Source organism: Oncorhynchus kisutch, linkage group LG3 (assembly GCF_002021735.2).
Source record: "Oncorhynchus kisutch isolate 150728-3 linkage group LG3, Okis_V2, whole genome shotgun sequence".
In the NCBI taxonomy this organism is placed as follows: Eukaryota; Metazoa; Chordata; class Actinopteri; order Salmoniformes; family Salmonidae; genus Oncorhynchus; species Oncorhynchus kisutch.
In genome coordinates this window covers 28624084-28752100 of record NC_034176.2, presented here as the reverse complement: position 1 = coordinate 28752100, position 128017 = coordinate 28624084, and the positions used below count along the sequence as shown (strand labels likewise).

The following is a 128017-nucleotide window of genomic DNA, read 5'->3' as shown; positions in this document are numbered from 1 at the left end:
TACAACTGAGGACAGACGATTTTATCACGCTACACGCAGCACTCGGCGGTCTCGTTCTGTGATCTTGTATGGCCTAGCACTTCATAGCTGAGCCGTTGTTGCTCCTAGACGTTTCCACTTCACAATAACAGCACTTATAGTTGACCGGGGCAGCTCTACTGACTCGTTGGAAGGGTGGCATCCTATGACGGTGCCACGTTGATAGTCACTGAGCTCTTCAGTAAGGCCATTCTACTGCCAATGTTTGTCTATGGCGATTACATGGCTGTGTGGAGATTTTATACACCAATCATCAATGGGTGTGACTGAAATAGCCGAATCCACTCATTACAACGGGTGTCCACATACTTTTTGCTATACTGTATAGTGTACATTTGGAGGGAAGAAAAGTTTCACCATCATCTTCTCTTCCATGCCCACAATTTCTTTCTCTCTGGCTTTTCATTCATTTTCTTCTCTTCTTCTTGTTTTACTCTTGCCCTCTTTCCTTTTGCTTTTCCTCTTCTTTCCTCATGTCCTCCCTCAGCCCTCCCTCTTCGTCTTTCTCACTGAAACTCCTATGGACTTCTGATCCCCTTCTCTTCTGATGCAATCTGACAGGCTTTTATCTGTTTGGGAAAAATATCATTGATGTTGTCGACCGCGTGTCAGCATGCAGAGGCTTGATTGACAATCCAGCAGTCTCCAAGGGCCTCATTAGAGCCCCACTCCCCCTGTGTGTGTGTGTGTGTGTGTGTGTGTGTGGTTCGCACATGCGTACCATATCACTATGAATTGCAGGTATGGTGATCATGAACAATAGACCCAGCTTAGAGTTCCACACATGCAGATTCATTTTTGCTCCAAGGGCTACATCCCAGTGTCTTCTTGCCCTACCGCATGCCCAGCACATAACACAAAAGCCTTTCCACATGATGCACATGGAAACTCTTGCTCTATTGTATGTCAAAATGGATAACCTAACCACAACCCCAATACTTACTCCTACCGATTGTTGGCGCTTACACAATAGATTATTTTAGACAAGTCAATTATCATGAGGAAAGGTACAAATTATTTTCTATGTTTTGTCCAATTGTTTTCAAGGATTTCAATTTCTAATTGAAGGGCACCTTGCATCACATTACATAATAGTCCTTTGACTCCTTCCAGAGTGTGTGGTGTGTGTGGTGTGTAGTGTGTGTGTGTGTGGTGGTTGAGCAAGCGTGAATGTGTGTATGTGATTTTGATCCTGTGTCCCAGTAGACATAACCACACACTTATGAAGGATTTACCCAATCAAATATTTAATTAATGAATTACAACGACATAGATTTTAGGTCTTAGATCGTCCTGAACCAAAAATCTCCAACACACTGACAATTCTCATGGATGCATCAATGTCACTGAGCTATGAATTACTACTGCTGAAAAACATGCTGTTATACACGTAAGAACCAAAAGCAACACACTGATACATAGCACTTATATCTGAACGATGAAGTGAAAACTCAAGGGAGTATACAGCAATGTAATGATTAATACAGTAGTGCTTCATTAATACGTACTATATATTCTTGAATAAAATTGAAGGCTCTTTAACCCATTACAGCACTTCTACAGTTGATAATAGAATCCCTCTCTCTTCTAAATATCCACTCTTATCATGTTTTTCATCTCTCATTTTTTCCATGTCTTCCTTGTTCGTGAGGGATTTGTTTTAACTGGGAGCTCATGAGGGGTCAGGAGAGATGCGAACAGCCACAATCTTAGCCTGAGGGCAGATCGACTGGTGGCCAGAAAATGTATTCAGATGGTGCCTTCCCTGCATCCCTTACTTTGAAGTTGTTCTCTAAACTCTGGCTTGTCTTACGTGACTTTATGCCCATTTGTCCTTTCTGAAGAGAGAGAGAGAGAGAGAGAGAGAGAGAGCAAAAAGAGAGAAATAGAATGAGTGTGTGTGTGTGTGTGTGTGTGTGTGTGTGTGTGTGTGTGTGTGTGTGTGTGTGTGTGTGTGTGTGTGTGTGTGTGTGTGTGTGTGTGTGTGTGTGTGTGTGTGTGTGTGTGTGTGTGTGTGTGTGTGTGTGTGTGTGTGTGTGTGTGCGAGAGAGGAAAAGAGAGAAGGGGTGGGATACTCTGTGCCTATCCATCCTTGCTTAAGCAAATTCAAGGTCATTCTATTAGGTTTTGCCGATCTTCACTCAGTTTTCCATCAAAGTAATGTTTAATTCAGAGCTAATTCCGACCTCCTAGTCACGAATTTGCCTCACTGTTTTCTAGGTGCTCTTTTCTCTGCTCTGATCTGCAGTGTTATGTTGAGCACATTATGGCATGCAGAGCCCACCTAGTCACTGTGACATGTATGTATGGCTGGATAGAGACATGTCAGACTCCACACTGGCTGTCCCCTCTGTCTCAGTCCTTACAGGCTCAAGTCTCACTCCACTGTCCACAACTTCAAAGCTTTCCTAAATGTACATGTTGATCCACACATGAACATGACACATGTGTTATTAACCCTTAGGGCCATTCAGTGTGTCACAAATTGAACAATGAAGCCAGTTAGCAACTGTGAATATAAAGCAGGTTGAACTTATTCAACTGATTTCACAGGTGGAAAAATGAATAAGTTTTTCTTTCTGTCATACTGATCTTTGATTTGATTTACTTCAGAATGTACAAGTTCTCTCTTCAAGTGGGATTTTTCCGTAACACCTTTATTGTTATTCAAAGATCTTCTTTATTAGAATTGTTGCTGGAAGTTACTCAAGCATTTTCCCTTAGTTATTCAGAGGCAACCACATATTTTTTCCACTTCATTGAGAATGTTTTCTGATGTTTTGTTGATTGACAGGGCTACCCGCAACTCATACAGCCATGTCCCCATGTTTATTTCTTTGTCTAACTCCCCCTCCTATCTCCTCCACAGACAGCACTCTGACTTTTAGTGGGAGTGCCTCATGCAATCATATGTTTTATTAAATAACTTCATATCCGTTTTCTCTAAAGAAAGGCCCCTTTTTCAAGCTGGTAGGGCGTACGTGGTAGTTAAGACTGTATGATGACACTATATTAGATGACAGTTTTTACTGCCAAGAGGGTGTAACTGAAACACTAAACTGTGCAGAGAAGAGAAAATAAAATACTGTTTCAGCGTTTTATTCATTCAGTTTCTCTTGTGTTGCCCTTAAAGTATTCATTTTCAAAAGCTATATTTTTCAAGATACAGTAAGGTGTTTATTTCTACATTGATTCAAACTATGTTTTGTTCACACTCAAGATTCACATTATCTCTGTCTAAAAACAGTGAATCTTAACACTGAATATAATCCCAATTTAGCCGGTTTTAAAGCTCACATGAGTACGTTTTAATTGTTCATACTGATAATCCTGTCATACATTATACAGTTCTGCTTTATAAGACTCCCCAAAAACACAGTCAAAAGGAAAAAGAGGAAACCTGTATCAGTGCACCTTCCATTGTGTGTTTACGGTTTACATGGCTCCCTAAAATTGTGCCCGGTCCTTTGATTGAAATACCTTTTTGTGTTCTCTGTAATGCAGAGGTTTCTTTTAAGGTGCATTATTGCCAAGAACTTCAAAGCCTGCCAAATGCACTCTCCTCTCCTCTTAAAAACATCCTTATATTTTCCAAATGGACAGGAAGAGGCACTCGCTGGTATTGAGGTAATGTTAATGCAGTGCAGCGCTTGTTTTCCACATAACCCTGTTTGTCCCCGGTGACTGAGCCAGTACTGTACTCTGCACTATTAAGATCATTCATGTACAACTCTAGATTAACCCTATTTTCACTCCAATGAAAACTGAAAAGGGAAGAGTGCCATACATACAATTTTACTAAATTGCTTGAAGCAATTCAATATTTTAAAAACTGCAAAAAGCTCTGGTACACAATGTTAAGTTTTACAATCCAGTACAAAATGTAAAGTTAGAGTAATATTAACTATACCCTCTGGCTAGTTTATTCCCAATTAGTGCAGTTGGCATCCCAACGCAAGATTACTGTCATTTACCTAAATCACTGTTAAAAATGTAATATACTCTACTGTCCCCTGTATTGAACTGTGCAAAATAAATGTAGTCTCTCTCCAGATATGGGACTCTCCCATTCTGCCATCACACATTTTATTGATCCAGTTAGCAAGGCAAGCACTTCTGAACTGTCTGGTGTTTTGTCAGCTGAGGATGCACAGCAGAGCTCCTTGGAGGATTGGAGGTCCTTTCCTGTGATGTAAACCCTATACAAGTGAAAGAATGTTGACTCCATTTAATATGTCCGCCAGATTTGAGGAGTTTTACGTGTATGAGATGGTTTTCATTATGCATGAACCATACGTTGAGCGGAGGCATGCATAGCTGTAGACAGCTGGAAGTAACTCGAGACTCTCAGTCACTTATCAGTACTGGCATCCCTGCCATTTCCCATAGCCATCCTCAACCACGAAGAATCCACCCATTGTTTTCATCTCTGTGGGCCCTGTGTTAACCCAGCAATGCCTTGCTGATTGTTGCAGAGATATTTAAGAAAATGGCTTTGTCCACATAAACCCGCATCTTGTGACATTCAAGCTGTGTGTGCGTGTGTGTGTGTCAGTGTGTGTGTGTGTGTGTGTGTGTGTGTGTGTGTGTGTGTGTGTGTGTGTGTGTGTGTGTGTGTGTGTGTGTGTGTGTGTGTGTGTGTGTGTGTGTGTGTGTGTGTGCGTGTATTGAGGGGGGTTAGTTGATAGGGTTTGAGGGAGCAGCTGCACCTGTCCTGTATGTCAACACAGGGGACTGGAGCAGACACTGAAGTAGAGAGATGGTTTTCACACCACTGCCCTCACTAAAGTTGCTTACTTTGCAAAGACAACAATAACCATGGTGCTCTGCTGTAGAATGGCCAAGGCCATACTACAACACCATTAACTGGGCACCTGGTCTGTGTGGGCCACGGATTATTTCTTGACTGAGCCCTGCTATGTACAGGCTTACTGGCCTTCCTCATGTCCCCTGATTCTTTTGGGTTTAGAGTTTCCAGGATGCTTTTTGACTGTCTGTTTTACACATAGAGACAGGATCCCCCGTGGGGGTTGTTTAGAGGTTACAGGGGTAGTAAAGAGGTCAGGGAGAAACTGTCAGACTATTTCCTTTCTCTGTCCTTGGGAAACAGCACCACAAGTCGTTTACATATTTTTAGTGTCCGAGCTGTTTTTCTCAGAATGAATCCACAGGAGAAGTTGCAGTTATTCCCAGTTTATAGGATCTTTCATTTCTCTCATGGATTACTTTTTATAGTTTTTTCTTTCTTTCCCTTTTTCACATAAGATCCTGTCCAATATAATGGACAGTCTGGAAGCCATCATTTTTATGTGTTAGTGTGTAAAACTCTGGACCATAAAATTACTACACAACCTTCTACAGGCATTTGCCTCGTGCTCCTGGGTACCAACCGTGTGTCTACAGCTGTGATTTGGGTGTGGAAGGAATGAATGTTGTGGAAAAATAGGCCTGTGTTATTTCTAGGCTTTTCTCTCCACCTTCGGTGAGACTATACTAATGGGCACAGGAAAAATCTCTGTATGCTGATCTACGATAATACAGTATCTTTATTTATTAGCTCAGAGAGAAAACACTCTAGGTGAAAAATAGATACAGGGGTTATTTTCTGGTGATGTGGAATTATACTGAAGGCTCTCTTCAAATGTTGAGGTCATCATGTTTGAATGGACAACTTGTTTTTATTTTTCAGCGTTTAAAGGCTGGCATAAATATTATGTTTTGGTAAAGAGCAAACCAGGATATTCAGTGAAAGGCTGACCCCCTTTCCCTCTGTGACGGATCAGTCCTTCCCAAGGCCTTGCCAAGTGTTGAGAGGGTGCATTCAGATGTGAAGGTACTCATAAACCTGCTGAGCGGTCATGCTCATTCACATTCAACCTGTCTGAACCGTCTGACCAATCGCATGGAAGATAGTCCTACCTGCTGCTCCACATTCCTTCTTTGTGTTTAGGAATCACACATGCATCACAATACCTCCCACTACTTCATCACGTTCTGTCTTTATCGGATGATGGACACACTGACCAATCACCCCACAGTAATAATTGATAGTGTTAAAAAGAGTAGTTGATTGTGTTAAAAGGAGCTACTGTAAAAAAACACACACAAAAAAACATTTATTTATTTATATTTAAATGTATATATTTATTTACTAACAGCATAAAATACTCCAAAACGCCCCAAAACAGAAGACATATTTGCGCACATTAAAATTGTCTTAGCCAGACTGTTGTTCTTTTCTCGACTAATTTTGCAACACAATTATCACTTAGTGAAAGGGATCGTACGTGCCAATAAAAACAAGTAATTTCTGCTTAGCACTGGCCTACTTACTTTTAAATGCTTGGCTGTGCAGCTGCACCGTGCTCTGAAAAACAAACAGCACCGTGCAGCTGGGCTCTTCAAGACACAGCAAAAGGGGAATTTTAATCCCATGTTTTTTTTGTTCTTTGGCACCGGTCAGATTTATTTGGTCATAAAGAGAGTAAAAGCACCCCACCATCTGAAGGGGCTGGGGAAGTGGGAAACCAAGTCATGCCAGACCCAGTTGTAGACAAAGAAACACAACGGGCCAGGAAATGTATTCTGAGGGGTCAAAGTGCACCCAGAATATTCAAACCATACATAGACTAATCAGCTCAGATAGTGGCACATTACTAGCATACCTGGAGATTTTAGGCAGATAGCCCAGACCACTCATGATGATGAATACTACTCTGGGTTTGTTATCAGTGTAGAACAGATAACATGCAGAAATACAGGTTTTATAATAGTGACATCAATGACAGTGTGGTTTGTCTCATTAAACATTTGACAAAGTACTGAAACCAATAGTTACATGCCTCTAAGATCCATTTCCTGCAGCCTGATATGAAAATAAACTATCCATGGACCCCCCCCCCCCCCTCCCCCCAAAAAAGCAGGGTGAGGGCAAGAAGGGGTGAGGGTTGGAGACTCGAGGAAAATACAAGATATGTAACTCAAACTACAAGTACTATGCTCCGAATCGCTGTTGGATGAAAAACAAGCCAAGTGTAACACATACACTGAATCATATTTCAGTTGCATATAACTTTAAGCCTTCACACAGATACAACTACAAAGCACTCAGAATCATTTTCTGTACGCAAAAAGTTTGAATGCTTGTTCAAAGTAGAATTTCAATCTATTGAGTAGCAATTAGTTCATAGCAGTCAGAGCTTTAAGGACTTTGAGAGCTGCAGTATTATTACACAAATACTGTTAACAAACTATTTTGCATCTTTATAATTTACTGTAATGTACCATAACAAACTGTGTGTTGATGACACAACAGATAACATGTCAAGATAAACATGCAGTAACCTGACAATATCCTGACCAAAGAGCATCTGGAATATCACAGAAAGCTCAAGTCCTAGTACCATAAAAAAATATGAATGTGTCTCTGAGAATGTCCAGAGACCGCACATAGACTCATCCAAATCCCTCAAGACAAGGTTTGAGGACAGACTGGAGGTCTTAAATCTCTCTTTGGTTAAAGTGCACTAAGCTCAAGGGCAAGAGCATGTGTACACTGAGCAATAGAGAAATAATTCACGTATTCCCCTGTAAAGCAAGCAGGGCATTTGAATCCCACATCAAGCTCATTTTAGATTAGGATATGCACAACAATTTATGATAAACAATTTAAACATTGTACTCTACTGATTTAGATGCATTCTTAAACCTCTGCACCACAACCACTCTGGCTGTCATACACTTCTGCCACTTCTGTCTCTCTTTAGAAAATGACTCTTACCCTTGTATATTTGGCTTCCATTATTCTGATTTTACCTGAGGTACCCACAGGTACCCACTGTGGCTAAAAAAGCTCCTATGCACTGCTATCACCCTGTACACTTCAGTTGAGTGCAAGCATAATAGCGTTGGCATACGCCTCAGCTTGAAGAAAGGTCTGGGAGGATGATGTGTTATTGTTTAGATAAATGCAAATTATTGGGAGAGATCATTACATTATCATACTGTATATAGGTATGCATGACCACAAGCAGTTACAGTCAGCTGCTGTGCATCAACCTTCATTTTGCAAAGCATAGCAGTTTCAAGAGAGAGCAAGTCTGAGACATTTCTCCGATTTTTGTAATGGTTGTCTGCTTCTTCTTTGTATGTACAATTCCAAGTCGTACTACGAGATTCAAAAACGAGCTTTGTATACACAATGTCACACATTGTATTTAATATTCTGTTGATAAAGCTGTTCATTTATCAACTATTCAGCATGATTTTCAGACAGGACCTTCCAGTATAGACTTTGCCAGGCCTGTCGTTCTGTAGCTGAGGTATAAGCATCATTGTATGCTAGAGAACCCAAGACACAAGCAGTCCTTTCTTAGTTGTTTTTTCTATTTAATGATCTGCATTACCTCCAATTTGGTCAAAATGTAATTCCCATACTTTTGTGGGAAAGCATGTATACTATGTCCCCCTTTGAAGGAAATCACTATATTGAAGTACCTAATTAAAACATACATAGAACGCGAAGAGGGAAGAGTGGTCTACTCAAATGAGAAAATAACTAAAGGCAGTAAAGTCAGGAAGTTTATTAAGAAATGGTCAGACGTTCTATTCTAACCAGAAACTCTACTTTAGTTCTAACAAAACTCTTAAAATAACGGTGTTTCAGAATAAAAGAGAGAAAGACAAGAGAGCAAGAAGAGTACATTTTAATGTTTTCTTTTCTCTAGAGGGGAAGGCTCTTTATCATGCTTCACATCCAACCTCTCACCTCCCCCTTTGGGCCTTTAGAAGCATCCTGTGACCCCTGACCCCTGGACAATAGAGGCCAGGACGTTTCCCAGTGATCAGCGACGTAGCCAACAACAGGAACATGAGGGGTGCTCCTGGGAAACAAACTGTTTATTGTGCGACAGGATGGACAGGGCCCTCACTTACTTTCACACAAACCCGTACACATACACACACACACACACACACTCACAAATGCCTCCTGTTGATTCATAAAATGCAAGAACAGCTCCACACGTCTTGTCAGCTGATGTATGCACCGTCCAAACCTGCTGCTCTGAAATTAGCTATAGATTACTTAATGTTTGGATGTGCTATTGTTACACTAAATAGGGACACGCCCGTCACTTATCTGTGGGCTTCAGTGTCTGCTCATGTGGGGGATGGTCCCTGGTAAGGAGTGTGTGGGGGGTAGGGGTTAGGGGGACAGAGAGAGAGAGAGAGAGAAGAGAAAGAGAGAGAGTAATAGATGAGGACATGGCTAGGGAAGACATGTTGTCTCTACTCACAAAAGATTGCATCCGTCAGAGTGCATAATCTAAACAAGTTTAAGGATTTTAGTTATTTTCTTTTTTGTTTGCCTTTTGCCTTTCTTTTTGTATAGGTTGATTATGCCCTTTTTTTAAGGTTGACTCATGAAGTAATTGGACTTTCTATCTTTTGTTGTTTTTATTCAACAAGACATAAAAAGCCCTCTGTCATGGACACAGTCAATGGAGAGGGTACTTCTTTTGTGGAGAAATAAAGCGCCTTTTCTTACCAACCCCCCTGGTTCATATAGAATATATCCAGTTGAGAACTACATTTGTCCAAGCACTACATTTGAATAAGTTGATGAATACGACAGCCAATACATATATCAAAAATTCTGTCCACCCTTTTGAAAAAATATAAACATCATCAATAGGAAATACGAGTAAAGAAGTAAATCAAATCTTCCAAATTCCACACTTGTGTGGTGGTATTATTCAGAAACAGATTTACTTCTCAGAATGGAAGGCGAGAGCGGCAGCATGGTGTCAATAAGCACACGGAAAAGTGTACTAGTACCGCCTTCTTTCTGCCTAGCACCAAAACATGCCTGAGAAAACGAAGATGAGATGTACTCTGGTCTCATGTTACTGATTTTTTTTATTATCACGTGGCTGGGTTGGCTCAGGTAGTCAACCGTTTACATCTCTGACTGATGTTTTTTCTGATTAGACTAGTACCAGGAGTACTTACTGTTTGAGAGGAAATCCCTTCTTTGTTTCTCAAGGAAGCTTAGCGAAATGAAAACCTGAATAAGACATCAGAAGTCAAACGGCTGGAAAGCATTTACTAATGCTCAGGCTGTGATGGTTCCAGATACAGCAACAACTGTCTTAGTTAATGCAAAGGACTATACCTTACCTAAGGCTCTGGAGACTACTCATAGCAATGGCAGTGTAGTAAAACAACTTTTCCAGCAGGCACGTTGTCAGCTTTGCAGTTAAAGACAGACAGAAAGACAGACACAGGGGGTACAAGGCTCCTCCCTAAAATGCTTACCCCCCAAGGATCACTGGCTATGGTTGAGTGTGTTTAAAGTTTTCCTCCTTTCTCAACATGCTCAAAGTCTGCATGTGGTGGGTTGAATATCAACATGAACTACCGTTCAAAAGTTTGGGGCCACTTAGAAATGTCCTTGTTTTTTAAAATAAAAACACATTTATATCCATTAAAATAACATCAAATTGATCAGAAATACAGTGTAGACATTGTTAATGTTGTAAATGACTATTGTAGCTATAAATGGCAGATTTTTTTATGGAATATCTACATAGCCGTACAGAGGCCCATTATCAGCAACTGTCACTCCTGTGTTCCAATAGCACGTTGTGTTAGCCAATCCAAGTTAATACAGACGCCTCACAAGTCCTCAACTGGCAGCTTCATTAAATAGTACCCGCAAAACACCAGTCTCAGCGTCAACAGTGAAGAGACGACTGTGATGCTGGCCTTCTAGGCAGAGTTCCTCTGTCCAGTGTCTGTGTTCTTTTGCCCATCTTAATATTTTATTTTTATTGGCCAGTCTGGCCAATATGGCTTTTTCTTTGCAACTCTGCCTAGAAGGCAAGCATCCCGGAGTCGCCTCTCCACTGTTGACGTTGCCAGTTGAGGACTTGTGAGGAGTCTGTTCCTCAAACTAGACATTCTAATGTACTTGTCCTCTTGCTCAGTTGTTCACCGGGGCCTCCCACTCCTCTTTCTATTCTGGTTAGTGCCAGTTTGCGCTGTTCTGTGAAGGGAGTAGTACACTGCTTTGTACGGGATCTTCAGTTTCTTGGCAATTTCTTGCATGGAATAGCCTTAATTTCTCAGATACTCAGATACTCAACTAGTCTAAAGAAGACAAGTTTTATTGCTTCTTTAATCACCACAACCGTTTTCAGCTGTGCTAACATACTTGCTAAATGGTTTTCTAATGATGAATTAGCCTTTTAAAATTATAAACTTGGATTAGCTAACACAACGTGCCATTGGAACACAGGAGTGAAGGTTGCTGATAATGGGGCTCTGTACGTCTATGTAGATATTCCATTAAAAAATCTGCCGTTTCCAGCTACAATAGTCATTTACAACATTAACAATGTCTACACTGTATTTCTGATCAATTTTATGTTATTTTAATGGAAATTAAATTAGTTTTTCTTCAGAAACAAGGACATTTGTAAGTGACCCCAAACTTTTCAACGGTAGTGTATATAGAGAGGATTTGGCTCCCTCTCTCCTCATCCAATGTCTAGGAGGTCTGTGTAGGGCCGTAATGTGCATAGCTCCTTGGGGGGGATGGGTACTCATGTCTGTCTGAGACTATGAGGGTCTGTCAAATAATCTTCAGGGAGGGTGGGGCGGCTGACTGGTCTTATTGTTGCTACAATGGTCTCCCTGATGAACATGCTGATGTAATCCTGTAGAGGACAATGGGCTCTTATTTAACAAAAAGGTGCTAAAATTGTTTCTGATGGCCTTGTTTGACTTGGCCCACCTCCTCTTTTGCACATCCCTTCTTCACTTTGTATTAGTCAGTTATGGTGTTATAGATTATACCTTTCAAGCAAACGGTGTGTAGGCTAGTTGTTTTTTGCATAACATATTTGTAACACTTTGAACTACCAATGTGTAATGCATTGCCATATTATAAAAGCCCATGAGTTGTTATGATTTGTTATAAGAAGTCTTACATTGTAGTGCAATATGGGTGCAGTAGAACGCAATATAGATTCATTAAACAAAGGCGGTTGGAAGAAAGTGTTACTTTAAAAAGTTATCGGAATGCTTTTGATTGATCCAATTATGAACTTGTAAGCACAAGAATGAATGAAAAGCCTTCTTAAGAAATGTCCATATTGGAATCTCCAAAGTAAATAATATACCCCCACTCCTACAGGGGGGAGCGGTCCCGCTGAAACTATGAAAATACCAGGGGCAGATAGCGGGTCTCACCCCTGAGTTATGTCTATAAATGGCATGTCTGGGATCATGGGCTTTTAACTATGTTAATCAGGTAAACAAATAAATGAAGTGTTATTGGGCAAGGACCCCTGCTTCTAAATGAGACACCCCCGCAACTGTTCACCAATTAATCCAATTAAACACTGCAGAGTTCACTCTGGTAACTGTTAGCAAATAATGCCATTTAATGAGTACATCCCTGAGGCCATAAATGTTTACACCACTGTATCATAACAAGATTTGAACATGCCCCTCACACAACAAACCAATGCAGGCTAATGCTTAGTCCTGCACCAGCTGGTTTGAATTTCCATTGTCTAAGATAGGGAGTAACTTCTGTAGACTTTTATATTGCACCATTAAAATGGATATATGAAAATATATACAGTGCCACAAAAGTTGTCATCTATGCCTTGGAAATATTTGTTCTATTGTTTTGTAATTTTCATACTTCACAGTAATGTGTGGTATGATGTCCCATGGTCTTTATTAATATACAGTGCCTTGCGAAAGTATTCGGCCCCCTTGAACTTTGCGACCTTTTGCCACATTTCAGGCTTCAAACATAAAGATATAAAACTGTATTTTTTTGTGAAGAATCAACAACAAGTGGGACACAATCATGAAGTGGAACGGCATTTATTGGATATTTCAAACTTTTTTAACAAATCAAAAACTGAAAAATTGGGCGTGCAAAATTATTCAGCCCCCTTAAGTTAATACTTTGTAGCGCCACCTTTTGCTGCGATTACAGCTGTAAGTCGCTTGGGATATGTCTCTATCAGTTTTGCACATCGAGAGACTGACACTTTTTCCCATTCCTCCTTGCAAAACAGCTCGAGCTCAGTGAGGTTGGATGGAGAGCATTTGTGAACAGCAGTTTTCAGTTCTTTCCACAGATTCTCGATTGGATTCAGGTCTGGACTTTGACTTGGCCATTCTAACACCTGGATATGTTTATTTTTGAACCATTCCATTGTAGATTTTTCTTTATGTTTTGGATCATTGTCTTGTTGGAAGACAAATCTCCGTCCCAGTCTCAGGTCTTTTGCAGACTCCATCAGGTTTTCTTCCAGAATGGTCCTGTATTTGGCTCCATCCATCTTCCCATCAATTTTAACCATCTTCCCTGTCCCTGCTGAAGAAAAGCAGGCCCAAACCATGATGCTGCCACCACCATGTTTGACAGTGGGGATGGTGTGTTCAGGGTGATAAGCTGTGTTGCTTTTACGCCAAACATAACGTTTTGCATTGTTGCCAAAAAGTTCAATTTTGGTTTCATCTGACCAGAGCACCTTCTTGTTTGGTGTGTCTCCCAGGTGGCTTGTGGCAAACTTTAAACAACACTTTTTATGGATATCTTTAAGAAATGGCTTTCTTCTTGCCACTCTTCCATAAAGGCCAGATTTGTGCAATATACGACTGATTGTTGTCCTATGGACAGAGTCTCCCACCTCAGCTGTAGATCTCTGCAGTTCATCCAGAGTGATCATGGGCCTCTTGGCTGCATCTCTGATCAGTCTTCTCCTTGTATGAGCTGAAAGTTTAGAGGGACGGCCAGGTCTTGGTAGATTTGCAGTGGTCTGATACTCCTTCCATTTCAATATTATCGCTTGCACAGTGCTCCTTGGGATGTTTAAAGCTTGGGAAATCTTTTTGTATCCAAATCCGGCTTTAAACTTCTTCACAACAGTATCTCGGACCTGCCTGGTGTGTTCCTTGTTCTTCATGATGCTCTCTGCGCTTTTAATGGACCTCTGAGACTATCACAGTGCAGGTGCATTTATACGGAGACTTGATTACACACAGGTGGATTGTATTTATCATCATTAGTCATTTAGGTCAACATTGGATCATTCAGAGATCCTCACTGAACTTCTGGAGAGAGTTTGCTGCACTGAAAGTAAAGGGGCTGAATAATTTTGCACGCCCAATTTTTCCGTTTTTGATTTGTTAAAAAAGTTTGAAATATCCAATAAATGTCGTTCCACTTCATGATTGTGTCCCACTTGTTGTTGATTCTTCACAAAAAAATACAGTTTTATATCTTTATGTTTGAAGCCTGAAATGTGGCAAAAGGTCGCAAAGTTCAAGGGGGCCGAATACTTTCGCAAGGCACTGTATCTGCTTAGTCAAAAAAAAACTATTGTGTGGATTGCTGGTCTGAGTCCATGTGGTTTATTGAGGTCAGAACCAGGCTCAATAAAGACCCGTCCTATTCATTATATTTCTATGCATTTAATCCTATCCGATATATGAAATTTGGATAGGTAACTTTTTGTGCCCATGGAACTCTTGCCAGTCAGTCTGGTCTACCTGTCAGAACCTTTATAGATCAGGGAGGTTTAGTCAATCTGAGAAGGATTTGGTGTGTCGGATTGGTAGGTTGTGGCAAACATCATCCACACGACTGCTTACACTGTCATGAGGAATAGTTGTGGGCTGATTCAGACCTCCTAGACTGGGTCAATGGGCCATCATCTGCCATCTAAACGTTGACAAACCAAATAAAATCAGAGTCAAGGAAATTGACCATGAATAAATGATTGCACTGCACATAATTTCCTTTTTCAATAGCCTAGTCAAAGAAGGATGGGATTGTGCCCAAAGATGCTGACTTCGCTGCAAACATGAGAATTGACTGCACACAATTGAGAGTGTATAATCAAATCAAGAACATTAATACAGGGAGTGTACAAATATCTCTCTGTAAGTAGGAATTATGGATCTTTGTTCCATATAAGAGCCTCTGAGAACAGCCATGGACTTGGTTAAGGTAGAGTACCTCGAGGGGCTCTCAGAGGCTGAGCTCAACTTTAATTGGTTGAGCGTTTATTGGATAATTCAGACATAAGCAGGACCTATTTGGAATTATTGTGAACCTATGTGCATTGTTACAGCAGATTTAGCTTGGGGTTCTGGCGGAGACTAACTCAATAAAGGAACATGTTAAAATATAGCTTGGGTATGAGAAATCAAATGACAAGAACCCTTCATTCCTGATAGTGGGACAATCCTCTGATGAATCCACTGACTCTTGGTCCGAGAGAAACATGTCATAAGAAACAGACACCGCCATGCTCTCAAATTACACCACTTTATTACATTGTCTTCAGTTGAGAGAGTTCAGCCATCCCGCCACCCTACCCATATCATACCTGTCCCCAGGGCATCCACACCAAGACACATACATAACTTTAGGTCTGGGGGCACCAACGTGTAACTAAAAACTCCCCACTACAAGGGATAGGTGGGGATTTCCCTAACCCCTTGGTAATGGGTTACCCAAGAAACAAGCAAACTGTACTTGCTCTCTGCCAAGAAAGTAATTTTTAAAATCCATATCACCCTGACAGATCGACCTAGACTCTTAGAAAAAAGGGATCCAAAAGGCTTCTTCAGCTGTCCCCATAGGAGAACCCTTTTTGGTTCCAAGTACAACCCTTTTTTGGTTCCAGGTAGAACCCTTTTGAGTTAAATGCTAATCAATTATTTAAAAATCATGCAATGTGATTTTCTGGATTTTTGTTTTAGATTCCGTCTCTCACAGTTGAAGTGTACCTATGATAAAAAATTACAGACCTCTACATACTTTGGAAAACCTGCAGAATCGGCAGTGTATCAAATACTTGTTCTCCCCACTGTAAATGTAAAACCCTTTGTGGGAAGGGTTCTACCTGGAACAAAAAATAGTTATTCAAAGGGTTTCCCCTATGGGGACAGTCAGAGAAACCTTTTAGGTTCTAGATACTGTAGGAACGTTTTTTTAAAGAATGTAGATCTGCTATTGGTGCAGGATGTATGATGGGTTAGGGCTCTCTAGTGGTAGTCACCCAGATGATCTAAGTTTAAAGCCCACAGTAGCCAAACAGTGCACATTTACATTTCTAAGAGGGAGACAGTGGTGGAATGACTGTGGGAAGTTTTTCGAGCTCAGTCTTGAGGCCAACAGAGAGTGTGGGGGAAACAACTCCATGCTGAATGTTCTTAGCAAGTAGGCAGAGTCAGCACACAAGGCCCCTGCTGCACAAGGCCTGAACTACTACCTCTACTGCTGGGTTGGCTGAATCTGATTATAGGCAGGCCCTGAGGACAGGCAGGTCATTGAGAGCGCAGAGATGAGCAAACAATAGATATTATCTTAAGGAATCGCTAGCTTTCCAAAGGAAAATGGTCCTCAGTGTCACATTGACGATGGGATCATCAACCTGACATTGAATCAGCCATTTAAGAAGGATGAACACTGCCACCCATTCATAGATACTCACTAAAATAATGAGAGCTCTTTTTTCACCTTTGTTTAAGACATATAAAGGGAAACTCATAGAGCTTTGCAAGACAAGGCTGTGCAGAAATTGGAGGATGCAGCTGACTCACAGATGAATACGCCTTTACAATGATTGGATATTGACTGAACAATCCCTTGGTCTATCACCATTGTACTTGACAAAGCTATATAGAAAAATCAATTTTAAAGCAAATGTATACATTTAAAAGTTTCTGCTAATGAATGTGCGGGACTATGTAGTGTAGCCTATTGTTGGCTAAATGTTTCATACATTTCTTTAGAACCTAACAACTTGCATAACTGTTGTTTTGTATCATGCTGAATAAATATAATATAATACATCTACATATTCTACTACATGGTTATAAATGGCAAAAAAATATCAATCCACGGTGTTTATGCAAACTCTGCAGAAAAATTACCTGCACAAATTTGGGATCCAAACATATTTTTCTCATCCCAGTCAAACTGTGTGAGAGTGCACCCCTATATTTTTGAAATATACACAAATATGGTTGACAAACTGATATAGCTGCTATGGAGCTTCTTAATAGCACTATCAGAATACTTCTGATAATGGTGGGCATGATTCATCAGCTGAGTGAGTTTACTGCAGGGCCCTTAGATCAGTGGGCCCTGCTTATCCTTGAAGTCAAACAGGGACATCTTGTGGTCAGAGGCTCACATGTGGTTTATGAAGTTTTGTATGTGCTGCTGTGTATTAAATGATTGCAGATTGCCCCTGTAAATGTATGCTTAATATGGTAATTTTGTTTGAGCTCTCCATTAAAATGAATTGTAATGTCTTGTACCTACCACATCTTAGCAGGATCAGACTCTTTTTGGAATAACCGTAAATCATGTTGAAAATCTTTGTGGTCCAAACAGGATACCCACTTAGAAACCAAAAAATGTTGGTTCTTCTCATCCAGCTAAAACACAATGATAATCTGCACCACACATGATCTAAATCAAATATGAATAAATATTAACCAAAATATGAGAAGCATATAGATTTTCTTTACTTACAAAAGGGCAGTCAATAAATCGATGCTCATGTCTATAAAATAACTGCCTTCATTGTCAGATAGGCCAAAAAGCATAGGCCTATTTATTTTTATTTTATTTAACCAGGCAAGTCAGTTAAGAACACATTCTTATTTTCAATGACGGCCTGGGAACAGTGGGTTAACTGCCCTGTTCAGGGGCAGAACGACAGATTTGTACCTTGTCAGCTCAGGGGATTGAACTCGCAACCTTCCGGTTACTAGTCCAACGCTCTAACCACTAGGCTATGCTGCCGCCTAATAGATTGTAAATGGCTATAAGGCCACATCTTACGCCCCATGCCGATATTTCATTTCAGAATGTATAAAAATTTGTTTACGACACAAATATCGTTTAAATTGATCAGATACTTTAGTGGCCACTCTAAGCATGAAAATAAATGTCTTCAAAAATGGAACGGCAGTCGGGAGAATGTAAGACCGAAAGGTACCTATGTTTTTGTATGGAGGTCAGTGAGTGTTTAATTTGGTTAACAAAACATTGAATAGCTTATTTGATCAAATAGACGTTTTGTAATGATTAGGTTGTAAAGAGTGTACCTATATAAGTTTTTATCCCGCCAACCTTGAGAAAAAAACACTATATCGGCGTTGTGCCTGGTCGTCACTAGTTATTACAGCCACAAAGTCATAAAACACGCATATTTCTACAATGTATCTTCTTAAAATGTGATTTTAAACATAAACCTAACCACACTGCTAACATTATGCTATCTGGGCCCTGTTATCCCTCTCGCTTCGCCTCTTCCTGTCTGGTTAGGGTCAGCTGTCCAATGCATTTCTCGTCTCGCGATATTCCGGAACTCCTCTCCAGCAGCAGTGGAAGGAGAGAGGGGGTGAGAACGTTCTTATATTATACCTCAGTGGATGAGAAAGCTAGCCAACCTTCTACCGTGGAAACTACAGTTATATTCGAAAGATCCCACGATAGTTACATTATTTATATACACAAAGTAACTGGTTTGAAAAACAGCGTAATTTAACCCAAATTATCTGTGCCAGTGTATTAGAGAGACATATCTAATTAAACGAGCAATGGCGTTGAAAAGAATTCAAAAGGTGAGTGTTTGTTATTGTTTGCTTATTTCTTCCTGTCATCCTGCGTTGCAACTAACGGAAACGTTAGTCAACTAAATAGTTATGCTTACAATCAGAAACGTTATAGTTCTCCACATTTCATGTAACACACACTTATTTGTGCTCCCCTTGAATACTTCACATATAGACAAAGACGAGTAACCAATGGTGGCCCTTTGCAATTGACGCATTGCATGCTAGTAAGCTGTTAGCTAGCTAACGTTAGCTTAGCAGGACAGTATTTTTTTTTTTGCTAGTTAGCGGTCCTCCCATCTAGTTAACGTTAGATAATACAAAGGGGCCTGTACCAATTGCATTTGGTTGGGGTACAAGTAATATGACTACATTTTGCGTGTATTTGTTATTTTTTTAATCACTAGTTAGCTAGTAATTTATTTGTCAGACGAACCCGGTAAGAGTACAATTTGGGGCTAGGTTGCTAATGCTAGCTAGCGGTAGCTTTCTTTTGCCATCTTTGCTCCATCATGAATGAGTGTGCTGGAAACTAATGCGCACGCGTGACATATGACAGCTGTTTGCAGGTTGCCAAATACTGAACCCCAATGTCAATGTTGCCATATATGGAATGGCAAATGGGGCACTGGGGCAAGCAAGTGTATTTATAACAGAATGGACAGCGTTTGTATAAATAGTTAACTAACTAGTGTACTGATTGCCGTACAACAATAACAGTGATGTCATTCCATATAAACTCAAATGGTACACTGCTAGTAAACACCATAACTGCAAACATATGTGACTTTGGTGAACAATTGAAACAGTAGTGGCCTGTTTTTATTTTGTTTGTATTCTCACTGTAATGAAACTTTTCATTAGTAGGGATATTAGTTTTGTGAATTTGGCGAACAATTGAAACAGTGGTCTGTTTTAATTTTGTCTCTATTCTCACTGTAATAAAAGTAATACCATTTGTAGGGTGTAACATTATCATCACTTCACAGTATGGTACAGACTGGGCCTGTATAGTAATTGGTCATGTTAGCCTAAATTTCAATAATTTTTGATAGTTAATTTGGCTGTTACATCTTTCACCCCCCCCCCCAACTCAGTGCTCAACCAGACAACCGTTGTCAAACGATGTGGTGTAGCCTATTTCACAATATCTGAATCATTTTCCACATCATTTTCCTCAGTCAGTGTGTGACTGTGTCTGAATCAGGGTCGTACTCACTAGAAAACAAACAGAAGAGAACAGACTGAAACGGGTATGGACTACCAGTCCAATAATACGACCCAGTGAACTCAACCCAGATGTGACTACCTATGCCAAGTTTTTTCCAAGATATGCAGAATTGCAGCGACAACAGCAGCCTGTTTAGAAAAAATATACTGTACTTGTCAATAGTTTGGACAACTACTCATTCCAGGGTTTTTCTTTATTATTACTATTTTATACATTGTAGAATAATAGTGAAGACATCAAAACTATGAAATAACACATATGGAATCATGTAGTAACCAAAAAAGTGTTAACTTCTTATGGCCAGGGGTTCTGCTATAGCGGCACCCCTCGACAACATTCCACTGAAAAGGCAGTGCGCGAAATTCAAAAATATTTTTTGGAAATATGTAACTTTCACACTAACAAGTGCAATACACCAAATGAAATAAACTTCTTGTTAATCTACCCATTGTGTCCGATTTCAAAAAGGCTTTACAGCGAAAGCACAACATATGATTGTTAGGTCAGAGCGAAGTCACAAAACACAGCCATTTTTCCAGCCAAAGATAGGAGTCACGAAAAGCACAAATATAGATAAAATGAATCACTAACCTTTGATGATCTTCATCAGATGACACTCATAGGACATCATGTTACACAATACATGTATGTTTTGTTCGTAAAAGTGCATATTTATATCCAAAAATCTCAGTTTACATTGGCGCGCTACGTTCAGTAATGTTTTGCTTCCAAAACATCCAGTGATTTTTGCAGAGCCACATCAATTTCCAGAAATACTCATAATAAAAACATTGATAAAAGATACAAGTGTTATTCACAGAGTTAAAGATATTCTTCTCCTTAATGCAACCGCTGTGTCAGATTTAAAAAAAACTTTACAGAAAAAGCACACCATGCAATAATCTGAGTATGGCGCTCAGACGACAAATCAAGCCAAAGAGATATCCGCCATGTTGGAGTCAACAGATGTCAGAAATAGCATTATAAATATTCACTTACCTTTGATCTTCATCAGAATGCACTCCCAGGAATCCCAGTTCCACAAATGTTTGATTTGTTCGATAAAGTTAATAATTTATGTCCAAATTCCTCCTTGTTGTTTGCGCATTCAGCCCAGTAATCCATCTTCATGAGGCGCGAGCACTAGGTCCAGACAAAGTCCAAAAACAAAGTATAGAATCAATCTTTAGGATGTTTTTAATTAACATAAATCTTTAATAATGTTCCAACCGGAGAATTTCTTTGTCTGTAGAAAAGCAATGGAATGAGAGCTACCTCTCACATGACCACTGACTCAAAGAGCCCTTATGAGCCCCTCCTTTACAGTAGAAGCCTCAAACAAGTTTCTAAAGACGGTTGACATCTAGTGGAAGCCTTAGGAAGTGCAATTTGACCCCATAGACTCTGTTTTCGATAGGCCAAAGCTTTGAAAAACTACAAACCTCAGATTTCCCACTTCCTGGTTGGATTTTTCTCAGATTTTCACCTGCCATATGAGTTCTGTTATACTCACATACATCATTCAAACAGTTTTAGAAACTTCAGTGTTTTCTATCCAAATCTACTAATAATATGCATATATTAGCCACTGGGACTGAGTAGCAGGCAGTTTACGCTGGGCACGCTTTTCATCCAAACATGAAATTGCCGCCCCCTATCCCAAACAACAGGTTTTAAACAAATAAAAAATATATTTTATATTTGAGATTCTTCCAAGTACCCACCCTTTCCTTGACGACAGCTTTGCACACTCTTGGCATTCTCTCAACCAGCTTCATGAGGTAGTCACCTGGAATGCATTTTAATTAACAGGTGTGCCTTGTTAAAAGTTAATTTGTGGAATTTCTTTCCTTAATGTGTTTGAGCCAGTCAGTTGTGTTGTGACAAGGTAGGGGTGGTATACAGAAGATAGCCCTATTTGGTAAAATACCAAGTCCATATTATGGCAAGAACAGCTCAAATTAGCAAAGAGAAATGACAGTACATCATTACTTTAAGACATGAAGGTCAGTCAATCTGGAACATTTAAAGAACTGTGCAAGTTTCTTCAAGTACAGTGGCAAAAACCATCAAGCGCTATGATGAAACTGGCTCTCATGAGGACTGCCACAGGAAAGGAAGACCCATAGTTACCTCTGCTCCAGAGGATAAGTTCTTTAGATTTACCAGCCTCAGAAATTGCAGCCCAAATAAATGCTTCAGAGTTCATGTTAGACACATCAACGTCAACTGTTCAGAGGAGACTGTGAATCAGGCCTTCAAGGTCATATTGTTGCAAAGAAACCACTACACTACATCCTTTGCACCCCAGTATATCTACTTGCACGTACATCTTCTGCACATGTATCACTCCAGTGTTTAATTGTGAAATTGTAATTACTTCACCACTACAGCCTATTTATTGCCTTACCTCCCTAATCTTACCTCATTTGCACACACTGTATATAGATCTTTTCTATTGTGTTATTGACTGTTGGTTTGTCTAACTCTGTGTTGTTGTTTTTGTCGCACTGCTTTGCATTATTTTGGCCGGGTTGCAGTAAATAAGAACTTGTTCTCTACTGGCCTACCTGGTTAAATAAAGGTGAAATATAAAAAATAAACTACTAAAGGACACCAATAAGAATAGACTTGCTTGGGCAAAGAAACACGAGCAAATCAAATCACATTTTATTGGTCACATACACATGTTTAGCAGCTGTTAATGCGAGTGCAGCCAAATGCTTATGCTTCTAGTTCCGACAGTGCAGTAATATCTAACATGTAATCTAAGAAATTCACAACATCTTCCTTATACACACAAATATAAAGGGATGAATATGTACATAATATATGGATGAGCGATGGCCGTGCGACATAGGCAAGATGCAGTAGATGGTGTAGAATATAGTATATACGTATGAGATGAGTAATCTGGGATATGTAAACATTATTGAAGTGCCGTTATTTAAAGTGACTAGTGATACCTTTATTAAATCAATTTATTAAAGTGGCCAGAGATGAGTCTATGTTGCAGCAGCCTCTATGTTAGTGATGGCTGTTTTACAGTCTGATGGCCTTGAGATAGAAGCTGTTTTTCAGTTTCTCGGTTCCAGCTTTGATGCACCTGTACTGACCTCGCCTTCTGGATGATAGAGGGGTGAATAGGCAGTGGCTCGGGTGGTTGTTGACCTTGATCTTTTTGACCTTCCTGTGACATCGAGTGCTGTAGGTGATTGTGCATTGTGCATTCCACACTACCCGTTGTGCATTCCACACTACCCTCTGGAGAGCCTTGCGGTTGAGGGCGGTGCAGTTGCCGTACCAGGCGGTGATGCAGCCCGACAGGATGCTCTTGATTGTGCATCTGTAGAAGTTAGAGTGTTTTAGGTGACAAGCCAAACTTGGGGCTGAGAACGCACCCTTGTGGGGCCCCGGTGTTGAGGATCTGCAGGGTGGAGTTGTTGTTTCCTACCATCACCACCTGGAGGGGGCCCATCAAAGTCCAGGACCCACTTGCACAGGGCGGGGTCGAAACCCGGGGTCTCTAGCTTAATGACAAGTTTGGAGGGTACTATATGGTGTTAAATGCTGAGCTATAGTCAATGAACAGCATTTTAACATGGGTATTCCTCTTGTCCAGTGTGATGGCGATTGCATTGTCTGTGGACCTATTGGGGTGGTAAGCAAATTTGGATTGGCCCTCAGGTAGGGTGGGCGTGATATGATCCTTGACTAGTCTATCAAAGCACTTCATGATAACAGAAGTGAGTGCTACGGGGCAATAGTCATTTAGTTCAGTTACCTTAGCTTTCTTGGGAACAGGAACAATGGTTGGCCACGGAGGTGCAGATTCAATGCATGAGCAGCACAGCCAATGGGTGTGATGTGAGGGTAGGACTCCTCCGCTTTAGACCAAGCAGCCTTCATGTTCCTCTTGGATGATGTATTTGGGGAAAGAGTGGTAAGCAGCCTGAAACTCCTGAAACCAAAAGCAGTAGCCATTGCATGGATTGAGGGAGACAATGCCATCCTATCTGATGTTCAGACTCTGCTTGCAGATGTGAGAGAAGAAATCCATGCGGCCCTGCCCACTTCACTGTTACTCCAAGCAGAGGAAACGGCAGTTCCGAAATACATCAAAAAGCGTGAAGACTTCTGCCTGAAGCCCATACACGCCTCCGCGTACATGTTGGATCCCAAGTATGCTGGCAAGAGCATCCTGTCTGGTGCAGAGATCAACAAGGCCTATGGTGTCATCACTACCGTGTCTCGCCTCCTTGGCCTGAATGAGGGCAAGGTTCTTGGCAGTCTGGCGAATTACACTTCCAAGCAAGGGCTTTGGGATGGAGATGCAAATGGCAGTTGTGCCAATATACCTCATCAGCCACCTGGTGGAAGGGACTTTGTGGATCTGAGGCTCTTTCCCTTGTTGCCTCCATCATCCTCCAAATCCCACCAACATCAGCCGCCTCAGAGCGCAACTGCTCCTTGTTTGGGAGCACACAAATCAAATCAAATTTATTTATATAGCCCTTCGTACATCAGCTGATATCTCAAAGTGCTGTACAGAAACCCAGCCTAAAACCCCAAACAGCAAGCAATGCAGGTGTAGAAGCACGGTGGCTAGGAAAAACCCCCTAGAAAGGCCGAAACCTAGAGAGGAACCAGGCTATGTGGGGTGGCCAGTCCTCTTCTGGCTGTGCCGGGTGGAGATTATAACAGAACATGGCCAATATGTTCATAAATGACCAGCATGGTCCAATAATAATAAGGCAGAACAGTTGAAACTGGAGCAGCAGCATGGCCAGGTGGACTGGGGACAGCAAGGAGTCGTCATGTCCGGTAGTCCTGAGGCATGGTCCTAGGGCTCAGGTCCTCCGAGAGAGAGAAAGAAAGAGAGAGAGAATTAGAGAGAGCACACTTAAATTCACACAGGACACCGAATAGGACAGGAGAAGTACTCCAGATATAACAAACTGACCCTAGCCCCCCGACACATAAACTACTGCAGCATAAATACTGGAGGCTGAGACAGGAGGGGTCAGGAGACACTGTGGCCCCATCCGAGGACACCCCCGGACAGGGCCAAACAGGAAAGATATAACCCCACCCACTTTGCCAAAGCACAGCCACCACACCACTAGAGGGATATTTTCAACCACCATCTTACCATCCTGAGACAAGGCTGAGTATAGCCCACAAAGATCTCCGCCACGGCACAACCCAGGGGGGGACGCCAACCCAGACAGGAAGATCACATCAGTGACTCAACCCACTCAAGTGACGCACCCCTCCCAGGGACGGTATGAAAGAGCCCCAGTAAGCCGGTGACTCAGCCCCTGTAATAGGGTTAGAGGCAGAGAATCCCAGTGGAAAGAGGGGAACCGGCCAGGCAGAGACAGCACAACAAAGCACGCAACAGGCTGACCAATACAAGGCTTGAAAAATTGGTGGCCATCAGGGCAAATTTGAGTTTTTTTGAGCCTGGCTGAGCCATCCTCAACAAGGTTGGAAAGTGACAGTGAAGACGTGGCCTCAGAGTCTGATCTTCAAGAGGTGGACATTGAGGAGGTCCAGGGAGAAGACATGGAAGCCTGAGAGGAAGACAACCAAAGCTTTAGTTTCTAGACTATAATTTTACAGGTGTATGTTGAAAATGTTTTTGGGAGATGCGATGGATCATTGGGGATCATTCAATATTCCCTTTCTTTTGTTCAGTGAAATCATCCCATCCCATCATCCCATCAAAGTCCAATTCATAACTAAATAGTTTTTTTTCTTCTATTGGAAGGATTTAATAATTTGCAATTGTCTCCATATGATATGGTAAATATATCCAATGCAAAAAATATCTACATTTAAATGGTATTAATTTGCATATATTTCTGTTAATTCCCATGTATTCCCGTTAAATCCCACAAAGTTTCCACCTCTGAATATTCCCCAAAATGTGCAACCCTAAACCCTAGAATGAGTATGTGTGTCCATACTTTGACTGGTACTGTATATCTGTAACATATGATACAGGTATATCCATGACAGAATTGTTTTCCTTATCTGCCACATCAGCTAGAAGTGGATTCAAAAATGTAATTGATCTATTATTGTTCATCTCTTTAGGAACTGACAGATTTGCAGAGGGATCCGCCTGCACAGTGCTCAGCGGGACCAGTTGGAGATGATTGTAAGTAACTATGGGATAAATCCTATATATTGATCACATGAACATATTTGTCATGTTTTTAAAAACAGTCTGTGCCAGTCTGTTAGACATTCAGTAGTGTGAAATGCACACCTACACTATACATACATTTAGGTAACTTTTGAGTGGACCCATGCAATGGGCTAGGCTATGACATTGCATTGTTCTGTATTAATTGTAACCCATTTGAAATTGTATTTAGTGTTTCACTGGCAGGCGACAATAATGGGTCCGGTATGTGATTTGATTTTCCCTTTTCTCTTATTAACATATAGCTTAGCAACAATTAAGCTTTTACGGGTATTCTTGTCCTTCTAAACATGTTTTTCTTCTATTCTTTTAGAATGACAGTCCTTATCAGGGAGGGGTGTTCTTTTTGACTATACACTTCCCTACAGATTACCCCTTCAAACCACCAAAGGTGAGTTTTAAAAGCACATAAGATCAGTTTACATTAGGAAATAATTCATAGTGCTAGCAGGATGTGCTGGTTGATAAAATGTTTCAATTCAATTGCAGGTTGCGTTCACGACAAAGATCTACCACCCCAATATCAACAGTAATGGAAGCATTTGTCTGGATATATTGAGATCTCAATGGTCGCCTGCACTCACTGTATCAAAAGGTAAGCCCCTGTGAATGTTTGTCTATAGTAGAGCTGGGATGATGAATAGAAAATTGATACCGATCAAACCAATTATTTCAGACATTTTACTGATATCGATGCATACTATAAACGTATTGTTCAATTTATCGTTATTGTGAAAATTCTGTCAATTTATCATGGACTTCTGTCAATATCGCCCAGCTCTAGTCTATAGGATTTGACATGAGGTTGGAATTAAATATTTCCAGGGATTGCTTCAATATAACTTATTATGATGAGGGAAAATATATTTAAATATAATGCATAGGACCTTTTCAAATGTTAGCATTGATTTAAGGACAGAGACAGCATATCTCTCCAAACATGCTTATTTTAGAACTGTAGGCTTACACATTTAGTTGGTTTGTTTACAAGGCTTACCATTTTAAGAAACAATTGTTTGACCTAGTCAATGTCTCTCCAGGTATTTAAGTTGTATTATTCGAATGTAAAGGATACACGGCAGGGTAGCCTTGTGGTTAGAGCGTTGGAATAGTAACCGGAAGGTTGAGAGTTCAAACCCCCTAGCTGACAAGGTACAAATCTGTCGTTCTGCCCCTGAACAGGCAGTTAACCCACTGTTCCTAGGCCGTCATTGAAAATAAGAATTTGTTCTTAACTGACTTGCCTGGTTAAATAAAGGTAAAATAAAATAAAAAATACACCATCCAACAAAATGTTTACTTGCAGGTTCCTTCTCGACAAAGCAACAATAAGAAATAATAAAAGATAAGAATACGAATATAAAGTATATGGCTCAGTAGAATATCACTTTTTTTTTGCATAAATATAGTACAGGAAGGCACAATTTATAATCTAATATTTATATGTGTTTTGGGAAGGGGGTTTTGGAGGGCCAGTGTTTTAAATTGTGCAGTATTTAGTAATAATAATAAGTCTGGCAGCAGCAGTTGTGATGTGTGTATCATGAATGTACCGTACATGGGTGTGTGTGGTATAATGTACAAGACAATTAGTTCAAATTCAGCAATCCATTGTTATTTTCTAATGGTTGTCAGAATAGTAAATATATTATTCTTAGACTTGAAGGGAAATCGTTATCATGTGCCACTTTGTCTCTCCGGTGAAGAGGTGGTCAACACAACAGCTGTCATAGCAATATGGATGAAAGCTGTGTGTAGATGTATTAAAGGCTCTTAGTTCCCCTAAAGAAAATGCATGGTTAAGAGCTGTTACAGAAGCATTTGGCCTCCTTTTTGCATAATAAAATATTTAAAATAAACATTTTATTGACATGTTGTGGGGGTCTGGAGGGTGAGGCGTTTCAGATGTAGTTATTGAATTTTGATGATTTTCTTGTCAATTTCTTTGTAGTTCTCTTGTCAATCTGCTCTCTGCTTTGCGATCCGAACCCAGATGACCCTCTTGTACCAGAGATTGCACACACCTACAAAGCTGACAGGGAAAAGTGAGTGTGCCATAGTGTTTGATTCCTTTGCTTTGAAACTCCAGCATACTGGTATTCCTGAATAGGGCCTACTCCTCAAACAGTTAAATGTATATTTTAATGCCAACATTTTGGTCAATAGACCTTCATTTGATACCAATGTTTGTCAACCCTGGTGAAGGTCTAGAATACCAGTGTGCTAGTTCTGTTTTTCAGGTATAGCGCAAACCTTCCGTTTTGTTTTACAGGTACAACAGACTAGCAAGAGAATGGACACAGAAGTATGCAATGTGAGAATGCCTATGAAATGAAAACACTAAAAGAAGAAACACATGTTTAATATTAACACAAGGCAAACGAACAAGAGGGGAAACATAACTACACACTCTGGTTGGAGAAGGAAGCGATAAAATAAGGGACAGTGCAACCTGGCTGCTAAGTGCCGAGCTGCTGCCATGTGCCATTCTTCATGACTTGTATGGATCAGCTGAGCAAGGCCTAAGGGACTCCTGAAAGCACTCCCTTATGGAATACTGGAACCTCCCCATAGTCCAGACCACACCCTGACTTTAACTATTACTACTTCTATTGTGACTATTATTATCAGTGTTACTATTCATATTCTTATGATCACTTGTTATTATAATGATATCATTGTGTTATTCTACTGAATGCTGAAACATTGGGTTTTGAATTTGGGGGGGACTAGTTAGCAGCTTGGTTCGCACTCCTTTCAACGGTACTTTCTTTGCCCCTCTGAATGTCTTGTATTACTGTATGTTTATGTATTCCGTGGCCTTGCTGTATTATTGTAACAACCTCCTCTCAGATGTTAGAAATGCAATTGAGTTGGAGTGCTCAGCACATAAAGGTGCAAGGCTATATGCAGCAGCGTGGTTCAATGGCTCACTAAGACTCTGGAGATGGTTCTACCCAAACTCTCACACCCGGACATAATGTGAGACGATTCAGACAGTCATTCTGTATCCCCCTGAGCCAATTAATTTTATCCGTCAATGTATTTGGAAATGTCCCAAATGCAGTGACAGGTAGTCCTTGGAGAGTCTGGGGAGAGGTGCTATCAAGGTGAGCTGCCCTGGGTTGGACTGGCATCTGTGCTCATGGGCAAGAGACCAGGGAGAAAGTTCTGGAACCTCCACCACGTTTCTCACCTGTGTCGTCTATGTCCCTGCTTCATGTCCTAGATCCATCCAGGGCTAGCATCTTACTTCATAAAATCCTACTGTAAGGTAGCACTTAAACCCTGGTAAAGCTCATCTCCTGAGTTTAACTACTCCCAGCCATACAGTTGAGTACACGCGTAGCGTAACAGAATGTAAACTTGTGAGATTGGGATGGTTCATGAGGCTGGCGTTAGTGCAACCCTGTAAATACAGTAGCTCAGGTATATATTGAACTCACACCTGTCTGAAAGGGCACTGTAGTGGCCTGTGATGTGATGAAAATGACCAGATCTGTGTTGCACACTGACATGCTGCTTTAATCCAGAAGTTGTCTTTGGAGACTTTATCTGACATGGGTCATTCATTAGCTTTCCCTACTCAACTTCTCGCCGTTATCACAGATTGTTTTACTGTACAACACAATGATGTGAATGTTTTCAAACAGTTTTTGTTTATACATGCTATTGCTTTGAATATGCCATTGGTTAAAACTGGAGTCATTTTTAATTTAGATGGGAGCTTGAAAATATGTTCTTTAATGACAACTGTTGCAGATCTATGAATGAACATGTAGTTTTTTTTGTGTTTTTTTGTTCAAGTGAGTAACTTGAACTCATCTTTTGTTTATTGTGAAGTTTCATTAGGTGTTTCACATGTTTCCCATGCCTTTTACATCTTAACATGAGCTGTAACCTGGGTCATGCCAGCTGCGTATTTGTTTTATCACTTGTCTTGAGATTTTGTTCTTATCTTTGGAACTTTACTTTCTCTTTATTTTTAGAGGGTCCACAATAGTGCACATAGGCAATACATTTGTAACCTAGTATTCTGCAAGCTTGATTGTAGTTTGTTTTTGTCACTAAAATGACCACCGTTGTGATTAATCTTGCATTAGTAATATCAAATTTGAAGTAAACATAATCCAGTGGAGGTGCTGGACTAGTTAGACTGCATCTGTCTTGAGCTATAAATTGTCTGTTGCCATGGAAAGGGAATAAAAAGTATGGGGGGGGATATGAGAAATTTGGTCATCGAAACGCTTAATGGATTTAGTGAAAGATCATTTGGGTTGATTGGGGTGGAAAAGAGGTTGTACTCTAGTCTACACTATACCGTAGCCTGGTTTAATTTAGGAGCCCGATGCATACTGTCATTATGAATTACATTTAGAATTGGTCATGAGGCTATGATTTTGACACACTGCTTTTTCACAATTGTTCTACAATTTAGCAGCAACAAATTGAATATCCACTGACTACAGTCAATCATCTGGCAGTCAAACCATTTCTTAAAAAGACTGAGGCAGTGAGTAATGCCACTGGACGCAACTTATTTCTTCAGCTTGCTTGATTTTGCGCCATATATTGCTTTGTTTAGTTATTTAGTTTTGTAATCTGTCTTCCAGTTGTCCGTTTTGTATGCAGTCAGCCTCAATCCATCCAAATGTTTCTTTCAGTATGACATCCTGGTTTGAGCCAAAGAGATACAAACTGAATGATCTCATTGGTCCAATGGGTTCTCAATGGAGGTCATGATAGGCAGCTTGGCATGCTTTGCACTCTGGAGAACATTTTCACAACCATTTGTCAGATATCAGGGATTTCTTTACATTTCATTTGCCTGACACCTCTGACAAAATCTTAGCCTTAACCATCATTTTGTGTATAGATACTGTAAATTGCTATCAGGGCTAGTTTCCCCTAAAGGGAAATCAATTTCATTTTATCACTAGAGACTTGCAATTAATATGTAAATGGGACAACAAATTTTTTTAATGTACAGCCTTGCTAACTTGAAATTCAGGACCAGCCTTCATAAATAAATGCATCTCAATTTTATAGGTATGTCATTAAGACTTCCCATCCCCATAACAAATGATCTCCCCTTGCATACACATGACAGAAAATAACAATTGGGTTGTCAATTAAAAAAAATAAAACTCCTTTTTGTTTTATGTTTCTGAAATTAATTCCATACTCATTTCTTGACTCATCTAAAACTATTGTAAAATATACATTACCTCATCTGTGTAGTTTTCAGTGTATATTTTTTTTTATCCATGTCTGGTCTGACGGGCTGTTATCAGGGTTTTATCAACTTTGAAACAAATAATGAAATATCAGAGATTGGGGAGTTCAGGTTTCTACTCCATGGTTGCCTATACTGTGCAGACAAGACGGTTAAGAAAGAGTATAGCCAAAGAGACAACCAGCTGAAGGCCATGTTGAATTGTTAATTTTTTCAGAGACAAGTCAGTGGATTTCACAAAACACAAACCGTATGAAGACTTAGAAAATGTGCTTTGTGTTCTATGGAAAACAATGAATGATGTAGAACTGACCTTCCATGGAGTTGCATTTTCCAGAGAATGTATAGAGTTGATTATGCCTTTTTTACGATGCCTACAATTTAACACATTTGCCACTAGAAATGTGTTAAACATCTACTGAATTAGTTAGCAAGTTTACTAGATACCTACAGTAGTTGTTCATTTAGCTAACCAAACCATCAGTCCTTTCTTGCCATTATGAAAATCAAATTCAACAATGTGAATCTTTTCAATATGACTTTCTTTCAAAACCATTTAATTCTACCGTGCAAATATACCATGCATTATAGGGAAAGAATGCACTCTAACATGCCATTCAAGCCAATCAGAAACAAGTATTCAACAATGCCATGGTATTAAGTTAATTGAGCTAGCTGACCTGTGGCATGGCAGCAGCGGGCGATACTGACTTTCCAGAAGTCCCACTCAGAGATGACTCTGACCCAGTGGGAGTAAGATTCATGGCGAAAGTGGATCCATCCCTTTTGGCCGATCTGTTAGTTGTATCAGGCTGGGTAAAGAAGGAGTTGGGTTCTGTCAATTCAGTCAAAGTATCCAGAGATGGACTTGTGTAGAGTTTTTGCGTATCTGCTGCTCAGTGGGAGAGGACGCTGCATGTTTCGAGACTCGGGATGAAAGTGGTGTTATGCTTTGCTCTCTGGAGCAGAGCACTGAAAGGAGTGATGAAGGGTGGGGTTGAGTGTTAAGGTGAATCAACTGAAGTTGGGGATCCCTGCCTTTGGTGCGACGCTGACCCGGTGCGGTGGTGAGCGCGAGACTGAGGAGAACCTGTCTGTTCTTTTAAGTTTTGATGCAGTGTTTTGATGTGCTTGCTGGATAAAGTCATGGTAGGGTATATAACATTGGAGGCTGCTGGGAGGATGGCTCATAATAATGTCTGGAATGGAATCAATGGAATGGTATCAAACACATGGAAACCTCATATTTGACGTGTTTGATACCATTCCATTGACTCCATTCCAGACCTTATGAGCCATCCTCCCCTCAGCAGCCTCCACTGTATTTAAGTTATCCCGTGAGAGCTTTTGTTCCGAACCCACCATGGTGTTTCATGTTCCGAGTTCATAGTTAAGTTGCAGCAGTATGTAGGAGGGCGATTGCGAGGTGTATTGTTTTGTTGGAAAAGGTGGAGCGTTTCAATTGTGAGAGTGACCATGTTCCTGGGGATCAGAAATGTCCTGTGCAAGTAAGACAGATTTACATTTCCAGGGTGAGGGCAGTGCAGAAAGTGTCATATGCTGAGGCAGTAAGGAAAGTATAGGATGGTGGGCAAAGGGTGAGGGAGCCTGAGAAGATCCCTGTGAGAAGTTGCCAAGTACAGAGTGACCTGAACAGTTTGTGTAAGGTTCGCTTGTTGCCGTTTATTGCTATGGTTATTAATTGTACAGCACAGATGGAAAGGAAATCCCAGAAGATTGAATTGGTTGCAGCAGCAGATACGTTTTGGGGTATCAGAGATTTTAGTGCAGAAGAACTACAGGTGTTTTGGTTTTGAGAGAAGGGGTTTCAGCCTACTAGGCTGATGGCCTGGAGTAGGTTCTGTTGGGGCCAAAGTAGTGGGAAGGTATGGTGGGATGTATTGGGGATAGTGGAATATACACTGAGTGTACAAAACATTAGGAGAACCTGCTCTTTCCATGACATCAACTGACCAGGTAAATCCAGGTGAAAGCTATGATTCCTTATTGATGTCACCTGTTAAATCCACTTCAATCAGTGTAGTTGGAGGGGAGGAGACAGAATAAAGAATGATTTTTAAGCCTTAAAACAATTGCGACATGGATTGTGTATGTGTGCCATTCAGAGGATGAATGGGCAAGATAAAAGATGTCAGTGCCTTTAAACGGGGTATGGTAGTAGGTGCCAGGCGCACCGGTTTGAGTGTGTCAAGAACTGCAACGCTGCTGTTTTTTTTCACTCAACAGTTTCCCGTGTGTATCAAGAATGGTCCACCACCCAACTTGATACAACTGTGGGAAGCACAAAGTCTCCATGGGCCAGCATCCCTGTGGAACGCTTTCAACACTTTGTAGTCCATGCCTGATGAATTGAGGCTGTTCTGAGGACAAAAGGGGGTGCAACACAATATGAGGAAGGTGTTGCTAAGGTTTTCTACATTCAGTGTAGATGGAGGTGCAGTATCCTTTTTTCCCCATTTCCCTTTTGCCTTTTTTTTTGTGAACAAATATGTTATGCACTTTCCAAACTGAAAGGCAGCAATACGCAACATAGCGTCTAGTCTGCCGGAAAGCTACACGAAGAAGATGTCCAGTCTGCCTTGGTCCCTATGGCCACATTCACTTCAAATCGATTACCGTTCTCTCAGCAGCAGGATCTTATGCTGGCTGCTCGATCGCAGATAAAAAATAATAGAGTCCCCCTACATGCTAAACTTTGGGAATATACTTTTTTTTGCGCTCTATTGCAGTACAACCTTTCTTCACAGCATTGCAATCACATTTCTTTTAAATTATGGAAAGTTTGACGTATTTTAATATTGTATTATTTATACAGCATTTATTTTTAACTTTACACAAAGACTGGTGTGTTGAAAGCTATTGTGTATGCTATATTTGAAGAAATACACTTTTAAGTCTTCAAAACATAAATAGGTCTCTTGTGCTGGGCAATGGTTTTAATGCAGAGTACTGGTTACTCCACCCAGTCCTTTCAATCAAACGCAATACATGGTATATGGGACACTGTGGCCCCTTCTGACGATACCCCTGGACAGGGCCAACCAGGCAGGATGTAACCCCACCCACTTTGCCAAAGCACAGCCCCCACACAACTAGAGCGATATCAACAGACCACCAACTTACTACCCTGAGACAAGGCTGAGTATAGCCCACAATGATCTCCTCCACAGCACAAGCCCGAGGGACCGCAAAACCAGACAGGAAGATCATGTCTGTGACTCAACCCACTGAATTGATGAATCCCTCTTAGGGATGGCATGGAAGAGCACTAGTAAGCCAGTGACTCAGCCCCCATTATTGGGTCAGAGGCAGAGATTCACAGTGGAGGGGAGCTAGCCAGGCAGAGACAGCCAGGGCGGGTTGTCGCTCCAGCGCCTTGCTGTTCACCTTCGCACCCCTGGGCCAGACTACACTCAATCATAGGACCTACTGAAGAGATGAGTCTTCAATAAAGACTTAAAGGTTGAGACCGAGTCTGCGTCTCTCACATGGATAGGCAGACCATTCCATAAAAATTGAGTATGCACGGCAGGACCAAATCGAAGCGATAGGTAGGGGAAAGCCCAGGTAATGCTTTGTAGTTTAGCAGTAAAACCTTGAAATAAGCCCTAGCCTTAACAGCTATGTTTAGCACTAACTGAAGTTTATTTAGTGCTTTATCCGGCTAGCCAGAGATTACAGCATTGCAGTAGTCTAATCTAGAAGTGATACAAGCATGAATGAGCTTTTCTGGATAATTTTTGGACAAAAAGTTTCAGATTGTCTCCGGTCTGATGACCTGAATGCCAAGTGTCACATCTGGAGGAAACCTGGCAGCATCCCCACGGTGAAGCATGGTGGTGGCAGTATCATGCTGTGGGGATGTTTTTCAGTGGCAGGGACTGGCAGACTAGTCAGGATTGTGGGAAAGATGAACAGAGAAAAGTACAGAGAGATCCTTGATGAAAACCTGCTCCAGAGCGCACAAGACCTCAGACTGCGGCTAAGGTTAATCTTCCAGGGTGAACAGGAGTGGCTTTGGGACCTGTCTCTGAATGTCCATGAGTGGCCCAGTCAGAGCCGTGACTTGAACCCGATCGAACATCTCTGGAGAGACCTGAAATAGCTGTTCAGCAATGCTCCCCATCCAACCTGACAGAGCTTGAGAGGATCTGCAGAAAAGAATGGGAGAAACTCCTCAAATACAGGTGTGCGAAGCTTGTAGTGTCATACCCAAGAAGACTTGAGGCTGTAATTGCTGTCAGTGATTCAACAAAGTACTAAGTAAAGGATCTGAATACTTATGTAAATGTAATTTTTCAGTTTTTATTTTGTATAAATTTGCTAACATTTCTAAACCAGTTTATGCTTTGTCATTATGGAGTATTGTGTTAAGTTTGATGACGGGGGGACAATTTAATACATTTTAGAATAAGGCTGTAACGTAACAAAATGTAGAAAAAGTCAAGGGGTCTGAATACTTTCCAAATGCACTGTATAAACTAATAGCAACATGATTTTACTAGATTACTGCCTAAAAATGACTTTTTGTCAGGCTAAGCGATTGACCTGATGCATTTTTTTGAATGTGTAAACATGCACCCATTACCATCACCATTAGGTTAATCTAGGTGGTTGAAAGGTATGCCAGTCCATCATTGTGTCTGTCTTTGTGTACATTTCATTTCACACTGGAAGCAAGGGTAAGCAAACAGGGTAATCAAAAAAATATTGTGTTTTGTCTTTACAACTGATATTAAACACAACAGTACATTAATGTATTGTTTTGGAATGACTATAATGTATAGGACTAAATGCATATGTCTATAACACAGTCCCCCTCCAAAACTACACATATTTGGTAAGTAGAGACCCTACTGAGTATTTCCCACCCCACTTTAGCTGAGACAGGTAGAACAGTTTGCTCTCTACAAGCCAATATGTATCCCATGTACAGTCTATTACAGTATATTGCATTGGGCGCTATAGAGTGGGCTGAGGAAGTGCTGCTGCGTATGTAGGACACAGTCCGCCGCCAAAACCACACATATTTGGTTAGTATATCCTTCCTGTTTGGCCCTGTCCGGGGGTGTCCTCGGATGGGGCCACAGTGTCTCCTGACCCCTCCTGTCTCAGCCTCCAGTATTTATGCTGCAGTAGTTTATGTGTCGGGGGGCTAGGGTCAGTTTGTTATATCTGGAGTACCTCTCCTGTCCTATTCGGTGTCCTGTGTGAATCTAAGTGTGCGTTCTCTAATTCTCTCTTTCTTTCTCTCTCTCGGAGGACCTGATCCCTAGGACCATGCCCCAGGACTACCTGACATGATGACTCCTTGCTGTCCCCAGTCCACCTGGCCGTGCTGCTGCTCCAGTTTCAACTGACCTGAGCCCTAGGACCATGCCCCAGGACTACCTGACATGATGACTCCTTGCTGTCCCCAGTCCACCTGGCCGTGCTGCTGCTCCAGTTTCAACTGTTCTGCCTTATTATTATTTGACCATGCTGGTCATTTATGAACATTTGAACATCTTGGCCATGCTCTGATATAATCTCCACCCGGCACAGCCAGAAGAGGACTGGCCACCCCACATATGCTCTCTCTAATTCTCTCTTTCTTTCTCTCTCTCGGAGGACCTGAGCACTAGGACCATGCCCCAGGACTACCTGACATGATGACTCCTTGCTGTCCCCAGTCCACCTGACCGTGCTGCTGCTCCAGTTTCAACTGTTCTGCCTTATTATTATACGACCATGCTGGTCATTTATGAACATTTGAACATCTTGGCCATGTTGTGTTATAATCTCCACCCGGCACAGCCAGAAGAGGACTGGCCACCCCACATAGCCTGGTTCCTCTCTAGGTTTCTTCCTAGGTTTTGGCCTTTCTAGGGAGTTTTTCCTAGCCACCGTGCTTCTACACCTGCATTGCTTGCTGTTTGGGGTTTTAGGCTGGGTTTCTGTACAGCACTTTGAGATATCAGCTGATGTACGAAGGGCTATATAAATACATTTGATTTGATTTGATTTGAGTAGAGACCCTACTCAATTTAACTGAACCAGGAAAAATTGTTTTCTCTCTACAGCCAAATATTCTCAACATATCAGTCCTAACATTGCATTAATTCATTCATTACTGGGTGTAGAAAAATGTTTTTTTTAAACATTATTTTTTATTACATTTTTTATTTTAATATATTTGAATGAGTTATCTACATTGCAATGTTTTGAAATGTGGGCTTTTATTTGGAAGCTTAATTAACGTACGAGTGACGTCATCGTTTGTGCTGCTGGAAGGCGAGCTTCCTGTGTGCTGAAATCTCAATCAGAAGTCAATTCGATTCGGTTTTACCGCCTCTCCTCCGCGAGTAGGACGGGCTTATCACGGCAATACACAACTGTTTCCGTGACTGAACGATGGCTGTGAACCTAAGCAAAAACGGCATTGCCCTGACAAATGCCTACAAGGAGGTGGTAGATGAGAAATCCAACACCAATTGGTAAGGACAGTAGCATCGCAGGAAAGCTCGCTAACGTTATCTAGCTATCTAATTGCATCGCCATAAAATGGTGCATCCGCTATTTTTAGTTAGCTAGCTACGTTAGCTCATTGGTTAACAGCATTTAATTTATCTTGTCTATCATGTAAGTTAGTTAGCTGGCTTGCTTGTTGTGCAATAACGTATTTTGTATCAACAAAACAGTATAATTATTATTGCCATGTTCGTACAGTAGCCAATTATACAAATCGGATGACCATGTCATGTTGTCTGCCAATTTCCTTAGCGTTTTAGCTTGCTAGTTAGCTAAGTAAGGATGATGCTAGATAACATTAGTAGCTACGTCAGCGGTTTGTGGTTTTTATTCAGTTGATTTCTTAGGTTGTCGCAATGCCTAAATATTGCATGCACCTAACGTTAACCAGCTAATTTGAGCTAAAGAAAAGTACTTGGAACAAATTATTTCACTCGTTATTTGAGGTTCAAATGAAACCTGTTGGTGGAAGTGTTTAAAGATCAAGATGACCTGAATTAATTAATTAACCTGGTTTACCTCTCAAGAGTTTTATCAAACCCAGAGGGTTTCATTCTTAGCACACTTCCTATTGCTGAATGGGGACCAGACTCTCAGAAGTTTTTTTTTTTTTAACCATATAATTACATAGTTCACTATTACAGGATCTCAGTTGCTCACGTAAATGGTATGCTCCGAAGTTATGCAGTTCAACCCAGTGTCATGTTTTTGTTTGATCAGGGCACATCACCTAAACCGGATGCTATTCTGCAATAACTTTTTAAGCAGTGGCTAAGTGTTACATGGATGTGAACAATGATGTTGACAGTATGGTAGCCTAATAAGCAGTGTAAACAACAATCTACTATTTGCAATGCTAGTGTGATCCTGTAACCTGGCATTCTTCTCTGCAGGGCATTGTACACCTACGAGGGGAACACTAATGATATCCGATTGGCAGAGAAGGGAGGTGAGTGTGGTACACAGGAACTTAGAAAGGCCCCAACATTTAAATGTTTTCCGTTTGGAATCGGGTCTGCAATTTTATCTAAGATTATCATCACCTTAACTTATGGTGTGCTACTGAATTGCTCTCAAAGCACAGTAAGGCAATTTAAAAGATGAAAGCAAAGGTAGTAAGTAGTTTGCAGTAGGTGTGTCTTTTATTGTTTCAATAAGAACAACTTTTATATGTGAAAAGATAGGTAGCAACCAAAGCATGTATAATGCAGGAAGAATCTTACAGCACATACCCTGTCAAAAACGGAACATGTTGAAAGTGCCTACGGGCATTATTGTCTGCCATGTAGCCATATTGTATACAAAATGTAAGCTTTACACAGTAATGTACATTACTTTGCATAAACATACATTCTACAATGTGACAACATTATGATACTGTTTCAGATGGTGGACTGGAGGAACTGGTGGAGGAACTTAGCAGCGGGAAAATTATGTACGCGTTCTGTCGTGTCCAGGACCCAAACTCTGGCCTGTGCAAATACGTCCTCATCAACTGGGTGAGTGCTGTGCTACGCTCCCTTTTCTTCTGAAGGTGGCACTCCTCTGTATTTTGAAATTTAAATTGAATGATGCTCATGACTATTTGTGTTGCAGACTGGAGAAGGTGTGAAAGATGCCCGGAAAGGACTATGTGCCAATCATGTCAGCTCCATGGCAAATTTTCTCAAGGTATTTAATTTGGCATGTTATAGACATTTTCTCCACACAGGCAACTTGTGTTTAGCTAAGGAAGAAAATCCACTGGATGCAACTTTTTGTGTGTACACTTGTAACACTGGCCTCAACAGGATATGAAATGTATAGCTATTGCAGGAAAGGAATAGACACCTCTGTAAGTGCCTGTAATAGCATGTTGGTGTTTAAGATAGGTCGGTCAAAGTTAATGCGTGACATGTTTATTGGCACATTTTTTTGACTGCGTTAAGCTATTAAAACATTCTGATGTAGATCATTTTGTGTTTCCGTCTCTGACAATTAAAGCGTAGTATGCACTGTTTTTTAAATGGATAAAGGCCCAAATCGCTATGGCCGAAATTGAGGAAATCCAAACATTTTGATTAATCGCGATTAATGCCATTAACTCATTTATTTTAATCGTTTGACAGCCCTAGTTTGAGTTAAGCAGCAGCAGTTGGAGGCTGCTTTGGGTGAAGTTGTGGTTTCTAAATTGGCGCTTGAAGTAGTCCCAGTTATCGGTTGTTATCATGAAAGTCACCTTGCTAACTGCATGTCAACAAAATCTATGGGTGGTGGCTGTCAGATATCAAATATCCCTCATACGGACAGCCCTTTTTCATGTCCTTATCTGGAATTTGTGATGCGTGTTATTTGTAGCTAAAATGTCTGCTGTTATTCCAGGGCGCCCATGTCACAATAAATGCCCGTGCAGAGGAGGATGTGGAACCTGAGGCTATTATGCAAAAGGTGGGCAAGGCCTCGGGGGCCAACTATAGCTTCCACAAAGAGTCCAACAAGTTCCGAGACGCTGGTCCCCAGGGACCTGTGGTATGTACCAAAAAACAGCATCTTATCCTTTTTAGAGATTAAAACATTTTAGTTGTGCTTTATGAGCTTGTTTCCTCATTTTATCAGGATCTGTGCATACATTATGTTGGAAAGTGAGGCAATTTGTGTTGTGGTCGAATGATATGCTCTCATATAGCTAATTTGTTTCGGTAATAACTTCTCTGCCTATGGACGTTTTGGTTAGATTTACTGCACAAGCCTGCGGATGAACAGCCTCTGGTAAGACACGTGGCGGGGGCCTATGTGTATATGTAAACAACAGCTGGTGCACGATATCTAAGGAAGTCTAGGTTTTGCTCGCCTGAGGTAGAGTATCTCATGATAAGCTGTAGACCACACTATCTACCTAGAGTTTTCATCTGTATTTTTCGTAGCTGTCTACATACCACCACAGACCGATGCTGGCACTAAAACCGCGCTCAATGAGCGGTATACCTCCATAAGCAAACAGGAAAACGCTCATCCAGAGGCGGTGCTCCTAGTGACCGGGGACTTCAATGCAGGGAAACTTTTATCAGTTTTACCTAATTTCTATCAGCGTGTTAAATGTGCAACCCAGAGGGAAAAAAATTCTAGACCACCTTTACTCCACACACAGAGATGTGTACAAAGCTCTCCCTCGCCCTCTATTTGGCAAATCTGACCATAATTCTATCCTCCTGATTCCTACTTACAAGCAAAAATGTAATCAGGAAGCACCAGTGACTCTGTCTATACATTTTTTCTAAACTACAGGACTGTTTTGCTAGGACAGACTGGAATATGTTCCGGGATTCTTCCGATGGCATTGGAGTACACCACATCAGTCACTGGCTTTATCAATAAGTGCATCGAGGACGTCGTCCCCACAGTGATTGTACGTACATACCCCAACCAGAAGCCATGATTTACAGGCAACATTCACACTGAGCTAAAGGGTAGAGCTGATGCTTTCAAGGAGTGAGACTTTAACCTGGAAGCTTATAAGAAAACCCGCTATGCCCTCCTCCGAACCATCAAACAGGCAATAACGTCGTCAATGTAAAAGGTAAACAAGAAAGGCACTCTCTCTGGTCGCGCTTGAAAAAGCTCTGTGACACGGCAGGGTCAACTCATTCAGACTGCTCTTACTCCCTCATTTTTCAGAATACAAGCCTGAAACAAATTCTAAAGACTGTTGATATCTAGTGGAAGGCATAGGAACTGCAATTTGTGTCCTAAGTCAATGGATACTGTAATGGCATTGAATAGAAAACTACAACAACAACAACAAAGTCCTACTTCCCGACTGGATTTTTCTCTGTTTTTCGTCTGCCAAATCAGTACTGTTATACTCATAGACATTATTTGAACAGTTTTGGAAACTTTAGAGTGTTTTCTCTCCAAATCTACTAATTATATGCATATCCTATCTTCTGGGCCTGAGTAGAAGGCAGTTTAATTTCGGCATGCTTTTCATCCAAAATTCCAAATGCTGCCCCCTACCCTAGAGAAGTTAAAGCTTGGTCGTAACTGGGTCTTCCAAATGGACAATTACCCTAAGCATACTTTCAAATTTGTGGCAAAATGGCTTAAGGACAACAAAGTATTGGAGTCGTCTTCACAAAGCCCTGACCTCAATCCTATAGAAAATGTATTGGCACAACTGAAAAAGCGTGTGTGAGCAAGGAGGCCTAAACCTGACTCAGTTACACCAGCTCTGTCAGGAGGAATGGGCCAAAATTCACCCAACTTATTGTGGGAAGCTGTTGGAAGGCTACTCAAAATGTTTGACCCAAGTTAAACAATTTAAGGCAATGCTACCACATACAAATTGAGTGTATGTAAACTTCTGACCCACTGGCAATGTGATGAAATAAATAAATAATTATTTCTACTATTATTCTGACATTTCACATTCTTAAAATAAAGTGGTGATCCTGACTGACCTAAGACAGGGAACTTTTACTAGCTTTAAATGTCAGGAATTGTGAACAATGGAGTTTAAATGTATTTGGCTATGTAAACTTCTGACTTCAACTGTATTTGAGAATGCTATTCACTGACTACAACTCAGCGTTCAACACCATAGTGCCCTCAAAGCTCATCACTAAGCTTAGGACCCTGGGACTAAACACCTCCGTCTGCAACTGGTTCCTGGACTTTCTGACGGACTGCCCCCAGGTGGTAAGGCACAACCACCATGCTGATCCTCAACACTGGGGCCCCTCAGGGGTGCGTGCTCAGCCCCCTCCTGTACTCCCTGTTCACTCATGACTGCACAGCCAGGCCCGACTCCAACACTGTCATTAAGTTTGCTGATGACACAACAGTGGTAGGCCTGATCACTGACAATTATAAGACTGCCTACAGGGAGGTGGTCAGAGACCTGACCATGTTGTGAAAGGACAACAACCTCTCCCTCAACGTGATCAAGACAAAGGAGATGATTGTGGACTACAGGAATAGGAGGACTGAGCACGCCTCCATTCTCATCGACGGGGTTGTAGTGGAGCAGGTTGAGAGCTTTAAGTATGCATTTCACTGTTGTATTCAGCGCATGTGACAAATAAAATCTGATTTGATGAGTTAGTTTCCAATGTGTTGGTTGTTGTGATGGTGCAGCTGGTTGTTTACAATGACTCGTCTGCAGTAGAATTCAGACGTTTAGTTGGGGCTCATGATTGGTGGCCAGGGCTGGAGCCAGAGAAACCAGGCCAGACAAGGCAGGTTGTTTAAAGCCTGTTAACTCCCCCATAATAAACCAACATGCTGCGTCAGTATTGGATCTGGGTAGGAGTTGGTGTCCAGGAGTGACAAGTTGTTTGGAGCATAGGAGATTTGTTGTTCTCTAACACATTTTGTTATGACAGGGCTCTGTCTATCAGAAGACCAACGCTATGTCTGAAATCAAACGCACCAATAAAGACAACTTCTGGGCGCAGGCAGAGGTAAGCCAGCTTCAACACCTTTCTCCCACTACAGGGACTCACTGATCCTCTACAGACTGGTTATATTTGTTTGATCATAGCTCAGCGTGTTCTGGTGTCATGCGGCCGTTATGACACATTTTACATTACCCTAACCTTGTGCTCATGGCCCATGTGTCTGTCTCAGAAAGATGAGGAGAAGCGGCGACAGGAGGAGCGCTGCAAGGCAGACGAGGAGCGCCAGAAGCTGGAGAAAGACAGGAAGGATCGAGAGGCCAAGGAGGCAACTCTCAGAGAGAAGAGAGACAAGGAAAGGGCCTCTATGATCGACCAGCAGAAGTGAGTAAAACTGTGGTTAATTCACTTAGCTGTTGGTTATCTAGCTGACCTTATTGACAGACTGGTTTGCATTGTCTACTTCCTTCTTTTAACAACCATTTGTTTAACAGGAAGTACCAGCAGCAGCAGGAAGCTGAGAGCAGAGAAGATGAGAAACAACAATGGGTGAGTTTTCTGCTGGCTTACAGCAGGACAGGCCTGCAGTCTAAGGAGAATCAGTTCAAATCAGTTCTGTTATGTTTAACTGGTAGTTTATCCTCATGTGGGAGGCAGTAGGTCAGTCTGCAACATGCACCCCACCTCAATTATGTTTTTAAATGTCAAAGCACAAATTTAGGACATAAGATTAGCACAAGAACAAACTAAACAGAACCATTAGGTGTAGCCTCTGAGGTATTGTTCAATTATGTGTGATGCGCCATCAGGATGAGCAGGAGAAGGACTTCCAGGCAACTCAGAAGAAAGGGATGAAGCGTGGTGAATCTGTGGAGAAAGCCAATGTGAGTTAAATGTGATTGTCCAAATTCTCCCTATACACTTACTCAGAACTGCTTCCCTTTTCAATGACTCGATCAAACCTGTTCTTTGCTTGAATCCAAAGTCTCCACTGTTTACCTTATTATTTTTCCTGTCTGTACATTCTTTATCTTCTACATTTTCTTTAGACATAATAAAGAAATTGTACATGTTTTTTCATACTGTAGATCAGGGGTAAGCAACTAGTTTCAGCCGGGGGCTGATTTCTGTTTGAGGGAATGACTTGGGATGGAAAATAATTTGTATAAGAATTTGGACACTGCACATTGATCACAACTAAGACCAACAAGATTGTATTTCAAATAAGTTTATTTGTCACGTGCGCCGAATACAACGGGTATACAGTGAAATGCTTACTTACAGGCTCTAACCAACAGTGCAAAAAAGGTATTAGGTGAACAATGGCTAAGTAAAAAAATAAAACAACAGTAAAAAGACAGTGAAAAATAAGTGCAAGGCTATATACAGTAGCGAGGCTATATACAGTAGCGAGGCTACATACAGGCACCAGTTAGTCGGGCTGATTGAGGGAGTATGTACATGTAGAAATGGTTAAGGTGACTATGCATATATGATCAAGAGAGGGTAGCAGCAGCGTAAAAGAGTGGTTGGGGGGCATGGGCACACAATGCAAATAGTCCGGGTAGCCATTTGATTACCTGTTCAGGAATATTTTGGCTTGGGGGTAAAAACTGTTGAGAAGCCTTTTTGTCTTAGACTTGGCACTCTGGCACCACTTGCCATGCGGTAGTAGATAGAACAGTCTTTGACTGGGTTGGTTGAGTTCTTTGACAATTTTTAGGGCATTCCTCTGACACCGCCTGGCGTAGAGGTCCTAGATGGCAGGCAGCTTAGCCCAAGTGATGTACTGGGCCGTACACACTACCCTCTGTAGTGCCTTGCGGTCGGAGGCCGAGCAATTGCCGTACCAGGCAGGGTTGCAACCAGTCAGAATTCTCTCGATGTTGCAGCTGTAGAACCTTTTGAGGATCTGAGGACCCATGCCAAATCTTTTTAGTTTCCTGAGGGGGAATAAGCTTTGTCGTGCCATCTTCACGATCGTCTTGGTGTGTTTGGACCATTCTAGTTTGTTGATGTGGACACCAAGGAACTTGAAGCTCTCAACCTGCTCCACTACAGCCCTGTCGATGAGAATGGGGGCGTGCTCGGTCCTCCTTTTTCTTTAGTCCACAATCATCTCCTTAGTCTTGGTTACGTTGAGGGATAGGTTGTTATTCTGGCATCACCTGGCCAGATCTCTGACCTCCCTGTAGGCTGTCTCGTCATTGTTGGTGATCAGGCCAACCACTGCTGTGTCGTCAGCAAACTTAATGATGGTGTTGGAGTCGTGCCTAGCCATACAGTCATGGGTGAACAGGGAGTACAGGAGGGGACTGAGCACGCACCCCTGGGGAGCTCCAGTGTTGAGGATCAGTGTGGCAGATGTGTTGCTACCTACCCTCACCACCTGGGGGTGGCCCGTCAGGAAGTCCAGGATACAGTTGCAGAGGGAGGTGTTTAGTCCCAGGATCCTTAGCTTAGTGATGAGCTTTGAGGGCACTATGGTGTTGAACGCTGAGCTGTAGTCAATGAATAGCATTCTCACATAAGTGTTCCTTTTGTCCAGGTTGGAAAGGGTAGTGTGGAGTGCAATAGAGATTGCATCATCTGTTGATCTGTTTGGGCGGTATGCAAATTGGAGTGGGTCTCGGATTTCTGTGATAATGGTGTTAATGTGAGCCATGACCAGCCTTTCAAAACACTTAATGGCTACAGACATGAGTGCTATGGGTCTGTAGTCATTTAGGCAGGTTGCCTTCGTGTTCTTGGGCACAGGGACTATGGTGGTCTGCTTGAAACATGTTAGTATTACAGGCTCAATCAGGGACATGTTGAAAATGTTAGTGAAGACACCTGCCAATTGATCAGCACATGCCTGGAGCACACGTCCTGGTAATCCGTCTGGCCCCGCATCCTTGTGAATGTTGACCTGTTTAAAGGGCTTACTCACGTCGGCTATGGAGAGTGTGATCACACAGTCGTCCGGAACAGCTGATGCTCTCATGCATGCCTCAGTGCTGCTTGCCTCGAAGCGAGCATAGAAGTGATTTAGCTCGTCTGGTAGGCTCATGTCACCGGGCAGCTCGGAACTGTGCTTCCCTTTGTAGTCTGTAATTGTTTGCAAGCCCTGCCACATAAGATGAGCGTCGGAGCCAGTGTAGTATGATTCAATCTTAGCCCTGTATTGACGCTTTGCCTGTTTGAATGTTCTTTGGAGGGCATTGCCCCTTGAAAGGGGCAGCTCTGCCCTTTAGCTCAATGTTGCCTGTAATCCATGGCTTCTGGTTGGGGTATGTACGTACAGTCACTGTTGGGACGACGTCCTCGATGCACTTATTGATAAAGCCAGTGACTGATGTGGTGTACTCCTCAATGCCATCGGAAGAATCCCGGAACATGTTCTAGTCTGTGATAGCAAAACAGTCCCGTAGTTTCGCATTTGCTTCATCTGAGCACTTTTTTATAGAACGAGTGCTTCCTGCTTTTTTTAAATTTGAAAATAACATTTTCATACCATGATTACATTGAGACACGATCACAGACACTGCATGACCAGAATTGTGTGGACATCTGCTCGTCGAACATCTCATTCCAAAATCATGGGCATTAATATGGAGTTGGTTCACCACTTTGCTGCTATAACAGCCTCCACTCTTCTGGGAAGACTTTCCACTAGATTTTAGAACATTGCTGCAGGGAGTTAGTGAGGTCAGGCACTTATGCTTTATATACCTGTCAGCAACGGGTGTGGCTGAAATAGCCGAATCCACTTATTTGAATGGGTGTCCACATACTTTTGTGTGTGTGTGTATATATCACACACACAAATCAGATTACTTCGAGGTAGAAAGGAGTTGGAGCACTCAACAAAAAAAAAGCAGGATTTGATTTCATTTAGCTCCCTCTAATCCATTGTACAGGATGTGAACAGGTGACTGACGTTTTAAGGTCAAGCTGACGTCGTCCTCAGAGTGATCTAACCTTTGCGCTTAGCTCCTATTTATAGCCTAGTGGCCCATTGAGACACAACAATGTAAGAAAATAATGATGAAGCTTTGGATTTACCACCTGTTCCCAGGTGGTAAACTTTTTATTATTGGCTGACCAATACTTACGTTTTTTACCACCCGAGAACAGGGAAAGGATATAAAATCCAGAGCGTCTTTAATTATAGCACAACAAATGTTATATACATGCTCAAATGCATCTGCGGTGCTGCTTATATTGGTCAAATTATACAAGCATTAAAACTCTGCATTGCAGAACACAAGGCTGACAATGTACTGAGTCTTACACCCCTGGGCTTAACAATGAGTTTTCACTGTCCTCGTTTCTATAATGTTCTTGCTTAGATTTTTGGTGTCGCTGTGTTTCCAGATTCACAAAAAAATATAAATGTATATTTTGACATGGCCTATTTATTAACGAGACACACGATTTCTCTTATTATTTGTAGTTTATTTGTGCTACAATTTGCCATTTACCTTATGTTTCAATTATAATTTTCTTACATTGTTGTGTCTCAATGGGCCACCAGGCTATAAATGGTCAGGCCACTCTGATGAAGACTTCAACTTGACCTCTATCAGTCACCTGTACAATGGATTAAAGAGAGCTAAAAATATATCAATCTTGTGCTCCAACTAATTTCTACCTAGAATTTTGGACGTTTTTTTTGGTAAGAACGTCTCATGATTTTTGTTGTTGAGCACCCCTCCTTTCCTTTGTTTGCTGAAGCGTGAAAGCCCACCTGAACTCATTTTTGCCTGAATTCCGGGCCAGGTTTTGCTAACCCCTGCTGTAGATTATGCCAATTTGCTTATCAGCAGTGAATTTCACTGGGGTGTTAAACTACTAAGAGTTCTGAGCTGAAAAGGTAAAAATCCCATAAGCCCCGAGCGATGCAATTAACCCTGGGGTTGGGTTAAATGCCGGAGACACATTTCAGTTGAATGCATTGTTGTACAACTGACTAGGTATCCCCCATTCCCTTCCCTTTCTATAGCTCTACAGTGGCCAGTGTGCATGTCTGACTCTCACTGTCTGTTTCAGGAGGCAGCCAATCTGATCTCACAGCGCTCTATGAACCCCAGAGAGATGTTCAAGCAGAGAGAGAAGGGCATGGACACCCCTGCTGCTGCCCACGCCACTGCCAGCCCTCAGCCAGGTAGGCTACTAATTCAATACAAATGTTTGCTATTAATATGCCAAGTGTAGTTCCTAATGAGGATTTTAGATTATTCTGTAAAATGTTTCTGCCATGGGTGTTTCATAAATGTACCTGCTAGCTATCTGTCAGGTGTGGGGGAGATCAGGGGATTGTCTGGGCCATGTTGAAACATGCAGGAGGAGATTTCTATTGCATTACTCTGCCTTCATCAGCTTTAACTCATTGTCAGACACAGACTCTCGTATCACATCTTGTCTCTAGACCACATCTGCTTTGTGTTGTCTACTCTGCTGGGTAACCTCTCCGGCCAATGTGTCTGTCTGCTCTGGTGTGTTTCTCAGGGCGTTTGCAAAGCCCTTTTCTCTCTAAGCAACCATGTGAGCCTGAGCCATCCCGCTCGCCCCTGCGCCAAGCCTTCCCACTTTCTGCAGGCTCTGCCTCTCCTGTCCCTGCTGCAGGTCTGAGCTCACGCATACCACTGACACAAACTGACCCTGCCCTATCTCACACACAGACAGAGAGAGAGAAACACTTCACATGGGTGACTGTGTGACATACAAGAGATGTTTCGGTCCAATCTCTACCTGATGCTGCTCCCTTTCAATCAATCAGTCCAAATTATTGACCTAATGCTACTCCATTTGCTCTCTTGTTACTGCAATTTAACGTCACCCTGAGGCTCATGCCCATGATTAGACCACTGTACATCATCATGCCCACATTAGATCACTGTAGCCAAGGCCTCCCGAGCATCGTATTGCTAGCTGTGCCACTAGAGATTCTGGGTTCAAGTCCAGGCTCTGTCCCAGCCGGCCGCGACCGGGAGACCCACGGGGTGGCGCACAATTGGCCCAGCGTCATCCGGGTTAGGGGAGGGTTTAGCAGGCAGGGATGTCCTTGTCCCATCGCGCTAGCGACTCCTGTGGCGGCCCATGCGCAGTGCACGGACCAAAAGGTATATCTCACTGGTCATCCCCAAAGCCAACACCTCCTTTCAGTTGCCAGCCAGCCTCTCCTTCCAGTTATCTGCTGCCAATGATTGGAAAGAATTGCAAAAGTTGTTGAAGCTGGAGACTTATATTTCCCTCACTAACTTTGAACATCAGCTATTTGAGCAGCTAACCGATCACTGCAGCTGTACGTATCCCATCTGTAAATAGCCCACCCAATCTACCTACCTCATCCCCATATTGTTTGTATTTACTTTTCTGATATTTTCCACACCAGTATTTCTACTTCCACATCATCATCTGCACATCTATCACTCCAGTGTTAATTTGCTCAATTGTAATTACTTCGCTACTATTTATTGCCTTACCACCTCATGCCATTTGCACACACTGTATATAGACTTTCTTTTTTTCCCACATTGTGTTACTGACTGTACGCTTGTTCATTCCATGTGTAACTGTGTTGTTGTTCTTGTCGCACTGCTTTGCTTTATCTTGGCCAGGTTGCAGTTGTAAATGAACTTGTTCTCAACTAGCCTACCTGGTTAAATAAAGGTAAAATAAATACAAAAATTAACACCGAATGGTTAATGTTTAGAATAGGCTTAGAACAAAAATATTAAACAACTTTCTATCACTGGAATCGAACATGCAACCAATGGAATCAGAGGCAGATGCACCCTAGCAAAACCGAAACCTACTTGAAGGTAACAGTGCTCACTGTTGCCCACAGTGGCTGGTTTCCACGTCATCTCCTGACGTCCTCAGCCATGGATGAATGTTGACTTCTGACTTGTATCACGGGTGACCTGGCTGATATATTCAGTTTCTGAATATTTCTGAGTGCATGCCTTAGTATATGTGTACATTTATGGCCATCTGTGTGTGTCTGTGCTCCTATATCATGTGTGTGTATATCTTAATAAGAACCCAGTGTGGATGAGCTCGTTGTGGATGAGTCATCCCAGTCTGAGTGCTTGGATGAGCAGGATGCAACCCCTGTTCAGGATGCAGTCCCTGAGGAACAGTGGCAAGATGAAGGTGGGCCCTACTCCAAATGCACCTCAGTCTGAACACAGAACAGTCATTCATCTCATCTGTGAATCATCATGACCATTTCTCTGGACACATTTCTAAGTTACTTTGTATTCTGGGTCCCTGCTGCTGCTGCCACCTGTTGGTGGAGGGAGATGGTTAAAAAAAAAATACAATTGACCTTTTCCCCTTTTCAGTGAAGGCACCAGCTCCTCCCACTCAGCACAACCATCCCACAGAGCCAGCCCAAAATGATCTCTATGAGGAGCCCCCACAGGTGAATATTTGTCATTGCACATGTGAGAATCATTCCACAAGGGTGAGGATTTAATTCTAAACGGCGACAACATACGTTTTGTAATCTGAAAATACCTTCTCATTATTCAAATGCCATTCATGTCAAAAGAAGATGTAATGGGTAATATTTGCAGTTGAACGTAACACTTGAAGGGCATTCTCAGAGGTACAGCACCCCTTGTTGTTCCCTCAGGTGGAAGAGAACACATTTGAGGTGCCTGCAGGGGAGAAGACGGACCGAGGTGTCTGTGCCAGGGCTCTATACGACTACCAGGCTGGTAAGCATCATCACAGTCTACACAAAAATTTCAGCTGACACTCGGTCCACTGAACTGGTTCTGTATGTGACAAATGTGTAACCGTGACGTTTTGCCCCAAAACGGAGAATCGATATGGGTGGAACTGCTAGTAGGAAACTGGCAGTCTGTGAGGGAATAGACACCGTCAAATAATACCATAAGTATATCTGAATGGGCATAGTGACCTGAGGTATTGCTCCTCTTTTCATTCCACAGCTGATGACACCGAGATCTCCTTCGATCCTGATGACATCATCACTGGCATTGAGATGATTGACGAGGGCTGGTGGCGGGGCTACAGCCCAGACGGGCATTTTGGAATGTTCCCAGCCAATTACGTGGAGGTTATTTAGGTCCATACCTCGCCCACTCACTAGATCAGCATATTGGAGGCAGAATGGAAAAGATTCCCCCCCCCCCCCCCCCCCCCCAGAAGAATTTGGCAGTAGGAAAACTGCTTGGTCCAGAACACAGCAGGTCAGAAGTAACTCAACAGTGAACCCTTTAGAATAGTTTGCTGAACTGAATCTGCCACATTATGGACCAATATATGAACAATAACCATGGGACCAGGGGTCGCGCAAATCTATCCCTGTTGAAGGAAGCAATTCAATTATGTTGTTGATGTTGTGAGGCGTTAGATGGCATAGTTTAGGTTTTGATGAAAACCCATATACTGGCCAACCCCAAACTAAATCTCTCACCTTTTAATGTGATGCAGTAAATTGTCAGGCTTTTTAGATTTTTCAATTCAAGTTTCCATTGCGAACATTAATAGCACTTGTAGATCACATTCCTTAAAGTGAATCCAGTTTTGTTCCAGATATACTATTTTTGTTATTTGTAGCATTCACTCCTGTTGGGTTCAGGATAATATTTCATAGCTCACATAATGGTACCAACTATGATCTTTGGCCTTTTTTTGCCTTTTCCTCAGACTAATATTTTATGTGAGTATTTCTTTGTCAGAAATGATTTTGCTTGAAAGGAATCCAGTGTGAATTTCCAACAGTAGTTTGGTATTGCAGTGGAATTGATTATTAGAAAACCAAAAGGTTCTATATTTGCTATGCTCTCTGGGTGGCTGAACTTGAGGGAAAATAGGGGTGTAAATAATGACAATCATATTCTTGTGAAATACTTGTATTTTTATTTTTTTTATACCGCTGAAGTCCGTAAGTTTACATACACTTAGGTTGGACTCATTAAAACACAGTTTTGGCAAGTCGGTTAGGACATCTATTTTGTGCATGACACAAGTAATTTTTCCAACAATTGTTTACAGACAGATTATTTCACTTATAATTCACTGTATCACAATTCCAGTGGGTCAGAAGTTTACATACACTAAGTTGACTGCCTTTAAACGGCTTGGAAAATTCTGATAGGCTAATTGACATCATTTGAGTCAATTGGAGGTGTACCTGTGGATGTATTTCAAGACCTTTCTTCAAACTCTGTGCCTCTTTGATTGACATCATGGGAAAATCAAAAGAAATCAGCCAAGAACTCAAACTTGTAGACCTCCAAGTCTGGTTCATCCTTGGGAGCAATTTCCAAACGCCTGAAGGTACCACGTTCATCTGTACAAACAATAGTATGCAAGTATAAACACCATGGGACCATGCAGCCGTCATACCACTCAGGAAGGAGACGTGTTCTTTCTCTTAGAGATGAACGCACTTTGGTGCAAAAAGTGCAAATCAATCCCAGAACAACAGCAAAGGACCTTGTGAAGATGCTGGAAGAAACGGGTACAAACGTATCTATATCCACAGTCAAATGAGTCCTATATCGACATAACCTGAAAGGCCGCTCAGCAAGGAAGAAGCCACTGCTCCAAAACCGCCATAAAAAAAGCCAGACTACGGTTTGCAACTGCACATGGGGACAAATATTGTACTTTTTGTCATCTGGTCTGATGAAACATAAATAGAACAGTTTGGCCATAATGACCATCGAAGAACACCATCCCAACTGTGAAGCACGGGGGTGGCAGCATCATGTTGTGGGGTTGCTTTGCTGCAGGAGGGACTGGTACACTTCACAAAATAGATGGCATCATGAGAAAGAAAAATTATGTGGATATATTAAAGCAACATCTCAAGACATCAGTCAGGAAGTTAAAGCTTGGTCGCAAATGGGGACAATGACCCCAAGCATACTTCCAAAGTTTATTGCAAAATGGCTTAAGGACAAGAAAGTCAAGGTATTGGAGTGGCCATCAGAAAGCCCTGATCTCGATCCTATAGAAAATTTGTGGGCAGAACTGGAAAAAGTGTGTGCGAGCAAGGAAGCCAACAAACCTGACTCAGTTACACCAGCTCTGTCAGGAGGAATGGGCCAAAGTTCACCCAACTTATTGTGGGAAGCGTGTGGAAGGCTACCAAAAACATTTGACCCAAGTTAAACAATTTAATGGCAATGCTACCAAATATTGAATATCTGACCCCCTGGGAATGTGATGAAAGAAATAATTCTCTACTATTATTCTGACATTTCACAACCTTAAAATAAAGTGGTGATCCTAACTGACCTAAGATAGGGAATTCTAACTACGATTAAATGTCAGGAATTGTAAAAAAAAAAAAAACTGAGTTTAAATGTATTTGGCTAAGGTGTATGTAAACTTCTGACTTCAACTGTATATGATGGTTATGCTAAAGACTCATCCCCATATCCTCCCTGCTCTCTTCAGCCCCTGGAGAATTTGTATAATGGACTATTTCAGGGACCAGTTACACAAAACAAAGCAGAAGTCATATTTCCTCTCTTGTGCTGTTGCCGTTTTCATATGTATCCTGGGTAGGGTTGCAGAATTCTGGGAACTTTCAATAAATTCCCTGGTTTTCCTGAAATCGTGGTTGGGGGAATCCTGGAATCAGGAAGGGCATAAACAGGAAATCTGGAATCTTCCAAACAGGATTTCTGGAAAACCTGGGAATTCATTGAAAGTTCCCAGAATTTTGCAACCCTGGTCCTGTGTACAACTAGTCTCTGCTTAACCAGTCTTTCACAGCCAGGTCCAGCTTCCATCAAAATACAGGTCTGTGATTGGCTTAACCTAGCAGAAGAGCCTTGATCAGATGCTGTTATCTTGTGACAGTGCCAAAGGAGGGGAACAGGATGATATCGTCCTCTGGAAAGTGCTTTCTCTCATTTTTAATCTGTGTTGAAACTCCATAACCATTAGGCTATGCAACGTCACTGCTTTTTAATTTATAAAGAAAAAGTTTAAGAAATTTTTTAATTAATGATAAAGGAATTAAAGAATGATTTAAAACCGGTCATGGTCATTTCAAGGTGTGATGTATTCATGTTTTTGTTTTTCAAGAGTATATTGTAATGCAAATATGTTCGTCATAATTAAAAGAGTTAAAGTAAAATGTGTTCCTGTCTTATAGCATCTTTTGTAAATGTTGGTTGTTGTGGAAGCAGTAAGTCGATTTAAACATACGAGGGCGGTATGAGCTAGCTGATAGAATAGGAACAGAATTGTGTAAGGTGGCATATTGATTATTCTGAAATCTGTTTGGAGTGAAAGCTTTGGAGACTTTCAAAGAGCAGTAACTGTTTGATATTGATGGCACAGTTAGGAGTACCCCTTTGTCTCGTACAGTGCATTTGGAGAGTATTCAGCCCCCTTCACTTTTTCCACACTGTTACGTTAGACTTATTCTAAAATTGATCAAATTGTCCCCCCTCAATCTACACACAATACCCCATAATGACAAATCAAATAACTTTTCAGACATTTTTGGGAAAAAAACAGATTTAGCTAAGTATTCAGACCCTTTAATCTGTACTTTGTTGAAGCACCTTTGGCAGCAATTACAGCCTTGAATCTTATTGGGTATGACGCTACAAGCTTTGGGGACTTTCTCCCATTCTTCTCTGCAGATCCTCTCAAGCTCTCTCAGGTTGGATGGGGAGTGTCGCTGCACATCTATTGTCAGGTCTCTTCTGAGATGTTCGATTGGGTTCAAATCCAGGCTCCGGCTGGCCATTCAGAGACTTGTCCCGAAGCCATTCAGAGACTTGTCCCGAAGCCACTCCTTCGTTGTCTTGGCTGTGTGCTTAGGGTTGTTTTGCTATTGGAAGTTGAACATTCGCCTCAGTCTGAGGTTGTGAGCACTCTGGAGCAGGTTTTCATCAAGGATCTCTGTACTTTGCTCTGTTCATCTTTCCTTCAATCCTGACTAGTCTCCCAGTCCCTGCCGCTGAAAAACATCCCCACAGCATAATGTTGCCACAACCATGCTTCACTGTAGGGATGCTGCCAGGTTTCCTCCAGATGTGATGCTTGGCATTCAGGCCAAAGAGTTGAATCTTGGTTTCATCAGATCAGAGAATCTTGTTGTGCATGGTCAGTCCTTTAAGTGCCTTTTGGCAAACTCTAAGCGGGATGTCATGTCTTTTACCAAGGAGTGACTTCTGTCTGACCACTCTACCGTAAAGGCCTAATTGGTGGAGTTCTACAGAGATTGTTGTCCATCTGGGAGGTTCTCTCATCTCCACAAAGGAACTCTGGACCTCAGTCAGAGTGACCATCGAGTTCTTGATGACCTCCCTGACCAAGGCCCTTCACCCCCGATTGCTCAGTTTAGCTGGGTGTCCAGCTCTAGGAAGAGTCTTGGTGGTTCCAAACTTCTTCTATTTAAGAATAATCGAGGCCACTGTGTTCTTGGGGACCTTCAATGCTGCAGACATTTTTTGGTACCCTTCTCCAGATCCGTGCCTCGACCCAATCCCGTCTTGGAGATCTACGGAAAATTTCTTCGAACTTGTGGATTTTGTTCTGCCATGTGACCTTGTATAGACAGGTGGGTGCCTTTCCAAATCATCTCCAATCAATTGAATTTACCACAGGTGGACTCCAATCAAGTTGTAGAAACCGCTCAAGGATGATCAAACAGGATGCACCTGAGCTCAATTTCGAGTCTCATAGCAAAGGGTCTGAATACTTATGTAAATAGGGTATTTAAAAAATCTAAAAAATATTTACAAATTGGTCTAAAAACCTGTTTGCTTTAAAAAAAAAAATCCATTTTAGATGAACGCTAACGTAACAAAGTGGAAAAAGTGAAGGGGTCTGAATACTTTCCGAATGCGCTGTACATGAACCTCAGCTGTGATGTGTTCTATAAGCAGTTTCCTGGAATGAGAGCATAAAGGTAACGGCTGGGGATTTTTATTGTTATTACCTCTGTTTCAGTTTCACAAGAACAGCAAGATTTAACATTTCCCCATCCTGTAAGATAAGATCTCACTTAATTTTCCCTCAACTAAAAAAACATGCCTAAAAGCCTTCCATAGTCCCCTTTTTAAAAAGTAATTTAATTGTGTTACTGAAAATGGTTGAAACTTACAAGAAACCCAAAGTCACAAAAAATGACAAAGAAATAGAAAAGATGTAGGCCTATAGTGGTTTTCTAATGGTAGTATGCAAACTGTGACTAGAAGGCCATTAGATGATACGTTCCCAGGATTGTGAGTCAAACCTGTTCTGATTGGAATGACAACATTTCTTTTGAACTGGTTCAGTTTACAGTCTGCTGACCTCATCACAACCCCCTCTGTCACTGGAAGACTGAGATGAATATCAGGGGGTTTTCTTTACATCGCATTTCTCATCTATTCTCAATGCTCAGTTTATCTTGGTATTAACTTATAGGTGTCATGAATTATAGATCTTTGATATTTACGTATACCTATTTGAATTACAATTCCATAAATTTCCAATTTCAGGGATAGATTGACAAATACAATGTTTGTATATTTTTCGTAAAGAAACAGTTAATCTGGTGGTTTGTAGAATAATTTTGCATTCTGTAAAGATTCACTATGACTCAGTGTGAACAGAACCCTCCTGCGAGGTCCAATTGTATACTGAACAAAAATATAAACGCAACATGTAAAGTGTTGGTCCTGTCTTTCATGAGCTGAAATTAAAGTTCCCAGACATTTTCCATGTGAACAATAAGTTTATTTATTTAAAATGTTGTGCACAAATTTGTTTACATCCCTGTTAGTGAACATTTCACTTTTGCCAAGGTAATCCATCCACCTGACAGGTGGGGCATATCAAGAAGCTGATTAAACAGCATGTACATAACACAGGTGCACATTGTGCTGGGGACAATAAAAGGCCACTAAAATGTGCAGTTTTGTCACAACACAATGCCACAGATGTCTCAAGTTTTGAGGGAGCATGCACTTGGCATGTGGACTGCAGGAATGTCCACCAGAGCTGTTGCCAGATAATTTTATGTTCATTTCTTTACAATATGCCTCCCAACGTCGTTTTAGAGAATTTGGCAGTACGTCCAACCGGCCTCACAACCGCAGTCCACGTGTATGGCGTGGTTTGGGCTAGGGGTTTGCTGATGTCAACGTTGAGAACAGAGTGCCCCATGGTGGTGGTGGGGTTATGGTATCGACAATGAACACAATTGCATTTTATCGATGGCAATTTGAATGTACAGAGATACCGTGACGAGATCCTGAGACCCATTAGGTCATTCATCTGCCGCCATCACCTCATGTTTCAGCAAATGTTTCATGTCGAAAAGATCTGTATACAATTCCTGGAAGCTGAAAATGTCCCAGTAATGTTATGACTTGCATACTCACCAGACATGTCACCAATTGAACATGTTTGGGATACTCTGGATTGACGTTTATGTTCCAGTTCCTGCCAATATCAACCAACTTCGTACAGCCATTGAAGAGGAGTGGGACAACATACCACAGGCCACAATCAAAAGCCTGATCAACTCTATGCGAAGGAGATGTGTCGCCCTGCATGAGGCAAATGTTGGTCACACCAGATACTGACTGCTTTTCTGATCCACACCCCTACCTTTTTTTAAAGGCATCTGACCAACAAATGTGTATATCTATTCCCAGTCATGTGAAATCCATAGACTAGGGCCTAATTAATTTATTTCAATTGACTGATTTCCTTATATGAACTGTAACTCAGTAAGATTGTTGCATTTATATTTTTGTTCAGTATATATTCCTGATCTAACAACCACTTTTACATCGAGCTAAAAGTGCATGTTTTCATCAGCTTAATACAAGTAAATTGTGAATTCAAGTTGTGATCACAATCTGAGTCAAATTAAATATTTTATCAACTCATATCAATATCACAATTGCACGAACCAAGAAGAACAGTAATATAGTGATGACGTTTTTAACCAATGCATGTGACAAGCTGTAAGTTCTGTGAAATTGCTCAACACCTGCCCAAGTCATTAGTATATCAAATGTAATTCTATTTCACCAATCCTTATTTCAAACAGCAGTGAAACGGGTGTTTTGTCTTTAAAAAAAAAATCCCTGTGAGATCCGGCCAGCCAACTGATAGTTTTGTTATTTTGACATTTAAAGGTTAAACATATATCTAAATGTCATACTCTATCTGCAACAAGTGGAAGAATTTCACTGACTTTTGAAACTTCTCAAGCAAAGCTGGATAAAATAGTTTGCTGCACCAATATTGACAGTTGCATTTGATTTGATAGGTTTTTGTTAAATGCATCCTTATTTTCCTAATTCAAAGTTTATGTATAGATTATGATTGGCTAAATTATTCCCATGGATGAAATGCAAATGTGTGGTTTTGTTGAAAAGATCAGAATGTCAGATAATCATATTGTGATGACTATCCAGACAAGATGTTTCTATTGCTATTAGTTCAACGTGTGCACTTATATAAAGATAAAATGTATCATTCGTTTTTACATCTTTGTAGCCTAGTCTTGTGAACTCATTACAAATTGCCTCAGGTCATAAATTTGAGAAAGGCTACATGAAAGTAAACAATTATTAAAACTGATTCAATGTGCCTTGAGACTACTACTGGGTGTTCAGAGAGCTGCAATTCTCACATTCAAAAACTTCAACTCCCAGACTCACTTGCTGTATTGTAGACATGATCAACCAATAATAATCCATTGACAACGTCTTATTTCGAGGTGTGCTAAATTAGAGAAGCTTCTTCAGTAAAGTGGTGCTGAAACAAAGTAAACCTTCTTCAAGTCGCGAGTCAAGGGATTATTTTGCAAATGGGTAAGTTGTTTTTCTGAACATTTTGGAAGTTTACTAATCATGTTAAGCACCATCAGCTTTTATTATTTTAGCTGGAGAGGAATCAACATGTCTTGTCAAAAGCACACACTTAGTTATAATGGTGACGTAGGCTGCAAATTGTGCCACTGTTTAATCATTTATTTCAACGTTTGCAGTTAAGACAACAGTCTACTGTTTTTTGTAACCTCGATCACACATTTATGTTTTCATTATACGAAATAAACTGTGATGGGAAGTTGTGAAATGGCACTGACATTGGGTAGGCTATTGTAATTCATGCATGATGCAAGTTAACTGACAGAACGTTTTTAATAGAGGCATAAAAACATACATATACATATAAACATGACATCGTTTTCTATGCAAAGGGTACGATTCTAAATGTTATTTGTATTTTAAATAAATGTTATAAAACTAATATTTACAGTACCAGTCAAAAGTTTGGACACCTACTCATTCAAGGGTTTTTCTTTATTTGTACTATTTTCTACGGTGTAGAATAATAGTGAAGACCTCTTTGGTAGGCCGTCTTTGTTCCCGAGTGGCGCAGCGGTCTAAAACACTGCATCTCAGCGCTTGAGGCGACACTACAGACATCCTGGTTCGAATCCAGGCTGTATCACAATTGGCCGTGATTGGGAGTCCCATAGGGCAGCGCACAATTGGCCCAGCGTTGTCCGGGTTTGGTCGGTGTTGACCGTCAATTGTAAATAAGAATTTGTTCTTAACTGACTTGCCTAGTTAAAAAAAAAAAAATCTAAACTACGAAATAACACATGGAATCATGTAGTAACCAAAAAAGCGTTAAACAAATCAAAATATATTTTATATTTGAGATTCTTCAAAGTAGCCACCCATTGCACACTCTTGGCATACCATCAACCAGCTTCATGAGGTAGTCACCTGGAATGCATTTCAATTAACAGGTGGGCCTTGTTAATTTGTGGAATTTCTTTCCTCCTTAATGCGTTTGATAGCCCTATTTGGTAAAGACCAAGTCCATTTATGGCAAGAACAGCTCAAATAAGCAAAGAGAAATCACAGTCCATCATTACTTACATGAAGGTCAGTCATTTCAAGAACTTTGAATGTTTCTTCAAGTGCAGTCACAAAAACCATTAAGCGCTATGATGAAATTTGTCTCTCATGAGGACCACCACAGGAAGGAAGACCCAAAGTTACCTCTGCTGCAGAGGATAAGTTCATTAGAGTTAACTGCACCTCAGATTGCAGCCCAAATAAATGCTTCACAGAGTTCAAGTAACAGACACATCTCAACATCAACTGTTCAGAGGAGACTGCGTGAATCAGGCCTTCAGGGTCCAATTGCTGCAAAGAAACCACTACTAAAGGACACCAATAAGAAGAGACTTGCTTGGGGCAAGAAACACGAGCAATGGACATTAGACCACATTTGAGATTTTTGGTCCCAACCGTCGTGTCATTTTGAGATGCAGAGTAGGTGGGCGGATGATCTCCGCATGTGTGGTTCCCACCGTGAAGCATGGAGGAGGAGGTGTGGTGGTGCTTTTCTGGTGACACTGTCAGTGATTTATTTAGAATTCAAGGCACACTTAACCAGCATGGCTACCACAGCATTCTGCAGCAATATGCCATCCCATCTGGTTTGAGCTTAGTGGGGCTATAATTTTTTTTCTCACCAGGACAATATCTCAACACACCTCCAGGCTGTGTAAGGACTATTTGACTAAGAAGGAGAGTGATGGGGTGCTGCATCAGATGACCTGGCCTCCACAATCACCCGACCTCAACCCAATTGAGATGGTTTGGGATGAGTTGGACCGCAGAGTGAAGGAACAGCAGCCAACAAGTGCTCTGCATATGTGGGAACTCCTTCAAGACGGTTGGAAAAGCATTCCAGGTGAAGCTATTTGAGAGAATGCCAAGAGTGTGTAAAGCTGTCATCAAGGCAAAGGGTGGCTACTTTGAAGAATCTCAAAAATAAAATATTTTTTGATTTGTTTAACACTTTTTTTCCCATGTGTTTTTTTCAGAGTTTTGATGTCTTCACTATTATTCTACAATGTAGAAAATAGTAAAAAATAAAGACAAGCCCTTGAATGATTAGGTGTGTCCAAACTTTTGACTTGTACTTTAATTTGTCACTAAGCAGAAACACTTGACATACATATTTCAAGCCAATATAGAAATATAAGGAGCATTCCTAATTACTGGCTTGGAGAGAGTAAGTAATTCAATAACTGATGGGCTGATAAAACTGGAACACTGGTCAATTGCAATGTATCATGACTTAAAGCTGGAATCCTTAGTTGCTACACCATTTTTGGACATATACATTAATGATATATACCCATTGATTCTTGAAGAGTATAAACTTCTAAATTGCTCATGATCTTAGTTCAACCTTTGCACCACATCAGAATCCAAAATTCAAGTTATGCCCCAATATTTGTAAACAATGTAAATATAAACTCACACTGTATAGCCTCAAAACATGATTAAAACTAAGGTTGATATCATGGATGTCAGTCCTTGCATCCATAGCTCTGCTTATGAATTTGAGTGGCTATATTTCTCCAAGGCCATCCCACAGCTTTTTACCAAAACGTAGATGGAGTGACCACTGTTATTGTTTCAATGAAGGATTCTAGCTTTAAGCAGGTTAGTATAAACTGTAGATGAATGTGCATGAGATATACTAAGTACTTCAATTTACTGTGTACACAATAACAATTTACTCTGCCACAATGACATCCCTTTTCCTTCCAAAAATGTCCTTTGTACATTGACGAATGTACATATTTGAACAAATGAAATAGGGAAGTCGAGAGCTTGGGAATATACATTTCTATCTGCAAAAAGATTATTCTGAGATAATTGGCTTTAAAGTTCTGAACCCTCATTGGTTTGAATGGTGTCAGCAATTTTTGTCTTGTAATATTTTTTAAATAACAACATGAATTTGGGTATTTAGAGTACTTTATAGGTAGAGAACATGGAAAAGAACAAGGCTATGTCAACTAAATTTTGACAAATTCAGATATAACCTTATAGTCCAAGGTCTCAAAGTTCTATGGAAAGCATGATTCAAGCTGATTTCGAAAGAACATTTTATATTGGGTTTGCAGACAAGTGATATCAATTATGTTCGGTGGGCTATTGAAGAGACTGCTCCTCTCCTTGAGGAAGAATAGAATGTTAAAAGGTTAGAATGTGGGTGTTCAATGACAATTACATTTGACTTTCAGTTGTCATGGCTGTACATGGATCCATTCACTTTCAACTTCAGCCTTTAAGTCTTTTAAATTTGTATCAGTACTAAGGCTATTCTCAGGCACTTAACATGTTATGCCTGAAAATGATGTGTGTGTGTGTGTGTGTGTGTGAGGGGGTGAATGGATCCATGTACAGCCATGACAACTGAAAGTCAAATGTAAATTAAATACTGAAAATAAAACTGCCTTTTACATTACATTTTGCATTTTCATTCACATGTTGTAATGCTTTCATATCAGGCAGGGTACCACATAACTGCGGTTAGACTCATAAGCAGGAAGTGGTGTTGTAACCATGTGGCTTTATATTAAAACTGCGTTTTCTTTCGTTGTTACTGGAGTGCGTGTTAGCTTACAGAATATTCAGTGATAGATCACACATATACTTGTTCTTGCTGCTAGCACAGGACTGGAAATGCAATCATAGGTGAACCAAGGCATCAGCTTTTCACATAGGTAGGGTTTCATTGCATCTTGTTCTGGGTTAAACTGAAGATGCATGGGACATACACCATTCTTTGCTTATGGTAAACAAATTGCCCATATGGAGTGGAGGGTGTGTGCTCTGTCCTAGTTGTCACTGTCTTTTCTCTGTGCCTTGTGGCAGTATTTGATCCTGAAGGGGGGCGAGACACCAGTCAGAGACCAGTCATGGAGGAGGGCAGAGGTGTGGAGGGGACACTGAACCAGGTAAGATAGGACAGGTCATTTATGACTCATATTGTCTCCAGGCAGCTTGAGACACTTGGCTCTCTTTTTCTGCATGAATTTAGAATGTACATCCACATTGGAAAGAGAGAGTTCAATTTTGATGTGCGTCTGCAAGAACACATTCACTTCCAGTATGTTTACATTCTTCATTTCTTGTGTTGTGTGTTTCATTTCCCCCTGCTTTCAGTTCTCTATTTCTTCAAACGTCAAATTAGCATGTCAAGTATTAGGCTCTTATAAAGGGATTCATTTTCGTAGAAGAATTGTGTGTTTCTTCATTACATACAGTAAGTTGTAAAAGAACAAAACCACATGTAACCTTAAGTCACATTCTTTACATGTCTCTGATATGTCTGAATTCATGTGTGGGCATACAATATGATAACAGAACTATATGGAAAAGGGAATGAGTTACATTATACAAATAACACATTTAATTGAAGTTGTTGTTATTGAAGAGTGTATTTCTATGTTTACCCTTTGCACATGTTCATTGTTGCATACACTTCTCAAAAAATCCTCATCATATGAAATAATATTACTAACCCCCTGGTCACACACTGGTTGAATAAACATTGTTTCCAGGTCATTTTAATGAAATTACATCGAACCAACGTGGAATAGATGTTGAATTGACGTTTGTACCCATTGGGAAGTGACGCCATGCAATATCACATCTGATCGTTTTATCTTATTTCTCAGATCAGTAATCAGCAAAGTGATTATTTAATGTTATAGTAAGTAGGCGATGTCTCATAGAGCGTGAAAGAATATACATTTCTCTCTATTTGCACTATCTACACAAACAGAAACAGGAGTTCCACTAGACACAGTTCTGGTAATTGAAGATGAGAAAATAAAAGTTAGTGCAGAGATGCATCAAATTTCCAAGACATTGCTGTGAGATGAAAGCCCAGTGGTTTCTGTGGTGACAAGTGGCCTGTCGATAGCATCAACCCGGCACGCCACCAACAATCATAGTGAGAGTCTTATCGACACATTGACGACAACATTTCCTATGCCCTTTTCCAAAATGTGAATGTGGTGGAAATTTAGATGCTGTTTACTGACAGTCTTTCACAACGATATTCATGCCTTATTTTTGTGTGGTTAACTATGATGAATATTGTATGTTGGGCTTTATGACTCGGACTGCAGTCGTTTCCTGTATGAAACCTATGTCGCGTAGAGCTGACTGACATCTCTCTGTTTTGTGGTCCAGCCATGAATACGTTTATTCAGTATAGTATACAAATAAAGCAGTAGGCTTATCTTCTAATATGGACTGCTTACTGTAAAAAAATGGTTTCATCACATTGTTCAGTAGTCATGCAACACATGGATTAAGTTTTCAGAAAAATACTATTTCTGCTTTTCTGGAAACATGTTGCCCTCTATGACTAATCCATATTCCAGTCATACATGCTTTTTCTTTGTTCATAAGAACTTTGCATTGTATCTTTCATCTCCTTGATTAGATGTGAAGATGGCTGTGTGTGGAACGATTATTCTACAAATTTGTAAAGCACTTGTCCTAAAATGGCTTTGAAAATAACCTACTACTCAACGTAAGTCATGGAAATGTATCCATAGCAAGAGAGAGAGAGAGCTGGCGAGAGAGTAGCAGCTGGCCAGTCAAGGCAGGAAGAAGACGAAAGCGAGAGAACATTGCATGGTGCTGGAGGAGGCCCATTGATAAAAGATAGGGTGTTATAGCTGGGAACCGTGTCTATGGGACAGCTGTATAGAGCTGTGAGTCAGTCAGGGCTATCCCAAACAGGGGCCCACATCTTCACTATTACTCACCACTGGGTCCTGCTTCTCGGAACCAGTAACCACAGAGAGGAACCTGATTCAATATGAAACTCTGCTTGACAGTTGCCTACAGCTCAGCATACGCCACAGAAACAAAATAGTCTCTGTATTCAGTCATTTGGATTGGGATATTGTATTGACATACAGTGTTTCATTTTTCACTTTACATATTGTAATATAAATTGTAATAAAAAATATCCAACTTCTACACTATCAGTCCATAGCTCTGTGCAAATTCAACCAGTATGCTTGTGCACAAAACTGATATAATCAGACATTGTCCCTTTGTGAATTTTGCCAAAAATAATAGTTTTACTTTTCAAATATTTATAGTACAAATTATGATGACACGGTGTCTGCAGTTTTGTGAATCCTATACTTTGGTCATTTTGTATCAGTTTGACCAGTTTGAAGTATCATAGACTTCTCATCCAAATGAATGCATTGAATGTAAGGACAGTAATCTGTTCAGGGCTTAATTTCTGCATGCCTCTACTGTTTCATTTCTCATTTGGTATTCACCGCATTTTGTGACTTTTCCCTTTTCTACTCATTTGTGTTTGCTTAAACAACGTTCTTACAGAGTAAGCTCCAAGTTCAACATAATAATCAAATCCTGAAATATGCCTCTGAAAACTACTGGACCAAGAGCTCTACTGATCATTTCAAACAGATAATTGCAATTTCATTTTAACCTCACTCTTTTTGCATTCTCATGGAACATATTCTAATCATGTGAACTACTTGCTAGGCTACTCAGTCTTTTGTAAATTCTAAATGACATTCATGACGTTCACTTTCATGTCAGTGGAAAATAAATGTATAACGAAGGGCTTGTGAATAAAGGCTTTGGTGGGGAAGAGACCTTTTCATACTGTATAAAGAGCTCTATCTTCATATTTATTATTCAACTAGACATCCTTGTCACCAGGCTGATAATCAGGTCTAGACCGAAAACCCCATATGTCTGTTGGTTTCCCTTTATACAGGATGTATGGTTACTTATTGAAAGTGGTGAAGCCAACTCTGTCATGTTCTGAATGTTTCACTTGAAATTCTAGCTGCCCAAGAAAAGACATTGAGATCATAAAAAAAAAAAAGTTTCCTAATGTATGATTGGTTTATTTTCTTCTTGCAGTTCTGTTTTGAAGACTTATATGTTCAGTAATAGTAAGCATCCATATAATTTGATGGTCTTTACCGTAGAATTCTGCAGCGATGGAGATTTCTGACTCAGCCAGTGAATGTGAGGAGCCTCCCAGGTCTAGCCCAATGGAGACAGAGGAGAGGTCCTTCATAGCCAATTTGCACTGTTTCATGAAGGACAGAGGCACACCCATAGAGAGGATACCACACCTGGGCTTTAAGCAGAGTGAGTCCATGTTCAAAGGATTTAGCCGTAGCTTTATTACTCAATCTCTATTACATAGATACGTTTTCCCTGCTCCCCAGATCACCTCGATCTTTGGGGTAGTTTGTAAATGCATGTGTTAAGACAATTCATAGGTAATGATACAATATAATAGTAATTATAGAACTGTGCAATGTCCCCAATGTTCAAATGCATATGGTTTCTCCTCACAGTTAACCTGTGGAAAATCTACAAAACTGTTGAGAAGCTTGGCAGTTACGACTCTGTGAGTACACCCATATAGTACAGTTACGACTCTGTGAGTACACCCATATTGTACAGTTGTATATTTTTTACACTTGACCTGGTTGTTGATCACACAGAGATGGCAGTGGCAGCTACTCACATTTTTTATGTTGCGAAAGACAGCTTAGCTTCTTGTGTGGAACATTATCTTTAGTTGACAGGATGTAAACATGACCATACCCACCACATTAAGAGCAGAGTCCACACTGACTGCTGAATGAAGTTTCCACTCTGTGGCATGTGTACACGCTCAATGCGCTGAGAGAGGAAGGGTTTCTATGAAATGCCAATTCAGTTCACAGGAGCTTAGCCTATAGTAAGACATTGTTCTCTATTTTATAATGGGCCAATCATCTCCCTCCATATAATCTATTCTTTTTTTTGTGGTACTTATTTCCCCATTTTCTCCCCAATTATGTGATATCCAATTGGTAGTTAGTCTTGTCCCACCGTGCGTCCTCAAACACAACCCTTCCAAGCCACATTGCTTCTTGATACACTGCTCGCTTAACCCGGAAGCCAGCCGCACCAATGTGTCGGAGGAAACACCGTACAACTGACAACTGAAGTCAGCATGCATGCGCCCGGCCCGCCACAAGGAGTCGCTAGAGCATGATGGGACAAGTACATCCCTGCCGACCCGGGTTGTGGTGACGCCTCTAGCAATGCAGTGCCTTAGACCGCTGCGCCACTCGGGAGGCCCCCTCCATATATTCTTCATATAAAAAGACAGATTAGACAGTCGTATACTTTACCTCAAATGAATGCATAATGGTTCTGGATGAGGGATTTAGAGGGGTGTGTTTGCTCACTATGGTGTGTTTTCCAACAGGTGACAGCACGACGGCTGTGGAAGAATGTGTATGATGAGCTGGGGGGCAGCCCAGGCAGCACCAGCGCTGCTACCTGTACCCGCAGACACTATGAGAGGTGAACACTGCTCCAGATAATCTGTCTTCAACTCACTCCATCTCTGCTTGTTTTCATTGTGTAATTTCTTTTGTCTTCAATACAGGCTTGTTTTACCCTTTGAGAGACAGTTGAGGGGAGAGGAGGACAAACCTCTGCCTCCAAGCAAACCACGCAAACAGTACAAGAGGTGCCCTGAGGGAAGCAAGTCTGAGGGCAAGAGGAAGAGGCCCCAGCTGGAAAAGGAGACGGACTCTGAGGTACTTCACTTTTCACCTGTTTGTGACTATTGTCATAAAAGTCACTGGCTGTTTTCTATTACTCCAGCCTATGATTGTCATACAGTTACTGTACCCCAAACTGTACGACTGGAAGTGAACTCTCCATGTTGTATTATTTCAGGGCCAGCTACACTCTACTCCATCGTCTCCATGGACCACTCCAGCTGAAAGGCTCCACCCAGACCGTCCTCCACCAAACAATGAGACTACCGTCAGTGACGACCTCTCTTCCTCAGCGCACTCCCTATCCCAGCCAGGGCTGGTCCAGTCTTCTGCTTCAGACATCATCTCCCCTCTGGAGAAGAAGAAGCGTATGGCCCAGGCCAGCCTGAGTCAGTCCCAGGACTGTCAGAGCCCCAGACAGGAGGACTGTAAGGGCAGGCCCTCTGTGATCCACTGCTCCCAGTCCCCAGGGCTGGTCCGTTCTAGCCGGACACGCACTACCTCGGAGGGCTCTCCTCTCCCTCCGTCGTCCTCCTCTTCCCGTAGCCCATCCCCCTACTCCATCTCCTCTGAGGACTGTCCAGCACTAACTGAAGAGAGGCCCCCAGTTCCAAAACCAGAAGAACCTCTCAACCCAATATCTGCCTGCAGTGGGGTCCACAAGCCTCAGAGCTGCAGCCCTGATGTCAAGAAATATGTTGGCTTCCCTGGAGGACAAAGAGATTTCCCTCAGGTCAGCCCACTACTGGGTGACACAGTTTCTATCAAAGGTCAGAGTAAAAACTCTGTATGGAGCCCTGTCTGTAATGGGAGTAACAGACGTCCAGCTCACCAAATATCTCCACCAACGTCCTGCACGTATACTGTTAGGTCTTGCTTGGTTCCATCCACCTCCAGTTTCACTAAAGTTTATCCCAAATCTATGGAGCCTTTGCGGCCTATACCCTTTCGACCAGGTTACACATTCCATCAGAACCCAAATAGGCCCATGTTACATGATAATGATCTGATCTATACTAAGAAACTACATACGGTCCCTCGACATTATCAGACAGAGAAAAAGGAGAAGTCCACGACAATGTTGCCCAAGCCACTTCCAACGCAACAACCTGTATTCCACTCTAATGTCAGCATACCAGTGTCCTACCTCGTCCCAGCCTATGACAGGACAAGGGGAGACTCTGGACAGAAGCCACCTGTACACCCATTCTTTCTATCCACCAACAGACTGCCTCCGTCCCAGATCAACCCTATGTACCGTCATGCCCCAACGGGACACACCAATGCTTCCCCTTATGAGCCTGCTCTCTACTCCTATCCCTATTCCATTCCTATGTTGAATCCCCATACTGGATACAGCATCACTGGCGTGCATTATCCTCAAACTAGGCTGTGATAGCCCAGCCTACCTCTCGCAGAGCTTATAGACAATGTGACAAGTCAAATGGAGATAATGACAGTACCTGCTTCGTTCTAGACATTTTCAAAACTTGACTCGAACACAGCTGCATTCTATGTGAGTGATCAACAGAGAAACGTTGTGTTGTGATTATTATCCCGAGATGGGCTCCCCACTGTGGCAACTGATAGATTTGCACTAATACAAAGGACTCATCTTTCTGTATTTATAACAATAGCCCTCTGGTTTACTGCTATGCACGTTTTTTTATTGTATGATAAAATAATTTTGCATGGAAATAATATGAAACAACACAGATGTAATTGTTTATTCTGAATAAAATCTAAAATAATTCCTGTCTGATCCAAGTCTGCATTCTTTGGTAAGTAAATAACCATGGTCATTTGTAATTTTCGACATTTATTTTAATTAGTTGAGGGGATGTGCAGCACTTAATCCATGGAAAGTAGACCACTGTATTTCATTAATGCTAATAAACACATGCCTTTTTGCAAATAATAATAATAAAACATTATTTTGTAAACCAAACACTAGGTCAGAGATTACGGAGGGATTTGTTTACCGTCTCTGACTGCGCATTTTTTGCGCATGTTTGAACCTCTATAGACGTCATCACGCACTGCTTTCGGTTGGCGCGAACTTTAACCGGAAGTGTGTGACTCGTTTCGGAGGAGGTTAATGAGCTGTCGACGTCATTTACAGTGTTGTCTAGATATAATGTATATAATGATATAACATTCTGCGTAGCTAGTTTAATAGAGTACCACATTTTGTGTAGGCTAAGCAAGTATAGGATGTCGGATACGTTGTCTGATGATGCCAGCGGAGGAGATGATGGCCAAGAAGATGTGTTGACTCCAGCGGAGCTGATTGGGAAATTGGAAGAGGTAACGTTAGCTAGCTAGTTAATTAGCCATGTTTACTAAAATACTGTAGCCAGACCGATACGTTTTGCATTGCACGGATCCTGCTCCTATGTAAAGTGGACTTTGTGTATTCCTCTGTCCCCCAGGCCTGGCTGAATGAGAGATTCTCTCCTGAGCTTCTGGAGAACAAGTCAGAGATGGGAGAGTGTGTGATGGAGCAACTGACTCACATGGTAAATGGTGGTGGGGTTCCTCAAATAACTGAGGGGTGCAGCAGCTGTCTCGGTAAGCAGTGAGGTACCAGTAATAACAGGACTTCTATGTTGTGTTGTCTCCATTGACAGGAGGCCAACCTGCAGCGGGTTAGGAGGGGTGATGTGAAGGCAAGTGTCCACCGCATGGAGATTGACAGGATCCGCTTTGTCCTCAGCAGCTACCTCCGCTCTCGCCTCCAAAAGGTAATGCCAACAACAACCCAGCATGATATGATCATCTTCTAGTGAGAGGGACTATAAATCAGTGCTCAGACTGACACCTTTCTCTCTGGTCCTCTGTTGCCTGTGTAGATTGAGAAGTTTTTCCCACATGTGTTGGAGAAAGAGAAGTCTCGAGTGGAGGGAGATCCTTCGTTCCTGTCTCCAGAGGAGTTTGCTTTCGCCAAAGAGTGAGTGTTATAGTGACGTGTTGTGGCTTGCAGTTACAATGACCATCCCTGGAGGAAGGTCATTGAGTTGCTTTTGATGTCATATTTACTTCTATTATTATAATAATAATATGTTTGCAACATTAGTGATGTGTTCCCTCTCTTCCATTTAGATATCTGGCCAACACAGAGACCTATCTGAAGGCTGTAGCTCTGAAACACATGCCCCCCAATCTACAGACAGTGGATATGCTGAAAGCAGGTGAGTCCTAGCACAATGTTTAGATGAGCTATTCCAATATTCAAATGACTGCTTGTAAAAACTAATCAGTGACATAATGTTCATGGATGGAAGCATTGCATTCTCTTGTCATGTTATTAACTTCAATGTCAAATGAAATGTTCCCAGTACCAGAGCCTTGTCTGGACTCCTTTGTGTTCCTACGTGTGAGGGAGAGACAGGAAAACATATTGGTGGAACCTGAGACAGATGACCAGAGGTACAGTATCACATGATCATTGGACTGATTGATTGGTGCTACAGCTTGGAATAGGCTTACTACCTATCTCACTTTGATGATAATGTGTTAAGAATAGAAGTTTTGATTCCTGTTGTGAAGAGGAGCACATTGGAAGTTATTTTGCAGTATTCTGTAGATCCAGAAGGTGGCAGCATGTGTCTGTATATAACATGTTTTTTATTGACTGTTACTATCCTCAAGAATATTGTACAAGCTTACTCCACGGACAGTGTATTCTTATTGATTGAAATGCCCGGTCGTTTGCTAAGAACTCCATTGAATTTTCTGGTCCAATATTTTCTTTCAGAGAGTATGTTGTGGATCTTGATGTGGATTCTCAGCATCTGATGCGGTATCGCTCTATAGCACCCCTGGTTTCAAGTGGAGCAGTACAGCTAATTTAACTGTCAAGGTACTCAATTTATAGGCCACACTGATTTCCCTCATGTCTTTATCCATGACACACACACTAATCCATACTATGTTTTTGAATATATGTTCAAGTGTGCATGATTCAAATCCAAATCTTTCATACGACTGTTTTGTACTGTCATCATTTTTATTTTTTTTCCATCAACATGGTCTCTTGGGAACTAACTAAGCTGGAAATTCTATCTTAGAACGTTTGCTTGAACAGCATATTACCTGTTAAACAATGAGGGCAATTTGCCAGTGAACTGCAAGAAAATCGTCACTTAGGCCGTATATTATGTTAACACGTTTGCACAGATCGGTCTCTGTAATAATATACCTACTCTATTTGGGCTATGTTTTAGGAGCCTCCTGTCCTTGGTTCAGATGGGGTTATTAGTCTCCAACTGTGATGGTGGATGACCGGAGGAACACTGACTCCCTTCATTGAACATTAACTACACTGTTTGCAGTACATTGAGGAAGGAGTTATGGACATTATTTGTGGACTACCAACTCGCCAAGGGCGGGGCATTAACTAGAATGTCTGCAAATATATTACTGACTTGTTGAAATGTTGTGCACCTGAGGACATATCTCTTTCACATGAAGCCTGCTTATAATTGTAATGATGATCATTGGATCACTAAGGCTACAAGTGAGAGATACCTTTGGTGTGAGGATGACACAGGAATACATGAATGGCACTTCATGGTGTCTACATGTATGGAATAAGGTTGAGGGATACATGCATGTCATTGCCTAGCATACATTTGTATTTTGCATGCTGTTGCTGCCTTGACCATATATGATTTAAATTCTGGGTTTGTAAACCATATCAATTGTTGATACCAAAGGAAATAAATGTGTAGATTTATGTTTAAAGACTGGTATTAAAAACTTCTTAGGGCTGAGATCCTGCTAATGGGATCGATATGACAACAGCCAGTGAAAGTGCAGGGCGCCAAATTCAAAACCACAGAAATCCCATAATTAAAATTCCTCAATCATACAAGTATTTCACACCATTTTAAAGATACACTTTTTAATCCCACCAGTGTCCAATTTCAAATAGGCTTTACGGCACCACAAACGATTATGTTAGGTCAGAGCCAAGTTACAGAAAAACACAGCCATTTCTTTTCAGCCAAAGAGAGGAGTCACGAAAATCAGAAATAGAGAAAATGTATCACTAACCTTTGATCTTCATCAGATGACACTCATAGGACTTCATGTTACACAATACATATATGTTTTGTTCGGTAAAGTTCATATTTATTTAAAAAGATCTCTGTATACATTGGCGTGTTGTGTTCAGTAGTTCCATTTTGCAGAGAGCCACATCAATTTACAGGAATACTCATAATATATGTTGATGAAAATACAAGTGTTATGCATGGACTTTAGATACACTTCTCCTTAATGCAACCGCTGTGTCAGATTTCAAAAAAGCTTTACGAAAAAAGCAAACCATGCAATAATCTGAGTACGGCGCTCAGAGACCAAACAAGCCAAAAAGATATCCGCCATATTGTGCAGTCAACAGAAGTCAGAATTTACATAAATATTCACTTACCTTTGATGATCTTCATCAGAATGCACTCTCAGGAATCCCAGTTCCACAATAAATGTTTGTTTTGTTCGATAATGTCCATTTATGTCCAAATAGCTACTTTTGTTGGTGCGTTTGTGTTTAAATCCAAACTCACGAAGCGCGTTCACTAGGAGCAGATGAAATGTCAAAAAGTTCCGTTACAGTCCGTAGAAACATGTCAAAGGATGTATAGAATCAATCTTTAGGATGTTTTTAACATAAATCTTCAATAATGTTCCAACCGGAGAATTCCTTTGTCTTCAGAAATGCAATGGAATGCGAGCTAACTCTCATGTGAACGAGCGTCACGAGCTTGTGGCACTCTGCCAGACTACTGACTCAAAGAGCCCTTATGAGCCCCTCCTTTACAGTAGATGCCTCAAACAAGGTTCTAAAGACTGTTGACATCTAGTGAAAGCCTTAGGAAGTGCAACATGACCAATATCCCACTGTATCTTCAATAGGGAATGAGTTGAAAAATGACCAACCTCAGATTTCCCACTTCCTGGTTGGATTTTTTTCTCAGGTTTTTGCCTGCCATATGAGTTCTGTTATACTCACAGACATCATTCAAATAGTTTTAGAAACTTCAGAGTGTTTTCTATCTAAATATAAAATGCATATATTAGCAACTGGGACTGAGAAGCAGGCAGTTTACTCTGGGCACCTTATTCATCCAAGCTACTCAATACTGCTCCCAGCCATAAGAAGTTAATATTTTTGACACCATTGTATTTAAGTCTAAGAAATAGGACCTTGTCCCACATTGCCCCTAGTTAACTTATGGTTAATCAGCCATAAACTGTGCACCAATGGTCCACAAAGACACCAGCTGTTCAGGAACACGCCTGCATCATTACATGTATTACTTTTACACACATCCAATGACCCCCAGTATACCTCTTTCTTTTCAAGTACATCAGTAAAAACATAGTGACCATTCATGATAAGACATACATTTTTATAGTTTAACCAATTATGATGGAAGTATGTTGAATCATAAGTTGTCATTGTTGCTGATAATGAAGGGCTTGTGATTGAGAACTGTACTTGATGCAAGATAGAATGGATTTAATAGCCCCTTTTTTTAGTAGTCATGGTTCTTTCCCTTATTAGGCTACATCCAGTTGAGTCAATGTCAGGTCAGGGTTGGTTCTTTATGGCTCGTTGAAAACAAACAACCCCGGGTAGTAATTGCATCAGGGTCACGGTATGGGGAATTGCAGCTCATCCTCTTCTAAATAACTAGGTCATTGAGTCATACTGTGTACGTGAGAGAGTGCATTCATTTTGGTGGGAAAATTTGCTACATCACTTTGTTTTTCTCTGAAGCAATTCAAAAGTGAAAGCTGTATATCACATCTTTAGTTGAACTATTCACCTTACCATATGCCATAGCTGGCGAGAATGGTTATGGCATGGTCTGAATGATTCGATCATAATAATGATAGGATGGCTTACACTTGGCTTACCGAGTTTAACAGCTGAAACGAGTGCTCGCATATGCACACACTTGCCATATCATCTCATGGTCTTTGAGACATTTAGCTATTTAGCTACAGCATCTCATCTGGAAACCTGATCTGTGCACTTGTGTTTATATACTGAACAAAAATATACTGAACAAAGATAAAACACAGCATGTAACAATTTCAAAGATTTTCATATAAAGAAAATCAGTCAATTGAAATACATTCATTAGGTCCTAATCTATGGATTTTACGTGACTGGGAATACAGATATGAATGTGTTGGATCAGAAAACCAGTCACTATCTGGTGTGACCACCATTTGCCTCATGCAGAGCAACATCTTCGCATAGACTTATCTGGCTGTTGATTGTGCCCCGTGGAATGTTGTCCCACCCATCTTCAATGGCAGTGTGAAGTTGCTGGAAATTGGCGGGAACTTGAACATGCTATCATACACGTCGATCCAGAGCATACCAAACATGCTCAATGGGTGACATGTCTGGTGAGTTTGCAGGCCATGGAAGAACTGGGGCATTTTCAGGTTTTAGGAATTGTGAACACATTTGTGCTTCTACATTTGCATTGCTTGCTGTTTGGGGTTTTAGGCTGGGTTTCTGTACAGCACTTTGTGACATCAGCTGATGTAAAAAGGGCTTTATAAATACATTTGATTGATTGACTTGCATCATGGGGCTGTGCATTATCATGCTGAAACGTGATGGCCGTGGATGAATGGCATGACAATGGGCCTCAGGATCTCGTCACGGTATCTGTGCGTTCAAATTTCCATCAATAAAATGCAATTGTGTTCGATGTCTGTAGCTTATGCCAGCGCAACCATGGGCACCATGTTGACATCAGCAAACTGCTTGCTCACACTACGCCAGACATGTGATCTGCGGTCGGCCGGTTAGACAGACTTCTAAATCCTCTAAAACGACGTTGGAGACAGTTTATGGTAGATAAATGAATGTTCCGTATTCTAGCAACATCTGGTGCCAGAATTCCTGCGCTCCCTCAAAACTTGAGACAACTGTGGCATTGTGTTGTGTGACAAAAATGCACATTTTTATTATCCCCAGCACAATGTGCACCTATGTAATGATCATGCTGTTTAAGCAACGCTAATGATAGGCCTAACCATACTCTAGTACCTTAGATGGAAAGGCTTTCCCAAAAACCTTCTCAATTAAATGTTAACTAGCTACAAAGAAGCCTATGCCTACCTGGCAGAATGAAATCATGATAATTTGCATCGAACTCCATCTCATGTGCTACAGAAACACCTCTAACCAAACAACAGTGCTAGGTGCCTGTGCACTTTAATTAAAGGTTAATAACTACACAAAACAAATTCCCAGTGGTCTCCTGATGTGGTTTAAGCATTGTTATGGACTTACAACATCCAATTTTGTTGTTGTACTATCAACAAAGTATGACTTCGAGCAAAAACCTGAGGTAAAAAAAGGAACAAATCAGAAGCTTGTGAATTTCTGACCCAGTTGACAGCCTTATTTATCTGTTTCAATAGTAGACCTACTAAACTCGGCAAAAAAAGAAAAGTCCTCTCATTGCTGAAAATAAACGCAGTCGACAAACTTAACGTGTACATATTTGTAGGAACATAAGATTCAACAACTGAGAAACAAACTGAACAAGTTCCAGACATGTGACTTAACAGAAATGGAATAATGTGTCCCTGAAGAAATGGGGGGGGTCAAAATCTAAAGTAACAGTCAGTATCTGGTGTGGCCACCAGCTGCATTAAGTACTGCAGTGCATATCCTCCTCATGGACTGCACCAGATTTGCCTGTTCTTGCTGTGAGATGTTACCCTACACTTCCACCAAGGCACCTGCAAGTTCCCTGGACATTTCTAGGGGGGAATGGCCCTAGCCCTCACCCTCCGATCCAACAGGTTCCAGATGTGCTCAATGCGATTGAGATTCCAGGCTCTTTGCTGGCAATGGCAGAACACTGACATTCCTGTCTTGCAGGAAATCACGCACAGAACGAGCAGTGTGGCATTGTCATGCTGGAGGGTCATGTCAGGATGAGCCTGCAGCAAGGGTACCACGTGAGGGAGGAGGATGTCTTCCCTGTAATGCACAGCATCGAGATTAACGCACAGCGTTGAGCCTGCAGTGACAACAAGCTCAGTCCAATGATGCTGTGACACACCTCCCCAGGCCATGATGGACCTCCAAATTGATCCCACTCCAGAGTACAGGCCTCAGTGTAGCGCTCATTCTTTCGACGATAAACGCGAATCCGATCATCACTCCTGCTGAGACAAAACCGTGACTCGTCAGTGAAGAGCACTTTTTGCCAGTCCTGTCTGGTCCAGTGATGGTGGGTTTGTGCTTATAGGTAACATAGTTGCCGGTGATGTCTGGTGAGGACCTACCTTACAACAGGCCTACAAGCCCTCGGTCCAGCCTCTCTCAGCCTTTTGCGGACAGTCTGAGCACTGATGGAGGGATTGTGCGTTCCTGGTGTAACTAGGGCAGTTGTTGTTGCCATCCTGTCCCACAGGTGTGATGTTTGGATGTACTGATCCTGTGCAAGTGTTGTTACACGTGGTCTGCCACTGCGAGGACGATCAGCTGTCCGTCCTGTCTCCCTGTAGCGCTGTCTTAGGCGTCTCACAGTACGGACATTGCAATTTATTTCCCTGGCCACATCTGCAGTCCTCATGCCACCTTGCAGCATGCCTAAGGAACGTTCACGCAGATGAGCAGGGACCCTGGGAATCTTTCTTTGTGTTTTTCAGAGTCAGTAGAAAGGCCTCTTTAGTGTCCTAAGTTTTCATAACTGTGACCTTAATTGCCTACCGTCTGTAAGTTGTTAGTGTCTTAACGACCGTTCCACAGGTGTATGTTCATTAATTGTTTATGGTTCTTTGAACAAGCATGGGAAACAGTGTTTAACCCTTTCACACGTACCATCACACGGGTGAAAGGGTTAAACCCTTTTACAATAAAGATCTGTGAAGTTATTTGGATTTTTACAAATAATCTTTGAAAGATAGGATCCTGAAAAGGGGCTGTTTATTAGCCTATTATTAGCCTAATGCTCAGCACAGATTTTAGGTCATTCATATTGTGTCACTGGGAGCCTTTATTTATTTATTATTTAACTAGACAAGTCAGTTAAGAACAAATTATTATTTAGAATGATGGCCTACCACAAGGCAAAAGGGTTCCTACTGGGATTATTTTTTAAACACAACATGACAACAACACGGTAGCAACACAACATGGCAGCAGCACAAAATATGGTAAAAGAAAAACATTGGGCACAGACAACAGCACAAAGGGCAAGAAGGTAGAGACAACAATACATCATGCGTGTCAGCCACAAGTTTTAGTGCGTCCATGATTGAGTCTTTGAATGAAGAGATGAAGATAAAACTGTTTTTTGCAGCTCGCTCCAGTAGCTAGCTGAAACGAACTGAAAAGAGGTGCGACCCAGGGATGTGTGTGCTTTGGGGACCTTTAACAATGGGAGAGTGGGTGTTGTATGTAAAATATATCACTAGTCACTTTAAACAATGCTACTTAATATAATGTTTACATACCCTACATTATTAATCTCATGTATATGTATATACTGTACTCTATATCATCTACTGCATATTTATGTAATACATGTATCACTAGCCACTTTAAACTATGCCACTTTGTTTACATACCCTACATTACTCATCTCATATGTATATACTGTACTCGATACCATCTACTGCATCTTGCCTATGCTGTTCTGTACCATCACTCATTCATATCTTTATGTACATATTCTTTATCCCTTTACACTTGTGTGTATAAGGTAGTAGTTTTGGAATTGTTAGATTAGATTACTCGTTGGTTATTACTGCATTGTCGGAACTAGAAGCACAAGCATTTCGCTACACTCGCATTAACATCTGCTAACCATGTGTATGTGACAAATACATTTGATTTGATTTGATGTGGAGGATGAGGGCTGCAGTAGGCATCTCAGATAGGGGGGAGTTATGCCTTAATAGTTTTTTTTTCTTCTTCAAAATAAGCATCAACTAGTAGGTCTGGTTGATACACCCAGACCCACTTGTGGTCAGGTATACAGAGATTACCAATTTACAGAGGAGTATAGAGTGCAGTGATGTGTCCTATAAGGAGCATTGGTGGCAAATCTGATGGCCAAATGGTAAAGAACATCTAGCTGCTCTAGAGCACCTTTACCTGCCGATCTATAAATTACATTTCCGTAATCTAGCATGGGTAGGATGATCATCTGATTCAGGGTTTGTTTGGCAGCTGTGGTGAAAGAGGAGCGATTACAATAGAGGAAACCAAGTCTAGATTAACCTTAGCATGAATAGAATGACAGTGTACCGTCTAGCCATACTCCCAGGTACTTGTATGAGGTGGCTACCTCAAGCTCTAAACCCTCAGGGGTAGTAATCACACTGATGTGGAGAGGGTTAATTATTCTTACCGAACCACAAGATCTTTGTTTTGGAAGTGTTCAGAACAGGGTTAAGGGCAGAGAAAGCTTGTTCGACACCAAGAAAGCTTTGTTGTAGTCATTTAACACAACATCTGGGGAGGGGCCAGCTGAGTATAAGACTATCATCTGCATATAAATGGATGAGAGAGCTTCCTACTGCCTGAGCAATGTTGTTGACGTAAATTGAGAAGAGCGTAGGGCCTAAGATCAAGCCTTGTGGTACTCCGTGGGTTTCAGGCAGTGGCTGAGACAGCAGATGTTCTGACTTTATACGCTGCACTCTTTGAGAGAGAGAGTTAGCAAAATTAGAGCAAAATTAATTTATACTAAATTAATTAGTATACTCACTTCTCCAGGCACCACTACATCACTGGGTCGAAGTCCAGGTACGGCCCAAAGAAATGGGGTGTTGTCCAGCATTTCTGTGTGGTAATAAGGCATTTTAGCACAGGATATTTTTCATGCTTATTGTATTTTTCTTTCATGTAATTGGGAGAACCAGGAATAGACAATTGGAGAAAGTTTAGCCTATACACATCTCCTTTAACATTCAATCCTCTTTATAGTGCAGTGTAGTTGCCCTACACACAGAGTACAAAACATTAGAAACAACATCCTAACATTGAGTTGCACTCCCCTTTTCTCTTAGAACAGCCTCAATTCTTCGAGGCGTGGACTCTACAAGGTGACGAAAGCTGGCCCTTGTTGACTCCAATTCTTCCCACAGTTGTGTCAAGTTGGCTGGATGACCTTTGGGTGGAGGACCATTTGTGATACACACGGGAAACGGTTCAGCGTGGAAAAACCCAGCAGTGTTGCAGTTCTTAAGCCTTTTGTCTTGCCCTTTTACACTCTGAATGATAAATAATGTCATCAAGACATACTGATCCTTCTGTAACCTGATCCTCCTCTTCATATACACTGATTGAAGTGGACTCAACGGGTGACATCAATAAGGGATCATAGCTTTCACCTGGATTTACCTGTTCAGTCTGTCATGGAAAGAGCAGGTGTTCCTAATGTTTTGTACACTCGGTGTAGTTCACCACTGATAGCATTTACATTCATACTTTGTTTCCCAGTCAATAACAGATCTAGAACAGTACCCTGTGGATAGTAGAACACTAGTATGTTATGAATGTGCAGTAAATTAGAAAAACATACAATGTTATCTCGTCAACATATTGTTGTCTGTTGAACAGAGAAACTGTAGGTGACCTAGTTTTCTTTGACATGTAAATATATTCTGAAAATCAGGTGTGGAAAGTGTTATGTTATATGTCTCTGCAGGTCCCTGCTGACTACTGGCATCCTAGAGGAGGAGGGACTGGGGGGGAGAGTTAGTCTGGAGAGTTCACTGGCAGAGGAAAGCTTGGACCTGGGCCCAGGTCTTAGTGGAACCATGGATCGATCACCATGGCCAGGAGTAGAGGCCAGGATTATTGGAATTGTTTCCACAATATCAGTGAAGGTTTGAATTTCTGAAAGCAGCTCGAGCTTCAACACCACATCAGCAACAATCAATATCTCTCTGCAGCCTCATAACCGACTGACTTTTATTCATGACTCATAGTCTGTGCTTGACCATTTTTGTATTTGTATGCTTTTATGTGTGTTTATTGTCAGGTTTTGGGCTGAGTAATGACTCCTATGACTTGTTCCAATTTAGGTCTGAATAGAAAAGGTGATTGGTGGTAATAACATCCAGTGTTATGAATAGTAGTAAGGACCAAATTAAGTAACTCCTCACACAAAATAAAATGTGTCCATTATTGACAGGCCTAGAGTGCTACCATGTAGAAATTGTAGGCTACGACTATTGGCTAAGAATGATGAGTAAGGTTAACTTCATTGGTCAGGAGAGTAGGGAAGGCGGGATACACCAGATATCATGATAATTAAGGAGGTATATAAACGCAGACACTACTGATACTAGTTCAGCACCAGTAAAGAGAGAAGGAAAAGATAACAACAACAGGATGATTTCAACTTTTTCGAATGAACTGTAAGTTAGTGTTTTTAAGTTGATTGTTGCAATTACTGGTCAAATGTTCTTTTGATAGCGAGACAAGTCTTGTTGTAACTCACCATATAGAGGCCCAAGGCTGTTCCATAAAACAGTTTTTCTAATTGCATTGTAGTCTTGACATACTGTATATGTTAGCAAATACTAGAACCGATATGTCCATGCAGATCAATGTCTTAGGCTATGTATCTCTGAGACTCAATGCAGTGTTTACCCTATTTTCAAGAGTGTCCTTCAAGCTGAAGTCTATGCCTTTATGATCTTCTTACTACAGAAGATATTCCCAAACAACAGATGATGGCCTATACAACGTAAGAATGGTTATATGATCATGATGCATATGATTTATCAGTAAGCTGTAGAAGATTGTTCTTTGCTTATTGACCTTCATCTTTATCCTTCAAAGAGTATTACAGATGTTGGGTCCTCTGGACATGGCCGTAAGGCTGTGCTGGAGCCAGTGTCCACCACTGTGCCAGCTGTTCTGTGCATCCTCTCTGAGACCCTGCATCAGAACCCCCATGCCAGAGCAGCTCTCCCAGAGCAGGCTAAGTCCTACAGCACTTTCCCCAGACAGACATGTGCCTCTGAATGAGAGTGGTGAGGATGAAGTCAAGGCTAAGAGAAAGCATGTGATTTTCACTGACTCTAAGGTTTGTCCCTAACTGCAGCCAACATATACTATTAAATGGTGGAGTGGATGTACCCACGGTCATCATGCCCAGAGAGGCGGCGCAACACGACAGAGGATGGTTCTAGCTGCACTGTCAGCAAATCTATTGAGGAGAGCAGGCTGTGACTGGGCTTCCCACAGCCCTCTGCAGACTTCCAGTGTTTCCGTGCCAGGTTGAGGGAGGGCATGGTTCTCCTGGGGAACTGCAGTGTGAAGAACCAGACCTTCCAGAAGGCTGTGTGAATCCGCATCACCTTTGACTCCTAGCACTGCCAACAAGATGTACCCTGTGCTTTCCTTAAAGAGCGCTATGGTGGAGCTGACACAGACATCTTTGAATTTGACATCACCCTGCCCATGCTCGATGAGAAGATTCAATTCTTTGTTTTATCTACCTGATGAGTACAGCACCCCATTCTGGGACAATAGCAATGGACAGAACTACAGCATGTTTGTCTTTGACAAGCCTGGGGCATAACGCCGTGGGGCATAATCTGGACAACAGAAAGACTGCAATAGGCTACACTGAACTTCACCGTAACATTTTATGCTTCGACCCTCATCTTCACTAAGTTCATCTGAGGTGAACTGTAATATGCTAAAATGTCAGCTAAAATAAACTATTGTTCTGTTTTTCATATTTTCCATTGCTTGCACTGTAAATTGCATTCTGGAAGAAGAGTCAGTAGGATAGAATAGTCATTAGGAAATTGAAGATGGGTCTGGTTATACAGTTTCAAACATGCTCACCGAAAGCTAAAATATAATAATATTTACAATATGGCTGGAGGGAAAGCCTGAGATTCTCTACAGTCTTCTATAATTCTGTCAGTGTGCAGTGCACTTCCTCTCTGACCAAGTGTTGAGTAACAGAGTTGAGTAACTGCCAGGTTTTAACCAAGAAATATTGCCTCATAAACACTTACGGTTGTCTGACTGCTAATTTCAGTGTCCATGTGACTGCTGTAGACAGGATATCCCAGAAATCTTTGATATCCTGAGTACATCATGGAATACTGAAGTGAAAAAATTATACAGAACAAAAATATAAACGCAACATGTAAAGTGTTGGTCCAATGTTTCATGAAGGGAAATAAAAGATCTCAGAAATTAGTTTACATCCCTGTTAGTGAGCATTTCTCCTTTGCCAAGATAATCCATCCACCTGACAGGTGTGGCATATCAAGAAGCTGATTAAACAGCGTGCTCATTATTACATAGGTGCACCTTGTGCACAGATGTCTCAAGTTTTCAGGGAGTGTGCAATTGGTATGCTGACTGCAGGAATGTCCACCAGAGCTGTTGCCAGAGAAGTAAATGTTCATTTCTCTACCATAAACCACCTCCAAAGTTATTTTAGAGAATTTGGCATTACGTCCAATCGGCCTCAGAACTGCAGTCCACATGTAACCACGCCAGCACAGGACCTCCACATCCAGCTTCTTCACCTGCAGATCGTTTGAGACCAGCCACCCTGACAGCTGATGAAACATGAGGAATATTTATATCTGTAATAAAGCCCTTTGTGGGGAAAAACTCATTCTGATTGGCTGGGTCTTGCTCCCCAGTAGGCCAGTCTCCCAAGTGGGTGGACCTATGCCCATGGCTGCGCCCCTGCCCAGTCATGTGAAATCCATCGATTAGGGCCTAATGAATTTATTTCAGTTGACTGATTTTCTTGTATGAACTGTAACTCAATAAAATCATTGAAATTGTTGCATGTTGCGTCTATATTTTTGTTCAGTGTAGAGCCCTCAAAGGAGAGTGAGTATGAGCTAATCTTATCCCAGTATTGTGTTCCCTGGTGCCCACATGACTAAAGCCTGTTATCAGACACTATAGGGAGCAGGCATTGTTTCTATTTGAATTATGCTTCCATTGATCTCGACAGCCAAAGACATATCATTACTTATCGACTAAAAGACAAAAGGAAAGATGACAGAGGCAAGCTGTGACTGGACATCCTGACCACTGAGAATGGCTCCCTGTGTACCATGATTCACAGCTACTGTGTGACTTTCACAGGAATCATGACATTCATGAGGGCATTGGTATACCAAATGACATCCTACAGTCAAATAAAATCTTTATTATTCACTTATGAGATGTAACGGAATAACATAATGTTTGAAAGTTTTCAAATAGAAATGAAATTGACTGTGTTTTTAGGTATAAGACATCTTGGAATCCTCTTAAGACCAACAGGTACTGTAAGGAGAAGACAGAAATGGATATCTTACGTAATGTTATCTGACAAACACAACGTGTACATCTCAGCTTTCTCCAGCAGTGGAGGCTAATACAGAGGCTAATGGAGATTTGCAATTCTGGGGAGGGATGGGGGAAGCAGCATGCACATACTCCAAGAGATGGGCTGTCCCAGTTGTGTTACTGTCCCTTACACTACTAGATGGATTAAATCACTCAGCCCATTTATCAAGTTATTTTTGTTGTTGTTGTTGCAACGATGGTGATATACATCCTCATTGTTCTCTAAACCCTGTCAGTCCAGTCAGTTCTCTCAGCGGCCCACACTGATGTTGCACACCTTGCAGCTGGGGTCCTTCTTGGCGTTGGCTGTAGTCTGGCTCATCTGGTGGTGGCCACTGATCTCCAGCACACTGCCCTGCTCCAGATACAGCGGCTCTGTGTAGAGCACCTCCAGGATGACATCACTGGCGTGGCAGAACAGGGGGTCTTCTCCCTGCCTCTGGGGTGGGATGTATGTCAGGAAGGGGTTGGCAGTCAGGTCCAGCAGTGGGAGACTACTACGGCAGAAGTTATCCCCCTCTGAGCCAGAAGGGGCCAGTACCAACACCACATAGTGATAGGCTGTGTACATACAGTAGAAGTCAGCAAAGTAAAGATTGGTGTTGGGATTCAGCAGGTTCCCGGCCGGGATCTGGAAACGCAGGGGGCCGTAGGGGGAGTCGTTTGGAGGAAGACCTGTGTCAAACTCAGTGTTGCAGCTGAGGAAGACTCCCTGCAGTTTGCTGTTGATAGGGGAGCCGTGACTTCCACTATTGTCTTTCAGGGCTGGGCGCATCAGCCCCCCGCACTCAGTTCTAACAGAAAAGGAGAAACATTTTGTTATTGAACTTCACAAGTACATCCCTATACGTGTGTGTATTTACAGAGTATGGTATAGTACTGACCTGACATAGTGGAAGTAGTCAGGGTGCTGGTTGCGATAGAACACAGAGAACCGCAGCAATCTTCCAGCAGAACCCTGTGCTTTACCAAGGAGCTGTTTGAGGTGGTCCATGGCATAATCTGTTTCATACAAAAACAGTCAATTATGAAGTTCCTTGTTCAAATCCTTTGTAGGCATATTCAATTGAATCAATACGCTACAGCAGGTCATAAGGCCTGCATTACATTGGTAAATGTCCTACTATAGAAATCGATGTACTTCTATGACATACCCCCTGTGCAGAACTCGACCACCTGGCTCCAGTCAGACACCAGGTACTCTCCGTCTGCCTGTCTCACTGCAGTCTGCACAGCAACACAGTACTCTGTCCGTGGGCTCAGGAACCAATGACCTCTCACTGCCATGGGTAAAGGCACTGCCTTGGCCACCAGTTTGGTGGGCACATCCTGATGGGTGAAACAGGGATACATGTTAATTCAAGTGACTCATCAGTTGAATTACTACAATACAGCATTTCATAGGTAAAACATGGGATTGGCAGTAGGTCTAAATGTTTTATGTAAACACACTCATGGATTATACATTTCTTTAGCATATTCTGGTACAAACTGGTCTAGTTAAGCTACTGTATATCTAATCAAATTAGTGGCTTTGTTTTGGCCAGGGCCTCTAAGAAGCACAGCTAATTAAAACAAGCTCACAGGGCCCACATAACCATGGCAACCACCCTGGTGCAAGTTTGTTTGTGTTGCTTTGATTTCCGAGTGATAGAAACACACTTCCAATCAAGCGCAGCACAACCCTGAACAGCTGTGTACAACATAAATCAGGGGCTTTTGTAAAGGCATTGGAAGATTATATTAAATAGAGAACTGTACCAAAGTAGTTATTCAAGTATCTCATGTGTGGCTAGAGTAGGGTTGATGTAAGAAAGGCTCAGAAACACCCATCAGGAATGACTGAGCATGACATCTTTCATTTCAATTATTCAAATTCTCCCACTGTCATAACTTTCTATTTCATGGGTATTATGATAAGAGCTAACCTCAAGTAATAGCCCAAAGTCCTTCCAACAGTAAACAGATTGAATCTGTTTTAGTAGCAGATTGAATCTGTTGTAGTCCCATGTAGCTCAGTTGGTAGGGTATGGTGCCAGGGTTGTGGGATCGATTCCCACAGGGGACCAGTACGAAAAAAGTAATAAAATGTATGCTGTCACTCTGGATAAGAGCGTCTGCTAAATTACTAAAGAGTAAATGTTATAGTGCATAATTTCAGTCTGTTTGAAAGGATCCCATTGTAAATAACAAATGGCCACTTAATTTTCTATTTCAATCGTTCTTGTATTTCAAATACTGATTGCAATTAGCTAGGTCTATATTTTTGAACATGATGCTGAGAGATAGAAAATGAAGAAACAAATGGGTAGTATACAGAAACTCAGTTCAGTGACTGGTCTGGAATAAAATCGCAGTTCACAGTAAAGAGAACAGAGCTGTAGTTTTTAGGCTTTGTCCGTTTTCTGGCCATTCAAAAGGAAGCGAATGTGCCCATGAGTCACTTGCCCAAAGCTATTTTGCAGCACAAGATTCTCATTCTCCTCCACTGGAAGTGACTTAAAGGGCACTGCTCTCTGGGTTGTAACTGCTGCAGAGTCAGATACACTCATTACCAGGCTTTTATCTATTGTTCTGCATAGACACTGTCTCATGTCTATGCTATCTTGGGTTATATCAAAACATATTACATCACGTTGCAGTGAAATGTCTATTATTGGAGAACAGGACATGGAGGGATTAGAACAAGCGGTTTGCTGGCACCTTAATTGGGGAGGACAGGCTCATAGTAATGGCTTGAATGGTAACAAAAACATCACACACATGGTTACCATGTGTTTGAAACTATTCCATTCACTCCATTCCAGCCATCACTATGAGCCGTTCTCCCCAGCCTCCTGTGATGAGAAGTAAAGAACATGGATCTAGACAGCGGGAGTCAGAGTCACTATCGGTGGAAAGAGTAATAGTCATTGAGTCATGGGGGAAGCCTGGGGGGCCTGGGGAGGTTTATGAGGGGGGAAAGCAGTGACAATCTGTCAGACACACCCTGTGTTTGAAGCGGTTGGGATCCCTGCTCTCTTTGCGGCTCAGGTCTATGAAGAAGTGTGTGGCCCTGGCAGTATCCTCAGGGGTCATGTCCCAGGCGATGCGGAAGGAATCGCAGGTCACCTCACATATCTGGATATTATTGGGGGTGGAAAGGGCTGTATCCATTGTTATTAGCTGCTGAACAAGAAGAGAAAGGAGGGTCATATGATGGGATCAGATTTGAACATTTTTGTAAATGTAATTTATTTTTGTGTAACAGACATATACAACAAAATGTACAATGTGGATCCTGAGGATATCCCTTAAAATATTTAATTAAATTGCTTGTTTCCAAAGTGGTCCTCGGTGGTAAAAACAATAACACACATAATGATTAAAAGGCAAGACAAAATTACAAACAACCATAAATACATTCATTTATATTAGACATCCTAAAAAGTGGCACTATTCACTCCACTTTTCCCGAAACCTTAAAAATCACCCATATTTATTTGGCATTTCGATCTAAAAAACAATCTATTCATTGCACATCATACCTATCATTCAAATGAATACATCTGACCAGCAGTAGGGGAGGCACAAGGAGCAATGCAGTGGTTTCTCTTACTTAGACAACCTTGTCCAAATGAAAACCTTTGCCTTTTTCTTTGCTTGATCACCAAGGGGAGGATTTGCCATAGACCTGCATAGTAAATACCTCTGGGTACAGGACTGGCAACATTTTACATCATAAAATAACCTACCGTTAGATAGCTACATTGCAATATTGTCCCATGTCCGATCTCAATTCCTTCCTTTTGAATCATTCTAAATCCATTGGGACTTTTAGTACTAATGGATGAAACAAGATGTCACACAGCTTGGCTGTATCGACTGTTGGATTAGTTACAATTTGTCAAAGTCCCTGTTCATGCCTGGGAAAATGTAAAGCATTGAGACGTATTTCATAATCCACCAACGCCAGTCTCCTGGCAACCAGTCAGATTTGACTCCTGTGTTCACTATATCCTCTAGCTTCACATCACCTAATTTTCCTAATCTGCAAATCTGAGGACATGGTCCTACAGTCATAGAGTTTTCCTTAAGGAAAGTTAAACTAAATCTGACTCATAAGTTCTGTTAATCACCTTTGATGTAATTGATTTCCAATGGTCTTCAGAGCACAATGAAAGCTGAGTAAGCAGGAAGGGTGCAGCTCAGGGAAAATCTCAAAATGTTTCATGGCCTCTGAAGTGTTGGGATAAATAGAAAAAGTGAGACCATACGGTTACCTATGGTCTTATTAATGCCAATAACAGCCAGGGGATCCAGGCTGGTGCACATAGCCTTGAAGACTGGACTGTGTGTAATCTGTGGGTCAGCCTATTGTGTTTGATTAGCTGTCACCTTCCCTTTGCTGAATTGATGATGCCATGGATGTGCCTTCCAGGGGGGAAAATGCATCTTCCTCTCCGTTCCTGCCTGCTGTGAGTATGAAAGACAGGCATGGGAGGCATCAACTTGTCTACTCTTGCTGTTTTTACTCTCTCAGTCTCTCTCTGAGAGTAATTATCATTGTATATATATATATTTTTTTTTTAAGTGCCAATATTGCTTATAATACAATATAGCTCTTTTTAATAACCCTCTCATCCTTCATTACCTTCCATGTACTATTTTACTCCCATTTCATAATGACAACAGCTTTGCACCAACAACAAATGGCCCATTTCCCGATTATAAACCCAAACACACATAACATATGTCCCATTTCCCCGATTATAAACCCAAACACACATAACATATGGCCCATTCCCCGAATATAAGCCCAAACACACATAACATATGGCCCATTCCCCGATTATAAGCCCAAACACACATAACATATGGCCCATTCCCCGATTATAAGCCCAAACACACATAACATATGCTGTAACAGTAAGATGCTCAGCAGTATGCTGCTAGCAATAAACAGTAAGTTGTACAGACAGCATCTCTGCTATATTGTGTGCTGCTTGTGTATTAGTGAGAGTGGATGTTACAGTGAGTGGATGGTGGAGAGACGGAGTGTGTGGTTTGTGTTAGGTTGGCTGTGTCACACATGGGTGAACATGATGGGTAGTGCTGTACTGCATCTGCGCACTGTATGTGGCCTGGAGAGGTGTTATGTTCTGGTCCACCTCATGATGGACATGCTGCAGCGCGGCAGCTCATTAAAGCCGCAGAGCTGTGAAACGTTTGAGCTATCTCTTTTACACGGGGCTGGGGAAGCTGGTTGTGGCACCACGCACATTCCCTCCCTGGGTCTCCTGTGTTACCCAGCTGCTGCCTGCTCCTCTCCCTCTCCTTCCACACACAGCATTTATGGCAAAAAGAGATTCTCATAGGACAACCATCAAAGCCTCATATTCCCTAGTCGTGCTTGTACCACTTTCTGACTGAATATGTCTGAACACAGTTCAAACGCAAGTTCCCCACATCGTTTAAATAGTCCTGCTTGCACTCTTATTTATTTATCAGTATGCAAACAGTGAGAGAGAATTCATGGCACTGTGAGTCCACTCCAAATCTAATTGGCCATAAATCAGCTATTTAGATTTGTAAGAAGAAAACAGACTACTGAGCTTTACATAGATCAATTGCATTATGGGTTAAAGCAATTTAATGTGAACATTCATATTTTGGCCTCTGATCTTTGATAGTACCACATTTGACAGTTTTGCTCACTTTGTAATGTAAAGCTGTAATGTGTTCACAGAGGGAACGGCAAAGGGCATACTACTCATTCTCCATTGATGTAGAACCCTGATACATACATTACACTCAGAAAAAAGGGTTCCAAAAGGGTTCTTTGACTGTCCCCATTGGAGAACCCTTTTTGGTTCCAGGTAGAACTCTTTTGGGTTCCATGTAGAACTCTCCGGGGAAAGGGTTCTACATGGATCCAAAAAGGGTTCTTCAAAGGGTTCTCTTTTGGGGACAGCCAAAGACCCCTTTTACCACTGTGCTGTGACAGTGTTGTGATGAATGCTGCTGCATACAGGGGAGGCAGGTAGCGTAGTGGTAGAGCGTTGGGCCAGTAACCGAAAGGTTGGTGGATCGAATCCCCGAGCTGACAAGGTAGAAATCTGTTGTTCTGCCTCCTGAACAAGGCAGTTAACCCACTGTTCCTAGGCCGTCATTGTAAATAAGAATTTGTTCCTAACTAGTTCAATGAAGGATAAATAAAAAATACACTGAATAGTGTATGCACAGAAAGCAGCTCCATGCCTGTGATACATTTTTCTACTAGTGCAGTGGTTATCAGATAAGACCAGATAAATTCAGATAATGCATCCTAAGGGGGAGTGTCATACATAAGTGACAGTCAGTTGACTGAGGTTGAGGAAGTGAAGCGATGGAGAGGCAAGTGGAGCGTGTGTTCTGCTCTGGATCAGATCATATGGAAGAGGGAATGTATGATCTCAATTGAATTGTATCCTCCTATGATCTACTCTACACTGAATCACTGTGTGGTAATCATCGTGTGGTAATCATTATCCTATCAACAAAAATAATCGTATTTACGCAGTGGTTCTTGTGATCTCTCAAAGCTTGTTCGTGATTGTGATTGACTTTTTAATCCAAATTTCAGGCAGGTTATTAATGACACTGGCAGTTATAGTCAGGTCTCCACTAATGGGCTGATGATAATCACACCTGCTTTGCGAACAGAACAACATTTTCTCAAATAGGATCCTATTTACACAGTCGTTCTTGTAATCTCTCAAAGCTTGTTGGTGATTGTGATTGACTGTTTAATCCAAATTTCAGGCAGGTTATTAATGACACTGGCAGTCATAGTCAGATCTCCACTAATGGGCTGATGATAATCACACCTGCATTGCGAACGGAACAACATTTTCTTAAATTCTAAATACCTGTACCACAGCTGAGTTCATTGACTAGACATTATAACCCTGACAAATAGCCATTTCCAAGATATGCCTTATCGCATAATATGAGGATTCATTATACCTCAATAATAAGAAACTCAAACAAGCATTCTAGTATTAACCTCACTCACATTATCCGTGGATCGATGGATCTACATAGTGTCAAACAGTACCTGGCGAATGCCCTGGTAATAAGCATGGAAAAATAGACTATGCCATTTCAAGCATATAAACAAACATACTGTAATTCTTCTTACAGTGGCTCAACAATAGCTGTTGTTTAACTTATGAACACTTGATGCACGAGGAGACTGACTAAATATATAGCCTTACCTCTGTGTGGTGAATAAGTGTCTTTGTAAAAAGTGCAATAGGTCCTTAACCAGAGAAGATAAGAGCAGAAATCTATTCTATCATACCTCTTTCTTTTCTTCTGCAGTCGATGATAGATCCCCAGGAAAACCGATTAGGAAGTGAAATGAACACTCTCACTCTCTTTCCTTCTCTCCCTCTCACTTGCTCTTTCTCTCCTCGTGCTCGCTCTTCGTCTCTGTCTCCTTTCTCTACCTCACATGCTCCCCCCCTCTCTCTATTCTCCTCCTCCCCTAGCTGGGTTCTGAGGAGGATGTTTACATGCTCCCCCCCTCTCTCTATTCTCCTCCTCCCCTAGCTGGGTTCTGAGGAGGATGTTTACATGCTCCCCCCCTCTCTCTATTCTCCTCCTCCCCTAGCTGGGTTCTGAGGAGGATGTTTACATGCTCCCCCCCTCTCTCTATTCTCCTCCTCCCCTAGCTGGGTTCTGAGGAGGATGTTTACTTGCTCCCCCCCCTCTCTCTATTCTCCTCCTCCCCTAGCTGGGTTCTGAGGAGGATGTTTACTTGCTCCCCCCCTCTCTCTATTCTCCTCCTCCCCTAGCTGGGTTCTGAGGAGGATGTTTACATGCTCCCCCCCTCTCTCTATTCTCCTCCTCCCCTAGCTGGGTTCTGAGGAGGATGTTTACATGCTCCCCCTCTCTCTCTATTCTCCTCCTCCCCTAGCTGGGTTCTGAGGAGGATGTTTACATGCTCCCCCTCTCTCTCTATTCTCCTCCTCCCCTAGCTGGGTTCTGAGGAGGATGTTTACATGCTCCCCCTCTCTCTCTATTCTCCTCCTCCCCTAGCTGGGTTCTGAGGAGGATGTTTACATGCTCCCCCTCTCTCTCTATTCTCCTCCTCCCCTAGCTGGGTTCTGAGGAGGATGTTTACATGCTCCCCCTCTCTCTCTATTCTCCTCCTCCCCTAGCTGGGTTCTGAGGAGGATGTTTACATGCTCCCCCCCTCTCTCTATTCTCCTCCTCCCCTAGCTGGGTTCTGAGGAGGATGTTTACATGCTCCTCCCCTCTCTCTATTCTCCTCCTCCCCTAGCTGGGTTCTGAGGAGGATGTTTACATGCTCCCCCCCTCTCTCTATTCTCCTCCTCCCCTAGCTGGGTTCTGAGGAGGATGTTTACATGCTCCCCCTCTCTCTCTATTCTCCTCCTCCCCTAGCTGGGTTCTGAGGAGGATGTTTACATGCTCCTCCCCTCTCTCTATTCTCCTCCTCCCCTAGCTGGGTTCTGAGGAGGATGTTTACATGCTCCCCCTCTCTCTCTATTCTCCTCCTCCCCTAGCTGGGTTCTGAGGAGGATGTTTACATGCTCCTCCCCTCTCTCTATTCTCCTCCTCCCCTAGCTGGGTTCTGAGGAGGATGTTTACATGCTCCCCCTCTCTCTCTATTCTCCTCCTCCCCTAGCTGGGTTCTGAGGAGGATGTTTACATGCTCCCCCCCTCTCTCTATTCTCCTCCTCCCCTAGCTGGGTTCTGAGGAGGATGTTTACATGCTCCCCCCCTCTCTCTATTCTCCTCCTCCCCTAGCTGGGTTCTGAGGAGGATGTTTACATGCTCCCCCCCCTCTCTCTATTCTCCTCCTCCCCTAGCTGGGTTCTGAGGAGGATGTTTACATGCTCCCCCTCTCTCTCTATTCTCCTCCTCCCCTAGCTGGGTTCTGAGGAGGATGTTTACATGCTCCCCCCCTCTCTATATTCTCCTCTTCCCCTAGCTGGGTTCTGAGGAGGATGTTTACATGCTCCCCCCCTCTCTCTATTCTCCTCCTCCCCTAGCTGGGTTCTGAGGAGGATATTTACATGCTCCCCCCCTCTCTCTATTCTCCTCCTCCCCAAGCTGGGTTCTGAGGAGGATGTTTACATGCTCCCCCCCCTCTCTCTATTCTCTCCTCCTCCCCTAGCTGGGTTCTGAGGAGGATGTTTACATGCTCCCCCCCTCTCTCTATTCTCCTCCTCCCCTAGCTGGGTTCTGAGGAGGATGTTTACATGCTCCTCCCCTCTCTCTATTCTCCTCCTCCCCTAGCTGGGTTCTGAGGAGGATGTTTACTTGCTCCCCCCCTCTCTCTATTCTCCTCCTCCCCTAGCTGGGTTCTGAGGAGGATGTTTACATGCTCCTCCCCTCTCTCTATTCTCCTCCTCCCCTAGCTGGGTTCTGAGGAGGATGTTTACATGCTCCTCCCCTCTCTCTATTCTCCTCCTCCCCTAGCTGGGTTCTGAGGAGGATGTTTACATGCTCCTCCCCTCTCTCTATTCTCCTCCTCCCCTAGCTGGGTTCTGAGGAGGATGTTTACATGCTCCCCCCCTCTCTCTATTCTCCTCCTCCCCTAGCTGGGTTCTGAGGAGGATGTTTACATGCTCCTCCCCTCTCTCTATTCTCCTCCTCCCCTAGCTGGGTTCTGAGGAGGATGTTTACATGCTCCCCCCCTCTCTCTATTCTCCTCCTCCCCTAGCTGGGTTCTGAGGAGGATGTTTACATGCTCCCCCTCTCTCTATTCTCCTCCTCCCCTAGCTGGGTTCTGAGGAGGATGTTTACATGCTCCTCCCCTCTCTCTATTCTCCTCCTCCCCTAGCTGGGTTCTGAGGAGGATGTTTACATGCTCCTCCCCTCTCTCTATTCTCCTCCTCCCCTAGCTGGGTTCTGAGGAGGATGTTTACATGCTCCTCCCCTCTCTCTATTCTCCTCCTCCCCTAGCTGGGTTCTGAGGAGGATGTTTACATGCTCCTCCCCTCTCTCTATTCTCCTCCTCCCCTAGCTGGGTTCTGAGGAGGATGTTTACATGCTCCTCCCCTCTCTCTATTCTCCTCCTCCCCTAGCTGGGTTCTGAGGAGGATGTTTACATGCTCCTCCCCTCTCTCTATTCTCCTCCTCCCCTAGCTGGGTTCTGAGGAGGATGTTTACTTGCCTGCTGTACAGCTGCATCGCCTAAAGTGGAGCAACTGCTGATGCTGAGAACACAAACAAGAGATTTGTAACTGAGGTGCTTGAGCAATTGTTACTCACCCATATTAGCAGGAACTTGCTGACAAATGGTAACAGAATTACACATCACTGACCAGCATGCTCCTAATCATGGGACAGCAGCATTATGTAGCAGACAGTATTAGCTGACATTCGGAGAAATCATCCTACATCCTACTACACTGACTCATGAGAAACACTCTTTTCACGTCACTTCGATACAGCTACGACCGGAAGTAACTTTTTTGTAGCAGGTTGGGAGAACTTATGCAGCAGGTTAGGGGAATTAACGTAGCAGGTTAGGAGAATTAGGTTAAGGTTAGGAAAAGGTTTAGGGTTAGCGAAAATGCTCTCTTAACCTGCTGCGAAAATGCTCTCTGAACCTGCTAGGAAAATCACGTACGCTCGTAGCTGTATCAAAGTGCTGTGAAAAGAGTGCGTCTCCTGACTCGTTCTGGATATCAGAGGACTCCAATGCTCCCATTGCCACACTTTCAGGAGATCTGCTGAGGATGCATGTAGCTCACAATATGCTACACCATATGGGCATCCTCCACAGGACATCCACCCTTGTCCATCGATGGGACAGGAAGAGACTGGTACTGGATGCCTGCAAATCAAATGATTATTGATGATGTGTGCCTGCGCACAATAACAAATGTTTGTCGGTCCTGATGTAAGTGAAAATAGCAACCTAATTGTTTGATTAAATAAAATGAAAAGACTCATATTGCTGCAGGCGTAGGCCTATATTTTGGTGATCTAAGGCTTAAATAACGCATGTGGTCATTGAATCATAAAGACAACATAGGACAAAAGGGCATGTGGAAAAAGCTGTGTAGACAGCCTTGGGTGAGGTGATCTGGTGCATGTTGTACATTCATAAAAGCTGTTCATCCTCTCTAGGGCATTGGTGACTGAATACTCTGTTTGCTGGAGCATTGTCTTTAGAGATACCTAGCACCAGAGTTTTTTATAGGGCTAGCCAGCCACAGTTCACTGATTCCATCAAAATATAATTAAAATACAAATCATCCATCATTAGACATGCCAGGCAAGGGCAAGATGGAGGTGGCGGAGACAGCAGGGACACCTAACAACTAATTCAGCTGAGCCAAGAACATTTTGTTTGTTCATTTTGTAGCTACATCCCAGCTAAGAATTATAAGGGAGAGAAAACGTTACCTGGAATATTCCCTTAATGTTTGAGTGTCCAGTTGATTTTTATTTTTTGTACATGTTTTGGTTTTAAAGTTAGGAGGACATTCCCTTAATGTCAAGCAGAACTTATCAAGAACATGGTTACAGTGTTCTTAGAATATACAATATACAAGTTCTAGATGTGTTTTATGGGATTGCAAGAACATTAACGTGTCCAGTTTTCTGAGGGTTAGGAGAATATTCCATCAACGTCCCACCAAACATAAACAGAACATGGTTGCCATGTTCTCAGAAAATAAGATATACATTTTCTAGACAAGTTTTTTATGTGAACGTTGCAAGAATATTTCTGTGTGTCAGTTGTCAGGACGTTACCTGATGGTCCCAAAGAAAAGTTCTCTCCCCCCCAAAAATGACATTACACATCATGCCTTGTTAATGTTGCCAAGCCTATCAAGGCCCTGAATGGTGATCCGCTGATCCATTCACAACTCTTTTTGTCTGTTGGCAATGTTAGGGATAGTCACACACACAGTGCTTTTAATATGCCACACCAACATTAGACAAATAGAGAAAGCCCTTCATTTACTGAAATAAGTCAATAAAATCAATGATGAGAATAGTCAGATTAACTGATACCTGATATGGCCTTGGTGGCATAGCAGGAAGATCGAGGGACAGTAAACCAAGAGGTTTGTGAGTTCAAATCCCAGGTGATGATATGCAGAATAATAATTACTGTATACATGCACAATGTAATCATCTATGTCAAATACAGTGTATATAGGTTGAAAACACTATGTTAAAAGCACTGTATGTGTATCCCTAACCTTGCCAACAGACAAAGAGCTATGAATGGATCAGTGGTTCACCAATCAGAGCCTTGCTTGGCAACAGTAATAAGACCTGATGTGTAATGAATTTTTCTTTGGACATATAAACGTTCTCACAATGTTCCCATGAAATGTGTCTAGAACGTTAATATGTTCTGTGTACGTTTGGTGATACGTTGATGGAATATTCTCTTAACCCACAAAAAACTGGACACATGAATGTTCTCTAAAGTTGTGAGAATGTTTGTTGTCAGCTGGGAAAAGCCGACTGCAAATTTAGTAGTATGCTTGTCTGGCTATTATTATGTTTTCATGCAATTCATAAACAATATAAAAATAACACACCAAATAAAAAACAAATAGTTTGTTTATAAATAGTATATTGATCTATGGCTGTGTAAATCTATATAGCCATGCTGTGTCCATTTAATTAGGCTCACCAGATGATTGTACAGTAGGCTACACACACCTCTATGCAAAACACGAAAGGTGCAGCACGAGGTAATCCAGCGCACGCCCGGATCCTGTTGATCTAACCCATGTGAAATAAAAAGACTGCTCAGAAGTGAGTGATATACTGTAGGGGGACTGGTTGACAATTACATTGGTACATTCGTGGCCAAAAGTTTTGAGAATGACACAAATATTAATTTCCACAAAGTTTGCTGCTTCAGTTTCTTTAGATATTTTTGTCAGATGTTACTATGGAATACTGAAGTATAATTACAAGCATTTCATAAGTGTCAAAGGCTTTTATTGACAATTACATGAAGTTGATGCAAAGAGTCAATATTTGCAGTGTTGACCCTTCTTTTTCAAGACCTCTGCAATCTGCCCTGGCATGCTGTCAATGAACTTCTGGGCCACATCCTGACTGATGGCAGCCCATTCTTGCATAATCAATGCTTGGAGTTTGTCAGAATTTGTGGGTTTTTGTTTGTCCACCCGCCTCTTGAGGATTGACCACAACTTCTCAATAGGATTAAGGTCTGGGGAGTTTCCTGGCCATGAACCCAAAATATCGATGTTTTGTTCCCCGAGCCACTTAGTTATCACTTTTGCCTTATGGCAAGGTGCTCCATCATGCTGGAAAAAAGCATTGTTCGTCACCAAACTATTCCTGGATGGTTGGGAGAAGTTGCTCTTGGAGGATGTGTTGGTACCATTCTTTATTCATGGCTGTGTTCTTAGGAAAAATTGTAAGTGAGCCCACTCCCTTGGCTGAGAAGCAACCCCACACATGAATTGTCTCAGGATGCTTTACTGTTGGCATAGGACTGACGGTAGCGCTCACCTTGTCTTCTCCAGACAAGCTTTTTTCCGGATGCCCCAAACAATCGGAAAGGGGATTCATCAGAGAAAATGACTTTACCCCAATCCTCAGCAATCCCTGTACCTTTTGCAGAATATCAGTCTGTCCCTGATGTTTTTCCTGGCTTCTTTGCTGCCCTTCTTGACACCAGACCATCCTCCAAAAGTCTTCATCTCACTGTGCGTGCAGATGCACTCACACCTGCCTGCTGCCATTCCTGAGCAAGCTCTGCACTGGTGGTGCCCCGATCCCGCAGCTGAATCAATTTTAGGAGACGGTCCTGCCGCTTGCTGGACTTTCTTGGGTGCCCTGAAGCCTTCTTCACAACAATTGAACCGCTCTCCTTGAAGTTCTTGATGGTCCGATAAATGGTTGATTTAGGTGCAATCTTACTGGCAGCAATATCCTTGCCTGTGAAGCCCTTTTTGTGCAACGCAATGATGACGGCACGTGTTTCCTTGCAGGTAACCATAGTTGACAGAGGAAGAACAATTATTCCAAGCGCCACCCTCCTGTTGAAGCTTCCAGTCTGTTATTCGAACTCAATCAGCATGACAGAGTGATCTCCAGCCTTGTCCTCGTCAACACTCACACCTGTGTTAACGAGAGAATCACTGACATGATGTCAGCTGGTCCTTTTGTAGCAAGGCTGAAATGCAGTGGACATGTTTTGGGGGATTCGGTTCATTTGCATGGCAAAGAGGGACTTTGCAATTAATTGCAATTCATCTGATCTTTTTTCATAACATTCTGGAGTATATGCAAATTGTCATCATACAAACTGAGGCAGTAGACTTTATGGAAATTAATATTTGTGTCATTATCAAAACTTTTGGCCACGACTGTAGAAGCGTTGATCGTTTTTTTAAACATATTTTTACAGATGGCTCCAGAACCCAGATAGTTGACGTACAGGAGCGAGCGTTTACATTCCTGAACTTGATGTGGAGATAGATAGGCCTATGTTGAAGACTAACAGATTAACTGTCTGTATACTCAGTTCAACTGTTGACAATAGTAGCTGCCCTCCAGTGAGTGGAGGACGCTCAACCTGTCAGAATAGTAGGATGCTCAGATTCCCTGTCTGTATTGAATAGAATCTAATAGGAGTGACCTACTATTGGAGGCATTAGTGTTATTATGGAGAATTAGTATTATGGAGTATTAGTGAGATTCTGCTGGGTCCCAGCCCACTTGGGAGTGGGTGTAACAGATGTCCAGCGAAGACTGGTCTCGGAACCAGCGTAACAGATGTGATCGTACTTCACACGATCACGAAATAACTGAATGAGCAGGGAGTTAATGTGACCATTACAATAAGAGCATGCTAGCTAACTCCATCTTACAGCAATAACATGCAAAAGCACATCCCACAAAGCCCAATATCTAACAGCTATCATACACAACATACTGTATATATATCAAATGAATTCAAATTGTAGTTGCCACATGCGCCGAATACAACAGGTGTAGACCTTACAGTGAAATGCTTAGTTACAAGCCTTTAACCAACAATGCGGTTTAAAGAAAAATACGTGTTAAGAAAGTATTTACAAAAATAAACTGAAGTAAAAAAGAAATAACAGAGCAACAGTAACATAACTGTTACGGGGCCATATACAGGGGGTGCCGGTACAGAGTTGATGTGTGGGTGCACAGGTTAGTCGAGGTAATTTATGTAATATGTACATGTAGGTAAAGTGACTATGCATAGCTAATAAACAGGGGGGGGGGGTCGAATGCGCCTTTTCACTGCTGACGTTGATACTGGTGTTTTGCGGGTACTATTTAATGAAGTTGCCAGTTGAGGAATTGCGAGGTGTCTGTTTCTCAAACTAGACACTCTAATGTACTTGTCCTCTTGTTCAGTTGTGCACTGGGGCCTCCCACTTGTCTTTCTATTCTGGTTAGAGCCAGTTTGCGCTGTTCTGTGAGGGGAGTAGTACACAGTGTTGTATGACTTCTTCAGTTTCTTGGCAATTTCTCACATGGAATAACCTTCATTTCTCAGAACAAGAATAGACTAACGAGTTTCTGAAGAAAGTTCTTTTTTTCTAGCCATTTTGAGCCTTTAATCGAACCCACACCCACACGAGGTAAAATGGCACCGGAAGAAATGGCAGCAGTTTTACGGGCGCCCAACCAATTATGCTATTATGTGTTTTTTTTGCGTTATTTGTAACTTATTTTGTACATGTTTCTGCAAACATATGTTACGGCATTAAATAGCTACTAGATATCAGGACAGCGATCATTCACCTTGGATTAGACTAGGATTTTCTTCTTCAACAAGCAAGACGCACAGGACATTCTCCAAATGTCCGACAGGGCCAACATCCCCGTTATTTGCAAAGAGGAAGAAACGCAGGTACAGGGGACACAGAGCGGGATGCCTCGTGAGGCCCCGCAGAAGGCGAGAGGGAAAGCTGTTGTTACCGTCAATATTACTCTCCAACGTGCAATCATTGGACAATAAATTAGACGAGGTACGATCACGAATATCCTACCAACGGGACATCAAAAACTGAAATATCCTATATTTCACGGAATCGTGGCTGAATGACGACATGGATATTCTGCTAGCGGGATATACGCTGCACCGGCAAGATAGACGAGGTGGGGCGGACTGTGCGTATTTGTAAACAACAGCTGGTGGACAAAATCTGAGGATGTCTCTAGATTTTTCCAATCAGAGGGAAAAAAATTATAGATCACCTGTACTCCATACACAGAGGCGCGTACAAAGCTCTCCCTCGCCCTCCATTTGGTAAATCCAACCACAACTCAGAAGAAGCCATAGATTACAGGCAACATTCACACTGAGCTAATGGGCAGAGCTGCCGCATTCAAGGTGCGGGACTCTCTAACCAGGAAGCTTACAAGAAATCCTGCTATGCCCTGCGACAAACCATCAAACAGGCAAAGCGTCAATACAGGGCTAAGATTGAATCATACTACTCCGGCTCCGACGCTCATCTTATGTGGCAGGGCTTGCGACCAATTACAGACTACAAAGGGAAGCACAGTTCCGTACTGCATGGTGACACAAGACTACCAGACAAGCTACATCACTTCTATGCTCCCTTCGAGGCAAGCACACGGAGGCATGCATGAACATTAGCTTTTCCGGACGACTGTGTGATCACGATCTCCGTAGCCGACGTGAGTAAGACCTTTAAACAGGTCAACATATACAAGGCTGCAGGGCCAGTTGGATTCCCAGGACTTGTGCTCCGGGCATGTGCTGACCAACTGGCAGGTGTCTTCACTGACATTTTCAACATGTCCCTGATTGAGTCTGTAATACCAACATGTTTCAAGCAGACCACCATAGTCCCTGTGCCCAAGAACACAAAGGCAACCTGCCTAAATGACTTCAGACCCGTAGCACTCATGTCCGTAGCCATGAAGTGCTTTGAAAGGCTGGTAATGGCTCACATCAACACCATTATCCCAGAAACCCTGGACCCACTCCAATTTGCATACCGCCCTTACAGATCCATAGATGATGCAATCTCTATTGCACTCCACTCTACCCTTTCCCACCTGGACAAAAGGAACACTTATGTGAGAATGCTATTCATTGACTACAGCTCAGTGTTCAACACCATAGTACCCTCAAAGCTCATCACTAAGCTAAGGATCCTGGGACTAAACACCTCCCTCTGCAACTGGATCCTGGAATTTCTGACGGGCCGCCCCCAGGTGGTGAAGGTAGGTAGCAACACATCTGCCACACTGATCCTGAACACTGGAGCCACCCCAGGGGTGCGTGCTCAGGCCCCTCCTGTACTCCCTGTTCACCCACGACTGCATGGCCAGACACGACTCCAACACCATCATTACGTTGCAGACAACACAACAGTGGTAGGTCTGATCACCGACAACGACGAGACAGCCTATAGGGAGGAGGTCAGAGACCTGGCCGGGTGGTGCCAGAATAACAACCTATCCCTCAACGTAACCAAGACTAAGGAGATGATTGTGGACTACAGGGAAAGGAGGACCGAGTACGCCCCCATTCTCATCGACAGGGCTGTAGTGGAGCAGGTTGAGAGCTTCAAATTCCTTGGTGTCCACATCACCAACAAACTAGAATGGTCCAAACACACCAAGACAGTCGTGAAGAGGGCACGACAAAGCCTATTCCCCTTCAGGGAATGAAAAAGATTTGGCATGGGTCCTCAGATCCTCAAAAGGTTCTACAGCTGCAACATCGAGAGCATGGTTGCATCACTGCCTGGTACAGCAATTGTAACCGCAAGGCACTACAGAGGTTAGTGCGTACAGCCCAGTACATCACTGGGGCTAAGCTGCCAGCCATCCAGGACCTCTACACCAGGCGGTGTCATACCCTGATGAAGACAGCTTGCCTGTCAAAACGTTGGATATTACATTTTTGCATCTGAGCTCCTAGAGTGTGCGGCTGTATTTTATTTTCAAGGTGTCAGAGGAAGGCCCTAAAAATTGTCAAAGACCCCAGCCACCCCATTCATAGACTGTTCTCTCTACTAACGCATGGCAAATGGTACCAGAGTGCCAAGTCTCGGACAAAAAGGCTTCTCAACAGTTTTTACCCCCAAGCCATAAGACTCCTGAACAGGTAATCAAATGATGACCCAGACTATTTGCATTTGATTAGCTAACACAACGTGCCATTGGAACACAGCAGTGACGGTTGCTGATAATGGGCCTCTGTACGCCTATGTAGATATTCAATTAATAATCAGCCGTTTCCTGCTACAACATTAACAACATGAACAACATGAACAACGTCTACACTGTATTTCTGATCAATTTGATGTGGTTTTAATGGACAAAAAAAATGCTTTTCTTTCAAAAACAAGGACATTTCTATATATATATATATATATATACTGCTCAAAAAAATTAAGGGAACACTTAAACAACACAATGTAACTCCAAGTGTGTGATTGACTAGTTACATTGTGTTGTTTAAGTGTTCCCTTTATTTTTTTGTGTATAAAACGAAGCAAGATTCAAGACTTTTCAGCTAAAATTATTATATTATATATTATATTGCCATCAACAAAATGTTGAATATTTGGGCCATAAAATCATCGAAGCTCTGCAGATTTTGTTGTGAGGATGCATAAACAATAGACCATTTATTTTTGTATTGCTCTCAAGGTAGCCTGTTTCTGGTCTCAGGTTCAGGAAAGGCTGAAAATGCATAACATTGATCTAAAATTGACCCTAGAAAGGGGGGTTTGGGTAATGGAATCATTTTTATTTTTTATAAAAACATTCCTTTGGAGAGGGTGGACTGTGGGAGGGGTTTCGGATGGTTGAGGGACAGCTCTTGGGGAACTGTTGGGGGATCTTGGAGGGTTCGAGTCTCCGTTTTTGGACTTGTGGGAGATCTGTCGAAGTGCCTTTGAGCAGGGTGTGATTACAAAGTTATGTCCTGAATGTGACCAGTTTATTTTGGATGCAATGTTCAGACATTCACAGAAGTAGCGACAGCATACACAATCATCCAAACGGAAAAAGTAGGCTACATTAGTCCCAGCGTTAACTGAGGAAAGATAGACGTAACAGAAGCGGTCATATTTAGATAACTCTCGGCTGGCAGAAACCACAATATGAGCTAATAGCAATTACTGTTTATAATTATTCACATCTCGGGTGAGCTCAAGATTGATCTCAAATAATTGAGTAAAACACTTTCTAGAAATCGAAAGTAATCCGACGAGGGGTACTTTCTACGCACCACCATGTTTGTTTTTTCGTATCAACCAAAGATAAGAGTAGACAAGATGAATCTGGTCTGTTCGCAGTATTAATGTTAAAAGGGGTGTGTCATCTACAATCATTCACTTCCCTTCATTCACTTCCGGAAGTTTACTCGAAATATGAGTGAACCAATCTTTCACCTTATTATAACATCCTTGGTCTGACAGCCGTTTACGTGACACCCAGAATGCTTTGTTTATTGTCAACAAACATGGCGCAACACATAGTTGGAAAATAGCTCGACATTAACTTATTATAATCAGTACAACCTTCAAATAAGTATTTTACGCACATCATAGCTGTCCATTACAATCTATGCAGTAATCGGAATGAATTATTTGTCACCAGTACTTGAAAACATTAAAAAAACAAAAAATAAATGTGACAAATTAAATTTGATTTGACATCAGATTTCAAATAGCCTAATTACGCCAGCAAAATTGGTATTATTTCACTTACCAATTTTGCTGGCGTAATTAGGCTATTTGAAATCAAATTAAATGTAAGGCGAGTCAGTTACGAACAAAATCTGATTTACAATGACACCCTAGGAACAGTGGGTGCCTTGTTCAGGGGGCAGAACAGATTTTTACATTGTCAGCTCAGGGATTCGATCAGGCAACCTTTACAGTTACTGGCCTAACGCTCTAACCACTAAGCTACCTGTCGCCCCACATGCACCGAATACAACAGGTGTACACCTTACCGTGAAATGCTTACATACAAGCTCTTGCAGTTCAAGAAATAGAGTTAATCAAATATTTACTAAATAAACTAAAGTAAAAACATGTAGTCAATCAATACGTAACACAAGAAATTTACATAACAATAACGAGGCTATATACAGGGGGTACCGGTACCGAGTCAATGTGCGGGGGTACAGGTTAATCGAGGTCATTTGTAAAGTGACTGTGCATAGATAATAAACAGCGAGTAGCAGCAGTGGGGGGGATTGAACCTTAAGGAGCCTTTTGGTACTAGACTTGGCGCTCCGGTACCGCTTGCCGTGCGGTAGCAGATTGAACAGTCCATGACTTGGATGACTGGAGTCTTTGACAATTTTTTGGGCCTTCCTCTGACACCTCCGAGTATATAGGTCCTGGATGTCAGGAAGCTTGGCCCCAGTGATGTACTGGGCCGTACGCACTACCCTCTGCGCCTTCCGGTCAGATGCTGAGCAGTTGCCATACCAGGCGGTAATGCAACCGGTCATGATGCTCTCGATGGTGCAGTTGTAGAACTTTTGAAGTATCTGGGGACCCATCACAATTCTTTTCAGTCTCCTGAGGGGAAAAGGTGTTGTCGTGCCCTCTTCACATCTATCTTGGTGTGTTTGGACCATGATAGTTAGTTGGTGATGTGGACACCAAGGAACTTGAAACTCTCGACCCACTCCACTTCAGCCTCGTTGATGTTAATGGGGGTGTTACAGATACAGGTATCCTGTGTATATTTCTTTACTCTCCTTCTCCCCTACTCACAGGTGGCAATCATCATTCCCTAATCGGTCACCAATCAGTCGCTAATCAGAAGAGACACCTGCTCCTTTTCCCTTACCCAATCACATCCCCTTTCCCTTGGTTTAAAAGTATCCCAATCAATCAATCAATTCTTTCTGGAGATCTCTCTTTTGTTTTTGCACCTACATGTCACATTGTCTGTGATCATTGTATTGTTATGGTGTATGGCTGTTTGTTGGTGGGAAAAGGGGATAACCAGACAAGTTGCCCATGGGCCTACATTACCCGTAGGAAAACAGTGTCTAAATACCCTAGATAGAACTGGGTGGACCACCCACTGTATTTTTGGTTAGTTAGCTGTTCTTAAAGCAGGCTAGACTAGCTTAGGGGTTTGTTTGGATATTTTATTATTTCTTTCCTTGGGTCCAGCTCGGCCCCTTTTTTCCCACACCCCAATTTACTGTGTGTTTGAAATAAACCTGAAGTGTTTGACAGATTTATGTTGTCTGTGGCTTTTCGTTCTCCCGGTTACTTTTTCACTGGTGTGATTTGCATGAGATATGTTACGGGTCTTGTTTCCATCCCCCCTAGACTGCAGGGCAAAAGGGGTTCATAACAGGGGGCCTGTTCGGCCCTCCTTTTCCTTTAGTCCACGATTAGCTTCTTTGTCTTGCTCACATTGAGGGAGATGTTGTCCTGGCACCACACTGACAGGTCTCGGACCTCCTCTCTAAAGCTGTCTCATTGTCGGTGATCAGGCCTACCACTGTTGTCAACAAACTTAATGATGGTGTGAACAGGGAGTACAGGAGGGGGCTAAGCACTACCCCTGAGGGGTCCCAGTGTTGAGAATCAGTGTGGCAGATGTGTGGTTGCCTACCCTTACCACCTGGGGGCGGCCCATCAGGAAGTCCATTTATCCAGTTGCAGAGGGAGGTGTTTAGTCCCAGGGTCCTTAGCTTAGTGATGAGCTTTGTGGGCACTATGGTGTTTAACGCTGAGCTGTAGTCAATGAACAGCATTCTCACACAGGTGTTCCTTTTGTCCAGGTGGGAAAGGGAAGTGTGGAGTGCGATTGAAATGAGGTAAAACAGATTTAAGTTTGCCTGCATTACGGTCCCCGGCCACTAGGACCGCCGCTTCTGGATGAGCATTTTCTTGTTTGCTTATGGCCTTATACAGCTCGTTGAGTGTGGTCTTAGTGCCAGCATCGGTTTGTGGTGGTAAATTGATGACTACGAATAATATAGATGTGAACTCTCTTGGTAGATAGTGTGGTCTACAGCTTATGAGGTATTCTACCTCGGGCGAGCAATATCTCGAGACTTCTTTAATATTATAGATCGCGCCCCAGCAGTTATTGACAAATAGACACACACCCTCGCCAGATAGCCAGCCAACTCTGTCGTCGTTCAGCCAAGTCTCAGTGAAACACAAGATATTAGTTTCTAATGTCCCGTTGGTAGGATAGTCTTAATCATAGATTGTCCAGTTTGTTTTCCAATGATTGCACGTTGGCCAATAATACAGAGGGTAGTGGTGGTTTACTCACTCACCGACTAATTCTCACAAGGCACCCAGACCTCCGCCCCCGGCATTTCCATCTTTTCTTCACGTGAATGACAGGGATTTGGGCCTTGTCTTGACAAAGCAGTATATCCTTTGCATCGGACTCATTAAAGAAAAAATCTTTGTCTAGTTTGAGGTGAGTAATTGCTGCTCTGATGTCCAGAAGCTCTTTTTGGTCATAAGAGAGAGTAGCAGCAACATAATGTACAAAAAAATGACAAAACAAACAAAATAGCACAGTTGGTTAGGAGCCTATAAAATTGTAGCCATCCCCCTCCAGCGCCATTAGCGGTTCAGTGTATCTTTGAAAATAAATGTCAAGTTCAATGAGGGCTATGCATTACTGGACAGTGTTGAATATAGGCTAAGTCATAAAATGAGAATAGGTTATAATGAAATGCCCCTTGACAAAAACAATCAAATGTTGTCATGTTAGTATTGTGCTCACGCTGCTAGGCAAAAACAGTAGATCTTACCTATGTAGATTAAGATGATGGAAAGGTTTTTGTAAATCAGCTTCAACCACCTGAAGATTGATATTCATTATTTATTTATTTTTAAATGTGGGGTAATTTGTAGAATGGGAAATATAGATCAGAGATGGGCGGTTAACTACCTCTAGGCAGGTCCTATTTGTGACTGACCAGCTAAAATCGGTCTTATGTCGCAAATTTTGAAATAGTTTATTTTTTATTTTTTACATTGGATAAAAGCTGAGACTCAGAGCTACAAAATGGTATATCATACACTGCATTTTTTAGGAGCAATGGGAAAGTTGATAAACTCACTTTTGAGAAAAGGGCCTTTGAAAGTTGTTACATACTGGAGAGCTCTACTTTGTCTACACCCATTCAGCATTGTTCACACCCTCTTAAACCAGCCCCACCCATCTCTTTAAGGATTCACATGTGAGGTCATGTGCTAAACAGTGTGTAGTAAAGATTAAGACTAAAAGTGGTAGTAGCCTACAATGAGGAACAATTCCATGTAAACAGTGTCCAGATAAAAAGGTTCTAAATATTAGATGATACATTCCCAGACACACTTGTCTACATTGATGGGTCATGTGAAATAAATGCTACAACCCCCAGCCACATCTAGTGGTGGAAAAAGTACTAAATTGTCATACTTGAGTAAATGTATAAATAACTTTAAATGCCTCATAAAACCAGACGGCGCAATTGTATTTTTATATTGACGGATAGCCAGCGGCACACTCCAACAATTTACAAACTAAGCATTTGTGTTTAGTGAGCCTGCCAGATCAGATGCAGTAGGGATATTCTCTTGATAAGTGTATGAATTGGACAATTTTCTTTTCCTACCTTTCCTTCATTTTGGGTGTCAAGGAAAATGTATGGAGTAAAAAGTACATTATTTTCTTTACAAATGTAGTGAAGTAAATTTGCCAAATATAAATGGTAATGTACAGATACTACTTAAGTAGTACTTTGAAGTATTTTTACACCACTGCCCAAATGCCTTCACACCAGTACATTAGCATACTTTATATACTGTTACACATATCACATAAGTTAAGGCCATGCAACCTGATTTGAAACCTGCGTGAGGTGCACATGTACAGTATATAAACAGATTAATGCGCCATATTTGTGGTGGACACGTGATACGGTCACATATTTTTGTGGTATGTCAAGTCATGTTACGACCACACATATCAATATTTTGCTAAGTCTTGCTAAGTGACTGGTCTCTACAGAAGGTGTACACGGTACAGCCAAATGGTTACTTGCAATATCAGAAATAGATATATTGTCAATATACATAAAATATACAGTATGTACAAGAACAATATCAATAACGATATCAGTGATAGACGAGAGTTAGCAGCAGGATAAAAGAAATTGTAGCAGCAATGTACTGAGAGTAATTTGAATAGAGGTAGTGCTGATGACTGGTCCATCCGATGTCCAGAAGCTCTTTTTGGTCATAAGAGAGAGTAGCAGCAACATAATGTACAAAAAAATGACAAAACAAACAAAATAGCACAGTTGGTTAGGAGCCTATAAAATTGTAGCCATCCCCCTCCAGCGCCATTAGCGGTTCAGTGTATCTTTGAAAATAAATGTCAAGTTCAATGAGGGCTATGCATTACTGGACAGTGTTGAATATAGGCTAAGTCATAAAATGAGAATAGGTTATAATGAAATGCCCCTTGACAAAAACAATCAAATGTTGTCATGTTAGTATTGTGCTCACGCTGCTAGGCAAAAACAGTAGATCTTACCTATGTAGATTAAGATGATGGAAAGGTTTTTGTAAATCAGCTTCAACCACCTGAAGATTGATATTCATTATTTATTTATTTTTAAATGTGGGGTAATTTGTAGAATGGGAAATATAGATCAGAGATGGGCGGTTAACTACCTCTAGGCAGGTCCTATTTGTGACTGACCAGCTAAAATCGGTCTTATGTCGCAAATTTTGAAATAGTTTATTTTTTATTTTTTACATTGGATAAAAGCTGAGACTCAGAGCTACAAAATGGTATATCATACACTGCATTTTTTAGGAGCAATGGGAAAGTTGATAAACTCACTTTTGAGAAAAGGGCCTTTGAAAGTTGTTACATACTGGAGAGCTCTACTTTGTCTACACCCATTCAGCATTGTTCACACCCTCTTAAACCAGCCCCACCCATCTCTTTAAGGATTCACATGTGAGGTCATGTGCTAAACAGTGTGTAGTAAAGATTAAGACTAAAAGTGGTAGTAGCCTACAATGAGGAACAATTCCATGTAAACAGTGTCCAGATAAAAAGGTTCTAAATATTAGATGATACATTCCCAGACACACTTGTCTACATTGATGGGTCATGTGAAATAAATGCTACAACCCCCAGCCACATCTAGTGGTGGAAAAAGTACTAAATTGTCATACTTGAGTAAATGTATAAATAACTTTAAATGCCTCATAAAACCAGACGGCGCAATTGTATTTTTATATTGACGGATAGCCAGCGGCACACTCCAACAATTTACAAACTAAGCATTTGTGTTTAGTGAGCCTGCCAGATCAGATGCAGTAGGGATATTCTCTTGATAAGTGTATGAATTGGACAATTTTCTTTTCCTACCTTTCCTTCATTTTGGGTGTCAAGGAAAATGTATGGAGTAAAAAGTACATTATTTTCTTTACAAATGTAGTGAAGTAAATTTGCCAAATATAAATGGTAATGTACAGATACTACTTAAGTAGTACTTTGAAGTATTTTTACACCACTGCCCAAATGCCTTCACACCAGTACATTAGCATACTTTATATACTGTTACACATATCACATAAGTTAAGGCCATGCAACCTGATTTGAAACCTGCGTGAGGTGCACATGTACAGTATATAAACAGATTAATGCGCCATATTTGTGGTGGACACGTGATACGGTCACATATTTTTGTGGTATGTCAAGTCATGTTACGACCACACATATCAATATTTTGCTAAGTCTTGCTAAGTGACTGGTCTCTACAGAAGGTGTACACGGTACAGCCAAATGGTTACTTGCAATATCAGAAATAGATATATTGTCAATATACATAAAATATACAGTATGTACAAGAACAATATCAATAACGATATCAGTGATAGACGAGAGTTAGCAGCAGGATAAAAGAAATTGTAGCAGCAATGTACTGAGAGTAATTTGAATAGAGGTAGTGCTGATGACTGGTCCATCCGAACCATGCATGAACAAAGGAATCTATATTCAGAGAGCCCGTTTATGTCCTGCCCTTGACTTTGGTGCAGGGCATGTGATGTCCATAGCCTCTTCATCGCAAAACTCCCTGATCTTCTCAAAAATATAAGTTTGTCTAGCTGTATCCAGTCCAGGTGGTGCTTGTACAGGCAGACCATCTATGGGAGGAAGAATGTCAGCGTTGGAAACCTGGTCCCAACTGAGCGCTCCAACCGAACGCTCCTTGGCGACAACACCAGACTCCAGAGCATCGAAGCTGTAAAACAGGAAATAAGAAATATTAGAAGACATTACAACCTTGCACAACATCAATGCACCTCCCAATTTTAGATAATAAGAATAACCTCATACAATGCAATGAAAATGATATTCACCTGAGGAGCTGGTACTGCTTGATCTGTGGCAGTGGCCTGAAGTATGGAGTCATACGAAGTCAGGTGTTGTTGCCAGCCATAGCTTTCCACCAGTACCGTACCATCCTCCAGTCCAACCAGCTGTGAGATGTTGACCCGTCACAGTGCTGGTGTTGTGAAGGACAGCAATCTCAGACAGTGTTCACTCTGGTCTTTCTGAAGCGCTGCTTGATGAGGTCGAAGCAACAGTTGGGGGCAAACTTGGTGTGGCCTGTGATCAGGAAGTGAAGGTCCAGACCGTGGTGGAGCTAGTGTATGGTCCACCAGGCACAATACCAAAGCACAAACTTGTTCTTGTTTTGGCCACTGCAGTTATCACAATTCAGGTCCACACGTGTTTCCTCAACTCTGTAGTTGGTGAAACAATGGTGCATGTAGTTGATGACTGTACTGCTGCCTTTGCTGGATGACATGCATTCATCAATCAAGTAGTTGACTTGTGGTATTCCTTCACAGCAGACACCAAACAAGCCACACTTGCGAAGAGTTAAAAAGTAGACTGGACCTGGCTGCATAGGGTCAGAAGGATAGTGCACCTGCAAACAACAAAAGAACATTAAGACAAATTGCAATGAATTGTTTAACCCCTGTCATTGTCTTTACACGTTGAAATGTATTTGCCTGCCTCCCATATTATATATTTATTATCTGTTTTTTGGTGTATATCTATGTCCTTAATCAGTATAAAGGAGGACATGTTGCTTACTTGTTGAGCAAAATTAAAGATGCAATGCATCCTGATGTCTTTGCTTCCTGGTTCAGTAGGGGCCCACTGAGACAACTGCAGGTCTTGACAGCTGGTCTTGCAGTCAGCAACCACCTTCTGGTAGACAAGACCGCTCACTCTGAACAAGCAGATGTTGCTCTTGCTTCTTCAGCTTGGCTGACTTAACAGCTTCTGGCAGATTGGCCGATCTGATAGTTGTTCCTCTGGCACTGCCAGCACAGGTCTGCCCTCGGCTTAGTGCTTGAGATGTGGGGCAGCAATTTTCTCCACAGATTCCTGAAGGAAGACAGCCCGACTACACATACCTCTGGAAAACAGACAAAATGTGAGCTCAATAAAAGTAGTGCTAATCATGTTGGAGGTCAATTAAATAATCAAAATGTGTTTATGCTTTACATACCAAGTGTTGTCATCGATTCCTTGTAGAGACGCCACACCACTGCTTTTGTCACATGGGATGGCAGCAGCTTTCCACCAAAGTGTTTGTGTCCTGGGTGGCATCCTGGTAATACTATTGTATTATCCTCTGCATAGTTGTTGGTAAAGTTCACCACTCGCAGCAAGTCCTCATGCTTCAGGTGTAACCAGCAAGCTTTACCTTGGAGTCTTTTGTTTAGACATGTAATATTAGCTAGCTAAAAAAATGAACAAAAATCCCAATCCATAGAGTAACGTTAGCAAGCCAGCCATCTAACCTCCGCTAACGTTAGCTAGTTTACAGCATGCTTTAACTTGGACTCTTTTGTTAAGACATGTAACGTTTTTACCTAAATCAGGGATTTCCTCATTGTCTGATTCATTTTCAGAGTCAGAGAGAGTTAGCATGGCACGATCGTCCTCCAGAAAGTAGTCCATCACAACTTTTCCCCACTGACCTTTGTTGATAGCGCCTGATAAATTCAGGGCAGAAATGTTATTGAAAGCAGTAGTAACATATTTGCAGTTCTCCATGGCTAGTGTTATACAGTATCTTTTGAGAGACACAAGTGCAACACCGCAGACCAATCCAAACTCCTCTCTCGGCATGTCCAGCCCACTCATTATCTCAGCCAATCATGGCTAGCTGGAAGGTTCCTGCTTTCATTGTGGCTAAACCAACTAGGCTCGTAATTTAGCCATTTTATTTGTATTTACAGATTATATACAAATTTGATATTAAGGCACATGAAAGTTCACATGTTCGAGAAGGCATTTCTACAAAAAAACGCATTTTGATAATAAAATAAAAAAATTATGTCCAAAAGGCTCTCCTGTGAAGTAGTTTCCTGAATTGGGTCACATTTTAGAGGGATAGTTCAGCTATATTAGTAATATGTTGGTTTCTTGTAGACAAGGAGAGACTGAAATCCATCCTATGGCTACAGTATCATTAATATTAGCATGTTCTAATGAAATAACAATCTAATTCAATGTCCCCCAGTTAGCATACTATAAAGCCCATGCCCAAATAATCTCAAGGTAACTTCAAACCAAGTCATCGGGTTTTGAGTGTGTATTCAATTTGAAAATAATCGTGACTACACGTGTGATTTAAAAAAAAATCGATCTCATCTAGGTTATGGGCCTAAACCATATGACAATATGTAGAATTGCACGAAATTATCTTTAAAACAGATTTTTTTATGGGGGACCTCTAACCCCTCCGGCTAAGGGTGGTGTCAATGACATTCACAATAGAAAATATCACTCCAAACTACGGGATCTTCAAAAGTTAGCAGCACTGGTGATTGATTTACACACTCCAGTACAGTAGGTGGCGACATGCACCCCCAACCAACCGCCATATTGAAGTAGAAGGAGAATTCCGCGCACGTGATCCGCGAATAACACAAGTCTGCCAGGACTAGCAGTCATGGCGTTGTACTGCAGATAATGCCGACTTTTCTTGTTGACCAATGACGTAAGAAATCGCCACGGATTTGCTTATTGAAGGGGTGCAGTCAATTTAAACGTAATTCTCTTGGTTTGGTGAACATCTAAAGAAGCAATCAGGTAATTTGAATAAGGCAACAATATCGAAAACGCATTGTCAGAGTCATAGCTAGCTAGATAATGTAACCAGTATGCATTGCTGACATGTGTTGACAGTAACTCCTTGATTAGCTGTTATACCAATGGCCTAACAAAAAGGCCCTGTAAAACTTGAAGAATTTGGTATCAAAGACAAACATTAAAGGCGCGCTCTGTATTAGCGCAATATATACTTTTTATGTAGCCTAACTTTACCCTTACTCCTTAAGGTCCAAAGACGTTAGACGTGGACTGGCTCTGGCAGCCAAATACTATATATAAACGTAAATCGATTCTTTCAATTGCGATACGGTTCTAGAAACAACGCCATAGGCGTTGGAGTCAAGTTTGGGGGAGTACATTTTCACCATAAAAATAAAGCATTCCATGTATCATCGCATTTGCTGACTTATGTAAAAGAGCCTTCTATTCGTAATGTGATGAATAGATTGGTCGTCATGATTTAGGCTAATAATAACTCAATCACTGTTAGTTCTGTTGGTTCCTACAAGAGCACAAAACATGTACATTCTAGCCATCTTTGAAAAGCAAGTCAGGTAAAGAGCTTTTTTGTCTTAAAGGGGCAGTGTTAAAATCAAATTGTATTTGTCATTTGCACCGAATACAACAGCTTTAATAGACCTTACCGTGAAATGCTTACTTACAAGCCCTTAAACAACAATGTACTTCAAGAAATAGAGTTAATAAAATATTTACAAAAAAATTTAATCAATCAATAGGTAACACAAGAAATGTACATAACAATAACGAGGCTATATATACGTATATACTGGTACGAGTCAATGTGCAGGGGTACTGGTTAATGGAGGTCATTTGTAAAGTGACATAGATAATAAACAGCAAGTAGTGGGGGAACACAAAATAACGAGGTTATTAACAGGGGATACCTGTTCTCTTGCCATAACTGTTCTCTTGCCATAACTTTGACAGAGAAATGTCAGGTAGATAGGATAGTCAGCTGCAGCCATAACCAAGCTATGCTAGATAGCTTCTGTCAGCTTGGCTAAACACAAGGTCAGTGCAGGCTTTAGCCTAAGCATAGAACTGAATCACACCATACCCAAACCGGACGCGCGCAAATTGATTTTGTCCCCCACACCAAACATGATCATGACACGCAGGTTGAAATGTCAAAACAAACTCTGAACCAATTATATACATTTGGGGACAGGTCGAAAAGCATTAAACATTTATGCCAATTTTGCTAGCTAGCTTGCAGTTGCTAGCTAATTTGTCCTGGGATATAAACGTTGAGTTATTTTACCTGAAATACACAAGGTCCTCTACTCCGACAATTAATCCACACATAAAACAGTCAACCAAATCGTTTCTAGTCATCTCTTCTCCTTCAGGCTCTTTCTTCTCTGGACATTATATGGCGATTGGTGTCTAACTTTCATAAAGGTGTATTACCACGATCGACCGACCTCCGTTCATCTTCCAATCATGCACGTGCCATCTCCTCATTGGTTATCTGTTGCCCCAACATTACACATTTTTATTGTAACCCTGGACAAGCACACCTGATTCAACTTGTCAACTAATCGTCAAGCCCTCAATGAGTTGAAGTTCTGGACAAATTCACTTCGTGTATTAAAAGTTGAGTATTTTGTCTCCTATTCTTAGCATGCAATGACGACATCAAGCTTGTGACTACAAACTTGTTGGATGCATTTGCAGTTTGTTTTAATTGCTTTGGATTATGTTTTGCTCAATGAGAACTGAATGGTAAATAATGTGTTATCATTTTGGAGTCACTTTTATTGTAAATAAGAATAGAAGATGCTTCGGAACACTTCTACATTAATTTGGATGCTACCACAGTGGTAACCTTAGGATTTTCTTCAGCAGCAGTGTCAAAGTTGGCGTGGGGGGTGGTGGGCATAGCTAATGGCATAGTCTCCGACCAAAATTTGAGGCCCCCTCTTGGCCGCAGAGGCAAAATGTTGCTGTTTTAAAGTTAATTTCCTTCAATTCAACACATTTTGCATGCTTTTAAATTGTCAAAAAAAAATATATATATATACAGTGCATTTGTAAAGTATTCAGACCCCTTCACTTGTTCCACCTTTTATGTAACAGCCTTATTCTAAAATGGATTAAATAGTTTTTTTCCCCCATATCAATCTACACACATTTCTGCTATTGTATTAGAAATAAAAAACATATCACATTTACATAAGTATTCAGACTAGGGATGCACTGTATATCAGTGAACATATCGGAAGCTTCCGATATTAGCTAAAAATGGCAACATTGTTATCGGCCCGATGTCTAGTTTAACGCCGACGTTAAAAACTGATGTCAAAGATAGCGTGCATACCTATATAACGTAGGTAATTACGTAATGACGGCACGTAAAATGTTGCATTACACACGTGCAACATAGTATTCCTAACCTAGCCCACACAATGTTGACTTGTGTGTTGAGTCATTTGAAAGAGTAAGAGTTTCAGCGAGACAACTCAAAGGCGAAATCCATTAAAGCCAAGATAATGGAATTCATTGCCCTTGACAATCAACCATTCTCTGTCGTGGGTGATGTTGACTTTCGCTGACTGGTCGAACACCGGTACACACTACCAAGTGAGCTATTTTTCAGATGTTTCCCTACCGGAGTTACACTGTAATAACGTCACTGCTATTAGCTTTTTGACATGCATACTATGGAACGCCGTTTGGGTCTTTGCGTGTCAAAATAGATATAGTAGCACTGTCGACGCTGTACAAAAAAGTCTGCAAACACCGGCCACGAACGATGTGTTTACAATACGGCGTTGGTAATAAAGCATCATTTGTTTGACCGCAACTTCTGGGGTAGCTAGATTTAGCTTGGTACCTAGCTAGCACCATTACAACCAGCCTGAAAACAGTGACCAGTAGAAACTGCAGTCATTTTCATTATTCTTAGCAATGATATAGGAATCCTTGTATTAGTATAGCTAGGTTGCCACTTGTTGTTCGCCTATTGAAATTAAACTTCAGTTCCTGAAAATAAATAGCTAGCCAGCTACTTAACCCTCCTGCCCAAAACTAACATTATAAGCAGCCAGCTAGCTTGGTCTGGCTAGTGAGACTCGACCGGACAGGGTTATGTGTTGTGAATCTACCACAATAAAGATTAGGCATAATAGTGGAATTTGCGGTTAGCCTTCAAAATTAAAGTATGTCATTGACAGTGATGCAAATGAATACAAATAGTATGCCATACTTTTATTTTGAAGGCTACCCCCAAAGTCCACTATTGTGGCTAATCCTTATTGTGACTAGCTTCACACAGATGGGTCCGACCACCATTAATCAAATAAGAACTGTCTTATAAATTAGGGTTATTTTAATGACACCTAGCTATATAGCTACTGAAACAGATTATGTTGTGTATTTGACGTGTGTCGTCAAACATACACAAAGACCCAAACGGCGTTCCATAGAAATCCTGCTTGAGAATGAAATGACTGAACAACGAAACAGTACAGCAAATAAGTGAAAGAAATTGGTTTTGATTTATGTTTTACTGGTAATGGGGACATATGTAAATGCCAACAAAATAACTTTTTGGTGTGTCTGTGTAACCTTTATTTAACTAGGCAAGTCCAGTTAAGAATAAATTCTTATTTACAATGACGGCCCGGACGACGCTGGGCCAATTGTGTGCCGCCGTAAGGGACTCCCAATCACGGCCAAATGTGATACAGCCTGGTTTCGAACCAGGGACTGTAGTGACACCTCTTCCAGACGCGTCCGTCTGTGTGTGTGTGTGTTAACTATTTAACTGTACTAGAATGCTTAAACGTCCGCAAAAAAATTAAATATCGGTGATCGGTATCGGTTTTTTTTGGCAAGGAAAATGTCATATTGGTGCATTACTAATTCAGACCCTTTACTCAGTACTTTGTTGAAGCACCTTTGGCAGTGATTACAACCTCGTCTTCTTTGGGTATGACGCTACAAGCTTGGCACACCTGTATTTGGGGTGTTTCTCTCATTCTTCTCTGCAGATCCTCTCAAGCTCTGTCAGGTTGATTGGGCAGCGTCACTGCACAGCTATTTTCAGGTCTCTCCAGAGATGTTCGATCGGGTTCAAGTCCGGGCTCTGGCTGGGCCACTCAAGGACATTCTGAGACGTGTCCCAAAGCCACTCCTGCGTTGTCTTTGCTGTATGCTAAGGGTCATTGTCCTATTGGAAGGTGAACATTCGCCCCAGTCTGAGGTCCTGAGTGCTCTGGAGCAGGTTTTCATCAAGGATCTCTGTACTTCGCTCCGTTCATCTTTCTCTCGATTCTGACTAGTCTCTCAGTCCATGCTGCTGAAAAACAACCCCACAGCATGATGCTGCCACCACTATGCTTCACTGTAGGGATGGTGCCAGGTTTCCTCCAGACGTGACACTTGGCATTCAGGCCAAAGAGTTGAATCTTGGTTTCATCAGACCACAGAATCTTGTTTCTTATGGTCTGAAAGTCCTTTTGGTGCCTTTTGGCAAACTCCAAGTGGGCTGTCAGGTGCCTTTTTACTGAGGAGTGGCTTCTGTCTGGTCACTACCATAAAGGCCTGATTGGTGAAGTGTGCAGAGATGGTTGCCTTTCTGGTAGGTTCTCCCATCTCCACAGAGAAACTCTGGAGCTCTGTCAGAGTGACCATCAGTTTCTTGTTCACCTCCCTGACCAAGGCCTTTCTCGCCCAATTGCTCAATTTGCCTGGGTGGTTCCAAACATCTTCCACTTATATATTATGGCGGCCACTGTGTTCTTGGTGACCTTCGATGCTGCAGAAGTTTTTTTTATACCTTTCCCCTGATTTGTGCCTCAACACAATCCTGTCTCGGAGCTCTACAGACAATTCCTTCGACCTCAGATATTGTTACACTTTTATCAAGGGGCCCAATGTGTGCCATGAAAATGCACCCCAGACCACCACCACCACCAGCCTGCAACATTGACACACAACATGATGGATGCATGTATTGTGGTTTCTGCCATACACTTGTCCTCCCATCAGTGTAAAACAGCAGGATCCAGGCTTCCTCAGTCCAGGCAATGTTTTTGGTTTTCATTCCTTAGCCCACTACAACCGCAGTTTCAGCAAAAAAAAAAGAAAGAAGTGGAACTCTTTGGCTGCCATACCCCATTTGTGTCAAGGTACGATGAGTTGTGCATTCTTTTATGGGTCTTTGGACACCAATGTTGTACTGGACTGTCAGTTGACTAACTAGCCCATCTGTTGCTCTGCACAAGTCAGCCTCCGTTGTCCTTTTTCATCAGTGAACTGTTTTTCGACCACTGGTCTTGATTGATTTTACAGGTGACATCAATAATGGATCATAGCTTTATCCCGCATTCACCTGATCAGTCTGTCACGGAAAGAGTTTTGTTTTGTACACTGTGTCCATCATTGGTTTTGCCAAGGGCCCGAGAAGATTCTTAGTTTGAGCTAGTTTCCTGCAATCCTACACATTTGCCATGAGGTTGAGAGAAAATGTGCAGTTTTTTTTAAGAGACAAATTTCCTGAAATTCTATATCTGAGTGACTAAAATATAATAACAAAATCAATGAGGCCTCATGCCATGACATTTTGGGAATTTTACATTCTCCCTGACAGTCTCTAGTTTTATTTATTTTGGTGATTGTAGGTTCTCAAAGATCTTATTGAAAAATAATTAGCTCCAATATATTTTCTACTTTATATTTGGTTTGAGTCGTTTAAGTTTACACTGAATGTGTTACCATCCGAGTGGCCTGCCACTGCTAAATGAATATAGGGGAAACAATGTACCATGATTATGGATAATTATGAATGAATCCAGAATGATAATTGTTCCTCTTACTTTGTCAATGATCATACCCCTAAAACATTGTGACCTCCACTCTTTTTGGCAATGGTGAGAGGATAGCAGTTTTGGAGGCGCATGATCTTCAGATAAAATCGCCTGATATGAAACATTTGATCTCAAATCCAAAATGCTGGAGTATAGAGCCAAATCGACACTTTTAGCTTAACTATCCACATAAATACAGAGGGGAGTATAGGTGTTCTTATGAAGACTTCTTGAATAAAGGTGTGTGGATAGTTGTCATCTGTTTTTAGCTTTTCAAATAAATTATTTCTAATTGCGTTGTCCAGGATGGCTGAGCCAGGCTCAAGCAACCCCGGTGGCCCTTCTCACACTCCGGTAACGCCCGGAGGGAGTGGCAGGGGTTTGGTGATGGGACGCCGGCTACCAGCTACTATCTCCCCTGGCCGTCTCCCTTCCATGCGCTCCAGAGACCTCACCCTGGGAGGTGTGAAAAAGGTAGGCTCAGTGAATTGAATACCGTGTTTAATGGTCTCACCAGAACTTTTGTATTTGTTTAACGAAGTAAATCTTGACTCCCATGTTTTATCTTTCAGAAAACTTTCACCCCTAACATTATTGGCCGCAAAGCTAAAGAAGAGTAAGTTCAGTTGTTCAGTCTGTGACGATATATGAAGCTCTTTCTTTGTCCTTGGTGAACAAGATATTGCCAAGAAACTGAAGATGTCGTATAACGCTGTGTACTACTCCCTTCACAAAACAGTGCAAACTGGCCCTAACCAGAATAGAAAGAGGAGTGGGAGGCCCCGGTGCACAACTGAGCAAGAGGACATGTACATTATGACTCTTGGATGCTGGCCTTCTAGGCAGAATTCCTTTGCGCAGTGTCTGTTCTTTTGCCCATCTTTTCTTTTCTTTTTATTGGCTAGTCAGAGATATGGCTTTTTCTTTGCAACTCTGCCTCGAAGGCCAGAATTCCGGAGTCGCCTCTTCACTGTTGACGTTGAGACTGGTGTTTTGCGGGTACTATTTAATGATGCTGCCAGTTGAGAACTTGAGGCGTCTTTCTCAAACTACACACTAATGTACTTGTCCTCTATCTCAGTTGGGCACCGGGGCCTCCCACTCTTTCTATTCTGGTTCACTCTTTCTATTCTGGTTTGCGCTGTTCTGTGAAGGGAGTAGTACACAGTGTTGTACGACATCTTCAATTTCATGGCAATTTCGCATGGAATAGCCTTCATTTCTCATAACAAGAATAGCCTGACCAGTTTCAGAAGAAAGTTCTTTGTTTCTGGTCATTTTGAGCCTGTAATCGTACCCACAAATGCTGATGCTCCTGATACTCAACTAGTCTAAAAAAGGCCAGTTTTATTGCTTTAATCAGAACAACAGATTTCAGCTGTGCTAACATACAATGGGGCAAAAAAGTATTTAGTCAGCCACCAATTGTGCAAGTTCTCCCACTTAAAAAGATGAGGCGTGTAATTTTCATCATAGGTACACTTCAACTATGACAGACAAAATGAGAAAAAAAATCCAGAAAATCACATTGTAGGATTTTTAATGAATTTATCTGCAAATTATGGTTGACAATAAGTATTTGGTCACCAACAAACAAGCAAGATTTCTGGCTCTCACAGACCTGTAACTTCTTCTTTAAGAGGCTCCTCTGTCCTCTACTCGTTACCACTTAATGGCACTTGTTTGAACTTGTTATCAGTATAAAAGACACCTGTCCACAACCTCAAACAGTCACACTCCAAACTCCACTATGGCCAAGACCAAAGAGCTGTCAAAGGACACCAGAAACAAAATTGTAGACCTGCACCAGGCTGGGAAGACTGAATCTGCAATAGGTAAGCAGCTTGGTTTGAAGAAATAAACTGTGGGAGCAATTATTAGGAAATGGAAGACATACAAGACCACTGATAATCTCCCTCGATCTGGGGCTCCACGCAAGATCTCACCCCGTGGGGTCAACATGATCACTAGAACGGTGAGCAAAAATATGAGAACCACATGGGGGGGACCTAGTGAATGACCTGCAGAGAGCTGGGACCAAAGTAACAAAGCCTACCATCAGTAACACGCTACGCCGCCAGGGACTCAAATCCTGCAGTGCCAGACGTGTCCCCCTGCTTAAGCAAGTACATGTCCAGGCCCGTCTGAAGTTTGCTAGAGAGCATTTGGATGATCCAGAAGAAGATTGGGAGAATGTCATATGGTCAGATGATACCAAAATAGAACTTTTTTGTAAAAACTCAACTCGTCGTGTTTGGAGGACAAAGAATGCTGAGTTGCATCCAAAGAACACCATACCTACTGTGAAGCATGGGGGTGGAAACATCATGCTTTGGAGCTGTTTTTCTGCAAAGGGACCAGGACGACTGATCCGTGTAAAGGAAAGAATGAATGGGGCCATGTATCGTGAGGTTTTGAGTGAAAACCTCCTTCCATCAGTAAGGGCATTGAAGATTAAACGTGGCTGGGTCTTTCAGCATGACAATGATCCCAAACACACCGCCCGGGCAACGAAGGAGTGGCTTTGTAAGAAGCATTTCAAGGTCCTGGAGTGGCCTAGCCAGTCTCCAGATCTCAACCCCACAGAAAATCATTGGAGGGAGTTGAAAATCCGTGTTGCCCAGCAACAGCCCCAAAACATCACTGCTCTAGAGGAGATCTGCATGGAGGAATGGGCCAAAATACCAACAAGTGTGTGAAAACCTTGTGAAGACTTACAGAAAACATTTGACCTCTGTCATTGCCAACAAAGGGTATATAACAACAAAAGTTTCTCAATACTTTATTGACCAAATACTTATTTTCCACCATAATTTGCAAATAAATTCATTGTAGGATTTTTAAAGTGATTTTCTGGATTTTTTTTGTTCTCATTTTGTCTGTCATAGTTGAAGTGTACCTATGATGAAAATTACAGGCCTCATCTTTTTAAGTGGGAGAACTTGCACAATTGGTGGCTGACTAAATACTTTTTTGCCCCACTGTAATTGCAAAAGGGTTTTCTAATGATCAATTAGCCTTTTTAAAATTATAAACTTGGATTAGGTAACACAACGTGCCATTTGAACACAGGAGTGATGGTTGCTGATAATGGGCCTCTGTACACCTATGTAGATATTCCATGTAAAGATCTGGCATTTACAGCTGCAATAGTAATTTAAAACATGAACAATGTCTACACTGTATTTCTGATCAATTTGATGTTACTTTAATGGAATTTGTTATAGCTTTTCTTTCAAAAACAAGGACTTTTCTAAGTGACCCCAAACTTTTGAACGGTAGTATGTGTGTGTATATATACAGTTGAAGTCAGAAGTTTACATACACCTTAGCCAAATACATTTGAACTCCGTTTTTCACAATTCCTGACATTTAATCCTAGTAAAAAGTTCCCTGTCTTAGGTAAGTTAGGATCACCACTTTATTTTAATAATATGAAATATCAGAATAATAGAGAATAGTAGAGAATTATTTATTTCAGCTTTTATTTCTTTCATCACGTTCCCAGTGGGTCAGAAGTTTACATACACTCAATTAGTATTTGGTAGCATTGCGTTTAAATTGTGTAATTTATGTCAAACATTTTGGGTAGCTTCCCACAATAAGTTGGGTGAATTTTGCTTCATTCCTCCTGACAGAGCTCTTGTAACTGAGTCAGGTTTGTAGGCCTCCCTGCTTGCACATGCTTTTTCAGTTCTGCCCACAAATTTGCTATAGGATTGAGGTCAGGGCTTTTTTCTGGCCACTCCAATGCCTTGACTTTGTTGTCCTTAAGCCATTTTGCCACAACTTTGGAAGTATGCTTGGGGTCATTGTCCATTTGGAAGACCCATTTGCTTCAATATATCTACATAATTGTTCTTCCACATGATGTCATCTATTTTGTGAAGTGCACCAGTCCCTCCGGCAGCAAAGCACCCCAAAAACATGATGCTGCCACCACCGTGCTTCATGGTTGGAATGGTGTTCTTTGGCTTGCAAGCCTCCCCCTTTTTCCTCCAAACATAATGATGGTCATTATGGCCAAACAGTTCTATTTTTGTTTCATCAGACCAGAGGACATTTCTCCAAAAAGTACAATATTTGTCCCCATGTGTAGTTGCAAACCGCAGTCTGGCTTTTTTATGGCAGTTTTGGAGCAGTGGCTTTTTCCTTGCTGAGCGGCCTTTCAGGTTATGTCAATATAGGACTCGTTTTACTGTAGATACTTTTGTACCTGTTTCCTCCAGCATCTTCACAAGGGCCTTTGCTGTTGTTCTGGGATTGATTTGTACTTTTCTCACCAAATTACCTTAATCTCTAGGAGACAGAACGTGTCTCCATGCCTGAGCGGTATGACAGCTGCGTGGACCCATGGTGTTTATACTTGCGTACTATTGTTTGTACAGATGAACGTGCTACTTTCAGGTGTTTGGAAAATGCTCCCAACCATGAACCAGACTTGTGGAGGTCTACAATTTTTGCTGATTTCTTTAGATTTTCCCATGATGTCAAGCAAAGAGGCACTGCATTTGAAGGTAGGCCTTGAAATACATCCACAGGTACACCTCCAATTGTCTCAAATGATGTCAATTAGCCTATCAGAAGCTTCTAAAGCAATGACATAATTTTCTGGAATTTTCCAAGCTGTTTAAAGATACACTAAGTTGAGTGCATGTAAACGTCTGATCCACTGGAACAGTGAATTATAAGTGAAATAATCTGTCTGTAAACAATTGTTGGAAAAATTACTTGTCATGCACAAAGTGGATGTCCTAAACTACTTGCCAAAACTATAGTTTGTTAACAAGAAATTTGTGGAGTGGTTGAAAAACAAGTTTTATTGACTCCAACCTAAGTGTATGTAAACTTCTGACTTTATGTGTGTGTGTGTGTATGTATGTATGTATGTATGTATGTATGTATGTGTGTATATATATATATATATATATATATATATATATATATATATATATATATATATATATATATATATATACATACATATGCACAGATCTCAAGATGAATGCGCTAGCTGTAGGTCTGCTAAGTGACAAATTGAAATACAGTGCATGATTCAGAAATTTTTCCAGCACATACTGGATCTTAGGAATGACCATATGTTGAGAGTTTGACTTTCGTCTACCATAGGCAGAAGGTTGAGGGTGGACAAAGGAGGGAGAGGAGGGAGAACGATCGGGGTCGTGAGCGAGGTGGTAGGGGCGGTCGGGGCCGGGGACGTCCAGAGGTCATCCAGTCCCACTCTATCTTTGAGCAGGGGCCTGCAGAGATGATGATTAAGAAAAGAGGTATGACCGGGTCATTCATTCAGCTGGGATTCCATTACATGTTATATGGTGTAATATTTTGTGTAGACCATATTGATGTATTGTGATTTGTGTTTTAACCCATGAGTTTCTTCCTGTGCTCCAATCAGGTGGCTATGAAGGTGAGAGAGATGCACCAAGTGTGGGTCCCTCACCCATCATCAACATCAAGAAGGAGAAGAGGGAGACCGAGGAAGAGACCAAAGAAATTTTGCGCGCTCTGGAACGAGACAATGTGAGTCCTCCATGTACTTTAGTCTCATCATGCTGTCTGCCTGTGCATTTATTCCTTGCCCACTTACTTAAAAATAATTGTCAACTAATTTCCACCAGTTCCTGGATGACCCTCACCTAAGGAGTGATGTAAGGAGCTGTCCTGTCCAGCTGCCCCTGGCTGTGTCAGGGTGGGGATTCAAGGAGGAAAGTGATGTAACAGCCTCCTCCAAACCAGACAAGACTGAAGAGGATAGTGAGGCCATGGATGGCACAAATGCAGTCAAAGGTAACAATAATACATGTCAGTTAAAATGAAACAATATGAAAAAAACAATGGGCTCCAACTGTCTAGCCATGTGTCTGTCTCCCTCTTCAGTGAAACAGGAGCCAGAAGATGCGCTAGAGGTAAAGAAGATGGAACCCACTTTCAGACCACCACCTCTCCCTGAGCCTGAAGTTTTATCTGAGCTGCTGGAGAGCTGGAGTCAGACCAAAGAAGAGGAGCTCTTCTTTATTCAGCTTCCTGACTCCCTACCAGGGCAGCCGCCCACCCAAGAGGTCAGGCCAGTGAAGACAGAGATGCAGTCAGAGGATGGACAGTCCATGCTTTTGAAAACGGAATCTCAAGTAGGTACTTAAATATGTGGTTCAGAGAGCAAGACTACTGTGTATACGATCAGTTTCCATGTCTGTCCTCTGTGGAATAGGAGGAGCAGCAGGAGGAAAACAGTTGTCATCTGAGGGACCTGCAGGAGGGTCTGGTTGGACGGCTGTTGGTGCGGAAGTCTGGTCGGGTTCAGCTCATACTGGGGCATGTCACACTAGATGTGGCTCTGGGAACCTCGTGTGCTTTCCTCCAGGTCAGAGAGAACAACCTTTGGCTTCTCATAGTTGGTTAAAATCATATGATGCACACCAGATGATCAGTATCAGGATGATGTCACTGGAAATACTTATCTTCCATCTTTTTTACTACAAAACATAGAAACATGCCGTTTTCATGTTGATGTTGGGGGTGGTGCTGATGTTCTTTCAACATGATGTTGAAAGAAGTTGAATTTCCCTTTAAATCTTCACTTCTCTGTAGTTTTATAGTTGTACAGTATGTAAACATATACATATTTTATGTTTGCCTTGTATGTCATTGTCTGACAAGCCCTATTCCCCCCCCCCCCCCTCTAATTACATTAGGAGCTGGTGTCAGTTGGAACAGGAGAGGGCCGGACTGGTGACTTGTCAGTGCTGGGACACATCAAACACAAATTGGTCTGCTCGCCAGACTTTGAAGCCCTGTTGGAGAACAGAGTGTGACGAACCATTAGGCAATTTCTACACTACAGTGGGGACCTAATCCAGAAAGACACACAGACCATGCAGTCCTGTATCAGGTCTATAAGGACAGTAGTACCACAAGCAGACAACACCCAGCTTTTTTCAGGTGTCCAATGTGGTTAATTGGTCCTGGAAAGTCGCAGAATGTGTAATAGAAAGCTCCTACCACTACTTTGTAAGAATAGACAGCTTGTTTACGGAACATTGTATTTATTTTTCTCTCTGCAGAAAGTGATAGGAGAATATATTTTGAGATGTGTTCTAAAAAAGATGTGCTAAGTGACTCCAATAAATGGAAGGTACAGTATTCTCTTCATGAATGTGCCAAATTCCAAATGTCCTATTCCAGTGTTATAAGCAGATCATACTATCAGGTCTATGCTTGTGAGGGATAAGTGGGAAAAGTAATATTGCCCCTGTAGTATCCTGTAAACGCATACCTAAATTACTGGATGTAAGATGACATTTTACTTGGATGTAAGATGAATAAAAAAGAACAAAGACAATTTCCTGTGTGCTTTGTATTCTTCAGACCCCTTGACTTTTTCCATATTTTACGTTACAGCCTTATACTAAAATGGATTAATCAAAAATGTTCATCAATCTACACACCCCATAATAAAAATAGCACATTTATTAAAAATAATTTAATTAAAAATAAACATACCTTATTTACATAAGTATTCAGACCCTTTGCTATGAGACTTGAAATTGAGCTCAGGTTCATCCTGTTTCCATTGATCATCCTTGATGTTTCTACAACTTGATTGGAGTCCACCTGTGGTAAATTCAATTGATTGGACATGATTTGGAAAGACACACACACCTGTCCATAAGATCCCACAGTTGACAGTGCATGTCAGAACAAAAACCAAGCCATGAGGTCGAAGGAATTGTCTGTAGAGCTCAGAGACAGGATTGTGTCGAGGCACAAATCTGGGGAAGGGTACCTGCAGCATGGAAGGTCCCCAAGAACACAGTGGCATCTATCATTCTTGGGGACCTTCCATGCCATCATTCTTAAATGGAAGAAACCACCAAGACTCTTCCTAGAGCTGGCCGCCCGGCCAAACTGAGCATTCAGGGGAGAAGGGCCTTGGTCAGGGAGGTGACCAAGAACCTGATGGTCACTCTGATAGAGCTCAGGAGTTCCTCTGTGGGGATGGGAGAACCTTCCAGAAGGACAACCATCTCTGCAGTACTCCACCAATCAGGCCTTTATGGTGGAGTGGCCAGACGGAAGCCACTACTCAGTAAAAGGCACATGACGGCCTGCTTGGAGTTTGCCAAAACGCACCTAAAGTACTCAGACGATGAGAAACAAGATTCTGTGGTCTGATGAAACCAAGATAGAACTCTTTGGCCTGAATGCCAAGCGTCACATCTGGAGGAAACCAGGCACTGCTCATCACCTGGCAATACCATACTTACAGTGAAGCAGGGTGGTGGCAGCATCATGCTGTGCGAATATTTTTCAGTGCCAGGGACTGGGAGACTAGTCAGGATCGAGGGAAAGATGAACGGAGCAAAGTACAGAGAGAGATCCTTGACGAAAACCTCCTCCAGAGGACTCAGGACCTCAGACTGGGGCTACACTCACATTAACATCTGCTATATCTCAGAGTGCTGTCCCAGCCTAAAAGCCCAAACAGCAAGCAATGCAGGATATAACCCCACCCATTTTGCCAAAGCACAGCCCCCACACGACTAGAGGGATATCTATCAAGTGCTTTGTGAAGTAGCTCAGATAGTAGAGCATGGTGCTTGCAATACTAGGGTTGTGTTTTTCAATTCCCATGGGGGACCATTATGGAAAAATGTGTGCACTCAACGCTGTGAATAAGAGACTACTAAAATGAAACAGGAATTAATAGACAATTTCAGTTTCACATAGAAATATGTTGCAGTTGCAAAGTATTGAAAAGAAACTGGAAAACATATCAATCAAGCAAGTATTTATATATTTCACAAGTATTATCAGACTCAAATGTCAAATCCTGGTAAACACTCAAATACATTTAGTTAAAAAAAAGAAAAGAAAAAAAGTTGTGCACTGG

The 128017-nt window shown here is 41.8% G+C and overlaps 6 protein-coding genes and 1 long non-coding RNA gene across 12 annotated transcripts; 5 read left to right on the top strand and 2 right to left on the bottom strand.

The window, feature by feature from the left end:
* The first annotated feature begins 18391 nt into the window (after window positions 1-18391).
* On the top strand, window positions 18392-31330 carry ube2d4 (ubiquitin-conjugating enzyme E2D 4 (putative)). Of its 2 annotated transcripts, none has more exons than XM_031820270.1 (7): window positions 18392-18494; window positions 26042-26105; window positions 26326-26357; window positions 26467-26544; window positions 26643-26748; window positions 28105-28198; window positions 28426-31330. In XM_031820270.1, exons 1-7 carry the CDS (start codon window positions 18432-18434, stop codon window positions 28469-28471), a joined length of 483 nt encoding a protein of 160 aa, XP_031676130.1. In that variant the 5' UTR covers window positions 18392-18431; the 3' UTR covers window positions 28472-31330. The 2 variants fall into 2 exon arrangements, with proteins under 2 accessions (XP_031676130.1, XP_020327468.1); XM_020471879.2 differs by having other exon boundaries at window positions 18431-18717.
* A 6362-nt stretch (window positions 31331-37692) lies between these two features.
* dbnlb (drebrin-like b) lies at window positions 37693-52100 on the top strand. 3 transcript variants are annotated; one of them, XM_020471863.2, is made up of 15 exons: window positions 37693-37886; window positions 38814-38869; window positions 39307-39419; window positions 39517-39591; window positions 40282-40428; window positions 43281-43358; window positions 43525-43676; window positions 43787-43841; window positions 44102-44176; window positions 48327-48441; window positions 48786-48902; window positions 50322-50435; window positions 50627-50706; window positions 50920-51004; window positions 51242-52100. In XM_020471863.2, exons 1-15 carry the CDS (start codon window positions 37804-37806, stop codon window positions 51376-51378), a joined length of 1482 nt encoding a protein of 493 aa, XP_020327452.1. In that variant the 5' UTR covers window positions 37693-37803; the 3' UTR covers window positions 51379-52100. The 3 variants fall into 3 exon arrangements, with proteins under 3 accessions (XP_020327452.1, XP_031676122.1, XP_020327458.1); XM_020471869.2 differs by lacking the exon at window positions 48786-48902 and having other exon boundaries at window positions 37695-37886; XM_031820262.1 differs by lacking the exons at window positions 48786-48902; window positions 50322-50435 and having other exon boundaries at window positions 37694-37886.
* A 6863-nt stretch (window positions 52101-58963) lies between these two features.
* Window positions 58964-69453, top strand: LOC109879680 (AT-rich interactive domain-containing protein 5A-like). Of its 2 annotated transcripts, none has more exons than XM_020471846.2 (7): window positions 58964-59104; window positions 62990-63072; window positions 66115-66280; window positions 66493-66545; window positions 67398-67495; window positions 67581-67734; window positions 67877-69453. In XM_020471846.2, exons 1-7 carry the CDS (start codon window positions 59101-59103, stop codon window positions 69092-69094), a joined length of 1776 nt encoding a protein of 591 aa, XP_020327435.1. In that variant the 5' UTR covers window positions 58964-59100; the 3' UTR covers window positions 69095-69453. The 2 variants fall into 2 exon arrangements, with proteins under 2 accessions (XP_020327435.1, XP_020327443.1); XM_020471854.2 differs by lacking the exon at window positions 58964-59104 and adding an exon at window positions 62670-62838.
* A 291-nt stretch (window positions 69454-69744) lies between these two features.
* Window positions 69745-72444, top strand: LOC109872063 (DNA replication complex GINS protein SLD5). The gene is made up of 8 exons (XM_020463162.2): window positions 69745-70005; window positions 70131-70217; window positions 70329-70442; window positions 70551-70648; window positions 70801-70889; window positions 71037-71127; window positions 71456-71560; window positions 71925-72444. The coding sequence occupies exons 1-7, from the start codon at window positions 69913-69915 to the stop codon at window positions 71550-71552; spliced, it is 669 nt and encodes a 222-aa protein (XP_020318751.1). The 5' UTR covers window positions 69745-69912; the 3' UTR covers window positions 71553-71560; window positions 71925-72444.
* Window positions 72445-83883: 11439 nt separating this feature from the next.
* LOC109872056 (phytanoyl-CoA hydroxylase-interacting protein) lies at window positions 83884-91678 on the bottom strand. 2 transcript variants are annotated; one of them, XM_020463148.2, is made up of 5 exons: window positions 91410-91678; window positions 87074-87253; window positions 85240-85414; window positions 84970-85087; window positions 83884-84879 (listed from the first exon to the last, which is right to left on the bottom strand). In XM_020463148.2, exons 2-5 carry the CDS (start codon window positions 87239-87241, stop codon window positions 84336-84338), a joined length of 1005 nt encoding a protein of 334 aa, XP_020318737.1. In that variant the 5' UTR covers window positions 87242-87253; window positions 91410-91678; the 3' UTR covers window positions 83884-84335. The 2 variants fall into 2 exon arrangements, with proteins under 2 accessions (XP_020318737.1, XP_031676070.1); XM_031820210.1 differs by having other exon boundaries at window positions 87074-87250; window positions 91410-91572.
* Window positions 91679-107894: 16216 nt separating this feature from the next.
* Window positions 107895-112286, bottom strand: LOC109872049 (uncharacterized). Its single transcript, XR_002252394.2, has 4 exons — window positions 111660-112286; window positions 111239-111566; window positions 110494-111068; window positions 107895-110375 (listed from the first exon to the last, which is right to left on the bottom strand). It is a non-coding gene; the product is annotated as an uncharacterized LOC109872049 (long non-coding RNA).
* A 782-nt stretch (window positions 112287-113068) lies between these two features.
* LOC109873687 (DNA-directed RNA polymerase III subunit RPC4-like) lies at window positions 113069-126466 on the top strand. The gene is made up of 9 exons (XM_031820204.1): window positions 113069-113251; window positions 119412-119580; window positions 119679-119722; window positions 124237-124394; window positions 124523-124647; window positions 124746-124914; window positions 125005-125255; window positions 125336-125488; window positions 125820-126466. The coding sequence occupies exons 2-9, from the start codon at window positions 119413-119415 to the stop codon at window positions 125937-125939; spliced, it is 1188 nt and encodes a 395-aa protein (XP_031676064.1). The 5' UTR covers window positions 113069-113251; window position 119412; the 3' UTR covers window positions 125940-126466.
* Window positions 126467-128017: the final 1551 nt, after the last annotated feature.

Coding starts and splice junctions, on each gene's coding strand:
- ube2d4 (XM_031820270.1), top strand. CDS start 18,432: ATGCATTTCTCGTCTCGCGATATTCCGGAACTCCTCTCCAGCAGCAGT. Junction 18,495..26,041: donor GCAGTGGAAGGAGAGAGGGG/GTGAGAACGTTC, acceptor TCATCTCTTTAG/GAACTGACAGATTTGCAGAG. Junction 26,749..28,104: donor TGCACTCACTGTATCAAAAG/GTAAGCCCCTGT, acceptor ATTTCTTTGTAG/TTCTCTTGTCAATCTGCTCT.
- dbnlb (XM_020471863.2), top strand. CDS start 37,804: ATGGCTGTGAACCTAAGCAAAAACGGCATTGCCCTGACAAATGCCTAC. Junction 48,903..50,321: donor CTCTCCTGTCCCTGCTGCAG/GTCTGAGCTCAC, acceptor TATCTTAATAAG/AACCCAGTGTGGATGAGCTC. Junction 50,707..50,919: donor TCTATGAGGAGCCCCCACAG/GTGAATATTTGT, acceptor TTGTTCCCTCAG/GTGGAAGAGAACACATTTGA.
- LOC109879680 (XM_020471846.2), top strand. Junction 66,281..66,492: donor ACACCTGGGCTTTAAGCAGA/GTGAGTCCATGT, acceptor TTCTCCTCACAG/TTAACCTGTGGAAAATCTAC. Junction 67,735..67,876: donor AAAAGGAGACGGACTCTGAG/GTACTTCACTTT, acceptor GTATTATTTCAG/GGCCAGCTACACTCTACTCC.
- LOC109872063 (XM_020463162.2), top strand. CDS start 69,913: ATGTCGGATACGTTGTCTGATGATGCCAGCGGAGGAGATGATGGCCAA. Junction 70,443..70,550: donor TCCGCTCTCGCCTCCAAAAG/GTAATGCCAACA, acceptor TTGCCTGTGTAG/ATTGAGAAGTTTTTCCCACA. Junction 71,128..71,455: donor CCTGAGACAGATGACCAGAG/GTACAGTATCAC, acceptor ATTTTCTTTCAG/AGAGTATGTTGTGGATCTTG.
- LOC109872056 (XM_020463148.2), bottom strand. CDS start 87,241: ATGGATACAGCCCTTTCCACCCCCAATAATATCCAGATATGTGAGGTG. Junction 85,415..87,073: donor CCAACCGCTTCAAACACAGG/GTGTGTCTGACA, acceptor TTCACCCATCAG/GATGTGCCCACCAAACTGGT. Junction 84,880..84,969: donor GACTACTTCCACTATGTCAG/GTCAGTACTATA, acceptor CTTTTCTGTTAG/AACTGAGTGCGGGGGGCTGA.
- LOC109873687 (XM_031820204.1), top strand. CDS start 119,413: ATGGCTGAGCCAGGCTCAAGCAACCCCGGTGGCCCTTCTCACACTCCG. Junction 124,395..124,522: donor GATGATGATTAAGAAAAGAG/GTATGACCGGGT, acceptor TGCTCCAATCAG/GTGGCTATGAAGGTGAGAGA. Junction 124,648..124,745: donor GCGCTCTGGAACGAGACAAT/GTGAGTCCTCCA, acceptor AATTTCCACCAG/TTCCTGGATGACCCTCACCT.